Raw genomic sequence first — 144,179 nt, forward strand, 5'->3', positions numbered from 1 at the left:
TTCATTTGGTCATCCTTTTATTCAATAAAAGATTATTGAGTTCCTATGTGGAAGACACCATACTTGCTCTGTAAGATACAGGCTGGTAAAATCTCTGCCCTTAGGAATTTATAATCCAAAGATACAGGCTGGTAAAATCTCTGCCCTTAGGAATTTATAATCCAGCAGTTTCTGATTCCTTCTCCCAAGAAAAGCTGGGGGAGGAATACAGCCATGTTGGCCCTGGATCTCAAGGCTGAAAGCCAGATGTAGCAGAAACCCAAGGAGCACAGAAACACATGCAAGGGAAACAAAGAGAAAAATGAGATGTACATTGGTCATCAGGTACAAGACTAGGGTACAAATGCCAATATATAAGACAAAGACAAAGGTAACGTAAACGTAGTAATGGGGTAAGAATTAAGGATCAAGGCGAGACTAGGATAAAAATTAGAAGGACTTTGGCCATTGTTAGAAACAGGATACCCAGATTTCTCTCTTAATGCATGCATTTCCAATTATAGTAGGTGGGTTCCCAAGGGTTAAAGGCCCAGGATCAGGCAAAGTAGACAAACAGTAAATCTACAAACAATCAAATTAAAAATATTAAGTACCATAGGCACATGCCAACTATTATAAGATGGTGCAAGAGGCCATATAACAACATAGCAGTTAGCACAACTCTTGATGTCAGAGTACCTTGGTTCAAATCACCACTATGCCAGTTATTTACTATGTAATGTTGGGCAAGATAAGGGTATGCCTCAGTTTTCTCATCTGTAAAATAGGAACGGTAATTATACCTGCTTTACAGGTGGTGTTACAAGGATGAAAGGAGTTAATTCATGTAAAAGGTTGAAGGGAGTGCCTAGCACATAGTAAACTATCTAAAAGTGTTACCTATTATGAGTTAAAAGCATGAATGATCCCTTCCAGATTGTAAGGGCCAGAGAAGACTTTGTATAAGAACTGGCATTTGAGTTCACTCTTGAATGATAGGTACAACTGGAATGCATGGGAAGGGAGCGCAGGGGCAGGTCAAAGTGGCCCAAACCGTGTTTAGAGAAGAGAGAGAGGAAGAGAGAGAGAGAAAGGGAGGGAAGGAGAAAAAGAGAGAGAATGGTTGAAATACAGGGCATGCATCAGAGAATAACAGGAGATAGAACTGGAAAGGTGATTTTCAGCCAGGTAAGATGAATGCCAGGCAAAGCAGTCCAAAGCTTATTCAGAACACAATGCAGAATCACTGTGGTATTCTGAACAGGGGAGGGGTAGAGTAAGAGCAATGACATGAATTTGGAAGCCCTTGACTGCATAGGCTGTGAAGAGACTAAAAGCCACGTGCCCAGGCAAGAAGTGCAAGTGCCCAGGAAAGGTATGAAGGGTCAGAGAGGAGTTAGATACAAAAGGCATCATTCAAGCCCTGCAAAATGTACAGCTGCAGGAAAGTATCTAGAAAAGAGGAATAAATCCCATCTATAAAACACAATCTACTAACATACCAATCACATGTGGTATGCATGTTCCACAGTGACAACAGAGAAGAGGAATCCCTGTTCACAACATTTTTTTTTATCTATATGGATTGTTCATTTCTTATTCCTTAAGAAAGAATTCAAATCTCTCCAAAATATTACCTCAACCTGGATCCTCAAGCTTATCTCTCTCCAGCCTCAAAAGCACACTACAGCCAAATTGCGTGGTATTCCTAACCAGTAAACAAAACAAAACAAAACAAAACAACAACAAAAGAACCACAGTGTAAATCATAAAGCACCATGAAAATTTTAGGATTTATTTGTTATTTTCATGTCTTTTGTTTTCTTCATTTTAGGCCTTTGCTCACCCAGTTTTCTCCCCTTGGAAGAGTCTTTTTATTTCCAACTACCAAATTCCTATCTAACTTTGAGGCCCAGCTGAAACACTGCTTTCCTCACGAAGCCATCCTCCATCTCTCCAGCAGGAAATGATCTCCCTCTTGTCTGTTCTCTCAGCACTTGATATATTACTCTTGTATCATTATGATTTCTTTTTTTTTTTAAAGATTTTATTTATTTATTTGACAGAGAGAGACATAGTGAGAGAGGGAACACAAGCAGGGGGAGTGGGGGAGGGAGAAGCAGGCTTCCCGTGGAGCAGGGAGCCCGATGCAGGGCTTGATCCCAGGACCCTGGGATCATGACCTGAGCTGAAGGCAGACGCTTAACGACTGAGCCACCCAGGCGCCTGTATCACTATGATTTCATGCAAAATGCAATATACGCTATTTGTGAACATGTCATAACTATGTCATTACTAATCAATTTTTTTTTTTTTTAGAGAGAGGAAGTGTGTGTGAGAGCGGGGGCAGAATGGGGTAGAGGGAGCATGGAGCCCAACATGGGGCTCGATCTCACAACCCTGAGATCATGACCTGAGCCGAAATCAAGAGTCGGAGCCTTTACCCACCGAGCCACCCAGGCGCACCAATTACTAATCAATTTTTAAAAATTGTAATAGTGCTTGAGATTTTACAAACACGTTTCATCTATATATGTACAGAATAAACCAATCCTTTTAACCACTTGTTATAAAAAAAAGGGAAAATTATTATTATTCTCATTCTTTCCTGGTGATGAAAGAATAAATGAATAACCAAAGGTCACACCACACCAAGGCTTGAGCCCAGACCCAGGGAATTTGCTACCACATGTTATCTCACCCACTAAGCTGCTCTTATACCCTCCCTACAGGAACCCTTGCCCCCCAGGCTGTGCTCATGATGTGCCAGCACCACACCAATGAGTAGATCTCCACTGTGGGCCATCCTCAAAGGCAGAGGCTCTGTCATCTTTACTTTTTTAGTTTCAGGTAATCATTACTCCACCTGCCATGGCATATAGTTCTGCTTTCCCAATATTCTCAGCCTCCAGCCCATTCATTACAGAGCTCCCAGCAGCCAGGACCATCTGATCAGAGCTACATTCAAAATGAAGCCCCCTATTTCCTGGATACAGGAAACATGAAGGAATCATGTTGTCCATCTCAGAAGAGCAGACTGGATCAGACTGCACCAACCACTACTGATGTTATACAGTTTTCTTAGTACAATGCTTAGCAATACAATAGATATTCTGCCCCGCGTCCATTCAGTGCAGGAAGGACGAGAGAGGTGTCCTCAGAATTTTACATGAATTTGTAATATTCTGAGACTTTCACTTAAGCATCTTGCTTTCCCCATCACTCAGTTAGAATAGATAGTTTTTCATTTTTCATTTGCTAGCTTCTGAGCTAGACCAAAAGGGACAATCTAGCAAAAGGGGGAAATGATTGAGTGGTACAAGGCGCTAATTCATGAAGTATAACGTTTCTCTCTGCCAAATCCTTTCCCTTGTCAAATTTTTGCCAGAATCAATAGGTTATTTTTGGAATTGTTAAACATAGTACTGAATCAAGCAAATTATGCTACAAATAATATCTCAAGTACTATTCAGAGAAAGAAAATAATAGATGATTAAATGCCTCTAAGCAGTCTTCCTAGGATAATGTTTGCTAATGAATTATATGACGTGTATATTTGGGAAACAATTTTTCCCTTCAGAGGAATGCTCCTTTATTGATTCAGGAAAAAAATACAAATGATGCCCCCACAAAGAGTCAAGTTCTTGGTTTTCAAGTAAGTGTTTTCATTTAAATAACAAAGGTACAAGGAGAATAATATTCAATAATCTAATTTCATATTTTGAGGACTTTCCTCACTCTGATTTTCTTAGATCTTTACAGAAATCCAATGCTTTATTGCATCTTTACTTAAATCTTTATTGCTTTTTCTGGTTATAACAATAATGCATGTTAGCATAAAAATTCAAATATTTCAGAAAAGCATTACAGAGAAAGCGAAGAATCCTGCAATTACTCAGAATTGTTACACTTCTAAAGTCTCTAACTATAGTTTCAAATTTTCTCAATCTGTAACCCTCTCCTGACCTCTTGAGATCAGCCCAGTTCCTCCTTGCATGTTATATATAGCCCTTCCCTCTCCAGTTCATGTGCAAACATCCCCCATAATTTAAAAAAAAAAAATCCTTTCACCCTTCAGTATCTTTTAGCCTTACAATTGTCTCTCACTTCTTTCTCATCTGAACATCACAAGAGTAAGTTTTATTCATTTCTCAGATCACTATGATCTGGTTTCTTTCCCTTCTAGTCAACTAAAGCCATGAGGTTCTAATGTCCAGGTATAATAAACACATTTGTTATCTCAGAAATCCTCTCTCCAACTTCAACACTGCTAATCTCTCCCTCCTTAAAATACGTATCTCATTGGTTTGATTACATTTCTCTGTCCTGATCCTCTTTCTGCTTCTCTGGTAATGCTTAATTGACCTGCTTTATTTTTCCATCTTCCTCTGCTTGTCATTCTAATGGTGATGCTTTGTCTTTGGTCCATTTTCCTTCTGGCTCTACATGAGTTGTCTCATCTGAGTTATCTAATTGATCTCAAGGTTTTCACAACTACCTATTACAGACCGCTAACTCCCAAATCTTATTCATCTCCAGCCCCTCATGTATGTACCTGTGTTTCCCAAAGGCACCTTTAAATTGACATTGTCCAGAGTGGATTCCTCATTGCCTGCCCCTTTTACCAATGCAAGAGACCCCCACCTGCTGTTATCCATGTGTCAGCTATTGACACCATCATCCACCTGCTCACCCAAGCAAGACCCTGGGCAGTCATTTCTCACTTTTTCTTCATTTTCCTTACAGACCTAACCATCCAAACATATTTTGAGTCTGTTCCCTTTTCTCTAATTTAGGCTCTATCTCTCTTTTATACCATTTCACAATACTAATCTTCTAGATCCCAGTCTTGGCCCCTCAGGTACGTTCCACACAGCTTTCAATATAAATTTTAGAAAATTAAAATCTGATCCTATTATTTCCTAGACTAAATGACCAACAATTCCCCTCAGCTTTCAGATAAAAATCCAAGCTCTTTAGTATGGCATTAAGGTCTTTTATAACATGGCTTCTATGATTTTTCTACTACCATCTCACAATTTATGATCCAACAACGCTAAACTACTTATGATTCCCTGCATACATTATGCCCTTGTCTTTATGTATGCTATTCCCTCTTGTTTTTCTGTTTATACTCACTTGCCTTCTAATTCTTACTCATTCATTTCTTTCTTTAGGAGAACAAAAATAAAAGTTAGCATTTACTGTTTCTGAAGCTCAAAGGACATGCAGACTGGTTTTCTGTTCTGAGTAATAGTCAATTCGACTTCTGCAGAGCAACCTCCTGCTGGGACAGAGGAGAACTAAGAAAGGTAGACAAAATATTTTTAAAGATTTGTTTGAAGGCATATGAGAGATTCCGAAACAGTGAGTGTTTAAGGGACAAATATCCAAGAAAGAAGGGAAGTATGGAAAGGCGAGCTCAATTTTCCCCTCGAAGCATTTTCTGGCAGGAATATAAGTTAGTACAGCCACTTTAGAAAACCATTTGGGAGTATCTACTAAAGCTGAACTGCTCATACCCTATAGCCAAGCAATTCTACCCTTAGGTGCCGGCCTCACAGAATGTGGAGCAAAAGCCATGTAGAAGAATGTGCATGGCAACATTATCCATGATAGCTCCAAACTGGAAACTGATATTTCCATCAAATATTAGAATGAATGATTTACATTATACTTATACAACGGAATGCTATACAGCACTGAAAATTAATGAACAATTTTTGTTATACACAGCAACATGAATGCATTTTCTAAAAAAACTTTGTATGAAAATGCCACAAACAAGAGGACATACTATAAAAGTTCATTTATCTGAAGTACAAAAATAGATAAAACAAATGCATGATGTTAGAAATCCAGATAGTGGTTTTCTTTGTGGAGAAAGATTGGATGCTGGTAATATTCTAATACTTGATCTGATTAGTACTTACCTGGAGGTATTCACTGTATAATCGTTTCTCCAGGTGTACATTTGTAATTCATGCAAAGTTCGGTGTATATGTTATACTTCAATAAAACAAAATGCCTTTTAAAAAAAGGAAAACAGGCTTCTCCAAAGATGGTGGAGGAGTAGGGGACCCTATTTCAACTGGTCCCCGGAATTGAGCTGGATATCTACCAGACCACTCTGAGCACCCAGGAAACCAGCCTGAGATGTAAGAAGATCTGGATCTCTACAAACAGAATATCATAGGCGGTTGGTTTCGAGGTACAAAGCGGGGAGCCGTGATTCCACGGGCAGATATCAGAGGATAAACGGCAGTGGGAGGGTGCCTGGCCATGGGGATCCTACACCGCTGGTGAGGGACAGCCTTGAGCACTAGGGACGGGGCACAGAGTAGCAGACCGGTAGTGGCAGGGAAAGGACTTTAGGGCAGACCCCCGGGGCCAAAACCCGGGGCGGCAAGTTTGCGCGTCTGATCTGGGGGCAGCTGGCAGTTTTAGAAGCACAAAGGGCAGAGGCGTGCTCTGACCTGGAAGCAGGACTGGTGGCGCTGCAGAGGGGCGCACAACCCAGGCTACTGCAGTTCATAGCAGCACAGACAGAAATGGAGATAGTGTGGCCTGGAGAGCTCACTGAAGAACAGACGGCAATCTCTCTGCTCTGAGGCAGAGGGTTGGAAACGGTCTCTTCTGCTCTGACTCATGGAAGAGACGTGGAAAACCGCAAGGGAAAGCCACCAGAGAACAAAAGCCCCAAAAACTGATTCCCACTGAGACCATCCCCCACCACAGGGGGGCAAGGCAACTCCACCCAAACAGGGTTGCCTGAGTAACAGCGTGGCAGGCCCCTCCCCCAGAAGACAGGCTGGGAAAACAAGAGGCCAGCAACCCTAAGGTCCAAAGAAAACAGGTGCATCTTGCTTGGGTTCTGATCAATAATTTGGACTCTATACATTCCCTCAAACACCCATCAACAGAATGACTAGGAGGAGGAGCCCCCAAAATAGAAAAGACTCAGAGATTATGACTTATGCTGCAGATTTACAAATGAATGCAGATATAACCAAGATGTCGGAGATGGAATTCAGGCTAGCAATTGTGAAGACAATGGCTAGAATGGAGAAATCAATTAATGGCAACATAGAGTCTCTAAGGGCAGAAATGAAAGCTGAATTGGCAGACCTTAAAAATGCTATCAATGAGATCCAATCCAATCTAGATAATCTAACAGCTAGGGTAACTGAGGCAGAAGAACGAATAAGCGACCTGGAAGACAATATAATAGATAGAAAGGGAAAAGAGGAGGCCAGGGAAAAACAACTCAGAATCCATGAAAATAGAATCAGAGAAATAAGTGACACCATGAAGCGTTCCAATGTCAGTATAATTGGAATCCCGGAAGGAGTGGAGAGAGAGAGAGGACTAGAAGATGTATTTGAGCAAATTGTAGCTCAGAACTTCCCTAATCTGGGGAATGAAACAAACATTTGCATCCTAGAGGCAGAGAGGACCCCTCCCAAGATCAAGGAAAACAGGCCAACACCCCGGCATGTAATAGTAAAACGTGCAAATCTTAGAACCAAGGAAACCATCTTAAGGGCAGTTAGGGGGAAGAGATTCCTTACGTACAGAGGGAGGAACATCAGAATAACGTCAGACCTATCCACAGAGACCTGGCAAGACATATTCACAGTACTAAATGAGAAGAACATGCAGCCAAGAATACTTTATCCGGCAAGGCTTTCATTTAGAATGGATGGAGAGATGCAGAGCTTCCATGACCGGCAGAAACTGAAAGAATATGTGACCACTAAGCCAGTCCTGCAAGAAATATTAAGGGGGGTTCTATAAAAGAAGAAAGACCCCAAGAGTGATATACAACAGAAATTTACAGGGACAATCTATAAAAACAACGTCTTCACAGGCAACATGATGACAATTAATTCATATCTTTCAATAATTACTCTCAACGTGAATGGCCTAAATGCTCCCATAAAACAGCATAGGGTTGCAGACTGCATAAAAAGACAGGACTCATCCATGTGCTGCCTACAAGAGACTCATTTTGAACCTAAAGACACATCCAGACTGAAAGGGAAGGGATGGAGATCCATCTTCCATGCCTGCGGACTTCAAAAGAAAGCTGGGTAGCAATTCTTATATCAGACAAATTAGATTTTAAACTAAAGTCTGTAATTAGAGACACAGAAGGACACTATGTCATTCTTAAAGGGTCTATCCAACAAGAAGATCTAACAATTGTAAATATCTATGCCCCCAACATGGGAGCAGCCATCTACATAAGCCAACTGTTAACCAAAATAGTCATTATTGATAACAATACGTTAATTGTAGGAGACCTCAGTACTCCACTCTTAGCAATGGACAGATCATCTAAGCAGAAAATCAACAAGGAAACAAGAGCTTTGAATGATACACTGGATCAGATGGACCTCGTAGATATTTACAGAACATTCCACCCTAAAACAACAGAATACTCATTCTTCTTGAGCGCACATGGAACTTTCTTCAGAATAGACGACATACTGGGTCACAAATCAGGTCTCAACCAATACCAAAAGACTGAGATGATTCCCTGCATATTCTCAGACCACAATGCTTTAAAACTGGAACTCAATCACAAGAAAAAATTTGGCAGAAATTCAAACATTTGGAAGCTAAAGACCACTCTGCTCAAGAATGTTTGGGTCAACCAGGACATCAAAGAAGAACTTAAACAATTCATGGAAATCAATGAGAAGAAAAACACATCAGTCCAAAACCTATGGGATACTGCAAAGGCGGTCCTAAGGAGGAAATACACAGCCATCCAAGCCTCATTCAAAAAAAAATAGAAAAATCCCGAATTCACCAACTAACTCTACACCTTAAAGAACTAGAGAAAAAGCAACAAACGATGCCTAAGCCATGCATTAGAAGAGAAATAATTAAAATTAAAGCAGAGACCAATGAATTAGAAACCAGAAACACAGTAGATCAGATCAACGAAACTAGAAGTTGGTTCTTTGAAAGGATTAATAAGATTGACAAACCACTGGCCAGACTTATCCAAAAGAAAAGAGAAAGGACCCAAATTAATAAAATTATGAATGAAAGGGGAGAGATCACGACTAACACCAAGGAAATAGAAACAATTATCAGAAATTATTATCAACAACTATATGCCAATAAAATGAGCAATCTGGATGAAATGGAGGCCTTTCTGGAAACCTATAAGCTGCCAAGACTGAAACAGCAAGAAATTGACAACCTGAATAGGCCAATAACCAGTAACGAGATTGAAGCAGTGATTAAAAACCTCTGGGCACCTGGGTGGCTCAGTTGGTTAAGCGACTGCCTTCGGCTCAGGTCATGATCCCGGAGTCCCAGGATCGAGTCCCGCATCCGGCTCCCTGCTCAGCAGGGAGTCTGCTTCTCCCTCTGACCCTCCCCCGTCTCATGCTCTCTCTCTCTATCTCATTCTCTCTCTCAAATAAATAAATAAAATCTTAAAAAAAATTAAAAAATAAAAATAAAAACCTCCCAAAAAACAAAAGTCCAGGGCCTGATGGATTCCCTGGGGAATTCTACCAAACATTCAAAGAAGAAATAATACCTATTCTACTGAAGCTGTTTCAAAAAATAGAAATAGAAGGAAAACTTCCAAACTCATTCTATGAGGCCAGCATTACCTTAATCCCCAAACCAGGCAAAGACCCCATCAAAAAGGAGAATTTCAGACCGATATCCCTGATGAATATGGATTCCAAAATCCTCAACAAAATCCTAGCTAATAGGATCCAACAATACATTAAAAGGATCATCCACCAAGACCAAGTGGGATTTATCCCCGGGAGGCAAGGGCGGTTCAACATTCGCAAATCAATCAATATGATAGAATACATTAATAAGAGGAGGGAGAAGAACCATATGGTCCTCTCAATTGACGCAGAAAAACATCTGACAAAATATAACATCCTTTCCTCATTAAAACTCTTCAGAGTACAGGGATAGAAGGAACATTCCTCAAGTTCATAAAATCCATCTACGAAAAACCCACAGCGAATATCATCCTCAATGGGGAAAAACTGAGAGTCTTTCCCTTAAAATCAGACACACATCAAGGATACCCACTCTCGCCACTATTGTTCAACATAGTACTAGAAGTCCTAGCAACAGCAATCAAACAACAGAAAGAAATAAAAGGCATTCAAACTGGCAAAGAAGAAGTCAAACTCTCTCTTTTCATAGACGACATGATACTTTATGTGGAAAACCCAAAAGACTCCACCCCCAAATTACTAGAACTCATACAGCAATTCAGTAATGTGGCAGGATACAAAATCAATGCACAGAAATCAGTTGCTTTCTTATACACTAGCAACACAACTGTGGAAAGAGAAATTAGAGAAATGATTCCATTTACAATAGCACCAAAAACCATAAAATACCTCAGAATAAACCTAATCAAAGAGGTAAAGGATCTATACTCTAGGAACTACAGAACACTCATGAAAGAAATTGAAGAAGACACAAAAAGATGGAAAAATATTCCATGTTCATGGATCGGAAGAATAAACATTGTTAAAATGTCTATGCTACCCAGAGCAATCTATACCTTCAATGCCATCCCAATCAAAATTCCAATGTCATTTTTCAAAGTGCTGGAACAAACAATCCTAAAATTTGTATGGAATCAGAAAAGACCCCAAACCGCCAAGGAAATGTTGAAAAATAAAAACAAAGCTGGGGGCATCATGTTGCCTGATTTCAAGCTATTTACAAAGCAGTGATCACCAAGACAGCATGGTACTGGCACAAAAACAGACATATAGACCAATGGAACAGAATAGAGAATCCAGATATGGACCGTCAACTCTATGGTCAAATAATCTTTGACAAAGCAGGAAAAAACATGCAATGGAAAAAAGAAAGTCTCTTCAATAAGTGGTGCTGGGAAAATTGGACAGGCACATGCAGAAGAATGAAACTCGACCATTCTCTAACACCATTCACAAAGATAAACTCAAAGTGGATGAAAGACCTCAATGTGAGACAGGAATCCATCATAATCCTAGAGGAGAACATAGGCAGTAACGTCTTTGACATTAGCCACAGCAACTTCTTTCAAAATACATCTCCAAAATCTAGTGAAACAAAAGCAAAAATGAACTTTTGGGACTTCATCAAGATAAAAAGCTTCTGCACAGCAAAGGAAACGGTCAACAAAACAAAGAGGCAACTCACAGAATGGGAGAAGATATTTGCAAATGACACTACAGATAAAGGGCTGGTATCCAAGATCTATAAAGAACTTCTCAAACTCAACACCCAAAAAACAAATAATCAAGTCAAAAAGTGGGCAGAAGATATGAAAAGACACTTCTCTGAAGAAGACATACAAATGACTAACAGACACATGAAAAAATGTTCATCATCATTAGCCATCAGGGAAATTCAAATCAAAACCACATTGAGATACCACCTTACACCAGTTAGAATGGCAAAAATGGACAGGGAAAGAAACAACAAATGTTGGAGAGGTTGTGGAGAAAGGGGAACCCTCTTACACTGTTGGTGGGAGTGCAAGTTGGTACAGCTACTTTGGAAAACAGTGTGGAGGTTCCTCAAAAACTTAAAAATAGAGCTACCCTATGACCCAGCAATTGCACTCCTGGGTATTTACGCCAAAGACACAGATGTAGTGAAAAGAAGGGCCATATGCACCCCAATGTTCATAGCAGCAATGTCCGCAATAGCCAAACTGTGGAAAGAGCCAAGATGCCCTTCAACAGATGAATGGATAAAGAAGATGTGGTCCGTATATACAATGGAATATTACTCAGCCATCAGAAAGGATGAATACCCAACTTTTACATCAACATGGATGGAACTGGAGGAGATCATGCTAAGTGAAGTAAGTCAAGCAGAGAAAGTCAATTATCATATGGTTTCACTTATTTGTGGAACCTAAGGAATAGCATGGAGGACACTAGGAGAAGGAAGGGGAAAATGAGGGGGTGGGGAATTGGAAGGAGAGATGAACCATGAGAGATTATGGACTCCAAGAAACAAACAGGGTTTTAGAGGAGAGGGGGGAGGGGAATTGGTTAGCCCGGTTATGGGCATTAGGGAGGGCACGCACTGCATGGAGCACTGGGTGTTATACGAAAACAATGGATCGTGGATCACCACATCAAAAACTAATGATGTATTGTATGGTGACTAACATAACATAATAACATTTTTAAAAATAAATAAATAAATAAAAATAAAATAAATAAAAAAAGGAAAACAGGACATCTGTATCTAAATTGAAAATAGTATTATGTACAGTTGAAAAGGGGATAGAAATATAAAGCTAGGTTTTAGAGAAGCAATTTTGAGAAATTGTGTATCTCACCGTTAAAGCCTATTACCAATAAATTACTGGAGAACTATCAACCACAGGTAAGTATCCAAGACATACATATTATTTACTACCACAAAGAATTCATGCAGAAATTTTATTCAGACACAATAAGAAAGCTTCTCTTTCCATAAAATATGCTTTATTTTTCAAAGAAAGCCAAAATCAAAAATAGTTCTCAATTTTTTTCCAGCTGACATCACCTGGGAGTTGCAATTCAATTTCATTTGTTTTAGTGTCTGGTGAATGGTTTGGACTGAGGCTGCTAGAAGGCTTTTCCTGGATTTTGTAAGAGCTGTCTCTTTACAAAATGCTTCACTGTGTATGAGTCCTGAGAAGACATTCCAGGTTTTTCACCTTCGTGTTCTGATCCAGAGAGGGACTACATAGACAATTCTGTGCTTTTCAAAGTGCCAGAAAATATTTGTAAAGAGACAAAGTTAGCTCTTACAAAATCCAGAAAAAGCCTTCTAACAGCTTCCAAGTCTTGGAGGTCAGGAAAGAGTTATACTGAAAGACTTTTGTTTTTAAAAAATAGGAACCAGATCAATTATCAATGTTAGATCAGTGCATTTAGATGGTAAAAACTGGTGTGCAAATGAGCCACTTTCAGCTGGTGGTCCAGCAGGAATAGCAGAAGGGATAGGAGTTGAGAAGATTCAGAATTAGGCATCCACTTTCTGGCTACCTGTTGCCTCCACCCGGAGTTAGACAGTGCAGCTGTCAGTTGCTTTCATTTCTGACCACCATGCTTCCTCACACCCAGGTACCGCACAGGTTCCTTGGGCAGCCATGGCAGGGTGGCCTCAGCTAGTGGCAACAAGCAGAGAGCCCATAGGTGCTTCCCCTCCCAGAAAGGAGCAAGCTGCCCACTCTCTCACTTCCTACAATCAAAATCCAACATACTTATTGATAAATCCATAGGTATATTCTCCCTGACTTCACAGAAATTTTAGCCTAGGTGAGAACTTAGATATTTTTAAAGTCCTTTACTCTATAATTCTGGCAAATGGACCCTTGCTTTGTCCCCCAGACATAAGTCTCTACTTCAGTAAACTACTCATATCCATAGTTCCTATAAAATTGTGGTTTACTCTGGCTTACTCTTGTCAGTGTCCCTCCAGAAACTCTCAGAACCAACATCTAGACCTTATCTTTTTTCAGGTGTTACTGAAACATTTCCTTGAAATGAACTGTTTTTCTGGCTACCTATCTGCCTGACCACCTAGAATTCAAATGAATTGTACATTTTCCACTATTGTGTTTCATCTATCAGTTCAGAATTGTTTGTCATCCTGGATTTTACCCCCACTCCCACTTATATATCAAATGCTCTCTGTCACAGAGACTATGATCAGGAGGGGAAGACTTAGCCTAAGCTCTGGTAATTGCATCTAATGTTTCTATGATGGACAGACATTAAGATGGCTCCAAATTAGCCCTGTCTTCTGGTATTCATAACTTTGTGTAAGTCCCTCCCTTCCATCTGAGTGGAAACTGTGACTTGCTTTCAACCAGCAGTATTCAACAAAGGGGATGCTCTGTCATGTCTATGATTTTATTACCTAAGATTGTAACTTCCATCTTGCTAGCAGACTCTCTCCATTGACTCTCTCCCTTGCTAGCTTTGGTGAAACAAGCTTCCATAAGGAGAGACCCACATAGCTAGGAAAAAAGGGTAGCCTCCAGCAAATAGTCAACTAGAAATTGGAACTTTCAATCCAACAGCCCACAAGGAACTTAATCCTGGCAACCAACAATCATGTGAACTTGGAAGAGGCTCCTTCCTCAGTCCAGCTTCAGATGAGACCCCATCCCTGACCAACAATCTTGATTGCAGTCTTATGAGAGAACCTGAACCAAAAAACCCAGCTAACCCATGCCTAGACTCCTGAGTCAAAGAAACCATGAGACAATAAATGTATGTTTTTTGAAGTCACTAAGTTTGTAGTAATCTGTTACATGGCAATAGAACATTAATACAGTTTCCAATATCTGCTTCACTCCCAAAAGGTCACTGAAATTAAGTGGGTTAGTCCCAAAGCAGTCCCAAATTATCATATTTTTAGTAATAAGTCCCAACTTGATAGGTTTTTAAATGTGAGAAAAGAGCAACATATTTATAGAGATCAATTTTAATGCTACTAAATTCTGCCATTTTTGAGTGTCTGAGGTGAACTGATGAACAGTTAGTGAACTTCTAAACATTTCTTTTATTCCAATTGGCAAAGACTTTGTACATTTTCATATCCTGTGGCAGACAATATTTTCCAAAGATGGCTGCAACAATATCTTCCATCCTATGTGCTCTCATGCAATGTGACCTCACCACTCCTCCATCAAAGGCAGAGTCTAGTTCCCTCCTCTTGGGTCAGACTTTGTGGCATGTTTGTAATCAATAAAATGTGCAGAAGTGAGGCTTCAGGATTTTTGAGGCTAGGTCAGTAAAGACCATGCAGCTTCGGCCTGTTCTCTTTGCAGTTTTCCTTCACGGCACTTCCTTTCAGCTTGCTCCTTCCCAGAACCCAGCTACCATGTTGTGAGAAGCCAAAGACAAATGAAGAGGCCATGATGAGGAGCTCCAAATTACAGGGTCAGCTAAGCTTAGCCTTTAAGTCCAGCACCAGAACCATGAGTGAAGAATCTTCTCATGGTTCCCCAACATTTTGGACCACCCCAGCTATGTGAGTCTTCCCAGATGAATTCCCAGACATTGTGGAGCAGAGACAAACTGTGATGGTCAGTTTTATATGTCAAACTTGGCTAGGCTATAGTACCCAGTTATTCAGTCAAACACAAATTGAGGTGCTGCTACGAAGGTAATTTTGTAGTCGTGATTAACATCTACAATGAGTTGGCTTTATGTAAAAGACATTATCTGGGGTAATCTGGGTTAGCCTGATCCAATCAGTTGAAAGCCTTTAAGAACAGAACTGATTCCCTGAGGAAGAAGAAATCCCACCTGTGGACTGCAGTAGCAGCCCCTGTCCAAGATTTTCAAGCCTGCCCTTCTTGAGAGCCTGCCCTGCAGATTTCAGACTAGCCTAATTAGCCCCCACAATCATATAAGCCAATTCTTTGCAGTAAGTTTCTTAATACACATATATCCTGCTCGTGCTGTTTTTCTAGTGGAGTCCTGATACATAAACCATCTGGCTATGCCCTGTCTGAATTCTTTACCCATAGGAAACATAGCTTAATAAAATGGTTGCCTTTTTTATCACTAAGATTTAATTATTTTTTATGCAGCAATAGACAACCAGAACTCTTCCTGTTATTTAACCAACTTCCATAGAATTCCCTAAATCAGAAGAAAAGGCTGATTGTATGTACTTTGCAGCTCTCTCATACGTTAGGCAAAATATAGAGAAAGTAGGCTACTGTTCTTGAATCTGAACACATTGTTGTTCATTATATCATTGAGATTGAAATTTAAAAGATACCTTTCTATCTTTAGTCAAGACTATATTAAAAATATACAAGACAAAAACCATTCTTAGAGAAAGCAACTAAATTTGTAACCTGGATTTTGCCTTGTTATATCAATGTGCCAGTCACATAAATAATAATGATATAACATTGATAATGATAAACTAGCTCTACCTTGTTTTACAGAACTATTCTGTAAAACCTTCCCTTCCTTATCCCCAACTTTTCTGAGAATGCCTTAAAGCTTCAATCAAATGAGCATAAACATGTTTTTTTTTTCTACTTCCACCTGGTGCCCACGAGATTTCCCCACGCATTAGCACCCTTTTGAGGATGGTGCCCTAGCACACAGCCAGCACCTGCTGTCCATGGTGCTGATTTATGTGCCAGCAGCACTGTCTCCTAATGACACAAAGCACCGCCTCATGCCACTGATGAATTCATTGAGCCTAGATACAAAGCGAGAGACTCAGACTTGGATTTTGCCAGGTGCTGCCATGAAAGGCTGTGAGTGTTCCCATGGTGTTAGGAGCAGGGTGTGGCTGAAACTTCAAGTGTTACCAATGTATCAGTGCCCTAAATGTATTAAAGTTTTATATTCTCTGTACCCACCTTATTCATCCCTCCATTTTTTGTACCATGCTCTTTTTTAAAGGGCACCAATGCAATGCTGCTTACTCTCTTGACATAGAAATCACCAAGTTTTTTTGTGAAAATAGATTTTTCCATTTTTATCTTTGGCCCTCAGTTTCCTAGAGATAAACTGATAAGCATCACACTGAAAAGCAAATTTCAAAAGCAGAGAGCATGGTGTACTCAAAATTGGTCATTTCTGATTACCAAGCTTGCTTGTTAATTCTCTTTCCCCTTAGAATAAACTCATTCTAAAAAAAAAAAAAAATTTTAGAACTTCTTTCAAACAGACCCTGAGTGAACCCGCCCTAATGTGTTTAATTCTAAAGTAAATAGCACTCAGGTTTTAGCTGGAAATGCCTGTGATATCACATTCCTTTAAGAATTTAGTTTAGTTGAAGGAAAGTTACGTGAGTTCTTTTTTCATTTTGACAAGTGAAAAACCCAGAACACCAATTTTAATTAAAACATCTTATTTGGGCGTGTTGGCTTACTTGACTTTACTGATTTTAATCTTGCAAAGAGTACAGTAGTTAAGGGATGGACTTTGGAACAAGACTCTCTGAGTTCATCCCCACTCTGTCAATTACTGGCAGTGAGACCTTGGAAAAGTTACTTAATCACTGTCCGTGCCTCAGTGTTCCTAGCTATAAGATGAAGATATTGATAGTGCATACCCCACAGGATTTTAGTGGAAATTAGTTCACATTAATAACCAGCACTGGCAAAAATGGTGATTGGCATATAGTAAGCACTATATATAGATTTGTTAATATTATTTTTTATTTATTTAAATTCAATTTCATTAACATAGACTGTAGTGTTAGTTTCAGAGGTAGAATTTAGTGATTCATCAGTTGCATACAACACCCACTGCTCATTACTTCAAGTGTCCTCCTTAATGTCCACTGTCTAATTACTCCTGTTAATATTATTAAACAATTGCTTAGCTGCTGTAACTTTACCAATCACCCAGGCAAAGGGCTTCTCATTTAGTGACATTAGATGAGTAAGAATTGATGTGGTCTGGGAATGTGCCAAGGATTTTACTTATTTTAACACTTCTGTGCATTCTGCACAAAGGGAAGGGAGACACATAGAGGAAATTGTGCAAATGTTTGTACTTATTCATAGTAAGGCATTAAACTCTAGTACATGTCACAATTAAAAGAGTGTTTTGCTTGGGAGACAGTTTACAAGCAAATGTGTTTTACTGGCATATAAACATCTTTGTAAGTATAGACATGCATTTTCACCAGCAGCTGGCATAGTCATATGATGCTAATACATTAGATACATATGTAGCCAACATGTGAGTTCCTATGTGTCAAGCTATATTACTTAATTATAGTCCATTGACATAAATGTCAGAATGATCCCTATTTTGACCAAGAGGAATACCTCCAACAAAGACAATCTCTATTCACTGCTAATTTGTGTATTTTCCTTAACTATTAGTTAAAAATACTGAGTTAATGAATTTAATGAATTAACAAAACAAAAAAGGTATAAATGAAAACTTGGATTCTCACATGCGCGCACACACACACACAAATATGTACACAAATATTCATAGAAGCTTTATTTCTAATAGCCAAAAACTGGAAACAACCAAATTCTCTTTCAGTGACTGAAAAGGTAAACACACTATGGTACATCCAAATCATTAAACACGACTCAGCAATAAAAAGGAATGAACTATTGATACACGCAACAACTTGGATGACTCTCAAGAGAATTGTGCTGAGTGAAAAAGTCAATCTCAAAAAAGATTATATATGATATGATTCCAATAATTATATAAATCTCTTGAAATGAGAAAATTCCAGAGATGGAGAATGGATTAGTAGTTTAGGAAGGAGTTTAAGTGGATGTAGCTATAAAATGGTAGCACAAGGAATCTCTGAGATGAAACTGCTTTGTCTCTTGGCTGTGCTGGTTTCAGACGAATCTACACATATGATAAAATTGCATAAAACTAAGTACACACATATACAAAGGAGTGCATGTAAAGATGACAGCAAAATATGAATAAGATTGATGTATATTATCAGTAGCAATCTCCCACTCGAGTTATTGCATTTTAGTTACATACGATGTTACCATTAGGAGCAACAGGGTCAAAGGCATATAGGATCTCTATTACTTCTTTTTTTTTTTTGGATCTCTATTAGTTCTTATAATTACATGTGAATCTATAATTATTTCAGAATAAAAGTTTTACAAAAAAAGAAGGAACACTTAAGAACTTTCATAAGGTATTATAAATACCAATTTTTTTAAAGATTTTATTCATTTATTCGTCAGAAAGAGAGAGAGAACAAGCAAGGGGAGTGGCAGGCAGAGGGAGAAGCCAGCTCCCCACCGAGCAAGGAGCCCGATGTGGAACTTGATCCCAGGACCCGGGGATCATGACCTGAGCCAAAGGCAGACATACATAACCGACTGAGCCACCCAGGTGTCCCTATCTATTTATTTTAGAGAGTGGGAGTGCGAGCATGCTCCCACATGAGTGGGGGGAGGGACAGAGAGAGGGGGAGACAAGCAGACTCCCCCTGAGTGAAAAGCCTGATGCAGGGCTTGATCCCAGGACCCTGAGATCATGACCTGAGCCAAAACCCAGAGTTGGACACTTAAACTACTGAGCCATGCAGGTGCCCTTAAAATACCAATTTAAAAATGAAAAATCTAAATCTAAAAGTAATATGATTTCATTACAAGAAACTTACAATATGTTATTTTTAAAGGAGCAATTACATGATTCCGCTTCAATAAATATTTATTGACAGCCTACTGAGTTCCAGGCACAATAGCAGGCATTTCAGAAAAGAAAATATTATTTGACCTCCAGGGATACTCTTGTGGTAGGTACTACAGTTCCTATTTTACAATGAAGAAACGGACGGAGTAATGTTAAGGAACTTGCCCAAAGCCCCACATTGAGTATATAGCAGGTCTGGCACTTGCACCCAGCCCAGTGCTTTTCCTAGCACTATACCAGATCAGTCTCTGTCATACAGGAATGTCCTAACACTACAAAACAACAGCTATTTAGAATGAATTTAGCAACTTACATGGTACATTTTGTCTTTAGGTTTTTTTCACAAGAAAGAAGTAACTAACCTCTTGTTGCTACAATCCCTAAATTTTTTTAATTTACTTAAATTTAATTAATTAACATATAGTGTATTATTAGTTTCAAAGGTAGAGTTCGGTGATTCATCAGTCTTACATAACACCCAGTGCTCATTACATCACATCCTTCCTTAATGTCCATCACCCAGTTACCCCATCTCCCTTCCAGCAACCCTCAGTTTGTTTCCTATGCTAGTCCCTAAATTTTACTTTATTTTTCTTTTGTCCTCAGCCACATCTACAAAGAGCATCCTGGTTCTTTCCCTACACTCATTCCATAAAAATACCAAACCTGACTCAACCACTAAATCCTCTTTGCCCACCCCAACTAATGAGCTGCTGAAGAAAGAAGAAAGGAAAACAATAACAGTTTTCTTCAAGGAAAGAGGAAGATGGTCCCTCAGGGAGCTTTATAGGCCAATCTATTTAGATCTCAAGTCTGGATCTGATTTCCTGGGTCTAAAATTGCAACTTATGTATCATATTCTTTCAATGTTTGCTACATACCACTTCAAGTTTTTTTCCTTAAATTTGCCATTTTTCTCACAATGCAGCAGCATGTATTGTTTAATATTCATATTTTCCCAAGATATTGCTTCCTAGTAAAAAAAGAAAGGAATCCATTATCTGAATTTTTTTCAAGGTTGCCCTTGAAATATATTTTATTTTGCTGAACCAGCATATAATTTCTATAAATAGCTTTTGTTTATATATCAGTCAACCTCAGGAAATACATAGACCTTTCCAGAGGCAGTTTCAAAGCAGCACAGAGGTACAAGCATTATCATTGTTCCCAGCCTTCCCCACCTCAATAAGGTTCCCTTGGTCTACCAGTTACTCAAACCAGAAACCTGGGAGTCATTCTGGATACTTCTTTTTCCTTCATCCCCACAGTCCATTTATTAATGACATTTGTCCATTCTGCCTGTAATACATGCTGGTTCTTTCCCCTCTGTCCACTTGCATCATCAAACCCAAAGGAAAGTCTAACGCCATCATTGTCAAGGGGACAAAGTATTAAGTGTCTTAACTGATCTTCTTCCTTCCTCTTATCTCCCTTCAGTCCATTCTCCACACGAGGCCTGAAAACTCATGTCACTCATCTAAAACTGCTCAAAGGCTTCCCTTACAATAAAATCCAATTCCCTGAACATGACTGAGGTTTGAGGCTGATCTCAGCTTCTCAAACTCAGCCCAATGTATGGCCAACCACTCTCCTCTTATTTTTTCAGCTACAACCACATCAGTTTCCTCTAGGTTCCTCAAACAAGCTGCGTTCTTCCTCATCAGGCTCTTACCAGCATTGTTTCCTTGTCCTGGCACAGCCTTTCCCCTTTCTTCTCTCAAAACTGGCCACCTCCTCATCAACCTTCAAGTCTCTGCTCAAATGTCACTTTCCCAGAGCATCTTTTGTCACCAGCAAACTTAAAAATGGTTCGCTATCAGCCCCTTGGTTCTCCCTCACAGCATCTTATTATTTTTCCTTAAAGACCTTTCACAATCTGAAACTATATTCTTATTTGTGTTTACTATTTTCTCTCCTATTATATACATTATAATAAGGCAAAGAATGTTTCTGATTTGATCACTTTATAACCATGCCTATCACACTGTAGGCCTTCATAAAAATTGTTGAATGAATGAAAGTACAAATGAAGAAATTGAGGCTCAAATATATACAATATTTGATCAAAGTAGGAGTTAATAATCTTCTAAGTCAGAAATAGAACCATAATTCTCTCTGTTTTCACCCAGCACTTGAGCCACTGTATTATACTTTTCTTTTTTTTTTTTAGGGGGGGAGGGGCAGAAGGAGAAGGAGAGAGAGAATCTTAAGCGGGCCCCACGCCCAGCAGGAGTCCAACATGGGACTCGATCTCACGACCCTGAGATCATGACCAGAGCCGAAATCAAGAGCCTGACACAACTGACTGAGCCACCGAGGCACCTCTATCATACTTTTCTTAAAGGAGTATAAAGTATTGTGGTTTTTCATGGTATGAAAGTATAAAAACTAAAGACATTCAGAATTCAAAACCCAAACTCCAAAGCTGCTGCATTCCATAACTAATATGAACCATATACCATCACTACTACTGATTCAGCTCTTTTGAATGTAACTATTAATTCTTAATCAGCAATGCTCACAGTTATTTTCAAATTGCAAAAGACCCAGGGAATAGTTGCCGCTTCAATGTATTTTTCACTGACGTGTAACATCAGTACAATGCCTTATTTTACTGTTAAATTCAAAATAATGAATGTTCTAAATGATGAGTTAATATGAGCAACTTTTATCATAATATCATAAGTATTTTTTCTGATCATTCTGTGTACTGTTTCATTTGTACTTAGTAGGCTTCTAGTTATCTTTGTATTTAAATTTGAGCAACTCTGAAAAATAATGAATTTTATATGCTTCAAAAAAATGTCAAAGATTCTGTGCTAAATTGGTTTGAATTGAAGTTTTTCAATTTTATATCACCTATTAATCACAGACTATACAACTTGGAAAAACTAAAAGTCATAATGTTTGCAAGAAGTCATAAAAATGTCTAATGAGCATTTGAATACGACAGACTTCTTTGATTTACAATTTTATAAAATTTCTTGAAAAGTGTTCTCTCTATCATATTGTCTATGGAGAACACTTCCACTTCATTCTGGCTATTTTTACAGTCTCTAGACGTGTATCTATCATTGTCATAATCATTGTTTTATAGTGATGCATACGTGATCTCTAGTGATAGTTATATATATACTTTTGTTCTCTATTCTTATATATTTGATTCATCTTCTTCATTAGATCATAACCCTCTTGTGATGGAAATCACATCTACAGCTATTTCCTTTGACACTTTTCACAAAGCCTCACCAAACTCTATGCCCACTGTAGCTACTTAGTAAACATTGGCTCATTGCCTGAAGGAAGCAATTGACAACTCAGTCATAAAGAATTCACAGCGGTGCATAAATTTATCAATTTAATTTTTATGTTCCTGTGAGAGGTGATGTACCAAAATATTTTCTAATCTTAGGTGAGATCCTCTTGGTAATCAGACAAGAAAAGGGAAAAAAATGTCACATTTGTGGCTGGCTAATTTCGTGATAACAGGCTTTTCAGTACGTAAAAATTAAGCTGCATGAATGGAAGTGGAAAAGGATGTGTCTGTTGGTATGGGTTTCTTTAATTTGCTCCTTAACTTATTACCCAGATTTGGAATATTTGATGTCAACTTGGGAGACATATATATTAACACTCCTACTCCATAAGAGGAGAAAAACATTTCCTCAAATAATACAAAAATGCAAAACAGCATTTGTCTGAAGATGAATGGGTTTTGAATCTGGATATTCCTGGGTTCAGATCTTGGATCTGCAACTTACTCATTAGGTGACCTTGCATAGGTCACTTACCCTCGGAGACCTGACTACCTCAACTGCAAAACAGGAATAAAAACGTCTACCCTGGAGCATTCTTATGAGGATTAAATGAATTAGAACCTGTACAATGTCAAGTGCCGCTAGCATGAGCAAATGCTTACCTCATGTTTTTCTTAAATGTTCTTCCATAAGATCTCCCCTTTTGTTACAGATAATGGTTGCTGGCAAGGCAGCTGGTGAGGGGAAGAAATAGGTAAATCTTCTAGATGATTAGATAGTCGCTGCAACAGGTAGCAATCCTCCCCACACCAATTTCTCCTCCTCTCCACTCCACCTCCTCACTACAAGCAAGGTTCAGTAGCAACAGCAGTTTCCTCAAAAAATCAAACTGTAGAGGGCCCTGCACAACATTTATCTGCCTCGTTTTCCTCTTTCCCCATAATACTTTCATTCTCAAATGGAAAATAAGGTTATGACATCTGAGAACTGCCCACCAAAATCTTCAATAACCATTAGAGACTTGTCAGTCACAGAGCTGGTCAACACAGCCCACCAGTCTCTCCCCAGTACAGTCCAGTCCTCACACAGGTCACCAGAACTCTTACCTTACAGTTTAGCTTTGGTGCTGTCTTTCCATGCTGAAAAACATTCTGGCACTCCCCATTTCCTAAAGTTGAACTACTAACTATGGTTCTCATGGCCTTCCATAACTAAAACCCACCTGCCTATCTACTCTTTTCTCTCAATGCATCTTGTCATGAGATCAAGTTGTTCGTAAGTCCCGAACACACCCTAAACCACATGCCTTAATTATTATTGTTCTTTCCACCTGATATGTCCACCTTCCACTTATAACTATTAAAATCTTATCCTTTCTGTAAAATATAATGAACATACCTTACCTTCTTTAGTTTAACCTATCTTAAACTCTCATCCCTTCTTCCTTACCTAAACACCTTCTCACCATTCAACTTCCAAATGTGGGAACTAGTCCCTCTTTGAAGCCCTCTACAACCTCCCCACCTCCCTAACTTCAGGTAAAACTGATTACCTGACACATATTCTCCCCAGGGTCTCTCTCTCTATCACACTGCTGGTCTCACTGATTCATGTTTCCCCCCTTAGACTCCAGGTCCCTCTGAAATCCCTGATCAAAATAACATCAAGTTTGGAAACTGCTGCTCTACACAGGAAAACTGACTAAAATTACTCATGTTTGCTATATACCCTATGAAAATCCCACCTTCGGGTTACAACTATTAGTTTTTCAAAAGACTGCCCATCATAAATATTGAATAGAAAAAAATCTTAAATACCTTCATCGTTATAGGAGATTGAGGCCAGGAAGAATATAGACCAGCAGAGCAGAAGGCAAGAAAGAGGCCACACACATTTGGAAAAGATTAAAGCTAATACATACTGCACTCAGCAAACTTTTTTGAGTATAGACTATATTCAAAGCTCTGGGCAAAAAGTTATTTTAAGAGCCTAGAGATTATGATGATGTCAGATTTGAGAGACTTTTTTTTTTTTAAATAAAGGCAGACTGCCACATCCAGCACCTCATCTGGATGTGTCTGGAGTCTTGGAAGCTTCACTACCATATGTTCCCCTACAAATGGACCGTGAGAGCTTATTCAGAGGTTCCAGCAAGGAGGCACAGCTACTCCTATACCCTCCACTGGAGAGCAGTCCTCTTTTGGGGAAGGTTGTCCTCTTTGACTGATTGTGCAGCTTTGGGAAGGATGCACACAGAGCAGTGAGGGAGGAAGGGGACACCCACCTAGTCAGTCAGATGGGCCAAATCAACCCTGGTGGTTGATGGAGTGAAAGACATCACAGCCAGACTGCCCTCACACCGGAGAGACGATTTTTGTGGGTTTTTTTGTTTTGTTTTGTTTTTGTTGTTTTTGTTTTTTGGGGTTCTTTTTTTTTTGAGAGAGAGAGAGAGTGAGAGCGTGACAGGGGGTGGGAGGGGGGGCAGAGGGAGAGGGAGAGAGAGAATTTTAAGCAGGCTCCACATCCAGCATAGAGCCCAATGCAGGGCTCGATCTCACATCCCGAGATCATGACCTGAGCCAAAATCAAGAGTCTGGCGCTTAACTGACTGAGCCACCCAGGTGCCCCCTGAGAGATATTTTTAAACCTAGAATCAATAGGAATTGGCAACTGAATATGAAGTGGAGGGTATGTGAGAGGGAGTAGTCAGAGATGATGACTCAGAAAGCAGGAGGAGGAGAACAGTGGAGTCATTAACCAAGATAAAGGAACAGAGAGGAAAGAGAAAAACATGGCATGGAATGGAGTATGTTGACAGGAGAAGCGGTGTTCCAGACGCCACAGTGGATAGATGGGCAATCAGTAAGACAAGAGCCAGGCAGGGTGAGGTTGGCCTCGATAGAGATGATATGGCGACGAGAGTCTGGGAGAGATGGCAGGCCAGGCATCCTTGCCTTCTGGCTAACAATCCTGACTCACAAGAAGAAGAGTCAGAAAGTTACCATGGCCTAGAGGGACATAGTAATGATGGAATAGGACAATGCAACGCCAGAGTCTGGTGGCAACGCTCCAAATGTTGTCACAGTGCAGTAGCGTCCTCCTAAAAACACTTTCCTAGATGCCTTCTCCTGGATGAACTCTCACTGTGGTTCAACTTCATGGAATCACTGCTTGGAGCTTAGGATATAATCAAAGGCCTTGGGTTTTCACCAAATTGTGCCCTGCAAAGCCCTAAGGACTTCTAGGAGGTGCTACAGGGTCCAAAGAACACTGAAGGGATTGAGTTCTGAGTCCCAGCCCTACTCCAATCAGTGAGATTCCCTCTGAATTTCTTTTACATGTTGGGCTTCTCAAAAACAGGGCCCTACTAAAAAGAATTCCACTGTTAAGAAAAATTTTTTTTAAAAAAGGAAAAATATTTAGAATTCACTTAAGTGTCTCAATCAATAATGAAGTGTAACTTAAGGAATTTGTTATGTATCATAAAGTAATGTGGTTTATAAATTTTCCATAAATTACAGTGGATTTTAAAGTATCCCCTTAATAATGTCACTCTCACGAACACTTCCACCTACGTTCTTGAGCGAGAGGAAAAAATAATGATATTATTAGTGTGGTAGGAATTTCACAAAATCCAGCTACACTCATGGGAATGTGTTTTTGATATGAAAGTTATCCTTCGTAAGCGTTGATGGAAATAAATGTTGACAACTGGTGATCTCCGTGATAGCCAAAGTCCTTAATACTTGTAGAAAGTTCAATTCACCCACTCTCAATCCAGAACAAGGGGAGAACAGATGGCTCACTGAAGGCTCAGAGAGCAGGGTCCTTTCTAAGGGCCACAAGTCAGACCTGTGGACACCCTTATACAAAGGAGGTTCATGTAAAGGTTTCATAGCGATAATGAGTCAAACAAGGCTAAAACCTATTCAGAAAAGCCAAACCAGAGCAAGAGCATCATATCTAGCAAGGAGAAAAGAGAGAAGCACATAAGTAGAAGAGAGGGTCAGGGCGGTGAAGAAGGAGATGGACTCAAAGCAAATTCAGGCCCTTAGATGTGTGGGGTGTGGGAATGCCGAGCTACCTTCAACAGCTGGGACAGGCAAATGGATGCTTGAGTCTACCTCAAAGAGCATTTACCTCTTTAAGCCTCAGCAACAATGGCTTTTTAAAACTATGCCTCAATGGGGGTGCCTCAGTGGCTCAGTCAGCTAAGTGTCTGCCCAAAGTCATGATCCCGGGGTCCTGGGATCGAGCCCTACATCAGAGTCCCTGCTCAGTGGGAGCCTGCTTCTCCCTCCCCCCTCTGCTGCTCCCCCTGCTTGTGCTCTCTCTCTGTCAAATAAATAAAATATTTAAGAAAAAAAAAAAAACTATGCCTCAACTTACATAAGAATTCACGGAAAGCTTTGAATAAGCGTGAATAAGAGAGAAATACATTTTATAAGATTTGATTGACAGTCTGATTTCACTGTACCCTCAGCCACAGCCATCTGTGAAAATCACAAAATATATACTGGTTATGTTTTCACATGTACTGTCTCAGTCCATCTTCTAGGCATGATGAAATATGCAAAGTAAATAAAGACTTGAAGCAGAGAACAATCTGGGGGGGGGGGCGGGCGGGAAGGATGCCTGGCCACTGGGAGTTGAAACTGAACTTTGCTGATAAGACACAAATTTAAAAATCAGAAGCAGCATCTTTGGGGAGCAAGTCATTGCATACAATATAAAGAGAGTTCCCTGGCAGTGCAACTGTAAGAGGGCATAGGCAGTGATTAAGCAAAGATGGAGCGAGCAGACAGTTTCAACCACAGGCAATAACCATAGGAGAGAAGTTCTCTAGAGTACTAAAGAGATAGAACTGGACACAACAGATAGACCAACACTCATTTAATTCCAGGTTTAGAGTAGAGGTTTATTAAGCCTGTTGGTAAGATTCAATGTAGAGACACCAGCACCTGCCTGTTACTTCAAGAAACTCTTGTTCCTCTCTGTCATACCTCCTTCATTCATATGCCTGACAATAAAAATATTATAATAACTTATTATATTATATATATTATATATAATATATTATATTATAATATATAATAATAATTCATGTATAGAATATTTATTACTAGGCATTATGTTAAGCTTCTAAAAGAAATCATTTCATTTAACCCTCATAATAAATAAACCAACTAGTGTCATTAGGAATGACAGTGCCAACGGGTATCTTTATCTCATTCTCTCTCTCTCTCTCTCCATCAGTCAATCTCCATGTTTGATAGGAAAGTTCACTTTTTTGAAATGTACTAGGCAAACTCACTGTATATTCCCTTTCCAATCAGCTTGCCAGCACAAGCCACTTCTAAAAAGAAATTCTGAAACTATCTCTAATTATTACCCCCACAGATAAGAAATTAAGACTGAGAAGTTCAGCAATATGCCCAAGGTCACACAACCAGGGTTCAAATCCAGGTGCTCTGACCACAGAGCACACACTCCTGGTCTCTATATGCCTTACTGGCCTATATAATTGGGCCAGTAGGCCCATTTGTTAGGCTAAAAGCTTCACATGTATAACCTGCAGATTTTACACTTTATATTAATTGCTTCTGCTAATTAAACCTTCTATTATGTGTATCTGCTAAGGCCCTTTAAAGCTACAATATATAAGCACTCTCAGTTGAACCTGGGAGTAGGAGTTGGTTGTAAAGACGCACAAGGAACTGAAAGACCCAGAAAGTTCTTTCAGTAGCCATTTGGTTTGCCCTCATGAGCCTGGTAACTCATTCATCCCCACTCAGACAACAGGCATCCCCTGAAATGCAGTCATAAGCTGTTACTCATTCTTGTGACTCAGCTCCCTTTGTTTCAGCACCTGTTCAGTTGTGTTCTCTCTCCACCAGTGCTACTGTTCTTGCTGTGTCTCATTTTAAAAATTCCCAAAAAAGGGAGGATCCAATTTGGTTGGTAGGTCATGATCCAAAATGGAACCCCCTTATGGTATGTTACAAAACATTTGAGGAAAGCCTCTGATGTGAAAGAGATAAAACAAACAGACGGAGGAAAGCAAATTGGAAAAAAGTGTGCAGGGAGAAGGAAACCTCAAACATATCACTATAGTCACTGAGATAAAGAAAAAAAAATACATCCATGAACCAATAGGGTAGATTTTTTATTTGGAAATAAAAGAGGTCTTGAAAAAATTTTCAAGATGATAGTGGAGTTAGAGTGAATAAGCCAACAGTGGAAATAAAATGAAATACTAAAAAAACATTCAATTAATTTAAAAGAAGGCAGAAAAATATGAAAAATAACCAATGATTAAATGGGATAAATAGAAAGCAAGTGGTATAATGGTCAATTAAAACCCAACCAGAAAGACAAGTACATTAAATGAAAATGGTCTAAACACTCCAATTAAAAGGCAAAGATTATCAATCTGTATTGGGGAAAAAAAGACCCAAATATCTGCTATGTACAATAAGCCACTTTAAATGTAAAAACAGATTATAAGTGAAAGGATGAAAAAGATGGATGATGAAACCCTGCGAAGAACACAAGAAAATACTTTGGTATAATTTCATATATTGATTGGTTCATATATTGATTAAATATACATTGTCAAAATTGACTAAACTGTACACTTGAGTGGGTGTACTTTGTTGTCTATAAATTATATCACCATAAAGTTGATGTTTAAAAATTTAAAAATGATTGTAGAAACTAAAAATACAACAGAAATCCTGAAATAAATAATAAGGAAATCCCTCGGAAAGTAGAAAAATAACAGAAGTAGTCTACAGCAGAACAATGATAGGAAAATCAGAGAATCAATTCACGAGATCCAACTTTATTTTAATAGGTGTGTTCCAGAAGAAAATGCAGAAAGAGGAAATAAAAATCAACTTCAAAAAATGTTAACCGAACTGAAGGATGTGAGTTTCCAGACTGAATGCCCAATGCAATGGATAAAAACAGACCCACATTAAGGTGCATTCTTGTAAAATTTCAGGCCACTAGGAAGAAGAACAAATATAAAAAATCTTTCAGAGACAACAGGTTTTACCCACAAACCATCAAAAATAATGATGGCATTTCGGCTTCTCATTAACAACAGCAGAAGCTACTAAACAACAGAGCAATGTCTTTAAAATTGCACAGGAAAATGGCTTGCCTCCTAGAATTTTGCATCCAACAAACTAACACTCCAAACTATATAATTAAGTCTGAAGGTGGAATAAATACATTTTAGAATACGCAAGTCTCAAGAACTTTGCCACCCGTCCTTTCTTTCTCAGGAAGCTACTGAAGGATGTTATCTAATAAAATGGGGGAGCAGATGAAGAACACAACTCAGAACTGAAAAACCAGAGGCTCCCACACAGGAAGAGAGGGATGAAGGAAATCACAGGATAAGATCCGAGGACAGCCAGGCAGCAGGGCTTGAAAGCAAGTCTGGAAAGCCACTTCCTAATTTTAAGTGGGTTAGAAGTCCCTGGGGAAGTTACTCCAAAAGATGAAACTGACAGAATATCTGATGCGTTAATAGGAGATTTAGACAATTGGGTGAGAATTTGGGCTAAAATTTGTGATAAACACATTAAAAGACTGATCATCAACAAAGAAGATAACTATCAATTCCAAGAAAAACCCAATGCTGTCCAAGAAAAATAATTACAGTATACTACGTTTCTCAAGTGTAACCAGCATTTGCATAGAGTTATTTAAGTGCAGAATATAGATCCAATGAAATTTTTTAGTACTATAAAACTTTACTGAGAGGATGGGAGAACGGATGGATAGGAAGTGTGTGTGTGTGTGTGTGTGTGTGTGTGTGTGTGTGTGTGTGTGTGTGTGTGTGTGTGTGTGTGAGATTGGGGTGGGCAAGGAAGGGAGGGAAAGACAGCTAAATCTTCACCTTCCATAGTCGGAAAAGGGGTGGATAACATCTAAAACTGAAAAATTAAGAAATACCAATCCACTGAAGTTATTGGTGCTTTTCATAATGAGCCTTATAGAACTATTTGACTCTCCACACAATCGCAATGTAGTACTTCGATATAAGGAAATTTTTGTTTTAAAAAATATGGAAAAGCCTAAAAGTATTTTTTAACAAAGTTAAAGCAAATTGGGAGAGCGGTAGGTGAAAAGATTTACAGGAGTGGATATCACAGTGATTCTCCCTGAATCCTTCCTCATTCCTCTGGCTGAGTGGACGCATCACATAAAAATATGACTAGCGGTAGTAAAGTGAGGCCCTCACATAACTTGTTATATTATTTGTGAGATTGACATAGTCTTTTCTCTAAAGAGCTCTGCTGGTGTACTGAGAATATTAAGCATGGAACATTTTAACACTATGAAATTAAAAACAAGGGAATAGTATGGAAAAAGAAATAAGAATGAGAGATTACAAAGAGCAAATGAAATCAAATCTTCATTAGAAGATAATTAAGACCAAGCCCCTGAATATCTGTAGCTTCCCCAGGACATTAATGATAGAAATTGGTAGCGTTATTAGTTTTCTCATGAACCATTCCCACAATAGGTTACTATCCCCACTTCTATCTTTTGTTGTCCTGAAAACACTCAATATGCTTTGACCATCTGAAATTATCAAAAACTAATCTACACCACTTTATTTTACTAAGATTGCTTGAGCCTAGTTTGGGGAAATATATTACCAGAACTGCCTGTGGCTTAATCTCTCTGTTACTGGTGCTTTGCTCTGCCCTTTGGAAGGCCAAATAATAAATTAAAATAGTCTGTCCTGGCTCAGTCCTGCATTCCTGGAACTTTTCTTTCTGATTTGGCCTCTACTGGACATTCGATCATAAACTTGGGAAAAACTGGGAATACCTGGTTATAACATTAACTCTTTGGGCTCTAAGTTTGTCTACTACTGAACAGAACTGGCTAAAAATCATTAGCCAGAGTCAAGAACATGCCCTCCTTCTCATTATGAGCTGGTCTGTTGATCTCCTGCTTTAGGACTCCCTTTCAGAATTTAAAAAAAATAAAAAAAAATTAAAAGTAGGGCTTGAAAAAGAAAATAGTGTTAATTTTATCCTGACTTTAAAATACAAGAACAAAGAGTTTAATCAAAGAGGACCTGACAATAATTCCCTTTTATTGCCCACTTTATCCATGCTAACCATGTTAGACCCTTTATATATTATCTCTCATCATCAGTATAATTCTTTATAATAGCTATTATATCTGCAAATTACAGGTTGAGCACACCAAGGCTTTAAGCAACAGAGTCTTCCCTAGAGCACTTGACGGGCCACAGAAGCAGTGTGATCAGGTGGAATCCCATCTTCCCATATTTATGATGTTCCACTGTAAGGTGTGTCCTGGTCACAAAATTATACCTATCCCAAAGTTGTTGCAAGAATTAAATAAATAAAAAATAACAATGTGACTAAAGCTCTGAGGCCAGTGCCCTAAACACAGTGTTTAATACATGTTAGCTCTTAATGCAATTATTACTGTCATTAAAGACTTAATAAGATAGGGCGCCTGGGTGGCTCAGTTGGTTAAGCAACTGCCTTCGGCTCAGGTCATGATCCTGGAGTCCCTGGATCGAGTCCCACATCGGGCTCCCTGCTCAGCAGGGAGTCTGCTTCTCTCTCTGACCCTCCCCCTTCTCGTGTTCTCTCTCTCATTCTCTCTCTCTCAAATAAATAAATAAATAAAATCTTTTAAAAAAAAGAGAATACAGGCTCCCTGCATTATGGAACTTGGGGTGGCCTTCACAGAAAAAGAGTCTGTTCAGGAGAAATGTGCCTTTCTCAATTCTGAATAAAAAATCTTTTTAAAAAAAAGATTTAATAAGATAGTAACCTTACCTTCCTTTTCTTTTTATTTCCTCTTGCCCCTTGGCCAAAAGGAAGTAAGAGATGCAATATGCCTTTAAGTAGAAAGGGGTAGGTGGCTCCATGACTTAAAGAGACTTAAGTCATTGCTCTTCCTCCAGGAGGTCTTCTCTGTTGATCTGTACACAGGTCCTGTAGGACACAGCCTGTTCTGAAAGTCATAATCTGGCTCTTTAACCAGAGTTAGTACCCAGTACAAAACCTATCGTCCTGTCTGGTTTAGTCCTTCGGTCAGACCACTATTGAAGGAGTCATACTGCTTCCTGTGAGTTCCAGGGCCACCGTCATAAATAAAGTGATGCTTATTGCTCATTCCCTTCTCTCACCCACGGAGAGTAGCGGTGAGCCCAAGATGAAGTTTGCGTGGATTTCTAACACTCTTCGATTAGCTAACTCATAGTACACTGTTCTACTTGGATAAAACAATGGCCCTACTTCTAGAAGCTGTAGCTTTCGGCTGCGTTAGTGCAATTACTCCCATCAAGAGCCTCTCCTAATGTTGCTTCAACCCTCAACCAATCACGTTTCATGCACTTACCTCACACTTTTCCTTAAGGGCTCCCTCCCACGTTGCTACATATTCGTAACATTCACTTAAATCTCTTCCCTTCATCCTCTCCCAACAAACACCAGCCAGTTACAGGTGAGTTGTCTTTGTTCTGCTCACATGAGCCTGGGTTTTTAATTAAATCTTGACTGCTTTTCTGAGTCAATCCCTTACCTCCCACCTCCAGGCTGTTGGTAGATTCACAGCAGCTGTAAGGCTGCTCATCTCCACCTCCTTCTCCTTCTCACCCCTTTAGACCTCTCTTGGAGTTTCTTCTAACAATAATGTGAGAAGTGAGTTCTTCGGTCTCCTCCTCAAGTGTCTGCCCATAGAAAAGATTGAAAAAAAAAAAAAGGCTCAGAATCTGGGAAACAACATTTCATTAGTTACCACTCTACACAAATACTTGCCTTAATCCTGACAGCGCATAAATGAATATAGATATAATTCTTCTGTTATCAGAAAGGAGCATTACAATAGTGCCTCTCATAAGACCCACATGTGTGTACAATCGTTCGTCCATATATGAATCCATCTAATACAAATACCTTACTTGCCTGCCATGTGATAATCACTGCGGTAATGCCAGAGAGACAAAAGGGAATCAGATGGAAACTGGATCAGAGGAGGGAGGGCCAGACTAGGACCAAGGAAGCCCGTTAAGACAATAGCGCAATGGTGTAGGAGTTCAGGCAAATAATAAGTTCCCGAAAGAACCCAAACAGTGGCAGTGGAGTTAGGAAGCAGAACAGAGACACAAGATATAAGGAGCATGTATCAGAAGGATTGCGGACACTTTTTTTCTTTTCTTTACTAACATATAATGTATTATTTGTTTCAGGGGTACACGTCTGTGATTCATCAGTCTTACACAATTCGCAGCCTTCACCATAGCACATACCCTCCCCAGTGTCCATCACCCGGCCACCCCATCCCTCCCACCCCCCTCTACTCCAGCAACCCTCAGTTTGTTTCCTGAGAGGATGTGGGTATTGTGTGTGTGTGTGTGTGTGAAGAACGAGGCGGAAAAGAAACAAAAGTCTAGGATGCCTTCAAGATTTCTGGATGAGACTGGGTGCATGATGTTCTCATTCCCTGTGAGAAAGCTAGGAAAAATCCATTTGGAGGGAAATAATGGGAGCAGTTTTGGACACTAAGATACCTGTGGCATATCAAGGTGCAGATAACTAAGTATTTAGACTAAAGGTAGAAATATAAGTTTGTTGGATTAAATACTTGCCACAAAGTAGAGTTTCATGCTCAATGTCCTCAGTGGGTATCAAAAGCTGTTTTATAAGAATATTCAGGAAGAAAGGCTTGCAAGACAAAATTATCTTCATTTCAAGATACACTAAAACATTTCCTTAGGAACATAAACCATATCATATTGGCCTGTCACCAAACTGCTTTCACTAAATTGAATCTTATTCTGATGCCATTGTCTAAATGGAAGGTGTTTATAAGACACAGACCTTGGGAACTCAGGAGTTTTTCTTCTGGAATGATGACATTGAGGATCTGATTCATGCCCTTTGCAGGCCTCCTCACTCACCTCTGAGACAAACTCTTGTTCCACAGTGTTTACCATGATATGCAGCAATGGCAGGATTTCTAAACAATTGGTACCTTCTAGGCATTTTGGACTGCATAACCATGATGAGATTTCAGCCTCTTCTCATTGGTTTCTCAAAAGCTTAAGACTAAATTTGGGACTTAAAGCATATTTCACCTCATTCCTCCTGGGTAATATTTTTTCTCCCTTATTTTTCTTTGTTCCTTCTGTCTTATACTGATTTTGTGCTACTCAGTTGGATTTTCTTCTATCTTTATTAGCAGTTTTAAATCATTCCTGAGACAAGATGTATTTTTTAGAAAGTATTTATTCATTCACTTCCCTTTAGAGTTCATGAATCCTCATAGATGGAAGCCACAGAAGAGAATGAGACGTCCAGAGAGCACACAAAAAGAAGAGAAAAAATGGATCAGTCACATTTTAGGGTGGAAACAAGAGGAGGAATTGGCAAAGGAGACTGGAAAGAAATCATGAGATGACTCTGAGAGAACTGTGCCAGAAAATCCAGAGAAGGAAAACCAACTGCAGAGAGTCAAATGCTGCAGAGAGGTGAACTATAATGAAGTCTGAAAACAGTCCAACGGATTGGATAATTAGATGATGGCCAGAAATGGCAATTTCACTGACTTGGTGGAATCAGTTGCCTGACTCCCAAAGAATGAGTCAAAGCAGAAAATAAGGACAATCCTCCAGTTATGGAATGAATCAGACACAGAAATAAAGGGCACAGCTATAAGGAATATAGATGATATTGTAACTGCATTGTGTAGTGACAGATGGTAGCTACACTTGCCGTGACCATAGCACAATGTATAGAAATGTTGAATCACTATGTTGTACACCTGAAACTGATGTGACACTGTGTGTCAACTATACATACTCAAATTTAAAAAAAAAAATTTAAAGATAATTCTCATGAGGCATTTAACTCAGAAGGGAATAGGAGATATTAAGAGACAGCTAGAGGTTGACTTGTGACCAGGGATGAAGTTGTTTTCTATATAGAAAATATTTGGGCATATTAAGACTGCAAGGAAGAACTGAATTAAGGGAATAGGAAAGCATGGAAAAGAGCAATACAAAGCAGTGGGTCAGGTTTGGGTGACTGAAGTTTATGGGCAAAGATGATGTCAAAGATTTCAGGGTCTAGCAGGTAGCAATGAAGGTAATTGGAATATAGGACATTCAAGAAGATTTAAGACTAAGTATTGAATTTATCAACCATGTAGATGCTAAAATCACCCAGGATCACGGCATGACTTGAAAGACTGTGATCCAGCTGCCAAACCCTCAACAAATCTGGAATGAGCTCAACTGGATTATAGCCAGAACAAGCTAGATGGTAGCATGGACAGAAGGCAGTGTCCAAAATGGAAAGGGGTTTTGCTTAAAGGTAAAAAAAGAGATGGTGTGCCAGGGGTAAAGGCAATACTGGGAATAGTCGAATGCTGCCTTGGAACCCATGGGCTCTGGACAATGGGAGGCAGTTTTAAGCAGTCTCCTGTGAGACCTCTGTAGGCAAGGCATTGGAAGAGAGGTCCAGAGAAGGGACTTCTGGTAGGGCAAGAAGGTGGGAGATGAACTGCCACTCTGTTTATTGTTTGAGAAAGATTAAAGATGAGGGTTAGAAGAAAATCACATCCACCCCTTCCCCATTTCCTTGAAAAAGTTGAGATGACTACAACACACACATGTCTCCAAATGATTACCTACATGCCTGTTTAAGGATGTCCAGTGTGGAAAGCATATCTGAAATGTTAAAGAAATGGAAGCTTCTCTTAACACAAAACAGTAGGTAGCAGCGGCCATAATGTTTACCATGATGTGACCCATTCTATGAAACTTCTATTTATGTGGAAGAGGAAGGAGGGAGAAGGGTAAATAAGATTACCACATCACCAGTGAGTGTCTAATTTGTTGGGGGGTGGGGGGCAGTGGGGAAAACAATGCTTTTAAGGCATTAATAAATTAACAGTTCTAATTAGAGACACAGGGCACCCAATCCTTTCCCTTTAGAACTCACAGGGAATGAATTGCTCTTGAGCTCTACTATCATCCTGGGGGAAGAAACCCTGAACTTGTTTGTATCCTTTCATAAATCAAAGGATATCATATATACTTGACTGTCTTGCTTATAACTTTTATTTTAAAAATTAGTTTCTTTCATGTGTACAGCTAAAGAAAATATCTATTAGTAGCTACAGTCACTTTGATGTTCTAATAATTCTCAGTGAGAATTTTTAAGTGAAATATAGAAGTCCATTAATGTTTCACATGCAGTTCAAACTCTTGGGCTTGGGAAGGGGGGATCCAAGTAATCAGATTTTTTTCTGTAAAGATCATTTTGTATTGCATGTTATCACACTTAAATCTTACAGAGTTTTGACTTAGAGCTTTGAATACTGCACAATCCGGGGAGCAGCCAGATTGACACACTAAATCTTAATGTTTCTAAATTAAAAAGTCAGTAGCTATTTGCCGACTAAAGTTTCAATCTGCTACATGAATTCTTGCATAAAAACTATACCCTCTGGACTTCTCCATTTTTATAGCTCTCTTCCTCATAATGAATAATGTATATTAGATACAGTATCAAGCTCTGCCCTTTTTGCTTCAATTTTTTATATTTATGTAATTTTCTAAGTATATAATTTTCTATAAAGCTAAGAAAGGACTGTTGCAGTGGTTATTTCCATCAGATTAAATGTGCATTATAAAAACAATTATAATATTAAAAATATTGCTGTCTTCCTTTCACCAAAACAACCCACATCCAATTTAGAATCTGGAGCAGCCAAATTGTTCTAATATTGCTATCTTACACATTTGATTTAAAATAGTTATGTTTCACCCATCATTATCATCTGGTTTTTGAAACTATAAGCATCTATTGAATACCCGGTTCAAAGTAGAAGCAACCATTTAAAATGAACTTGCTTCAGGTAGATATTCCTGAAAGTTAAAAAGTGAAAGCTGGGGCGCCTGGGTGGCTCAGTCGTTAAGTGTCTGCCTGCGGCTCAGGTCATGATCCCAGAGTCCTGGGATCTAGCCCCATGTCAGGCTTCCTGCTCCACACTCCCTCTCTCGCTCCCCCTGCTTGTGTTCCCTCTCTCCCTGTGTCCCTCTCTGTCAAATAAATAAATAAAATCTTTAAAAAAAAATTTTTTTTAAAGTGAAAGCTATTATGTTCATTGACATTTTCTGCTACCAAAGTGCAGCACTTCAAAACAGAAAACCAAACCACAGAAATAGAACAGTCTACAGAAGAAATCGGACATAAAAGTTTTTATTGTATTTAAATAAGCTTTTTCAGATCCACGATCTCTCACCTGACCAGCCAGTGACTCATACCACCATCACCCCACCCAGCACCTTATCTCAACTTCCTTTTAGATTGGCAGTAAAATGGTTTATTGCATTGCTATGGTGCTAGAAATAAGAATCCACACTCCAAGAATGCTTTTACAATTCTTCCTCATTTTTCTAATACTTTCATGGGAATTTTTATAATTATTTAATCCATACCATTTAACTTAGAATGTGAACTAGAGTTCTAATTTCCTTCCTTCTTTCCCTCCTTACATCCTTTCCTTCTTTCCTTTCTTCTTTCTTTCCAAATATAAGCCAATTACTCTAACACTTTGTACTAAATAATACCTTCTCAGGGAGCCTGGGTGGCACAGCTGGTTAAGCAGCCAGCTCTTGGCTTCAGCTCAGGTCATGATCTCACAGTTGTGAGATTTTGAGCCCCCCCTGAGGCTCTGTGCTCAGCACGGAGTCTGCTTAAGTTTCTCTCTCCCTCGGCCCCTCCTCCCACCTCCCTAAAATAAATAAATAAATCTTTAAAAATAATAATACACTCTTTCCCCATTGATTTTAATGGCAACTTTACCATATACTAAATGCTGGCATTAATAATCGTTTACACTTTCATAGTGCTTATGACAGGCCAGGCATTATTCTAAGTACTTTACACATATTGCTCTTATAGCAACTCTATGTAGTATGGACTAGTTTATCCCTGTTTGGTGGATATGAAATATGAAATATGGAAGGTTTAAGACTTTGCCCAAGGTCACATGCTACAGTGCTCTCTTCGGCTGCATACACTTCGTCCTGAACTCTGTTCTGTCCCATTATCAATCCCTCAGCTGGTAACACACTTATATTTACTGTAGCTTTATAGTACATTGTGACATCTTCTAGGGAATATACCCTTCATTATTCCTTTTCTGTTTTCTTGCTGTTCTCAATCTTTAACATAAATTTCATCATTACCTTGAGAAGTTAAAAAATATACTTTGAACGGAACTATAAGAAATTTACAAATTTGAGGGAGAACTGATAGCTTTAGAACTGTATCATTCCTTCCAGGAACATGCCAAGACTCCTCCTTTACCTGGATCTTCTTTTTATGCCCTGCAATAAAATGTTATGGTTTTCTTCATATAAGTTTCATATACTTCTTGCTAAATTTATTCAGAGGCATTATATTTTTTCCATAGTTTTTCATGATATTCCCTGCCTCTTTCAAGTAAAACATCAGTCAGAAAGTTCCTGATTCATGCATATTTCCCCCATCTTACTGAATTCTCTTATTCATTTCTAAAAGATTTTTCAGTTAACTCAGTTGGATTTTGAGACAGTTATCTTCTGAAGAGAAAAACAATTGTGCACATTTCTTTCCACTATCTATCTATACTTCTCTTGTTTTCCTGTTGCATTGCTTTGATTACGACCTCCAGAACAATATTAAATAAGGTGTACAATAAGGCAAAGAGTATTAGTTGCCCCAGTATCTATTCTCTTCTTCATCCACAGGAAACCCTAATTTTTACATAAACACATGACTACTCAGAATAAAGGCTACAGTTTCCGGCATTCCTTGCAACAGAGTGTGGCCATGGAACCAATTACGAGTCAATGTCAGCAGAATTATCATGGGACAACATCCATGAGCATTCTTTAAAAACAGCAAATACCACATTTGTCTCCTTTCTTCTTTACTCACTGTCCTTTTCTCCATCCTCTGCCTTAGATACAGATATGCTGTCTGGAACTTGAGTTGTATTCTTAAAATATGAGAATGAAGACCACACCCTAGGAGTGATAGAATAAATCTGGGGACCCGAAGAGGCCATGGAGTAGACCCACTTTGCCATCCTTAACTGCCCCCTCCCCTGCTCGGATACACTCTCTCTCTCTCTTTCTGTCTCTTTCTCTCTCTCTCAAATAAATAAATAAAATCTTTTAAAAAATAATAGAAATACTACTTGTGTTTCACTACTTAGTATGGTACTTACCATTGGGTTATTATGTATATTGTTTCTCAATTTAACAAAGTTTCCTTCTAACTCTAATTTATGAAGATTTTAAAATCAGAAATGACTATTACTTTTATCAAATGACTCTTCAGCATTTATTTGGATCAGTACTGTTCAACAGAGCTTTCCACAATGACGGAAATGTTCCCTTCTGTGCTAATTCCACAGCCCCTAGCTATATGTGGCTACTGAGTACTTAAAATGTGGCTAGTGGGAATGAGGAACCAAATATTTAAAATAATATAATTTCAGTTATTCAAATTTCAATTGGAATAGTTATATGTGGCTAATGCATACTATGTTGGACAGAGCAAAGCCAGATGATCATATAGATACTCTCTTTTAATTAATATAAGATACTGAAATAACAAGTATAGTAATACTAAACCATCCCTTATTTCTGGAACAAAATCTACTTGGTTATGCTAGATTTGACTTGCTAATATATTATTAATGTAATAATATGGAGAAAACTGCATTCACCAGGATTCCTAGGGAAAGCACTATATTCGTTCAGAAGAAATGCTTCATAAGTCTCTTGGGGTGGCATATAAGACCTTGAGGGAATGTGCAAATAACAAGGATAATAGAATTTTCTCTCCATAATGAAAGGGTATGCAATTTTGATTCCCAAACAGAAAAACTGAGAGGGACAGAGTGGAGCCTGAGAGGCTGAGTACTGCATGAAGGAAGAAGGAAAGAAAAATAAAACTAGTGACACTATAGAAAAGGAACTGGGAAGAAGAGAAATTTCAGGTAGAAATTTTTCTGTAAGATTCTATATACCAAGCAATATAATTCCTGCTTTGGTCTCCACAAATTTTCAGTAAAGTCCATAAAGATCATTAATGTTGTGAGGTGTGTGTGTGTTTTATTTATTGGATGACTTCACAGATATTCTATTTCTCTGCCCTTCCAGACATGTGGTAGGATTTAATTTCCTCGACCTCTTAAAATTACTTGTGACTTGCACTGACCAATAAATGTGAGTGGAAGTAACATGGGTCATTTCTAGACAGAAGCTTTAGTGCCTATACATGGTTTTCCACATTCCCTTTTCTCTGCCATAGTTGTTGGCCATGTTCCAGAAAATGGAATGTCTGGCATGTATGACCTTGAATGAGGACTATATTCAGCAGAGCTCACAGTCTACCTGTGGTAGACATGGTGTGAATGGGAAACAGATCTCTGTTGTCTTAGACCACTAAATTTTTTACATTGTTACTGCAACATAACCCAGTCTATCCAAACCAATGGAAACTGATAGTATGGAGTCGAGTGTTACTGTATTAAAAACAACAACAACAACTGGGGCACCTGGGTGGCTCAGTCGTTAAGCGTCTGCCTTCAGCTCAGGTCATGATCCCAGGGTCCTGGAATCGAGCCTCCCGTCAGGCTCCCTACTCAGCAGGAAGCCTGCTTCTCCCTCTCCCGCTCCCCCTGCTTGTGCTCCCTCTCTCGCTGTCTCTCTGTCAAATAAATAAATAAAATATTTTTAAAAACCCAACAACAACACTAAAATATTTGGCACTGGATTAAGGAATGGGAGGTAGATAGTGAAGAAAACACTGTTATAGCATGAAAACAGGAAAATCTATTTTGTACAGTGAGAAATCACTTGATGCAAAGTAAAGAAAACAAAGACATATAGCAAATATAAGAATTATGTCCAAAAAAGAATTGTGGTTATACTGGTACATGAAGCTGACTGAAATCAGACAGGTAAGAAGTCATCAATGTTTCTGAGGGATTTGTACTGCAAAAGTACCACCAACCTAGACTAAAAACAGTTTGACTGTTAAGACAACCATAGGTCTCAGTCTTCTATGGAATAGAAAGTGGGCCAATAAAACTGCTTGCCCCAATCAAGGACATAGTCCTTGATGCACACTTCAGATATAACGAAAGGGAAGAAGAGAAGAAGAATCTCTTAGAGGTGGAAGCTAGGAACAATGATGAAGAATGGATGGTCAAGCGAGCCAACACAGGGCTAGCTCAAGGAAAAATCCCTACATCCATAAAAGGGGCACTTTCCTGTTACCCAATCCCTGTATATATTGAATGTATGAGGGGCAGGTAACATTTTAGTTCAGAAGTCTCCGGAAGCTACATGCCTGGATGTAGGCATTATCTCTTCTTGATGAAGAGATTATCACACATTACCCAGAGATCCTGAACTTTGACACCGGTTTTGTTAGGCTATTGAAATTTTGAGTAGTCTCCCTTGGATAGGAAAAAAATGGACTTTGAATGTAGAAAGGAGAGTAAACCAAATAATTGGCAACCAGAAAGGAGTTCTCTAGTAATCATTAGGACTATTTGCAAATATTGCATCTCTTTCTACTTCCAAGATGAAGGTAGGATTGTTCTTACTCAGCTTGTGAAAGTTAGATGCAGACATGTGATTTGCCTTAGTCAATGATACCTAAGTAGAAATTATATATATAAAATCTCTATTATATATAAAATATATATATTTTAAAATAAAAATATATATAAAAAATCTCTCTTACAATGCATTAAGAGCCAGAATATGATTCCCCATGTTTCCTCCCTCTGCTAGCAGTCACTAAATAATTTCCAAATGGTCGACACTCTAAAAGCCTGTATCCTTGTGTGAAGAAGTCCCCAGCTGACCCTCAGTAGAGGAAGCAAGAAATAAGCTTTCATTTTATTTATTTATTTATTTATTTATTTATTTATTTATTTATTTTTAAAGATTTTATTTATTTGACAGAGAGAGACAGAGTGAAAGAGGGAACACAAGCAGGGGGGAGTGGGAGAGGGAGAAGCAGGCTCCCCGCTGAGCAAGGAGCCCAATGCAGGGCTCGATCCCAGGACCCTGGGATCATGACCTGAGCTGAAGGCAGACACTTAACGACTGAGACACCCAGGTGCCCCAAGCTTTCATTTTTTTAAACCATTATGAATTTGAGTTATTTGTTACCACAGCAAAACCTGTGTATCCTGACAGATATAATGTGATTGGGTTTTCTGAGTAAACCAGAGTAGGGGGTGAGTTCTGTACTCAATGATGCAGGACCAAATGTAGTCATCCTGTGGAGACAAAGAGACAGATGTCTTCTGGATTTTATTCAGGATGTAGGCATCTATATTCTATATTCATGTATATTCATTGTTTTCTTTTTGTGCTATGATTTTTCAGTTTTTATATAAGTTATGCTGCCTTAAAAATGGGTAGAAAAATTTTATGGGTTTTTTTCCCCCTATGATTTGGAATACTGACAGGAACAAAGGAATTATTTGTCCCTTAGTTACTCTTTTAAGTTCACCTATGAAACCCTTATGATCAAAAGTATTTCACTTGTAGGTGAAAGATACCCAAATTAAACTAGCTTTAGCAAAGAAGGAGAAGAAAAAGAAAAAAAAAAGAAATTTATTACTTTACATGTAAGAAATACAGCAGTGGTAGCACCAGGGACTCAAGCAATGTTGGGATCTTTCTCTTTTCTTTCTTTTTTTTTTTCTTTTCTTTTCTTTCTTTCTCTCTCTCTTTCTTTCTTTCTTTCTTTTTCTTTCTTTCTTTCTTTTTTTTTTTCTTTGATTTCCCTATCTGTATCTGAGTTTTATATCTGTATGGGGGGCCCACCTGTCTTAGTCTCCATCTCTCAGTCAAAGAGTTTCTGACCATGTGTCTGTCCTTTGTCACCATGTCCCTGCCCACATCCCTTTCTCTTCCTCTCCCTCTCTCTCATCTCTCATTGTAGATGGGCTTAATTTGTGTGGGAAGGGGTAGTTGTGACTCTTCCCAGTTATAGATCCAGATGATCCCCGTTAGCAATCCAGAAGAGAACTTATTCCACAGATGCAAATACAAAATTATAGGAAAGAACTCCAATTAACTCTATTTGGGTCACATGTCCCACTTCGAATCAATATATACAAAGATATTTGCAAATATGGTTCAACATGATGGATTAGCTTCTGTGGCCGGAAATCAGTGTACTGTGATTTCCCACTATCATAGTATCATATAATGGAGGTGGGGGAGGATTCATCCCCAAAAGAAGGAGTCGTACTGACCAATATAGGAAAAAAAGAGAGAAAGATACAGGCAAAGACATAATTGTTTGGTAAATAAACTCTTAGATATCTGCTCCCAAAAATATGGGCTTAGCTCTGTAGGGGAATAAATCTTTGGCAATGTTTTTCAATTCCTTCCACAATCATCAGTCTGCCCAGGTTTTCTTAACTGTGCTTGAGTCAATTTTGATAATTTATATATTTTTTAAAAATGTAGATTTTCAATTTTATTGGCAAAAAGTTGAACAGGATTTTCCTTATAATGTCCATCAAAATGTAAGCCAATGGCATAATGCCAAGAGCAAATCTGTAAAAGCTATTCTCTGGAGGGCTAAAACAAAAGTATTTAAGGCTGCAGCTCTCTCTTGGTTTGGCTTAATCCAGGAATAAAATTGAGTGTCTAGAGAATGGATGCATATCCTTTAGGCAATTCTCCATATATATTACTTTTCACAAGTGAGCTTTTGATAGGTACTGGGCAGCAGAAATTTCTAGGTTATAACCTCTGACAAGAACTTGGAGCACAAATTATTTTACAATGCTCAATTTCATATGTTTCATTGGTCAGTCAAAATGGAGAGAATTGACAGTCTTGCATGAAAGTTGAGACATCTAAATAGGATATATGTCTGAAGAGAAAACACAGTGTTGGTCCACAGAATAACTACCTATGGACTGGGCCAAGCTTTCCTCGGAACAAAACCGCTGAACAAAACACAAGACAGAATGACAAATAACATTCTGTGAGGGCTGAGAGAAGCTACCATGCTGCCGTCAGAGGTACAGATAAAGCCGGTGGAAAAGTATCATTCGGGTTTCATCAAGAAAGTCATAGTGGAGATGGGCTTTGTGAGATGAGAAGGACTTCAGTGGGCAGAAGGGATGCAGATGAGCAAGAGAGAACTTCATGAACATGTCTGTGAAATATATTTCTTTATAGAGTTTAGGGAATAGCTGAAGGGACAAAACAAAGGTTGGATGAAAAGAGGAACCAAACTATTGTCCAGCCACTGTAGTGTAAGGAAGTCCAAGCCAAACACTGAATGATGTGGCAAGTGGCCTGAGGTACAACAGGCCCTAGAGGTCCCAGCCCCAGTGGAGCTGCCAGTGGGATTCCGCTACACGAATGACCCTAACTACAGTCCCATGAAGCAGAGGAAGTACAGCCAAGCCCTGACTGAATTCAAACCAACCCTGAGAAATATTATAATGCTGTCGTTTTAAGCCACTGCCTCTGGGTGTGGCCTGTCCCACTAGGGATATACTCAGGTCTGGAACTGCTTGCTTAGCCTCATGCTACCCTTATACTAATGGGAGCGAAGTAATGGGCCACATCCTGACTTTCAACCATCCTTCACAAAGGATATGAATGTTTTTCTTCTTTCAGAAGAAGGACCTCATAAGTGGGGGTATGGAAGAGAAGAAGTTAATCCAGTGCCAGTGTTGTTAACTATACTGTGCCTATTAACATTCACCTTGTATGCACTTTGTTCCGTTTCCCCCACATTATAAAATGCTTTCCTTCATTACGATTTCAATGATGCTTGGCATTACTAGACATTCTAAATCCAAGGTTCTACATTTTTCCCATTAAGATGTACATGATGGCTGACATCTACATGAGTGAACCCTTGCATGAGCTGATCTCATGGGCTCCAAAAGCCCACTGCACTAGCTATACAAGGCTCTTGCCTTCGTTCTTTAGTGCAGCCCAGTTTAGAGGTGTTGACTTTGTGAATATTTGTGAAAATCTAGAATGTAATTTAAGAATATCATGTAGGGCACCTGGGTGGCTCAGTCAGTTAAGCCTCCGACTCTTGATTTCAGCTCAGGTCATGATCTCAGGGTTCTGAGATGGAGCCCTGTGTCAGCCTCCACATTCAAAGGGGAGTCTGCTTGAGATTTTCTCTCTCCTTCTGCCCTTTCCCCCCACTCGCACTCTCTTTCTCTCTCTCAAATAAATAAATCTTTAAAATTAATAATAAAAAAATACCATGGGAAGTTTGTTGGAATAATTTGTTCCTTGATTCAACTTTACCAGACAATGGAAGAAAAAATACCCTAATTCTTTTATTTTATTTTTTTTGTTATATTAGTACATACATACATTACCTCATTAGTTTTTGATGTAGTGTTCCATGATTCATTGTTTGCATATAACACCCAGTGCTCCATTCAATACGTGCCCTCCTTAATACCCCTCACCAGGCTAAGCCATCCCCCCAACCCCCTCCCCTCTAAAACCCTGTTTGTTTCTCAGAGTCCATAGTCTCTCGTGGTTCATCTCTCCCTCTGAAAAATACCTTAATTCTTTAACTTAACTCCATTCCCCTCTGCGTAAACTGCCCTTCCTTCTTTCACCTCTAGATAATTTAGCTTTTGATAGCTACTTGCTCTCTCAAATTCTCTCTCAAAAGGCAGCATCAATTTTCTTTCAACTGATTTTGATAGCCTTTTAAATGTCCTTCTTGAATGAAGACTGCATTTTATCAAATTACTTCTTTCTATGTCTCTCTGGCTCTGAGGACAGGTCCAGTTACCATCTTTACTCTTCCAATTCCAGAATCAGTACACAGCAAATATCAGGCACTTTGTAATTCTTGGCAGAACTAAAATTAAATATGAAAACTAAAAATGTTACCTGTCTCAGAAACTGTAAGCAAGGGACGCCTGGGTGGCTCAGTCGGTTAAGCGTCTGCCTTCGGCTCAGATCATGATCTCAGGGTCCTGAGATCGAGTTCCGCATCGGGCTCCCTGCTCAGTAGGGAGCCTGCTTCTCCCTCTGCCTTCTGCTCCCCCTGCCTGTACTCTCTCTCTGACAAATAAATAAAGTCTTAAGAAAAAAAAGATTTAAAAAAACAAACAAAAAAAGAAACTGTAAGCAAACTTAAGTGGAAGAAAATACTCTCATGATTAATTTTCACAGGACCTTTTTAGGAAAGGAATGAACTGTGAATATAATTAATTATAAATTAATTGTAAAAGCAATGGTGGAGAATAATAGAAAAATGAGAACAAGAAATAGCTCAAATAAAAACGTAAGAATCGTGCTTAATTCTCAAACATAATAATGAAGTGACCAATGGATTGCTTTTTTTAGCTTTCTAATATCCTCTGTTCTTTCTAGAACTTGAAATCTAGTTTGTAATTTGACCCTAGAAGCAAATATTATATTCCAGGTCAGTATATTATCCATTAGGGAATCCTTCAACACTAATTTCAAGGCAAGGTCTTAAGTGGCAGGAAAATGGAGAAAAGGAAAACAAAATAACTGACCAGTTAGGACTTTCCTCCTTTTATCTATCCTTACGGCCACAGAGGAAATAGAGATAAATCAGAGATTGGAGACAAACAATGATTATAAAATTCTAGTTAGTATCTCCAGCTAACTCGGGAGCTATCATAGTCACTGAAACAAAAATGGATGTTAATGAAAAGAATAATCAGTGGAATTTCTGAAAGGGAGTACCTCTACCAGTAATCCCAAAGCCTGCCTGACCATAGCACCCAAATTAGTAGCCATAATTCCAGGAAGACGCCCCACTGGTAGAGCAGAACTGCAGTGTTAGACTAAGCTGAGATCTGACGTGGATTTTGTCATCCATCTTCTTAATGGCCCTTATTAAAGTATAATTTACATATGATAAACTACACTTATTTTAAGGAGACCATTAAAAGAGTTTTGACAATTGATAACTACCACAATTTGTAATCATCATCACTATCCAGATATAGAACATTTCCTCACCCACAAATGTTCAGTGGCTCTTTGCAGTCAATCCCACCTCATTCCTGGACCTAGGAAACCATTTACCTGCTCTCTCTCCCAGTAGGTTAGTTTTGTATTTTCTAGAATGTCAAGTAAATAGAATCACACAATACGTACTCTTCTTTGGCTTCTTTGCTGGACATATTTTTGAGAGTCTTCCGTGTTGTTGTGTGTTCTTTTCTCTTTATTATTGAGCAATACTCCACTATATGGCTATACCAGAGTTTGTTTATTCACTCACTTACTGATGGACTCTTGAGATGCTTTCAGTTTTGTGCTATTGTGAATAAATTTGCTATGAATTTCTTGAGCAAGGCTTTGTGTTGACATATATTTCTATTTATCTTAGGTAAATTCCTATGCATGGAATTATTAAATGATATGATAGTTGTATGCTTAAACTGCAAAACTGCTTTCCAAAGTGTGTGTACTATTTGACACTCCTTCCAGCAGTGTATGAGTTGCAGATGTTTCACATCTTTGTGGAGCATCTTCAACACTTGATATTGTTAATCTTCCTCATTTTTTTTTAGGCATTCTAGGGGGTATATCTAGTCGTATATCACTGTAGTTTTAGTTTGCATTTCCTGATGACTAATAATGCTGAGCATCTTCTTGTGTGTCTTATTGACCATTTGTATATCTTTTTTTTTTGCCAATTATCTGTTCAAATCCTTTGCTCATTCTGTTATTGGACTGTTTGTCTTCCTGTTTTTGAGTTGTAAGAGTTTTTTATATATTCTGAATTCAGGTACCTCTTTCATAAATATTGAAAAAAATTTCTCCCAGTCTGTGGTATGCCTTTTATTTCTTCAGTGGTTTCTTTCAAACAATAAAAGGTTTTAATTTGGGTGAAGTCCAATTTATCTTTTTAAAAAGAATTTATGGTTTGTACTATCAAAGAAACGATTGCCTACCCCAAGGTCATACAGATTGTCTCCTATACTTTCTTCGAGTTTTATAGTTTTGGCTTTTACATTTAAGGCTGTGATCCATTTCAAGACAATCTTTTTTTTTAAGGTTTTATTTATTTGTCAGAGAGAGAGAGAGCACAAGCAGGGGGAGTGGCAGAGTGAGAGGGAGAAGCAGGGAGCCCGATGTGGGACTTGATCCCAGGACCCAAAGGTAGACGCTTAACCAAATGAACCACCCAGGCGTCCGCAAGATAATCTTTGTATATAATGTGAAGTACATGCTGAGATTCATTTTATTCCTGCAGATATCCTGTTATTTCAACACCACTTGTTGAAAATATTAGCAACGGACTGACTGAATTACCTTGAAGTCAGAATCAAAAATCAGTTTATATTCAATTTGTGTGTATATTATAATTGTATATCTATATAATTACACAATTATATATGTCTGTATAATTATATATTACTATATAATTATATACTTCTATATAGTTATAATTAATTTGTGTACATATATCCAAACTATTCTATTCTATTGACTATTATTATGCTAATATTCATTACCTTAAGTTCTATAACTTTATGGCATCTTGAAATTAGATAGTGTAAGTTTTTAATGTAATTCTTATTTTTCACGTATTCAATATGCTAGATTTTCTGCATTCCATAGAAATTTGATAATAAATTTGCCAATATCTACAAAAGAAAGGCTACAGTAATTTTGATTGGGATTAAAATTGAACCAATAGAACAATTTGGGAAATTTTGAAATTTTAATAGCTCTGATTCCTCCAACCCATGAACCTGATATACATCCCCATTTGTTCAGATCTTCAATTTTCCTTACCAATAAATGGTAATGTTCTAGGTGCAAATATTAAATAAATTTTGTTAAATTTATTTTTACATACTTTATTTTTGTGCTATGTACATAGTATTTGTCTTTTTTTCCCCAGTTTTTCATTGCTCGTATAAAAAATTCAGTAGAGTTTTGTATATTGAATTTGTATCATGCCATCTGGCTAAATTCACTTATTCTAGTAGCTTTTTTGCAGATTCATTAGGATTTTTAAAATATACTATCATGGGGTGCCTGGGTGGCTCAGTCGTTAAGCATCTGCCTTCAGCTCAGGTCATGATCTCAGGGTCCTGATATTGAGCCCCGCATGGGGCTCCCTGCTCAGCGGGAGGCTTCTTCCTCTCCCACTCCCCCTGCTTGTGTTCCCTCTCTTGCTGTCTCTCTCTCTCTTTCAAACAAATAAATAAAATCTTTAAAAAATATATATATACTATCATATCTTCAGCAAATAGAAAGTTTTGCTTCTTTTTCTCCAATCTAATTACCTGTTATTTGTTTTTCTTGCCTGTTGCAACAGTGAAGATCTCCAGGAAAATGGTGAATAAGGTGGTAAAAGCTATTCCCTTGCCTACCCCCAATCTTAGAGGGAAGGCATCCAGTCTTTCACTGGTAAACATGATGTTAGTGGCGGGTTTTTCAGTCTCCCTTTATCAGGATGAAGAAGTGTTCTATTTCTAGTTTCCCCAGGATTTTTAAAAATAGGTAAGTGTTGAATTTTGTAAGTACTTCTACTGTACCTATGGCAATAATAATCTGATTTTCTACCCTTATTATTCTTTTAATATGGTGAATTACATTAATTGATTGTTGAAGGCTAAACCAATCCTGCATGTCTGGGATAAATCTACTTTGGTCATGAAGTGTTATATTATTTATATATTGCTGGGTTGGATTTGCTAATATTTTGTTACGAATTGTTGTCTGTGTTCCTGAGGGATCTGGGCCTTTAATTTCATTATCTTTTGATACCTTTGTTTTCAGGGGAATTCTGGCCTCATAAAATGACGTGGGAAGCCTCCCTTTCTCTTCTATTTTCTGGAAGCTTTTATGTATGACTGGTATTATTCTTTCTTAAATTTTTGGTAGAATTCACTAGGAAGTCCATCTGAGACTAGAGTTTTCTTTGTGGGAAGGCTTTTAATTAAAATTCAAATTGTTTAAAAAATACAATGCTACTCAGATTTTATCTTCCTTTTTTTATTATTTGTGACTTTCACTTGTCTATTTTTATTTCCATTTTAGCATTTCCATTTCTGTCACTTAAGTCTATTTTATCTGGTGCACCTGTGTCAGAACTTGTGTAAGATATATACTTAGGCATGAAACTTGAGGCTTTGTTTATCCTAGTGTATCTTTATTTTCTTTTACATTAATTTCTGCTTTTATTGTACTTTTATACTTTATTTTCTTTGGTTTCTTTGGTTTTATTCCATTTTTTTTCTAACTGTATTCTTTCCTTCTTGATTTTCAACCTTTCTTTTTCTTTAAAAAGCATTTATTACTATAAATTTCCCTCTAAATGCCTTTCTTACCCATCCCTCAAGTTTTATTCATTAGTATTTTCATTACCATTGAGTTCTAAGTCTATTTAATCACCATTATTTCTTTTTGACTTAGAGTTACTTAGAAATTCATATATTTAAATGTTTAAGTGCATTATGTTTGCTTTTTTTACATTATTGTTATTGATTTTATACTAGATTGCATTGTTGACAGAAAATATGAGTTGTATGATACCTGCCCTTTGCAATTTGTTGAGGCTTGCTTTATGGCCTAGCCCATAATCAGGTTGGTTGGTTTGTTCCTTATGTTCTCAAGAAGAATATGCATTCTTTAATCATTGGTTCTAAAAACCAACAGTTCTCTCTGTATCTATTAATCAAGGCTGCTAAATGTATGATTCAAGTCTTCCATATATTCATTAAACTTTTGGTCTATAATTCAAATATTGCATGTGTCCACTTCTTGCGTTATTACATCAATTTGGCTCTCTATATTTTGAGTCTTTATAAATTTGATACTATATTTTACATATTTTAGTGAGTTCTGTAAAGTTAGAATTTCCCGTTGAAATAAGCCTTTTATCATTACTGTGTGACTCTATCTTTAACACTATTTTTTGTCTTATATTCTATGTTAATATTAACACAGACTCCAACATTTTTTGGCCAGTATACCTTTTTAAATTATTTTTATTCTTTTACTTTCAACCTTTCTTAGTCTTTACATTCCAGGTGCATCTCTTATAAACATACAAATGGGTTTTGCATGTTTATATCTAACAGTATATGTCTTTCAGTTGATGAGTCCAGATTTTCTATAAATCTATAAAATCTATAAATCTATAAATTGTTACCTGGACTTGTTTCTATCATCCTGCTTGTGTTTTTTCCTTTGTTGTATTTTTGTATGTTTCTTTATTCTTTCTTCAGGCAAATTATTGGTTTACTTTCATTTTTAAGAAATATTAGGGTAAAAAATATATAACACAAATTTGACTCTTAAATCACTTTTAAGTGTACAATTCAGTGGCATTAATTACATTCACAGTGTTGTGCAACCACCACCACTATCTATTTCCAGAACTTTTTCATCACTTGAAACAGAAACTCTGTAACTGTTAAGCAATAACTCCCTCAGTCCTCCCTTGCTCTAGCCCCTGGTAACCTTAATCTATTTTCTGTGTCTATGAATTCGCCTATTCTTGACATTTCACATAAGTGGAATCATACCATCTTCGTCCTTCTGTGTCTGGTTCATTTCACTCAGCAAAAAGTCTTCCAGGTTCATCCATGCTACAGCATGAGCAGAACTACATTCTTTTTCATGCCTTAATAATATTCCAATGTATATATATACTGTATTTTATTTATCCATTCATTGGTTTATGAACATTTGGGTTGTTTCCACCATCTGGCTATTCTGAATAATGTTGCAATGAGCCTAGGTGTACAAATAACTGTTTGAGTCCCTGCTTTCAATTATTTGGTCCATATACCTAGGAACGGGATTGCAGTTTGCTTTCTTATTTGGTTGTTTCCTTCTATTGATTAAAGATTACAGACCCCATATCTATTATTAACTTTTAAGCAATATTTTGCATTCATAATAACTAACCAAGTCTACAGTCAGTATTTTAACCCCTCCAAATAACACAAGGAATTTAGAAACGTAACTCATAGCCTCCTTCCTGACTTACATAGATTTATTGTCCATAACTAGTTTCTGTGTTCTTTTTAACCTCACAAAGTATTTATTATTATTATAATTATTATTACTGGTATGCTGATATGATACAAATTAAATAACAACCACTGAAAGCATATAAATAGAGTACATAACTTAAAAAACAGGAGATTAAAAAAGTGAAATCTTGATGTAAATCTTTCAATGTAAAAATATTCTGATTTTTTTTAAGTTAGCCACTACATAAAGATAAAGAAATAAAAATTTAAAATTCTTAAAAAAACCACACAAACTTTCAGTACTGTCCAGAGCAAACAAAGAACCAGGGTAACAAATTTCAGCTCAAGTTTAAAATCTATGATGTAAGTTGACATTGCCATAATGTCTAACTCTGGTTTGTTCATACCTGTGTACTAATAAAAAATGATATATCATTGATCTTGACTATACTAATCAGTTTCTGAACTATGCCATCTGAAGTACCCTAAATTCTTTCCTCGATGCTTTACTTGTGGCTCAGCAGACCAATATGGCTCAACTACTTCACTGGTCAGCACTGGTCCTCAAGTGCCTAACACATGCCAGCCTAGTTCCAGTCACTAGGGACACAGCATTGAACATACAGACAAAAATGAATGCTGTCATATTTGAACAGACATCTCCAAAGAAGACATACAAATAGCCAATAAGCACATGAAAAAATGTTCAATATCACTAATCATTAGGGAAATGCAAATCAAAACCACAAAATACCACCTCACACTCATCAAGATGGCTATAATTTAAAAAAAAAAAAAAGAAAATAACAAGCGTTGATGAGAATGTAGAGAAATGGGAACCCCTGTGCACTGTAGGTAGGAACGTAAAATTGTGCAACCACTGTGGAATACAGTACGGTGGCTCCTCAAAAATTAAAAATAGAACTACCATAAAAAAAATAGAACTACCATATGATCCACCAACTCCACTTTTGGGTACATCCTCAAGAGAAATGAAATCAGAGTCTTGAAGAGATATGTGTGCACCCATGTTTATAGCAGCATTATTTAAATTAGCAACATGTAGCTAGATGAGTGGATAAGCAAAATGTGATATATACATACATTGGATTATTATTCAGGCTTCAAAAGGAATTTAATTCTGACACATGCTACAACACAGATAAAACTTTAGGACATTATGCTAAGTGAAATAAGCCAGTCACAAAAAGAAACAAAGACTACATGACTCTCCTTGTAGGAGGTCCTTAAAGTGGTCGAAATCATAGAGACAGAAAATCTGGTGGTTGCCAGGAACTGGGAGAAGGGGCAGAAGGGGGAGTTAGTGTTTAATGGGCATAGAGTTTCAGTTTTACAGGATGAAGAAGATGGAGATGGATGGTAGTGATGGTTGCACAACAATATGAATGTTCCTAATACCACTGAACAGTACACTTAAAAATGGTTAAGAAAATGATAGTTAAGATAATAAATTTTATGTGTATTTTTTACAATAAAAAAATTGAAAAAAAAAATTCCTTGAAGGAGTTTACACATGGTCAGAAAGAAAGGAAATGAACAAATAAAACATGTACTAGGCCAAATGGTGAAAGTGTTCTAGAGGAAATCAAAACAGGGGAAGAAGACAGGGAATGCTAGAGAAAGGGGCTGGGGGTGGTTGCAGCAGTCAGGGAAGACTTTACCCAAGGAGGTGATGTTTGAGCAAAGACCTCCCCTAGCTCTGCACTCTCCTTCTTAGAGAAGAATTGCTGCGAAGAGGGGGGCCTCTGAGCCAGGACTATATTTCCCAGCCCTCCCGCATCTTGACATAGCTGCATAAGTGATTCTCTCCAATGGAATTTGAGTAGACAGGCTTTCTCTTACCTCTAAGCCAGGGTATTTATGAATCTGCGATGCTCCTCCACTGGCTCGTCCCTTTTCTGCCAACTGAAGCAGGAGACTCTGAGGCTTCAAACAGTGCTGCCCAAGAGAAATATAATGTGAACTATATATGTTATTTTTAATTTTCCAATAGCCATAATAATACATGTTTTAAAAAATGGGTGAATTCATTTTAATGATGCATTTTGAACCCAATATTTCCAAAAATTATTTCAACATATATCCAAGATAAAAAATAATGAGATACTTTATATTCTCCCTTTTATTTTTTCAAAATCCAGTATATGTTTTACACTTACAGCGCTATTAGCCTTTTTTCAAGTCCTCAGTAGCCACATGTGGCACCACATTGGACAGCGGAAGTCTAGAATATGGTGGAGCCATAAGATGAAAGGAGGTGGGCCCCTGACTCTCCATATGGGGGACAGCCACCCATCAACCAGCAATACCCACATTGTATCATTACATGAGAGAAAAATAAACTTCCTTTGTGTTCACCTTCCAAAGGTTTGAGATTCATTTGTTACAGAAACAGATTCCTTGAGGTGGGATAGAAAATAAAAAACTAAAATATTAGAGCATTGGCTTAGCAATCAAGTAAGAGGTAGCACAAAAGAGACATTAGAAGCTGGAAATCAGAGACTCATGTCACATGGTTATAAAACTACCAACTGAGCGCTTATAAAACAGACCAGGAACACAGTGACCCTGTAGCTTTATAATAATTTAAAAGAACAAGAATGCCAACAGACGCTGTAGTAGTCTGCCTAGGCTGCCATAACAAAATACCACAGACAGGGTGGCTCGCACAACAGAGATTGATTTTCTCACAGTTCTGGAGGCTGGAAGTCCAAAATCAACACCAGCCGGGTTGGTTTCTAGTAAGAACTTGCTCCTTGGCTATAAGACAGCTGCCTTCTTTGTGTCCTCACAAGGTCTTCTCTGTACACATGTGTACTCCTGGTGTCTCTTCCTCTTCTTATAAGGACCCTAGTCCTACTGGAATGGGTTCCCACCATTATTATCTCATTTTACCTTAATTACCTCCTTACAGGCCCTCTCTCCAAATACTGTCACATTGAGGGTTAGGGCTTCCACATATGAATTTGGAGGGACACAATTCAGTTTATCAATGATGCTGCATGCTCCTCTCTGCACTGAACAGAGTGCAAGTAAGAAATGTGTTCAGGAAAGAATCAGCTGGTTTGCAAGCAAAAATGAAAGAGAATGAAGAGAATCTTGAAATCAAGGTGAGTTTGGAGCCTTGTGGGTTTGGAAAGCAGACTGCTTCTAGATACCAACCAGTAGGAGATAACATCTGAAATGAGCAAAAGTGCCCATTAGATTGTTCTAGTTAAACAGAGGTTTGCGAGGCTAAAACACAAATCATGGTAACGTATTCTCTTCCCACCAAGCCTCTTGCTTCAAGGGGCCTCAAGTTAGCCCATTAAGTTAAGAAATACGTATAGGGGCAAAGAGGGGAAGAAATAGAGCAGGCTTAAGAATAATTTTTAAGAAAGAACTTTGGATGTGGTTACTGGCAGATGGAACTGCCTAGAAATCATGGGAATAATGTTTCCAAAGAAATCAAGGGAATAACGTTTCCAAAGCACAGTGATCTGAGCCTTAAAAAGCCTGTGACTAAAACGTCCTCCTAGGGACCTCAAATATCCAACAGCAGGATGCAGGCTGTGAAAGCTGTGCGCGCTCCAAGGAAGTCAGATTCCTTACTGCTGAACTCAGCGCCAGAAAGGATAATGGACAAGAAAGAACACCCCGGGGGCAGAGCCAAGGACCACAGCAAACAGTGGACAAGCAAGTTCCTCCCAGGAAGCAGAACCACAGTCTAATGAAGGAACTTTCTCCACCTCCCAGGCAGGGAGCCTTCATAATGCCCGCCCAGTCAGATTCCCCATTGCTATGGACCAGTTACTGCTATGGATCTCCCAGTCTGCCCTTTTCCAAATGAGTCTCTATTGTTATCCTGTTCTTGACAAACCTCAAGGTTTATCGCGGGGGAGGTGGGCAGACGATTTGCTTTTGAATTCCCAGGTCTCTGAGCCAAAGGAACACAGGACCCAGAGCGCCTAGGCTTGGGTGAAACGTTGGGTTGTCTCCTTTAGGAAGGAGGCCACACAGATACTTGGTGGCCAGGGGGCAGTCTGTGGCAGAAATAGCTAGCTGCCTCACAAGTTTGTACTCCTTTCCATAGTGTTCAGTTCTCACAGGGATGTGCTGCAGAACCAGTGATTACGATCACAGCTCCCCTTAAATCCAGTGTCTCCATGTAACTAGCTGTTCTTAAGAGAACGTGAGTAGAAGTGCTATATGCTTTGTCTACTGTCTGTTTCTCCTTCCAACAGCTAGAAACAGAGGTCTCAGGGGACTGTCTAAAGAGAGTGCACACAAATGGAAGGAGCCTGTTGCCACAGACAGGAAATCTACCTGGCATCCAGGAACACCATTATCAGACTGTTCCATGAATGAAAGATTGACTTGTTTTAATACATCACTGAAATTGTAAAGTTTCTTTGCTCTAGAAGCTCAAATTAGCTTAATTAGCGCGCCCCTAAAAGAGGTGAAGGAGAGTGGGATAGTTCTCTAGATGAAAAGCATTGCCGGCAGAGGGAAACAGGTCAGTAAATGCATGGCCCTTAGGCAGGAGAATACCACATGTTTTCAAGGATTAGCAAGGAGCTGAGTATGGCTGAAGCAAAGCAAACAAGGGGAAAATTGAAGGTGATAAGATCAGAGTTGTAAAAAGAGGCCAGATCCTTAAAACCTTGTAGGCCACTGTGATGACTTTAGCTTTTACTCCAAATGGGTTGGAAAGCCACTGTAAGTATTAGGAGAGGAAGGAGGACGTGATCCGACATTTTCATTTGGATCACTATAGCTGGTGCTTAGGAACAAATCACAGGGCAACAACAAAGAAATCAGCTTTGAGACTATGAAAACAATCCAGGGGAGAGCTAGAGGTAGTTTGGAATTGGGAGGTGGTGGTGGTGGTGGTGGTGGTGGTAATCAGTGTTTAGATTCGGGATATATCTTTAGGGTATATATCTGAAATTCAGGCATAAATAATATTTATGCTTCTGGGTGGCTCAGATTAGAGAACTACATGTGCATCAAGAGTAGAAATTGGTTCCCAGCAGCTTATAAAGCGCTTAGTATCCTCTGGAGTGAAAAGGAAACAGCACTATTGTCTTGGTACAGGTATTAATAACTAATGTGTAAAACGTAAATGAAACTAACTGAAGGCCTTATGAATGCCTTCTGAGTCCCCAGCCCACAAAGAACTCCTCACTGAGATTTAATGCTGTTGAAGTATATGCATCTTCGGTGCCACCTTTCATATTAACCATGAGATTGTCACTGGCCTCAGAGACAAGGTTGCTTTGGCTTCTTTCTAACAGCCAACTGTGATTGTTCTAAAGCAAACAAACAAAAATCAGCTACCTCTTTAAACAGGAAAACTACAAAGATGTCAGTTTTATAGCCATGAAATTCAGTGAAGCTTCCTCGCAGGCTGTACGGAGGTTTCTTTCTCTTACTTTCTCATTGCATGTTTAACCAGAGAATCATTAGAGAATAGTGAAAGCAAGATTATTCTTACCAGTGTGCAAATTTTAATTCATCTCTTTCTTTTACATGTTTAATTTTAGCCCTATAGTTGCAACATGTGGTATCCCCCACCAGCAATATCATCTGCTTTTCCTCTCTTCACATGTCCCCTTTAGGCTTCAGCTGAGCTTGTAATTGTTTTCCTCCTTTAGAGGAGTCACTGGAAAAAAAAAAGGTAAATCATTTATATAACTGTATTTTTCCTCAACTAGCAACTTTGCTTGGTTTATGTTGACAGTGACTAAGGTGAAATCTTTTTGAAAATTTTCATTATTAAAAAAAATCACAAGATTACAAAAAGTTGAGGGAAAGAGCAAACACTAATTACCCTAAGTGGATATTCCAGCATTATGTCCCTGTAATTGCAAACATCAATAAAATATTTAACAACCATGAGACAAGTAAAGAAATCATTAAAATGGAAAAACACATTTCCAGAGTAAATTTCAGCAAGCTAAAGAAAACAAGTGGTCACATGGGAACATAATTAAACAATAAGAAACCCAGTAAAACTGGGTGTGAAAATAGGAAGAAATCCTCCTTGAGTCAAAAGGATAGACGAAATATAATTTCATCAGCCAAAAAAATGTTGAATAACTGAAATAAAGAGGAATTACAGACACACGCGTGCACACATACACACACACACACACACACACACAGAGGATATTGGACCATTTTACTATGCTGGTGTAGGCCTAAGGGGGAAAAATAAATGCAACAAAATATTAGATATTATTTGCAAAAAAACAAAACACATAAGGATAGAAAAATATTGTCATGTTGCTTACTTAAACTTAAAAAAAGGAAATCATGTTCCCTTGTGGATAAGGACCTACAACTTTTAAAAATAACATTAAACAGAAGAAACATAATTTTTTTGGCATTCTTTTGGCCAAAACACCATCAGTTTTGATGGTACTTTTATAACAGACAACATCCGGAGAAGAGAGAAAGAACACTTAATTAAAGTATGTCTTTAAAATGTAGACCAAAAGAGTATGTCCTAATTCGTAGGGCCTTATAGGTTCCTGTGCCATATGGTATCATTCTTCACACATGTGTGCAGCTGAATATAAGAACAAGACAAAAGTCTCTGTTCTGCCATCTCAGAAGCTACAATTTATTTGATAGTCGTGCTCTAGATAACCAGTGAAGCTTTTATTCATATCTTTAAATCCTTGACAATAATAATAATCTAGGCATCCCAAGAAATTCTATTAAGTTGGTCAGGCAAGCTGCTGTTTTCTACACTATCTTCTGAATCCTTCTCCTTTTATGAGGAGACTCTCTCCTCCTACCTTGTTACGAACACAGGGTCACCTCCCACTCAAGCCTTCTGGGAAGAAGGACCAACTCCTGCCCCAGTCTTACCCGATTCCGCTCACATCTGCACCACTCAACTATGGCAGCCCTGAGCTCTTTCTTCTTGGGGCCGATGCCTTCAGGGTCCTATTCTCTACAGCCACACTGATACACTTATCTGAGAGCTGAGAGGCCATTAGTGAATATGCCCAAGAAGTGGCCATGTTAGTTTGTGACCAAAGGAGTAGAGAGGAGCATCTTGGGAAATCTTCATGGAAAGAGACCAAACATTGGTTGAATCACGATGTCTCTGCTATTGTGAGAGGGAAGGAATTATAAGAACATGGTGTCTACAAGGATAAGAAGGTAAAATAACAATAACCAACAGAGATTGTTCTCAGACTCCCTATTTCAGCCTGATGTGACTTTGCTGGGGGGCGGGAGGAGGGTGCGAGCGGGCCCCAAGGCCATCCCCCGTACTCCACAGCAGTAGCACCTCACAGAAGCAGCAAGGCCTGTCCTAAAAGCAGTGAAGACCCAGGGCTGGTTTCATGAGATGACAGCAGTGGCACCTGGCACCTGTGATGGGGCACAATGGCATCACAGAGTCTCCCTGACCTGAGCTCCAACAGCTTTGCTGGCCAGAGGTGGCCATGCTCCCTGAGGACACCTGTTGTCACGCATCACTTGTAGGGGCAGGAAGAAACCAACATATGGCCATGGAGGCCTTGGGTATCAGACAAGATGGGAAGGACCTGTTTGAGGGTATGTAGGACTGGGGACTCCCAGAATTCACTGGGGAGGCAGGGGTGAGTCTCTGAACAAGGCTAGAAAGTCCAGTGTATTATAGTAAATATTACAGAGAAATTACCCCCATTTTCATCCCCGGGGTTGGGCTGAGGAAAGATGTCTTAATGGGCTACGTGGGCGATATTGGTTAAATGATTACTCTTTCCAGGAACAGTTTACATTTTAACAGGGACTTCCTGTAGACAATACATTAACTCCTGTTCATGAACATTTCCCCCTGGTTGTTTAGAGGAGGCCTGGGCTAATACATCTCCATTTGGGCCCCACTTGGCTCTACTTCTCTAGTTTTTCCAGGGTGGAAGGCCCTGCATGTGGTAAGGTGGCTCTGGGTTAGGAAAGGTAGTATCTGTAGTATTTAAACATACGTTTCTAGCCCTGAGCTGCTAACCCCAAAGTCTTCTTTCCACCCACTTCAACCACAACCTCCTCTTTCTAGTGCACCATGGGAACATTTTCACATGGTCCTGCAAAGGATTACAATGAATAAATGCTATGAATATAATGCCATTAGGTAGGTATAAAAAGTACATCCAGCCATTTAATTTTAAGCTTAGAAGGATAAAGGTCACAAAGGTCAGTCTTTGGCCTGATATTTGTTAACATTCTCCTTATTAATGTATGTACATCACATAATGTAATAAGCAGAGATGTGTTCAGTTTCACCAAATATGGAAATAAAAAACGATTTCAGCAATATCCTTTTATACGCATACTAAGTGATAAGGACTTATTACCGAATGGTTTTAAGATGATAACCTAAGTGTCAAATAAGTATTTAGAATGAATTGGCAGGTTCATAGGACTTCCAAATCAGCCCTACCACTTTATTTTTTTTTTAAGATTTATTTATTTATTTGAGAGACGGGGGAGAGCGCATATGAGCAGAGGGAGGGGCAGAGGGAGAGAGAATCCTCAAGCAGACTCACCATTGAGCACAGAGCCTGACACAGGGCTCGATCCCAGGACTCTGAGGTCATACTCTGGGCCGAAATCAAGAGTTGAAATCAATAGCCCCAGCCCTACCACTTCAAAGAGAAAGCTGGGGCCTAAGTAAGCAAAATTTTTGTTCCAGGTTACCCAGCAAGTGCTGGTCAACCTTGGTCTAGAACCTGTCTCTCTACTCCTCAAAGAGAAGTCCTTCCCTTCTATAAGGCTCTGGAAATTAAGGTGAAGCTTGTCCCTCATTTTCTCCAGAATCTCAATTCCAGGGCAGCGGTCAATTCCCATTTTTATTCTCCCACCCACTGCGATCCCTCCAAACTACCACATCCAAGCCTGCAGCATAAATGGGGCACCATGTAAAGGGGCACCCCATTACATACTCTCCACCATCACATTCCCAGAAACACCTTACCCAGCTCAAAATCCATTCTATCTGTTGTGGTCTGGAATATTTGTTACAGCACAACTCCCCTCTCTACATCCTGGCCTTCAACATGCACACACAACGACACATGTACACACACACGCACACCAAGTAGCTTTCCATTTAGTGAGAGCACAAATTACATGATCACTAAGGAAAATGACCTTGCTCCACAGTGCTAAAGATGACAAGGAGTCTATAAAGATAAAGAATGAATTCCTCTGTTCCCTACGGGACATGTAATCGCAGCTTAGGCACCTCTCTTAGAACAGCTGGACATCTGGATGCAATTTCAGATGGGAGCCATATAATTGCCCTTTGGTATTAATATGATTTTTTTTTATTATTGTTGCTAAGGCTATGAGCAGGAACCAGTCATGGACTTATTCTCCTGACATTGCTTATAGTCAGCCAAGAATAAATCTTCTGCCTTCTCTGAACTTTCTAGCAGTTAGAGAGACAAATGTATCATATTCCCAGGCCCCTGAATGGTTGAAGACAAAGGCCACTTTAAATGAGAGCCCTCCTTTTAAGAACTATTAAACTGAACCACTCCAAGAGACTTGAGAATTGCCAGGATGTGAAGCCAAGTTCCCTCTGTTGCCTGTGTGGAGAAAAATCGGGTTCTAACTAACTCTGTGACGGCACTTTGGGGAACAGATGCTCCACCCAGATGATGGTGCTTGCAGGAGTGGAAGAGAAAGACAACATCCAAGGAAGTTGAAATAGTAACGGGACAGCTCACACTGTCCGACAACGTGAATGAAGTGTAATAAATCTTGGGATATGGAAACCCAAAAGGTTAAGACTATTTGCGAGTTTGAGAGGCTATGCAGTAAGTCTTTTGCAGAGAAGAATGTCACCTATCATCTGTATATATTTTCTAGATCACAGCCCTTGCTGTCATTCTTCTGTTAAACCTCTATCTCACCCGTGGGTTCTCATTGACCACCTCAACCCTTTCCAAAAACCGGTGACATAGCCACAAACCAGCAAGAGCCAGCCCTCTGCAACTCTGCATCTACTCCAGAGGGTGACACACCTGCCTGAATCTTCACTGATGGCACCAGAGGATCTATTTCTGAAACCATGGATTCAGAAGCATTCAAAAGTACTGATGAATAAACATACAACCAGCATGATGGTAAGGAACAAGACAGTAGGCATTGGGAAAAAAATACCCAAGCCCAACTCCAGAGCAGGTAAACTAGAAGTCTCTGGGTGTGGGATTCAGGTACTGGTATTTTTAAAAATCTCCCCAAGGGATTCTAAAGCACAGACAGTGTTGAGAACCACAGGCCTAGCACAATATGGAGCCCTGAGGACTATGGCCATGTGGGTAGTACAATACTGTTCCAAAGTCAATGAACTTCCAGGCAGAGCTTATAAAGGTAGAATTGCAAAATCAGCATGAAACCTGGTGTTTTTTATTTTAAAATATGGCCCCAAAGTGTTTGACATTTCTTCCATCGAAAGGTAGGGTGCATCAAACATAAATTCAAAATGGATGAAAGACCTAAATGTGAGACAGGAAACCATCAAAATCCTAGAGAACACAGGCAGCAACCTCTTTGATCTCACAATAGCAACTTCTTACCAGGCACACCTCACCACAGGCAAGGGAAACAAAAGCAAAAATAAACTATTGGGACTTCATCCAAGATAAAAAGCTTCTGCACAGCAAAGGAAACAATCAACAAAAGTAAAGGCAACTTATAGAATGGGAGAAGATATTTGCAAATGACATATCTGATAAAGGGTTAGTATCCAAAATCTATAAAGAGCTTATCAAACTCAATACCCAAAAATAGATAATCCAGTTAAGAAAGGGGCAGAAGACATGAATAGACATTTTTTCTAAAGAAGACATCCAGATGGCAGCAGACACATGAAAAGATGCTCAACATCACCATCATCAGTGAAATATGAATCAAAACCACAATGAGATACCACCTCACACCTGTCAGAATGGCTAAAATTAAGAACACAGGAAACAACAGATGTTAGCAAGGATGCAGAGAAAGGGGAACCCTCTTCACTGTTGGTGGGAATGCAAACTGGTGCAGCCACTCTGGAACACAGTATGGGGGTCCCTCAAAAAGTTAAAAATAGAGCTACCCTATGACCCAGCAAATGCACTACTCGGTATTTACCCAAAGGATACAAAAATACAGATTCGAAAGGGTACATGCATCCCAATGTTTATAGCATTATCAACAATAGCCGAACTATGAAAATAGCCCAAATGTCCATCTGCTGATGAATGGATAAAGATGTGGTATATATATATAGGATAGAATATTACTCACCCATCAAAAAGAATGATATCTCACCATTTACAACATTTTGGAGGAAGCTAGAGTGTGTTATGTTAAGCAAAATAAGACAGAAAAAGATAAATACCATGATTTCACTCATCTGGAATTTAAGAAACAAAACGGATGAACACAGAGGAAGGAAGAAAAAAAAAAGAGAGAGGGAGAACACCATCAGGGACCACTAACTACACAGAACAACCTGAGGTGGGCAGGTGATGGGCTAAATGGGTGATGGGGATTAAGGAGGGCACTTGTGATGAGCTGGGTGTTATATGTAAGTGATGAATCACTAAATTCTGCCCCTGAAACCAGTATTACCATATATGTTAATTAACTAGAATTTAAATAAAAACTTGAAACCAAAAGAAAAAAAACAAAGGTAGGGTGTGTGTCCTTTTCTCTCGAATATGGGTGGATCTTTGACTGTTTCATCAAAAAAACATACCAGAATTGATGCTATCTTTGTTCTAAGGCTATATCATGAAAGGCAATACAATTTCCACCTTGTGGGCTTGGGTACTCATTTTGGAGCCCTGAGTCCCCAAAGAAGTCCAACCACCTTAGCCACCATGTCATAAGGATTATCAGGCTACACTGAGAAGCCACCTGCCGGGACTCTTCTTGATGCTCCACCCAACTTCCCAGTCACCATCAGTGTCAACTAAATAACTGAGAGATTGACAGATCGTCTACAAAATCTGGGACTCGAAAGCATCAAAGTAAATAAGTGTACTGGAGTAATGTCTCTGAATTTTCCCATCAAACACTCATTTTCCAGTCTTCCTCCAAATTTAAGATCACTCTTTAAGCAATCAATGAAATTACAAGGGTCTGAAGCTACATCACAAGCTTTTCTTGTTCTGAATAGTGGCTACCTTTGAAATGAAAGAGAAAAAATAATCTGAAAATGCAAGGAAGAGGTCTGTAACAAAACCACCTAACCTCAAAGAAACAACCACTATCACTTTGAAATAACAGAGAAATGAACGGGCTTTAATAATTTGACTGTGGGTCTAAAAAACTGAATGGTTGTCCCAAAAAGGAATATCCATGTCCTAATCCCTGGAACCCATGGATGTCACCTTTTTTGGAAAAAAGGTCTTTGCAGATGTAATTGAGCTAAGGATCTTAAGATGAAACCATCCAAAATTATACAAGTGGGAACTATATTCAGTAACAAGTGTCCTTGTAAGAGATACACAAGAGAGTTAACAGACAGAAGGGGAGCAGGCAATGTGACCACTGAGGCAGAGATCTGAGTGAGGCAGCCATACATCAGGGATTGCTTACAGCCACCAGAAGCTGGAAGAGGCAAAAACAGATTCTCCTCTAGAGCCCCCGAGGGAATGCGGCTCAGTCAACACCTTGATTTCGACAACTTCTGGCCTCCAGAACTGTGAGAGAGTAAATCTCTACTATTCTAAATCAAAGTTTGTGGTGATTTGTCACAGCAGCCACAGGAAATTAATACAGTTGGGGGAAAAAAAATTTCCTAATCAAAATGTTCTGCTTCTACAGGACAAAATTTAATAAATTGCAGTTTTATTCTTTATTACTTGTCTCCTCATGCTTCTACTTAGAAGATCGATTTCAGTTCAAAATATCATTTCTAATACAAAAATATCAAATTACTATTGTTATTTTTCTATATGTTTAATGTTTCCATGCTCGTCTTTTAAATATGATCTAAATGATTTTTTTAGGCTGTATTTATCAGCAACCTAAATAGAGTACAAAGTAAAGGGCTTGATTGAGCATTCTAAATTCTGCAGATGGTGCACTTAAATGCTGCGAGGTGAGGAGGAGAGAGCAGAGCACTATACAGAAAGGATAAGAAGAATGATAACCTTTCTGTAAAGTATGACTCAGAGGGCAATGTCTGTAGACATGCTTTAAAAAGGCTGTCTCAAATCCCAATAGCAGGACATCCTACAAAATGACTTACCAGTATTCCTCAAAACCATGGAGGCCAGCAAAAACGAGGAAAGTATGAGAAATTGTCACAGCCAAGAGGAGCCTAGGGAGACATGAACACTAAATGTAATGTGGTATCCTGGAACAGAAAAACATTAGGAAAAATGTAAGGAAATCTGAATAAAGACTTCAGTTCAAGAATAACATATCATTATTGGTTCATTAATTCTAACAAAAGTACCACACAAACATAAGGTATTAATAAAAAGGTAAAAATGCGTGCCGGACATAGGGGCACTCTGTGTCCTCCCATCTTCTCAATTTTCCTGTAAATGTAAAACTGTTCGAAGCAATAGTCTTCTAAAACACCGCAAGCGGCGCGCGTCTGGCGCGCGCGCGCGCGCGCGCGCGCACACACACACACACACACACACACACACACACACCTGTTTCTATCAATATTCATATTTCAAATAAGAAACTAAAGTTGAAGGAAGTGAAACTTTTAATACAAATCAGTAATGTTGAGGACATTTTCTCGACTACTTCCCAAAATGCTGGTGCACTTTGCAAAGAATTATTTAATAAGGCTTTTTGCCCTTAATTATTGGCGATGTTCTTAAAAAGGAACACCAAAAAACTTTTCCGGAATTACAAAGATAAATAAATAAAAGGAAAGAAAGAAAAGGAAAAAACAGCTGGTTCTGCTTGCAGTCTAGTTTCCAGGACTAACTGGCGTGCCATCTGCTCGCAGCACAGAGTGGTAACCACGGTTCACGTGTCACACCAGCGTTCGGTGTTAGGAAGTTTGCCCCAACACGCCTGGACAACTTAGCTTCAGCGCAGGTTGCAAGGGGGAGGGGGGTGGCGGCAGCGGCGTCCAGAGTCTGTATATCGTTTTTTCCAAACTCCATCTGCTTTCCCCTCCCCTGGCTGTGCCCGCGGTCTCCCAGCGCGGCAAGCTGAGGGGACCGGAGCGGGCCTTTTATGCATAACAAAAGAGCCCTCCTTCTCCTTCTCCCGCCGCCCCGCGCCGCCCCCACCTTGGCTTCCAGCGGCCGCCCGGGCCCGCGTCCCCGGCAGGAATTGGCTCCCGGGCTCGAGGTTTCCAGGTACCCGGAAGGGGGAGGGGGCTGAGGCGGCAACAATTGGGCGGGTGAGGGCCAAACGCGCGGCCGGGAGCGCCAAGACTCCGAGGGGCGGTGAGCCCGGGCCGTGCCGCCACGGGATTGGCCGGGACCGCCCCGCCGGCCGCCGCTGATTGGTGGATTCTCAAATTCGGTCTCAAGGCGCCAGAGGAGGTGTTTTAGCGGGGACTGCGATCTAGGGCTGTAGCGCTGGCGCTGCCCGGACGCCGCGGGGTCCCGGCCAGCTCAGGGCACTCGGAGCGGGGGTCTGCGCGCCTCACTTTCCCCGCCCGATGTCGCCGCCCGTCTGCTGATCGCCTCGCCCCGCTGGTCCCGCGCCGGTGTGGGGTCGTGGAGGTCCCCAGAGGCAGGAAACCTCCTTCTCAAAGTGGGAGTAAGTAGCGTGCGGCCCTAAGCTCTGCGAGGAGGCGGGAATTGGGGGGAAAGGGGACACCCCCGCCCAGGCTGCCAGCCTGCCACCCCTCTCCCCTGCTGGCGGGGATCGAGGTATTTCTGCGGCCGGACCAGGCGTGCGTGGGGTGTCCTGGTTCCATCTCTCCCGCCCGTAGAGCAGTAGAAGGGACTTGTCTTTCCTCGCGATCTGGGGGATTCTTTGGGAGAGTTTATCCTTGGGGTCCGCTTGGAGGCCTGCGCTAAAAGCTCAGTGGGTTTGGTCTGGCGATCAGGTTTCCTTCCCCCCTGATTCAAAACCCCCTCAAAGCCGAATTCCTCCCAGTTCTTTGCGCCAAAATTAACTGACCCAGGAGACCCTGTACTTTCTGACAGATTTGCCCTACACTCTCCTGACTTGGTAACTTTGGTGCTGTTGCTTTTCATAAAAAATTACCATTTTTGTCGATTTTTGTTTTCTTCCCAGGTTTTTAGTAATTTCCAAGCACACTTAAAGGGCTCGTATTCATTCATGTGCATTTTAAAGTTGGGGGATGGCTACACTCCTGGAAATTCCCAAGATGAGTTTAGGGAGGGGAAGTTCATGTTCACGAGCAAGTAATAAATAGATATTTTTGTTGGAGGAGGAAACATCCAACTGTAAAATCCCTTCTAATGTAATTGTGCATTACAGATGGAGGTAAATTGTTTAACACTAAAAGACCTGATCAACCCCAGGCAGTCCAGACTAGATTTTGCAGTTGAAGATGGGGAAAATGCACAAAAGGTAAGTGCACTTAAATACCTTAAAGTTCTAACATATTTAGGATGGTGATGTCTAATTAAATGAAGTGTTCCAACATGCCACTTGTACTTGTCTTATAAACGTAATAATTAATTTTGATGAACATTATAGAAATATACTTTCTTTACAATGAAGGCATTCAAACCATTATTGTTGAGTTTCCCACTCAACAATTGTGCGGTGGAAAGAGGCTAAGTTAGATGTAATGTTGGAACCAATTTACATGAATCGAAGATGTGCTGGACACTGCACTCAAAAGTTTATAATACTTATAGTTGTCAAGAGTGGAATTAGCTAATGCTGCACAGGAATGTGAAGCCTCAGTTCCCAAGAAATAAGGTCTATACCTTATACTGTAATGCTGGATTATTAAAGAGCTATGAAATGTTCTTCGTACCAATGACCCAGCACCTAGCGGCTGTTCCATTCACCCAAAATTATGACCTGTGTCTCCCATATATAAGGATATAAAATGACTTAGCCCACTAAGCACACTCTAAATATTTGACAGTGCTACTGCTGGTTTTGTACTAAGCCTTTCCCCCCCTTTTTCCGCCCCTTGTGATTTTTAAGACCTTGGTTGAGTCTTCAAGAAACGTAATGAAATAAAGTGGCCATAGTAATGTCTAAACTATCACCATACCCTCATCAGCACAACTGCACTTACCAGCCAGTGCCCTACTGAAAAGGTACAGTAGCTTGTTAGTGAATGTCCAAGCATTTTTAGGCGGAAGCCAAAAAGATATAACAAACCCAGATATAGAAGCTTTGCATACAAATCTGAGCAACTTTCTTGGGCTTTGAACTTCTCTAGGTTTCTAGTCTTATTTTTAGGCTTTGCATCAACAGTGAAACTGCCTGGTTGCAAAGCACCTGTTATGTGAACCTTTGAAGAATACTTAACAACTGTTCATTTTGGATAGGTGTGCAATTGTATGTTTTTTGTAGATTGTTGTTCCTAGCATTCAAAAATTTTTTGTTAGGAAAAGAAATATACCAAAACATTATTGGTTCCAAGAGGACTTTCTAAAAATTACCTAAGCCATATGAGGATGGACATGCCCAGACTTTAAAATGTATATTGAGGGTTTTGGCTTTGAGAGTTTCGGAGCAAAACTTTTTGTTTTCCTTTATAATTCAGATGGAGTAGCCTTGAAAGATTGTGTATACACTTATATAAAGCCTGAGTCAGGGTCCACTTCTTTCCTTCTGGGTCAGTGATTTTTTTATCAAGTGCCTTCCACAAGGGCACTCTACTCTAGTTAGCATCAGTGAGTGCTGTGTCCAGTTGATCTTTCCCATTTTAATGCACGCTGAGAAAAACTCAAATCACTCAAAAGAGACCGGAAAAGCAGTTAAAATGTTTGAAATGGAATGTATGAGCAGAGATGATTTTACCTCTCAAAGAGAAGGAAAGGAATGAGAACAGTGCTTCTGCCCAGATATTGGAGGGGTTTTGTCTTTTTCACCTTGCAATGTAGTAAAGGAAGGAGGGTTTCTAGGGATGGCGAGAACATGGGATTTGCAGTAACAGAGATATGGGTTTGATTTCCTGCTCTGCCATTTATTAGCTCCGTAACCTTGAACTAATATATTTATACAGTCACTCAATGAATATTATGTTCCAAGTGCTGGGACACAGCGGTTTAGGTTTCCTCACCTCTCTCAACCTGTTTTCTTCCTCCGTAAATTGGAGCTAATAAATAGCACCTCCCTCTTTAGGTGTTTGTAACCCAGTAACACATACTGTTTACACTGTCCTCAGTGGAACTGACAACCCAAAGCCAAACATGTTGGCCCTGCCCTCACTTACCTGAGAGACTCTCAGGGTCTCAGATACAAAACTAACCAACTGTAATGTGATTTGGTAAGTGCCATTATAGGAGCAGGGACAAAATGTTTGGCAAAATAAAGGAGGAAGAAATAAATTCACAGGAAATTCTGGGAGATTTGGGAAGCTTCACAGAGGAGGTAACATCTGGGCTAAGCCTCAATGGCTGAGGACATTCAACCTACAAAAAAACAAGAGTGAGCGAGAAGGACATCGTAGGCAGAGGAAGCAACATGAGGTGTAGGCATTCGAGTAATGTTCAAGATATTCACAGTGGCCAGAGCTAGTAGTGCTGAATTGTTGCTTGAAACCCTCTGAGGGATGCCTGGTACAGTGTTTTGTGGGTCAGCTAGAGTTGAGAGGATTTCTCTTTTTTGACTTTATGCACATTTGTCAACAGTTATAAGTCCTGTATTATGCACGCATCTTCTTGCTACTTACCGAGAAATTTTTTTAAATGTATGAGTTTTCAATTTCATTACCCAAGTTTACCGAGTCCAGTTATGAGATAATAAGCAAGAGTCTCCTCTTAAGTTGTTTACAGTGCATGTGGGGAAGACAAAAGAAAATGGATGGTTTGGCACACAGGGGTGAGCAGTAAGGACTGAGCTGTCAGGGTGCTTTGTGAAGGAGATAATGTCTCACAAGGGCTTGAAGGAATGAATGCTAACTTAAGCAAGTGGAGAGGAAGGGAACTGGTAAGGAGTAGAAATAAGCAGGTACATTTGGAGACAATGCCCAGACTTAGTGGGCACAGGTTTTCTTTAAATGTCACCCGTGACTTTTAGGAGTGATGAAGAAAAAAGGTAAGTTAGATTTGGACTAAATCTTTGTTCCTGTATGATTATAGGCAGATAAATATGTGCAGGAGGCACCGGTTGCATGATTTTGGAATTCATGAAAAGTCCTAGCCGGATACAAACTTGGGAACTGTCAGCATACAGGTTGTTTTAAAGCCATGGACATGAGATTGAGTGAACTATCCCAGAGAGAGGGAACAGAGTGGAGGTTTTAAGGTCAGAAAAAGAGGAACCAAGGAAGGAGCCTGAGAAGAAATAGTCTGAGAAGTAGGAAGAGAACCAAGAGAGAAAGTGTGCTATTTCAGAAGGACTGCATGTTTTGTAGAGCAAAGAACAAGTCAACAGTCTCAACCACGGCAGTAAGGTCACATGAGGTGTTTTGCTATTGATCTGGCAAACGAGAGGTGACCTAGGTGAAAGCAGTGGAGCAGAACAGACTGGTGGTTTGAGGAACCCTTGGGAGATGGGGAGGGGAAAGCTGTTGGTGTGGATTACTCATTCTAGAAAGTGTGCTCTGAAGGGAAAGAGAGTTGTTTGTTGGTCGATTGCTAGGAGACACTTCCTAACGTGTCATCTTTGCAGTGAGCTAGGCCTAAAGTGTAGATAGGGTCTCAAAGGGCGAAGCTTCACTGATAGCATTAAAGACAAAGTCATGGTGTAGGGCAAGTTTGAAGAAAAGCAAGTGTACTGTTTGGGCGAAATGTGGAATAGGCATGAGATGAAACTGGAAAAGCAGTTGGCAAAATATTGCCAAGGGCCTGGACAAGGCTGATCATTGTATGTGTTATTTGAGGGAACACGATCAAAGCTGTATCTGAGACACAAGCAGGACTTGAACCAAGATCTTCTAACTATAAAGCCTCTCTCTGGCAGTATACAGCAGAGTCGAAGTGCTGGTGTAATTCATGATCATACACATCTGTATAGCACTCACAAGTTACAAACTGCCTTCACCTTCCTCAACTGATCCCACCTTCCCAGCGCTTCTGTGGCAAGTAAGCCAGGCAATGTGATCTCCATTTGCATATGAGAACTGGAGAGCCAGTTTCATGGGTTACATCTCCCCAGGCCCTCTCTGACCTCCTCTGACCACTGAGGAGGTGACTTCCTGGGCTTTGCAGCTTAGATTTCTTGGCAGGCAGATCCAACATGGAGTCAGTGCACAGGAGGTTTGTTAGGGGGCGCTCTGGGGATCCGGGCCTGTGGGTGGGAGGGGAAGGCAGCAAAACTGGACAGCGGTTGAAGCAGATCTGCAACACGGTCTCAGGGGAGGTCTGGACTTTACCCAATTGGAAGTTCTAGTATGACCCCTCAGAGCCATCCTGAATCATTCATTCCTGAAGAGATCTCAGTGCAGCCCTGTGGCTACCACACAGCTGGGAAGCCTTGCTGGAAAGCCTCAGAAGTAGTTAACTTTAGTTGGAACCCTTCTTTTATTGATAAGGAAATCTGAGCCCAGACGGAATAAGCAATTTGTCCAGGATCAAAAAGATACAGAGCTGAGACAAAAACCACATTTCCAAATTCTAACTCCCCTTCCACTTGCACGGTGTCAGGACTGCAGGCTAGACAGACAGATGAAGCAGGGTCTGGTTAGAGTACCGTTGACTTTCTGCCCATCTGAGATCTCAGAACGCAAATTTGCATGGCATTTTTTTTTTTCCTTTTCGTGGAGGTATGCTATAGTCATAACCTAGCAGGTAACCTAACTCCCCTCCTGCTTTAAGTTTTACTTAAACTGTAGTGAAAATATACCAAGGTGTTGGAGGAAATAACGCATCTAAATTGTTCCTCCATAGGGAAAAAGTAGGAGCTCATCATCCCTGTGAGAGTAGGTAGGTACCCTAGAGGCAGTACAGAAGGAGGGTGGATCTCTGGCCACCTCAGCGCGCCTGGGCCACACCCTCTGCCACAGGGATGCTTTTTGGAAAAGTAGATAATCTAGGCACAGTGTTCTTTCAGCATCTGTAAGGGGAAGGCATTGTGCCAAAAATTGTGAGGACTGAGACATGTGGAACTTGCTCCCTGACCTCCAGAAGTGCACACTCTCCTTAATGAGTCAAGATACGCACCTGAGAAGTTAGATAGCAATATGACGTGCTATATCATATTAGCTCTGAGTACCCAGAATGAACAGTAAGAAAGAATGGGACAGAGGGGAACAGGCAACAGCTAAGTTTTATTGAGAGGTTGCTATGTGCCAGGAACTATTCTAATAGTCCTTGCGGTTGGTATTTGTATGAACTTCATTTTCAGTGGAGAGAATTAAAATACGATGAAGACAAGCAGCTTGCTCCCACTCAGGCTGCTGCAAAGTAGCCGAGGCAGGTAAGTGGCCCTACAGCCTGCCTGCACAGCTCCTTCCCCTTCCTGCCTCTCCATAGGCACCAGTGGGGATCAGTGGCCTGCTGGGTACCTTTTGTGGGAGCTGTGGTAAAGATAACTTCCTCCCAGTTCGCACCCAGGACAAGCTCATTTCTAGATGCAGGATTTCAGAAACGTCTGCTGTCCGCTGTTTCTTGCATACCAATGACTTTTATACTGACTGAAGGGCGTATGTGACCTCGGGCAAGTTATTTAACCTCTCTGTGCCTCAGTTTCTTCATCTGTAGACTGGAAAAATAACTAGCACCTAGGTCACAGGATTGGATGAGTTAACAGATGTAAAGTACATAAAATGGGGTGTGGTCCATAGTAAATACTCCATACTTTCCCTTCAGAGTTCCCTTGTAGAAGACGTCATCAGAATTGCACACTAGTAGGGATGTGTCAAGAGATGTGCGTAGATGAAGTTTCCAGGCTGGCAGCTTATTGCCGCTGTGGTGGGAAATTGTCACCCTTGCCCCCACCTCCTGTCCTTCCAGTGACACTGGGGCAGAGCCTCACCACGGCCAGGGGGCAGCTTCTGCGGATCAACGAACGAGAGTTGGCCCTGCTAACACAAACACCAGTTGCTCCCAATCTTTTTTGCCTCTCTTCATATGTTGCTCATTTATAGGAAAGCACCTTTTTTAAACCACTGCCCAGCCAAAATGTAAGCATGCAGTCGCTATAGAGTGATACGTGTATAGGAAGAGGAATGACAAATGTTTAATGCATCCGCCTTCATCATTATGTAAGATACGATTGCCTGGCGGTGAATTCTGCTACAGAAAGAGCAGAATCTTTCCGTTTTCAGACGGCAAATACTTATTTCCGGGGAAAGAAACTTGTTTTCATTACTTGGTAGTTCCAAATGTGGCTTTCATATACTTAGTCCCTCTTCATAGTGGACTAAGGAACTTAATGGATCCATCATTGATCTTTTCTTATAATTATCTGAGATGGTCTACTCAAAAGTGTGGTCGGGGGGCACGTGCTAGTCCACAAATTATTACTAACTGCAAAAAATTAAGAATAGAACTTGAGAGTCAAGCACTTGGAAAGCTCTGTAGCAATTTGATCTAAGCCTATGATCAGAGGTCTCTTCCTGTTGAACGGACTGTAGGTTGTTTGACAAACGCAAATGGAGAGTCACAGGTGGTGGAAGTTGCATGTGAGTCCTATGAAGTAAAACCACGTATCAGTATCTGGGAGTTTGGAAATAAAAAACCCTGGCCTTTCACCACAGATAGTTTGAGAAGCACTGCTCTAGGGGAATTACAGCCCTCCAGGTTGGTTTGAAATGCGGCATTTTGTTGGATACTTTTCCATTGGTCCTACTACTAATTGCTATATTAGCACTGGTGAACACTGAACAACAAAAGCAAAATTGTACTGCACTAGTTAGTGCAAACCTGTAAATAAAGAAGCAATATGGACTCAACCCACAGTTGCCCTTGTCATCCCCAGCTATTACAAGCATCTACCAGTGACAGATACACTCATGACTTTGTTCACAGAGATGCATGAGATGTTTAAAATGGGTAAATGAGGGGCGCCGGGGTGGCTCATTTGGTTGAACAACTGCCTTTGGCTCAGGTCATGATCCTGGGGTCCTGGGATCGAGCCCCGGGTCGGGCTCCCTGCTCGGTGGGGAACCTGCTTCTCCCTCTCCCTCTGCCTGCCACTCCCCCTGCTTGTGCTCTCTCTCTCTGTCAGATAAATAAAATCTTAAAAAAAAAGTAAAATAAAATAAAATGGGTAAATGAGGGGCACCTGGGTGGCTCAGTCAGTTAAGCATCTGGCTCTTGATTTCGGCTCAGGTCATGATCTCGGGGTCCTGAAACCAAGCCCCACCTCAGGCTCCACACTTGGCAGGGAGTCTACTTGAGACTCTCTCTCTCTCCCCCTCTTCCTTTACCCCTCCCCCTGCTCGCTCGCTCTCTCTCACTCTCTCTCTCTCTCTCTCTCTCAAATAAATAAATTAAATCTTAAATAAAATAAAATTTTTAAAAAAGCAGTAGATGATGATCATTTTTTCGCTGAACCACTCTTGGATTCCACAAATCCTTCTGTCTGTTTTCATTAGTCCTAGCCTGATACTTTTCAGCCCTGAACATATGGTCTCTTTGTATCCTCATGTCTTGGTGAATCATGGGAACAAAATGCTCTTAGCTTATACCTGTGCTTTCTCTTTCTTGCTAAAAGGTCTCTTTTTTTAAAATAGGAAAATATATTTGTTGATCGCTCAAGGATGGCCCCGAAGACTCCAATAAAAAATGAACCAATTGATTTATCAAAGCAAAAAATCTTCACTCCAGAAAGAAATCCCATTACTCCAGTTAAGCTTGTTGACAGACAGCAGGCGGAACCATGGACACCCACAGCTAACCTGAAGATGCTCATTAGCGCCGCCAGCCCGGACATAAGAGACCGGGAGAAGAAAAAGGGACTGTTCAGGCCCATTGAAAATAAAGATGATGCCTTTACAGACTCTCTGCAGGTAAACAGGCTGCACTCCTCAGGCTTTATAGAACTTTTAAATTTTTACTTGATTATCTAAGTCATAGAATTCTCAATTCTTCAGTTACTACTGAGCCAAAAGCAGTATTAAACTTCATGTCTTTTTTTTTTTTTTTTTTGCTATTGGAGTAATTTAATGGCATGTCAAATGTCTGTAATGGTAAAATACCTTTAGGTAGGCAGTATCTTTCATCCACAAATCCTTGCTATTTATAGATATGAAAATATATCAAAACTTAATATCTTATTTATAGCTGAAATGGAATTCTTACTCATTTTTTTCATAATGAATGCTTTTTTCTCTTCTGTATGCTACTCCCTTGACTATTCCCAGTACACATTTTAAAAATGACAATTATTTAAGCAAAACTATTTAATAATTTTGATTTAATGAAGAAGATTGGACTTTTTTTATACTGCTGCAAATTGTAATTTTGCTCCAATTTTGAGGGCAATAGTTTATTTTAGACCTGGGAAATTTCATTATTTTTATAGATGTTCGTTTCTTTGGTTTGGGGCCTTAAAGTTAAATCATCTTTAAATTATCTGCCCTCTGGGGAACCAGAGCTATTGAATAAACAGCATATCTATACTTTAAAAAAAAAATCAGTGGCCAATAATTTTCACTCTCCCATCAAACTTCTTCCCAGATTTGCTAAGAAAAGTCAGTTATTTCTCCATTTTTCCTCCTCTCGGGGATTTTTTATGCTATAAAAATTACCAAAATGAAGAAATTGGGACAGGAGAAGAGAAAAAGATGTCCTGAATCTGGTTTTGGGTACTAAAAATATTATGTACATAAGTATATTTTATATGATCAGATATTCATTCTATCCAAAGGTAGTAAAGACTCAATTTAAGGAAGATACTTCTCGGTAATTTTTAACAATATAAAGGGATTCTATGACCCAAAAGTTTGAGGACTACTGTTCTAGGGTACATATCTAGTAGTGAAATTATTAAGTCATTGGATATGCAAATATTCACAAAGTAATTGCTTTCCCAAGTGCTATTTTCACCCACCAATAATGTATGAACATTTATTGATCTACATCTTCTCTGACAGTTGATGCTGTCAAATTTATTAATTTCTGCCAATCTAATGGGTATACAGTTGTGTATTTTTGTGATATTCATTTGTTTCTCCGTGGTTACTAATGAGGCTAAGCCTCTTTCACATGTTTATTGGCCACCACATTTTTTTTTTCCTCTTCTGTGAAGTGTCTCTTCATGTTCTCTGCTGATTTTTATTGGGTTCTTTTTCTCCATGCTGATATGTAAGAGTTTATTGTATAGTCTTGAAAATAAACCTTTATCGGTTCAGTGTGTTACATTTCAGTCTGGTGCTTATCTTTTTTCGTGTTGCTTGTTGTAATCAGTTGTCCCTGGGCTATTTATTCAGTCCTTCTTTTTTTCCCAAGTTGGCAGGGCTATCTCTGTCATCTCTTTCTGGGCTCTCTTTTGTTCCATTGGCCAATCTGTGCATCCCTACATCAATACCAGATTGTAATAAGCCTTGATTTCAGGTAAAGCAAGACTCAACTTATTTTGCTTCAGAGTATGTGGGCTATTCTTTGCCTTTTGTTTTTCCTTATATACTTCAGATTGGATTTTAATTGGAATTGCATTACATGTAGATTCATTTGAGAAGAATAAACCTGTTTATGGTACTGAGCTCTCCTATCCATGAAGACAGTATATTTCTCTAAGTTTTAAGTGCATTTCTCTAAGATCTAAGTTTTAATATTTTATGCAAATAGATTTTTGCTAGATTTGTTCCTAAAAACATTTCTTATATTCTTATTGCTATTGTAAATAATGCCTTTTCATTTCATTTTTCTGTTACTATATCCACGAATAGAGTTTATTACTATAATCAAACAGAACCAAGAAAGTAAACTGACATTTGGTTAGAAATGAAATAAAAAAAAAAAAAAGGGTCCAGGCCGTGCATGCGCTGAGCCTTCCTGTCGCTCTTCCCACCTCCCCCCGCCCCTCTCTGTCCTCTCTGCACTGGGAGCCGCTCTCCCGCCACAACCCCTCATCACCTGAAAATGTACGCCTGTGCAAAGTTCGTCTCCACCCCCTTCTTGGTCAGGAGCACCGCTCAGCTGTTGAGCCGATCACTGTCTGCAGTGGTGCTAAAACCACCGGAGACACTGACAGATGAGAGCCTCAGCAGCTTGGCAGCCCCACGCCCCCTGACCTCACGTATTCCTAGCCGCAGCTTCCAAACCAGCGCCATTTCAAGGGACATCGACCCAGCAGCCAAGTTCACTGGGGCTGGGGCTGCCACGGTAGGGGTGGCTGGCTCTGGGGCTGGAATTGGGACTGTGTTTGGGAGCCTCATCATTGGTTATGCCAGGAATCCCTCTCTGAAGCAGCAACTCTTCTCCTACGCCATTTTGGGCTTTGCCCTCTCGGAGGCCATGGGGCTCTTTTGCCTGATGGTGGCCTTTCTCATCCTCTTCACCACGTGAAGGAGCCGTCTCCACCTCCCATAGGTCTTTCTCCCGTGTCTTGTCTGCCCTGTATGTTCCTTTTCCTATACCTCCCCAGGCAGCGTGGGGAAAGTGGTTGGCTCAGGGTTTGACAGAGGGAAGACAAATAAATATTGTATTATTAAGGAAAAAAAAATGGCAATGCAAGTGATTTTTGAGATACATTGTTTTGCCTTTACAGCTACCTTGCTAAATTCGCTTATTATTTTTAATAATTTGAGACACTTTTGAGTTTTATATATAAACAATCGTGTCTTCTGCAGAAAGGTTTGCTTATTCTTTTCTAATCCCTTGCCTCACTTTCTTTTTCTTGTCCTCATGCACTGGCTAGGATCTTCAATATGGTGTTGAAGAGGAACAGTGATAATGGGCATCTTTATCATTTTCCAGATTTTAAGGGAATGCTTCCAAGATTTTCCCATTAAGACATGTGTTTGCTGTTGGGTGTTTATAGATACACTTTATATTAAAGAATTTCTCCATTTCTAGTTTTCTGAGGGCATTTTTGAAAATCATGAATGGGTGTTAAATTTAGCAGATGCTTTTTCTGAAAGCCATTGAGATTATTATATCACCTTTCTCCTTGAATCTGTTCATTGAAAAGCCTTTTACTTTCTTGGGCTTGAATTGAGCCTTTTTCAAATATGGGTTGTTGAGACAAGGATACTACTTTAGCGTACTTGCAATAAGAAAGCATAAGGAGGAAGACTTAACTGCCCTTGTTCAGTTCCATCTACCCTTGGTCAGTTGTAAAAAATAAAACACTGGTGACACAATGCAGGCCAGTGGATCTCAGACTTCTATGTCAGTAGGAATCACCCAAGATCTAGATTCTGATACATCAGGTCTGATACAGCCTGAGACTCTGTGTCTCTAACAAGCTCCTAGTGATGCTGATCTAGTGAACACATTAGTAGCAAGGGTGTAACAAGCCATTCACTTCATTTTTCACTTTTGAAGCTTTTAACCAAAAGACTCACCCTCAAGTTTCAAAGGAGAAAAAATTCAGTCCAAAGAAAACAATCAGTAAAACGTTAAGAAAATTGGATTAGGAAATGTATTTTAACCAGAATCTAGCATGATACGGACAAGATGTCCCCCTCACCTTGCCAATAACTCTCATTTCCCTATGCATTTCTCTTACATTTTTCATGCAATTTCTCTATTGATGTTAACTATGACATCTCTCCCCTCCCTTTTGTCTGCCCTTTGTAGCTTGATGTGGTTGGGGACAGTGCTGTGGACGAATTTGAAAAGCAAAGGCCAAGCAGAAAACAGAAGAGTCTAGGACTCCTGTGCCAGAAGTTTCTAGCTCGCTATCCAAGTTACCCTTTGTCAACTGAGAAAACAACCATCTCCCTAGATGAAGTTGCTGTCAGTCTTGGTATGTAACATCAGATTACCTGCAGGCCTATCTCTAGTCACAGTGGGAAACCGGTTTCCTCTGGCAGGCCAAAGTCTTCAGATAGCTTCTCATTAAGTAAAGGGTGGGCTCTGAATGGTAAGAACAGAGGAGCAAGCGAGCTTCCTCCTGTCATGAAATTTCTCATCCTTATGCATAGGATTCCAGGGAATCTTCCGAGCCGGAGGGTCAAACAAATTTTTTTTTTGACCTCATAAAATATTTGTATAAAAAGACTCATTAAGAATTAATATCTCGTTTTTAATTTCAGACAGACAAATAACATTTAAAAATGCCTTGCTGTTTATTTTTAATAATGCTTCTAGGAGTTCAGACCCGGTGTTATTTCTGTTATCAAACAGGATTTGAGAGCAAGAGCATTATGTTTGAAGCCGTATACTGTGATATTCACAGCAAGCCTGCCAAACGAGGAGAAGCACATCTGGACATAACTCAAACAGCTAAACCTTATAACAAAGAGGAGTGCGTGTGTTCACATGGCTTGGGTGTGTGTAATCTGCGGTGGTGTATGGCCTGTAAATAAGGCACAGTGGCCTCAGAATAGAGACCCCTAGTGGACATGGATTGCAGTTCATCTCAGGGTAAACATACTGTTGACAATCTTTAATAAGCAGAAATCACAGGGATTTGAAGATAGAGGGTGTCCCCTTAAAAAATAAGGAGGTTGTACATACAGAAAAAAAGAAAAAATCAACTAAACAGGCTGTATGATAGATTATATTTTTAATTTATTTTTTGGGTTCTCTTTCTTCCCATAGCCCTGAGAGATGTGCCCCAGTAGATGATTGTCAATCTGAATTATTCAAACTGATGGCTAAAAATATTTTTACCAGAAATGGAGATAATGAGGAAGCAATGAGTTATGATAGAAAGACCATGGGCTGGGCTTTGGGTCAGATGGGGTTGGATTTGAAGTCCAGCTCTCCAATTTACAGACCGTGAGAGTTTTAAAAATTAATTAACCTTTTCCTGTCTAAAACACAAGGATCACAGCACCTACCTTGCAGAAATATAGCAAAGTTGGGGATAATCTCAGCACCATGCCTAACTCAGGGCCTAGCATGGGTAACTGTTACTGTTACGTGGAATGGTTTCTGCTCAGCTCTTACTAGATCACTCTCCGCCCTCCCCAAATTGTCCTCTCCACCTTTAGGAAGAGGAAGTATGGTGCCTTGGTTGGGGAACCCAGAAGTAGAATACAGTATTTGGCATCGGTGTCAATGAAACAAGAAGGGGAAGGTGACCCAGTTGTATAGAGGCTTAGGATACACCCATTCGAGGCACAGGGTCCTAGAAACTAGTCTTACAGAGGATGAGGGTAAAACAATAGCACACAGTGTCCTTCTCACTGGGGTTCATGAAGCCAGCTTTCTCCATGTACCAACTTCCATCCAGGGACCTTGCACTGATGTCAGTGTGAAGACAAAAGATTAGATGTCAGAAGGCTATGTTAGAGATCTGGGGGTTGGGGGTTCAGACAGGAAACTGGACTCCTATTCTCATGTGAGCTACAGATGCCCATGTTATGGCTGGTTGGAGCAGAATTCCAGAAATTTTTGCAAACAGCTTCATAATGCCTCATGATCACCCAGACCTGACAAATGAACTTACCATCTCTCTTCCTGTGAGGTCCAAAAACAGGGTCCCTTCTTGGAAGCTATTTCAGGGGTAACCATTTCTTGGGGTTGAGTCTAAACTCCCTACTGTATCCCAGGTCACAAGCTATAAGAACATATGTTAACCTAGAATGTTCAGAGCATTTCAGTCGCATTATTTCCCAGATTGTGGTCCCATGTAGATTTGACCATGGGTATTACAGGTAAGAAGTTAAAGAACTAGGGGTGCCTAGGTGGCTCAGTCAGTTAAGCATCCAACTCTTGATTTCAGCTCAGGTCATAATCTCAGGGTTGTGGGATTGAGACCTGAGTTGGGCTCAGCGCTCAGCAGGGAGTTGGCTTGGGATTCTCTCCCTCTGCCCCCCCACCCCCTGCTCGAGCACACTCTCTCTTAATAAATAAATAAATAATAAATAAAATCTTTTTTTAAAAGAAGTTAAAGAACCAGGAGTGACTTTAGTAAATGGACAATAGCACAGCCTTAGAAATGAGTTTATTGGGCTGAGAGATGTTCTCGATAAGCTCCATCGAGGAATAAGGAAAGCATGGTAATGACTGCTAAATCCTTGGGGGGACATAACTAATGCCATGACTAGGATTAATAAGATTGTGTTGATCCAAAAGGAAAAGAAGGCTGGGTGCCAGGAAAAACCTTCCCAACAGAGCAAGCCCCAGAGTAACCCGAAGATCTGGAGACCTGTGAAATAGAACTTTTCAGCGCACCAGCCAGTAGACAGTTAAACACAGTCCAGCTTGAAAAGATGATTATCTAGGCAGGCAGCTGCCACATTGGCTTTTATCAGCACCACCTATTAAACACCCATTGTGCATATTAAACATTCATCTTACCTCCAAGTGGTCAGAATATTCCTTTATTTTCCCTTCTTAGGATCTCTCTCCACTAGATGGAGATTTAACAGTTTGTATCTAATACAAAATAACAAAACAGCCAGCATATGGCTGGCCCTGGGGTGTCTTAGTTGCATTCACATGACATTTCTAATGGGAAGGTTTATAGAATGTTACACTCTAAACGAGATGTGTTAATATATGAAAACAGACTGGAATAAAAAGCCAGGCAGATTTGGACAAGGGGCTGTACCTTCCAGCAGGCATCTGGCGCTGAAGCCTGAGCTGAGGGTGAAGAACCTTTCAGGGTCAGGAGCCGAAATGTTTTGATTGACTGTGAAATGCGTCTTCATGCATAGGAAAGAACTTTACTTCACCTCCAAAGTTTTCATCATAATTTGGTCAGTTTTTTCTGTTAAATCTTGGAAGGGCCAGAAGCTACGCTCACTGTCTGCTCTGATTATATAACAGCTCCTGGCAAGTGAGCAAAAAGAGGGCATCTTTGTAGCTTGACCAGTTTTCTGGGAGCTGCCTGGAGGCTTTTGCTATGGGGACTTAGATGAGAGCAAAGGAGCCAGTGGGTTCCAAAAGCCTAAGGGCCTGTTGCACAACAGGATGAGTCAGAGGAAAGTTTTAAAATCTGTTTCTACTGTGACCTCTCATGCTAGCAGGGATTTTGGGTATTTCCAATGCTGTGCAGGAAGTATTTAAAAATAATATACAAACAGTAGATAAAAGTGACACCCTATTGTAGACCCTTTATGTTTATGGCCACGTTTAATCCTCATCACCTTATGAGATAAATACTAAGGCACAGAAAGATGAAGTAACTTCCGAGGATCACACAACTAGGGATAGAGCAGGGTTGATTCAAATCCAGGCAGTCTGACCTCCCAAGCCTCCAGGCTTAACTGCTGTACATATTTTTGGTAAATGTGATAGACCGCTCATGATCCTGGCTATTTTGAGAGTATTGGGAAAGTGGGTAGACAATTGATGAACTCCGTGGTCAGCCCGTATTGGACATGAAGAGTCTCTGTGCTTTACCGCTGGGCTGTTTGGGCCAAACGCCTGTGAATGGGAACAGAGGGACAGTTATCGGTGGCCAAGAGGAGCAAAAGGAAACTCATATGTTGTTCAGCTGTGGCTGTAGCTTCCTCCAGCAACTTGAGAAGGGTGCCCAAGCTCTTGACGCCTGAGTTTCCAATGCAAAATAGGAAACAAAATATTTGCCATCTGTTTTCCTAACTGGGCCATTAAGAGAGTTAACAAGATAATTATTTCACATCATTCAAACTCCGGGAAAGGATAGAATTGTCCAAATGAGGTATCATACATTGGACAGAGTTTATTTTATAGTCTGCATAATTAGGAATACAAGTCCAAATCAACCAAACAGTGTTCATCAGGGATCCGTTAGACACACTAGTACATGTGATGCTCAATCCCACCTGTTTTAACATGCTGAAATGTTTGCGTGGCTTATCTAACAGGTCCAAAGAAAAGACATACTATTGTTTATGTAAGAGAGATGGAACTATCATCCATGTCTGGGTGGATGTTTTATCCTAGCTCTTGTTAAGGGTTGGATCCCAAGAATAAGAAAGAAAAATAATTTCTATTGCTTGCATCCTTATAGGTTGAACTTTTAGAGCATCTGCACTTGCTGGCCATTATAATGGGCATCATGTAAAGTAGTTTACAGACACGGTCCAGGCCCTCAAGGAATTTTTACTCAAAAATGTTTGCCTGGATGACGGTCAACTTCTATTTTCCAAACAGGCGTTGAAAGGAGACGTATCTATGACATTGTAAATGTGCTGGAATCGCTGCATCTGGTCAGCCGGGTGGCCAAGAATCAATATGGCTGGCATGGCCGGCACAGCCTGCCAAAAACCCTGAGGAGCCTCCAGAGACTGGGAGAGGAGCAGAAATATGAAGAGCAGATGGCACATCTCCAACAGAAGGAGCTAGATCTGATGGATTATAAACTTGGAGAACGTAAAAAAGACAGCTATCCAGATTCTCAAGATCCACAGTTACTGGATTTCTCGGAACCCGACTATCCCTCTTGTGAGTGCACAGTAACCACGCAAGTAATGGCAGAGAGGGAGGGATGGTCTCTTCCGTAGAAATTCACTGCTAAGGTGGGAAGCGCAGATTGACAGCCCTGGAGGGAGATGCCCTCCTATTGGATCTACTGAAGAAAGGGAGACAGATGGCTCCCCGACTGGGCTTCCCCCTCAGCCTCACCTCAAGCCTGTCTAGTGGCAGTTCACTTGGTATTTGGTATGTTTGGACCATAGATCGCGGACAGTGCTCTCGTTTCAGACTGACGGCCCCAGGCTGATGTCTATTTGTGAATCTTTAAGGAAATTTTACTCTGAAAGAAGTTATCCTTTCAGAGAATTCAATGGTTTTTTTTTTTAAAGATCTTATTTATTTGACAGAGGGAGACACAGCGAGAGAGGGAACACAAGCAGGGGGAGTGGGAGAGGGAGAAGCAGGCTTCCTGCTGAGCAGGGAGCCCGACGTGGGGCTCCGTCCCAGGACCCTGGGATCATGATCTGAGCCGAAGGCAGATGCCCAACGAATGAGCCACCCAGGCCCCCTGGGGAATTCAATTTTTTAAAATTACATTAGAGTAGATTACTTAAAAAAGAACCCCGTTCAGAGAACATGTTGATAAGAAAGATAGATAACCCCTCCTGTCATTTGATGCAGCATTTTTTAAATATATATCTATATTGTTCTTCCCCACCCAGCTCCTATGTATCACACTCTTTCTGTTTTAACCATTGATCTCCATCATTCTCACCCTATTCCCCATTGCTAAGACGATAAAGTACAAGTATCACTCACATTTCACTTGCAAATATAATAAGAATGGAAATGTGGGCCTGGTTTTCATTAGATTTACTGCCTCATGCCTTTTAGCGCCACCCCATGAGCCAGTTCTTATCCTAATAACCAGAGGAGACAGCCATCTGTCGGGGATGGTTCACTTGCCATCTACAGCAGCACACATCTGATCAGTGTCTCCTATTCATTTCTAGCTTATTTCTTCACTTCCTTCTGAAAAGCAATGGAAGGGGCAAGCGCCTACTATGTTTCACATATTCTAGATATTGTGGGCACAGAAAAATAAAAACAAGAGTTCTTGCCCTTTGGGAAGAGTTGATGTTCTGAAAACAATCCCTGAAGTCTACCCTCTCCTTTTTTTTCTTCTACATTGATCTTTTCAAAAAGTTGCTTCAGGAAAACTACCTCATGGATTGTATCCTATGAAGTAGGAGTATAAAGCATTACGAGTGGTTTCAAATATGCCTATTTGTACAAGCCATAAGAAAATCCATCTCATTTCTTGGGGCACCTGGCTGGCTCAGTCAGTAGAGCTTGCAACTCTTGATCTCCGGGTCATGAGTTGGAGCCCCACATTGGACATAGAGATTACTTGAAAAAAGAAAGAAAAGGAAATCCATCTCATTTCTTTATGAGCCGTCTCTTGGTGATGTGTGTCTAGTAGGCTTCTGCCTGTAACCAGGGTGATCTTTGCATCTGCTGTTAGAGTTCGTAGTTCTGGCAAACCCCAAGTACTGTCTTTCATGTAGTAAATTACATGTTTTGATGCTTTCGTCTCATTCCCTTTGTAGCATCTGCAAACAGTAGAAAAGACAAGTCTTTGAGAATTATGAGCCAGAAGTTTGTCATGCTGTTCCTTGTCTCCAAAACCAAGATTGTTACTCTTGATGTGGCTGCCAAAGTACTGATAGAAGAAAGCCAGGATGCCCCAGACCATAGTAAATTTAAAAGTAAGTATCTTCACCTGAACCCACTTATCAGTACAAAAAGGACGGGATTTCATGTGTTGATGTTTTCTGCCTCTGACATTGAAAAAAAAAATTGTTTTTTTTTCTTAAGAGGTGCAGTCTTTCCTGCACTCATAAAGGTTCTTGGTGCCGTGAGAGTTAAGTTAGTAAATACTAGAATTCCCATGAACGTTCTGTCAGATGCCTTTTCCTCAGCAGTTAGAGGGGTTGGTGGAAGAGGAATGCCATCCCACAAACGCAGGTCAGGGAGGCTGGAAGATACTTTGCATTTCTCTTTAGTAGTGCTGCATCCAAGGCAGAATGTCTGAGTTTTCTTTCCCCTTCTTTCCTCACTCCCTGCCTACTGTCCTGATGGGTGGAGATGAAAGGTGTCTGCAGGTAAGAACCAGAGGAATGGCCAGGGCAGGGTAGGGGTGGTGGGACAGAGCTGCTGGGCAGGGAGAGAGGTTCCAAGTTGCACACCCAGGGCCTCTTCTTTTTCTGTCAAGCCTGGGTGAAGCCAAATACCCTCAGCTGCCAGTAGCCCTTTCAAGCCCCGGGAAGCCACGAGCCAAACTTTCTCTGCTTTTTCTGTTTCCATTGGAATTATAGCCACCCTGTGGGAGAAGTGACTAGATGACATTCAGCTCTATCAGGATTGGGAAGAAGATTGCATCTGGGGTGAATGTTTGATGGTTCTGAACCATAATCATAGCTCCTTTGCTTGATCGTAGCCCCAAGGCCAAGTGGGTTTCCTACCTATAAATCGATTTCTTGAATAGAAATTACTTTGTGGGTATTGACCTGCCTGTTGAATGCCTTACCACCCCTTCAGAATTTCTCCTCTAGTACCTGCATTTTCAAATGTCTCTCCCCAAACCTCGTAAGATTCAGGGAATGCCCATCCCACCCCTCCCCCACTAGGCGGCCAAACACCAGGATTCAGGTGAGGAGCTGCCTGTCTTGTCAGCAGAGCTGAACCTCATAACCTTGAGCCCCAAACCCTCTTGTGTGCCCAGGGGCGCAGCCTCACAGGAAGCTCTGGGGGATCCCTGTCATTTTCACAGGCCAGCTGCCTGCTCGAGCTGGTACCCACCACCTCCTGCTGAGAGAAACCCAGAACAAGCTTTTGACATGCCACATAAGCAGAATTACATTCACTAAGCCTTTAATTACAGCCCCTTTCCCTCCCTTGGTGTTTTTGCCATCTCAGCACTCCCCGCTTATCACCAGGTGCCTCTTACAAGGGGTGTGAAGTTGTGGAAGAGGAAAGACACACTGACCTTCCCTTAGAAAGTGTCTTCAGACACATCAGATACATAAATCCCAGGTGATTGCATGACAGAGCCGTCAGCCTCTGCTGCACCCCTTGGCTTTCTGCTGGTGGTTTATGTGGTGGCCAAGAAAAGTGACCTGTCACATCAACTAAAATGTAATGGTGTCACAGACGGCGTGACCATAATTGTGTTTTATATCTTTAAGCAAAGGTACGACGCCTCTATGACATAGCCAACGTTCTGACCAGCTTGGCTCTAATAAAGAAAGTGCACGTAACAGAAGAGAGAGGCCGTAAACCAGCCTTCAAATGGATCGGGCCTGTGGACTTCAGTTCCAGTGGTAAGGTCTCATGGTTTTGCTAGGCATCTATTTTATTTACGATCCCCAATTCCTGTTCCAATTCATGTATCTTCTACACAGTGGATTGATCTTCATTTCCCATAATCCATGTCACATTCAAAATTAGACTAGTGGTATCCCTCGGAACAATGAACGTTAGTCTGTAAGTGGTGTGTGCAGCGGCTCACCGCAGGAAGGGAAATCCTGAGAGCTTATAACGTGGGAGTTTCTGTAACTATTAAATTATAGCTCATTAGCTTTTTTCATTTTATTCCAAAGTTCCTGGAAGTTTGGGCTTGAGGATTAAAAATGACCATTCTTATGAACTCTGGTGGTTTCTGCATTAGCAGAATAAAGCGTTGTTTTTCTTTGAAATTCCAGGCAATGTAAAAATTATATCAATTACTATCACAAAACTAATATGTGGTAAAGAGGGCTTCTGCATATGGTATGGATGTAATGAACACCTTTTTGGTAATTTATTTAACAGGTTACAAATGTCATAGTTTTACTAAACTAGAGCAAAAAGGGTATTATATTCTTAATTGACAGGGAATATCTGAGCAATTGAGGACAGGATCCTACTGTACCAGCACTTTACATATAGCTATGCTGCCTGGGAAAAAAAGCCATTAAAGTTATTTTTAAATTGCCCTTCCAATTTTGGTATTAGTGGCATAAATTCCTGCCACTTAACCCAGGCTTATAAAAGATATAGCTCTCTACCTCACTTAGAACACATTATTCACTTAGGATCTAGATGAAAGCACTTAAAATCAAGTAAAACTAATTCAACCCAGCACATACTTACTGCACGTGGACCATGCACAGTTACTATACTAAATGCCATGAGAGGTTTAGAGATGTGTCTGGCACCGTCCCCGCCTGCATGAATTCTGCACCTTTGTCATTTTCCACTGCTCTGCCTTTGGCTTCTAGCCTTTTCACCTGTGAAGCCCTCTTCTTTTTCGACATGCAAATATTCTACTCAACTTTCAAGATCTGACTCAAATGTCAACTCCTTCATGCAGTTTTCCCTGGTCACCCAGAGCAAAGACTGTCTCTTCGGAGCTATTGCAATTTAATATTGTCCTGAGGTTTAATATTGACATAAGGTTGATACGTCATGCCATCATTGCCCCAGCTCTATGCATTTGAAGCCAGACTCAGTCTTTTTTTTTTAATTTTTAACAACTGTATGAAGATATAATTCACATAAGATATAATTCACATAATTCATCAATTTGAATTTAGGACAGAGTTGTGCAACCATCACCGCAACTACTTGGAAAACGAAGTCACCATCCCCAAAAGGAGCCTTGTACACATTAGCACTTCCTTCCCACTTCTCCCTGACCTCTCCCTTCCATCACCAGGAAAAAAAATTAATATATTTCCATCTCTATAGATTTACCTATTTTAGAGATTCCCTGTAAATGAAATCATACAATATATGGTCATTTGTGACTGACTTCTTTCACTGAGCACAATTTTGTTAAGGTCCTTTAACCTTAAGGTGTGTATCAGTACCTCCTTGCTTTCCATTGGGAAATACCACGCCGTTGGGGTGCCTGGGTGGCTCAGTCATTAAACGTCTGCCTTCAGCTCAGGTCGTGATCCCAGGGTCCTGGGATCGAGCCCCACGTCGGGCTCCCTGCTCAGCGGGGAGAAGCCTGCTTCTCCCTCTCCCACTCCCCCTTCTTGTGTTCCCTCTCTCGCTGTGTCTCTCTCTGTCAAATAAATAAATACAATCTTAAAAAAAAAAAAGAAAAGAAAGAAATACCACACCGGCGTATGGATACGCCACCTTTTAGTTCTTCGTTCGGCAGTTGATGGACATTTGGGTTTTTTCTACTTTTTGGCTATTATGAATAATGCTGCTTTGAACATTGAGGTAGATGCTTTGATATGGACATCTGTTTGCATTTGTCATGGGCATATCTGGGAGTGGAATCGATGGTTCATATGGTAGCACTATGTTTAACATTTAAGGAATGGTCCAGCTGTTTTCTGAAGAGGTGGATTCCTAGTGAGTTAAAAGCAGACTCGGTCTTTATTCATCCATGATTACCAGATAGTACCCACATCAGTGCTTTTACTCACTTTGGCTGGTCAGTGAGCTTCTATTGAAGGTATAATTAGCATACATTTGAAAATTAGAGAACAATTAAGCAGGATACACGGTGGTCCTGGCTCTTTGGGAACTCAGGATATGGGTTACGTTCTGAGGGACAAGACAGGTTTTGGAGGGAAGGAGACTTACTTTTTAGTTCAAGGAACAGATACCTAAAAACAAATCTGGTGTGCGTTTAGAGAACAATCACCTGATTAAAGTGGAGGGCATGCTTTAGGGAATAATGAGACATAAAATGTGATCGGTTGGGACCACATTTTCGAAGCCTTCAAAATAAACCCAGAAATCTGTCCTAAATGTTATAGGCAGAAGTGACATGGGATCTTTAGATAGATTGAAAGAGAAGAGGGACTCAAAGGGGGTAGTGTCATTGAAGCGTGAACTCACTTTCTCTACCCAATAGAAACCTGATCTTTCTGTATATCTAATTTCATTACTGACAATATTATTGTCATCCTCAACCCAGCCATCAAATCTGGAACTTCAAGTTAACCTTTGATTTCCTTAATTCACTCTCCTTCACTCCTCCAGTAGCGATTTTTCACAGGTAAACTTAATAAATGTGTCTTTTCCTCTCCTCCTTCCCACCATCATGGCCTTTTCATCCTTTCACAGCTTTTTTGCCATCTTATGACATAGAATAAATGGCACATCATTAAAATTACAATTTGGTAAGTTTTGCATTGTGTGCACCTGTGAAGTAATGACCACGGTCGAGATAATGAACCCATCACCTCCAGAGTCTCCTGTCCCTTTGTAATTCCTCCCTCCTTGTCCCCCAACCCATCCGCAGGGCAACCACTGATCTGCTTTCTTTCACTCTAGATTTGTACATATTTTCTAAAAAATTTCATAATTTTTTATATGCTCATTATTCAAAGTGCATATTTGCAAATTTACATACTAAAATTATTTGATAATTCCAGAATCAATACTCACAGGATTTTCTTAGTCATTCACAGACATGCAAAATGGCAAAAAAATTTGATTGACAACGCACCCGTGTTCCCAGCTGAGGTTGAACAAGGCAACACTCTGCCCTCTTATTTCTCATACTTGTTTCTACATGGCTCTCATACTGTAAACAAGTGTCCTTTTTGTGGTCTTTTTAGTGCCATGTTTTCACATTTTTGTGCTTTGTGTTGAGGATTTTGCTGTTAAAATGGTTCCCAAGCGTCGTACTGAAGTGCTAAGGATTCCGAGTGCAAGAAGGCTGTGATGTGCCTTACAGAGGAAATAATGTATGTTAGAGGAGCTCCATTCAGGCATGCGTTACAGTGCTGTTGGCTAAGAGTTCAGTGCTAATGGATCAACTATATATATTAAATAAGGCATCTTTAAACAGAAACACATATAAAACAGGGTTATGTGTTGATCAGTTGACAAAAATGTGACCAGAGACTGGCAGGAACCTAACCCTATATTCCTCTAAGAGCAATGGTTCAGTATGTACTAATTCAGTGTTCATGGTAACTTCATAGAACATAACTGCCATGAATAACAAGAACTGACTGGTAGTGTGTATACTCTTTTTATCAAATTTCCTTTGCTTGGCATATTTTCAGATTAATAATATTGTAGCATGTATCAATAGTTTATTCCTTTATATTGCTGAGTATCCCATTGTATGGATATATCATTCTTTATTCATTTACTTGTCGGTGGACAAGTGGATTATTTCCAGTTTTTGGCTGTTAGAAATAAAGCTAAATGAATATTCACGTACATGCCTTTATATGGTAGAATTCACCAGTGAAGCCATGTGGGCACCTTCAAATGATATTATACTATTTATATTGTATAAGAACCTTACAATAGCATACTTTCATTTCTCCCTGCCTGGCCTTTGTACTGTTGTTGCCAAACATTTTACTGCTATGTATGTTAACTCCACGATGCATTGTTATCATTTTTGCTTTAAACAGTCTATTGTCTTTTAAAGAGATTAAATAAGGGGAAACAATTGATATCTACCCATGTAGGCACCATTTCTGGTGCTTGTCATTCCTTTCTGTGGATGTCGGTTTCTTTCCATCTGGTATCATTTTTCTTGGCTAAGTGGACTTTCTTTAACATTTCTTATAGTGCAGATCTGCCAGTGATGAATTCTTCCAGCTCTTCTATGTCTAAAAGCATCTTTATTTTGCCTTTTTTCCAGCTTTATTGAGGTATACTTGACATATATCATGTATAAGTTTAAGGTGTACAGCATAATGATTTGACATATATTGTTAATTGATTACTGCAATAAGTTTAGTTAGCACCTATTATCTCATATTAATACAATGAAAAGAGAAGAAAATTTTTTTCCTTGTGATGAGAACTCTTAGGATTTACTCTCTTTACAACATTCATATATAACAAACAGCAGCGTTAGGTATACCCACCGTGCTGGCCACTACATCCCTAGTACTTATCATGTAACTGGAAATGTGCACCCTTCTCCTTTGTTTTTGAAAGATATTTTCACTGGGTAAAGGATTCTAGGTTGAAGGTTTTTTCTTTCAGTATTTTAAAGAAGTCACTCCACTGTCTTCTAACTTTGATTGTTTTTGGTTAGAAATCTATCATCATCTTGTTCTTCCATATGTAATATGTCTTTTTCTCTGGTTGCTTTTAAGATTTTCCTTCTGACTGGTTTTAAACAATTTGATATGTGTGCTTTGATGTACTTTTCTTATACTTGGGTTTGTTGGGCTTCTTGGATCTATGGGTTGAACGTGTTTATCAACTTTGGCAAATTTTCAGCCCTTATTTTTTCAAATATTTTTTTCTGTCCCCTCTTCTGTTCTTTGGAGACTCCAGGTGTGCTAATATTTGGCTGCTTGAAATTGTCCCACAGTTCACTGATGTTTAGTTTCTTTCATTCTCTTTTCTGTGTTTCATTTTGGATGGTTTCTATTGCTGTGTCTTCAAGTTCACTTTTTTTTTCCTGCAGTGTCTAATCTGCCATTAATCCGCTGTATTTTCTTCACCGGCATTACAGTTTTTACCCCTAGAAGTTTGACTTGACTTGAGTTTTAATATTTTCATTGTCTCTACTTAATATGCTTAGTCTTTCCTCTGGTTTCCTGAATTCACGGAGTACAATTATATTACCTGTTTTAATGTGCCTGTCCACTAATTCTATCATCTGTGTCACTTTTGAATCCATTTCAGTTGATTTATGTCCTCACTGTGGGTTATACTTCCCTGCTTCTTTGTATACCTGATAATTTTTAATTGTATGCCAGACACTGAGATTTACATACTGTTGGGTGCTAGATATTTCAGTATTTCTAAAAATGTTCTTCAGCTTTGTTCTGTGATGCAGTGAAGTTACTTGGAAACAGTGAACCTTTCAGGTCTTGTTTTTAAGCTTTGGTAGACAGGATCATCAGCATTTAGTCTTTAATGCATTATCCCCACTACTGAGGCAATAATACCCTTTTTAATATTCTAACCAGTAATCCATGAATTAGGAGATTTTTCCATCCTGGCTATTGGCAATAGGCACTATTCCCAGCCCTGGATGAGCTGCAGACACTATTCCTTTTGCTCCTCTTAAGTGGTTCCTTTCCTGACCTTGGGTAGTCTCCTCACATGCATGAGTACTCCACTGAATACTTAAGGGGTGGGGATGGGGGGGAACCTTCTGCAGATCTCCAGCATTCTTTTTATATGGCTCTCCTCTCTGGAGTTTTGCCCTGCAAACTCTAGCTGCCCTGGCTTGCCTTGGCTTCCAGCTCCACCCTCAACTTGGGGAGACTTCCAGTCTCTGTCCAGGTTCCCTTCCCTGTACTCCAACCTGGAAATATTCTCTGGGCAATAAGTGAGGGCAATCATAGGTCTCACCTCATTTGATTCCTGTCTCTAAGGATCACTGCCCTTTGTCTCCTGCTGTCCAGTATCTTGAAAGCCATTGTTTTATAATGTTTTGTATGATACTGTGTTTAAGGAAGGAGGGTAAATTTGTTCCCTGTTACTGTCTTGACCCATTTTCTTTTTGATTTTCTAAAAAGACCATTTTGGGGGGGGTTTTGTTATGAGAAAAAGAAAACTGTAAAGGTGATTTTTTTTTAAATGTTTGTGTGTTTTAGAAAATGTAAGTCTAGCTTTCCATTTATTAAATTAGTCTTATAATTAAAACGTGCAAGCTTTGAACTTAGAAAAATCACACAGAGGAACAGGGTAGGAATGACTGAGCAACAGGGACTATTTCTCTGTAGAAATACAGGCCTGGTTCTATCTAAAAAATTCTGTCCTGATTTTACACAGGCTCCTTTAAGCATAAAATGGGCCTCCAAGGTGCTTCTATTCTCACTGTTCTGCAACATTTCAACCATGAGGTTTTTGCTGACCTTATTCCCTTGGTCACTTAGTAACTGAGCCTCCTACTGCATAAGAAAGACATAATAAAGCATAATAGATTCTTATACTCATTGCCATAGAGCTGTGGCCTAAGAGGCCGATCTCCATCAATGTTAAAATCTCTGAATATGCATGTTGGGCTGAGCATGGTTGTGTTTTCCTTTGATATCTCTGCCCAAAGAAAGCATCTGAAATGTCAGGTCCATTCTAATTTGGGTTGGAGAACATCTTGCTCTACTTTTGTTGCAGTTTAGATAATTTTAGAATATATATGGATTCAGTTTCACTTTACAGTCTTTTACTGACTCTTAAAAAAATTAGTACATCAGAAGAAATTGGGGTTTGAGATAAGGCTCCTAAAATTCCTTTGTCTTAGTTTTTGATTTATAGGGTAGCTCCATTACAATTACAGGCTCTCAAAGCTCTATCTTTAAAAGGCTAAAATTATCCTGAATTATAGCTATGTAACAACACTACCAATTCTCTCATTTATTTAGATGAAGAACTAGTGGATGTTTCTGCATCTGTCTTACCAGAATTGAAAAGAGAAACATATGGCCAGATTCAAGTCTGTGCAAAACAGAGGCTGGCTCGACATGGTTCTTTCAGCACAGTTCAGGCTTCTGAGAGGATCCAGAGGAAAGTGAACTCAGAACCCAGCAGCCCTTATAAAGAACAAGGTATCTGCCTTTCCATAATCTGGGGAATCCATCAGCCGCCCTATAACAGTCACCCTACTCAGGCATTTTAAAATAAGCTGACTCTAGGCCCTGCCTGTTTTTTCCATTGACCTGAAGTGAAATGATGGTTGGGGGTAAAAGAGTTGCAGGCTTCCCAGGGAACGAACATGGCCCCATGCCTGAAATTCATCCTAGTCCACCAGCGAAGATCACCTGGTTTCCCAAGGCTGGTCTGTTTGATGCACGTCAGACACTCATCAGATTTACAAAGCAACACTTGTTTTGTTTTCTAATTATTGATGAGACCTGAATTCCTCATTAACAGCTAGCTTCTGGAAATTTCTCTCTTTGAATCAAAACCAGAATGGATTTGAAATAATCTTATAATCCTGAGCAGTGAATAATGAATCCAGCTGTATATAATTGGTGTGTATAAGTCCCCTGCCATATTTTGTTAGGGTTTTATTTTCCTTTATAGGATCAAGTGGCTACTCCTTAGAAATTGGAAGTCTGGCAGCTGTTTACCGACAGAAGATAGAAGACAGTTCACAGTAAGTAGTCTTCAAAAACTCTGAATGTATTCTTTTTTTTTTTTTTTAAGATTTTGTTTATTTGAGAGAGAGTGAGAGAGAGAGCCAGAGCACGAGCAAGGGGAGGGACAGAGGCAGAGGGAGAAGCAGGCTTCCCGCCGAGCAGGGAGCCCGACGCGGGACTTGATCCCAGGGCCCTGGGACCATGATCTGAGCCAAAGGCAGACCCTTAACCAACTGAGCCACACAGGGACCTGAGTGTATTCTTTTCTATTTTCTAGTGTTAACTTTGACTCCATTGAAATGCCCCCCATCAAAAGGTAAATTTTAGCAGTCTTGCTCCTAAATTAGCCATTTGTTTATTAAGAATTTTCTAAGTTTCCCCTTTGTGCCCATCATTGTGCTGGATGTAGCATCACGGACACAAAAGTATGAAAAATGTATCCCCTAAGGGCGCCTGGGTGGCTCAGATGGTTAAGCGTCTGCCTTCGGCTCAGGTCATGATCCCAGTGTCCTGGGATCGAGTCCCGCATCGGGCTCCCTGCTCCTTGGGAGCCTGCTTCTCCCTCTGCCTCTCTCTCTCTCTCTCTCTCTCTCTCTGTCTCTCATGAATAAATAAATAAAATATTTAAAAAAAAAAAAAAGAAAAATGTATCCCCTAAGCTAATGAAAGCTTATGGGGGGAAAAGTAAAAACAAATACATTGAAAAAAGACATTTCACTACTAACATGGCCCTGAGAACTGATGATTGTAGTTCCTGGAATCACTTATGATCACTGTAGCTAATTTTGTTTATGAGCCACCAGGTCCCGTTCTGAAAGTTTTATGTGTATTAACTCATCTAATCACAACAACAGTCATTTGAGGTTGGTACTCTTATCTTCATTTTACAGAAAGGAAACAGAAACCCGAAGAGGTAAAATAACTTGCCCAAGGTCACAGGGCTAAGAAGTGACAGAGCCAGGATTCAAAGCCAGGCCATCAGACTCAAATTTTGGGTCTGATTTTGAAGGAAATCAAATATTATGGGAAGAAGCAGAGGAAATGCTAATGTGGGAACAAGAGAGGGTTTTTTTTGTTTTTTTTTTGTTGTTTGGTTGGTTGGTTGGGGTTTTTTTTTTAGATTTTATTTATTTATTTGACCGAGAGAGACACAGCGAGAGGGGGAACACAAGCAGGGGGAGTGGGAGAGGGAGAAGCAGGCTTCCCTCAGAGCAGGGAGCCTGATGCGGGGCTCGATCCCAGGACCCTGGGATCATGACCTGAGCCGAAGGCAGACGCTTAACAACTGAGCCACCAGGCTCCCCACAAGAGAGCTTTTTAATGACAGATTTGGGAAGAAACAGACTGTGAGGCAGGGTGAAGGGAGTACGGGGACCATACACTGATTAGTTTAGCCATAACGATTTGTACAAATAGGATAGCAAATGGAAACCTCATTCGTAAAAAGAACTCGGGGTGTTAGAGGTGAATAGATCAAACTGGGGGAAAAAAAGAACCCTTTGGAAGCCAGGTAGAAGAAGAGTTTGGGTTTATGAGACAGACAATAAAGACCTACATCAGACTTACTGGAGAAGAACACTCTTGCTGCTTGAAGCAGGTGGGAAGGCGCATCTGCAGCCATTCTAGTGTGAGGTGGTGCAGGTCTGAGTCCTGTCAGCTGCAGATGGAAAGGAGTGGAGATCAGTGTAAGATAGAAAGAGACCTCACAAAGGACACCTGGGTGTCAGATGATGGTGCTACTGTTGGTGGAGATGGGGAGGTTGAAGGTGGATGACTGGAGATAGGACGGTGGGGGATATACTCAGTGTGGGTATTTTGAGCTTCACAGAGCTGAGCAGTAGTGATTTCTCATTCAGAGGGACTGTGGTTAGAGAGATTTACTCATCTCTGCAGCCCAGGGCCTTCCATTTGATTCCCAGCAGCACGTGGACAAAGAGACGGGGCAAAATAGGTCTTACTGATTCCATCAAAAAGGTTCAAAGAAATCCCTGTCCTCTGTTTACTAGTTCTTAAAGGAGTCTTAAACAGGTTTTCCTCATGTTTCCAAAAATACACTGAAAACATAAATGTTTTTTAATATTTAGAAGTCTTTCTGTATAAAAGGCCCAGACATTGTTTATAATCTCATATATTAAATAGGGCTTAATTTTGAACATGTTGTGCCTAAAAATTGGAATACTGAGCAGAATGGGACAAGAATGACAGAAAATAATTTAGTAGGTAACTTTATTTCCTCACTCACTGCCCACTCCATTTATCTCACAGTGGATTTGAGACACACCAGATGGGTCCTTTAAATGAAACTCTGGTCCAGTCTCGGCTACCTACCCAGGACATCACCCAGTGCCTGAGTGTGAGGCCCAGCTTCCTCACATGCAAGCGGTGCGGCTAACCTTCAGTAGGCTGATTAGTCTCTGAGCCTCACTTTTCCTCCCTCGTCAACTGGCAGGGGGTAACTATCATAATTATGTAAAGTTAGGATTATGTTAGTCATAGGGCATCTGCGGGCCTGTTATGGTAGCGGTCACCATCAGTATGTGACTGATAGCTATTAGACGTAGAGGAGGCAGGGGAGAGCCCGCATGAGCTCTAACCTGAGATCCCCCCAAGCGCTCACCCACCCCCTCCCTAAGCATCCGTCCAGGTTATATGGTTATCTGCCTCTGGAGTTAGCTAATAGGTGCTCAGGGGGCACACTTTAGTATCAGCTCGGGCAGCATTATCTCATTTCTGCTTTGATACATCTCTCTGTAGGAAGGCAGAGAATCAGGAGCTGGTGGAATGTGATAACTTGATGGGACCCATTATGTTCCTTTTTACTGCAGGAGGAAAGCCTTTGCCAGTAAGAGAGTGATGCCTCCATCAAGCAGCCTGGACCCTGCTGCTCCTTTCCCTGGCCTGTCTGTTGACTCAGAATATTGTGCTAATCCTTTAGCACACCAAGTCTTTTCTGTGGCCCAAATGGACCTGCAGGCCTTCCCTGTGCAGAACAGTCTGACTGGACAAATGGGTGTCTCACCAGCTTCTGCAGCCTCGGACGTGGAGAGCCTGAAACCAGCCCTGCTGGCCAGCCAGCCTATGGTGTACGTGCCCTCCACCTCACTTTTCATGCTGTATGGGAGCCTGCAGGAGGGACCGTCCCCGGTTTCCGAGAGGGACAGCAGAAGCGCAGAAGTCTCAGCAGCAAAGCAGCCATCCACACCCTCAGTTCAGAAGCGCCTCGGGGAGGAGAGGAAGCCTCAGGAGGAGGAGCCAGCCACTAAAAGACAGAGCAGGGACTACGAAGACAGCCCTCTAGCTCTTGTCATGCCCAAGGTAAGGGAGTTCAGATGGGCATGCTTCATGACATCCCGTTAACCCAGAGTTCCTTCCCAGTAGAGATGCACAGATGCTAATAAGCTGTTGAGTCTGGAATGTGACGTATTTCAGGTATCACTTGTATAATTAAGCCCGGGACTGGCTCTGCCATAAAATCTTGCCATAAAGTAGTACTGTAAGGAAAGAGACTTTTCTAAAACTCCTACTTTGTGTAAAATGCTAAAAGGTGTAAAATGCTAAAAGGTGTAAAAAAAGAGACCCATAATCCCACCACATAGAGTCAATGACTGTTAACATGTTTGTATATTTCCTCCCTGTCTTTTGGCTCTCCTTTTTTTTCTTAAACCAGTTGAGATCACTAACATAACCATCTGAATCCAGGATGCACCTGAGCTCCAGAGTCGGCAGTGTGGGTGCTGCTGGTCTTTCGGTGTCTGTGTCCGTTATCATGGCTCAGAGATCCTGTTTCCCCAGCTACAAAACGAAAGCAACAAAAATATGAGCTGTTCACATCTCCCACTTAGTAGCCTTTCAGAGGTGAATGAGATCTGACCAAACTCTCAGGAAGCAGAAGCACCATCATGATAGCAGTCTGTGCTGGATTCGCTCAGCACACTCAGGGATATCAGTATATTATTGAGGACCCTTTCTCTTCTGTTCCTTTCTCTTGCCAGAGCGAATCTTTGTAATTTTGTGTATAGCCTGGGGTTGCAGAACAGCAGTGAAGGACTGACTGGTATATATAGGTCTTAGATAACCAAGGCTGGCTTTGGGCCAGTTCCGCAGTCCTTACTGGGCCAAAGACTGGCATCCCACCCTTTATGTGTTAGCAGCTCCGAAATTTACCTCATTGTCCAAACACCACAGCCAGTCTGTCATCGTTAAAACTCCATCATTTCTGGGGTGCCTGGGTGGCTCAGTCGTTAAGCGTCTGCCTTCAACTCAGATCATGATCCCGGGTTCCTGGGACCGAGCCCTGCATCGGGCTCCCTACTCCACAGGAAGCCTGCTTCTCCCTCTCCCACTCCCCCTGCTGGTGTTTGCTCTCTCCCTGTGTCTCTCTCTGTCAAATAAATAAAATCTTAAAGAAAAAAAACCTCCATCATTTCTATGCTTAAGAATCCTAAGCTTATGGAAGCACATGACGGGACACTGATTTTCAGACATATACAATTCTGTGTGGCACGCAGTGGTCTTTGACCTATTTGTTTATGTATTAGCTATGTCGAGAAAGCTGCTATCAAGATTTACCGCTGGGATTTTTACTTGCTTTTCTGGTTCTGGTTGGCTCTGCTTAGAAACCCTCAGAGTCCACAGACGTTGCCTCCCCCAAGACCCCGGGTAACAGAGGCTCAGTGACCCTCGAAGACATTCACATGGAGGCCCAAGTCTCGGCTGCAGAGGAGGCTTCAGGAAAGGCCACGGTCAACTGCTTCATTTCTTCTGAGTGGGGAAATCCTTCGAGAGACACAGAGATAGAAAAGTCTTCAAAAGAAAATGAAAGCACCAAAGAGCCCTCTTTGCTGCAGTACCTTTATGTGCAGTCGCCAGCTGGTAAGGGGTGTCATCATGTCTTAGGGCCCCTTGGGGTAGTCAGATCATAAATTAGATTTTTACATTTCTGTCCATGTCACCCGACCAAAGTGGTTCTTCAGTGAGCTGCTGTCTGCACAGCCTCTGAACCATTTTACTCTCAGCCCTTTTCTTTTCTCCCATCTATGAAATGAAGGTAGAGGCTGCTTTCACTTCAGCCACCTCGAAGGACACTATGAAAATAATTAGGGCAAGTGATTTTTTTTTAACACATTAAACTTTATTTGCTAAAAAAGCACAATTCAAAAGATCATTCTGTTATTATAATTCAGCAGAATCTGGCACTGGTTCAGTTTACTGAACAGTATGAACCTATTGGCCACCATGTACAGCTAGTGTGATGTTTTGAATATCCAGAGGTACTGAGCTTGCCACTGTGGTCGAGGGCCAGGTCTGGAGAGGGCTGGACATTAGGGCCCCTTATTATCTGCATGAACTTTAAGTATTCAGCCATCTTCACTGGTAAAGCAGCACTAACAATGGCACCTGTGTAGCGGGGGTGCTTTCAAAATTGAACTAAATTTTATAAGGTAATACATCTAAAGCACTTCGGATAATAGTGCCTGACAGTAAGACTCAAACGCTGTCAGTTTTTGAAATAAAGCTGAAATACAATAGATCCCTAATTTCTAAGACACACATTGTGTACATAAAGCTGCTATCGATGCAGAAAGACTAAAATTGATTTTCCCGATTTTCCATTCACTTATAGATTAGGTAGGTGTTATTATTCAGTTATCTACAAAACATTCTTTATTCCATTAGCAAATACTTTTTGCAGGTTTAATGTAAGCATGATAGTCATGCAGATACACTGATAAACAAGAAACAGGTTCAGTCCCTACTGAATGAAAATGACAGCCCAGCACAGGGAGTATTAGCTTTTTCTGGGCCAAAGACCTATTGACATTATGGTAAAACCCGTGGATTCCTCCTCAGAATGTTTTTAAAAAATGCATAGAATTAAATACATAGGATAATAAGGGAAGCCAATTATACTGAAATATTGTTAGAAAAAAAATTTTTAAATTATAGTAATAAAAAGATCTGACAGTAGTTCCAGTGTTCTCATGATTTCAAAGTCATAATAAGCTTCACAATCTAATAAGAATCTGCTGTAGCTATAATGTTATATGAATATATATGTGCTTTTTACTAGTGACAAAGTCAAGGTACTATTAATACTGTTGGATTTGTTGCCTGTGATCCAAGTTGAGGGAAATATAAATTTGTTAGAAGTTTATAAAAATAAAAGATAAAATCTTTCCAATCCAAGTTCACTTTCCTCCTCAATTTGCATTCAGTGGAACACACATTAATTGACCCTCTCAGGAGACACAGGCATCCACCACTTTATCACACAAGGGGATGTGGGACTTCACTGGTGGCCACTGCTTGGGAGAAGCAGTGAGGGTGGGGAGAGCATGGGAAGGGGGTTGGCCTGGTCAGGTAGAATCCATTCATTGTGGGTTCCCACTTGGAAGGGCGGCGGGAGAATGTGAAACTGTTATGGTACCTACTGTTGTGTTGACTTTCATCTTGGTCTGCTTCTGTTTCAGGATTAAATGGTTTCAATGTGCTCTTATCTGGCAGTCAGAACCCCCATGCCATGGGACCCCCTTCAGGTCAGCTGCCATCCCTCAGCATTCCTTGCATGGTCTTACCATCTCCGACGCTGGGCCCTTTCCCCGTTCTCTATTCTCCCACTATGCCCAGGCCGCTTTCCTCTGCCCCTGGTGCTCTCCCAAATGCGGGACCTGTGAATTTTGGCTTGCCTGGCCTTGGATCAACAGCTCATCTTCTCATCGGCCCTGCAAACATGGTTAATCCAAAATCATCAGCACTCCCCTCCGCAGACCCTCAGCTTCAGGGTCCCTGCTCACTCAATCTGAGTCCGGAGATGCCAAGATCACACAACATCATCCAGCCTGAATCCCCTGCGTATGCGGGGCAACCTGTCTCCGTAGTAAAATTACAACAGGTGAGCCCTACTGTGAGCCCAGGAAGATCATCATTCTGTGATGGGGTCAGTATGCATTTCATGAGCTTTGCTTTTAGTCCCATGACTGCAGGGCAGAGGCTCCAGGTCAGGGTCTACCCAGCTTCTGTCGTAGACCCAGAAGTTATCTGCTTACTTTATAAGGCATGGAGGCTGGAGGCAGGAGATGCTATGCTTTAAAGATAAAAATATTTTTTAGTTGTCAATCTGTTCCTTAAAATTAGAGGGACTTATTTTAAGGATAGTTCAAGGGGTTGCTGATGAATGCTGAATATTCAGATGATTTCTTCAGGTTTTCATTTCATTAGATGAATAAAAGGAGAGCACCATGAATTTTCATTGTACAGCTATAGAAACAATTCAGGGAAACAGAAGTCTGGATACTAATGCAAAGATACCTAGCATCTGTCATTTCTCAAAATGCAATGTTTAGGAGGCTATACACACACACACACACACACACACACACACACACACTCAAACACACAAATGTACATATATGAATTTTATAATCAATATTAATTAATCAGCACTATATTTCCCCCAAACTCCCATTTGTACTTCAGTCAGTAAGCATGTGTTGATTTCCTCTTATGCCTCAGGCATTGTTCAGAGTGGTTGCTTTCTCTCATGGATAAAGAGTTATACTTTGTGGCCAAAAATATTTTAGACAAGTTAGAGGCTCACAAGTTTGCTAGATGATGAAATTAAACATGTTAGTTTTTAAACAAGGTGATGATAATGTGACATGCTTTCTGATTACCAGTTATGTGCCAGGCACTCATGCAGGCAGTGAAGATAGGACAGTAAACAGAATAATGGTCCCTGCTCTTTTAGGGCACATTAAGGAGATCAATATGCAACATTTAACACAAGAAGATACAAAGTTGCAAGTAAACAAAAGAGCCAAGACACACATACTTACTGTATGCTTTGCTTTGCGCAGTCCAAAGTGCTTTATAAATATTACCTTTTCTAATTCGTGCAGCCCTGTGAAAGTCGTCACTTTGTCACCCCCATTGTATGGATGAAAACACTGAGGGACAGCGTGGTTAAGTAGCTTGCCCAAGGTCACCCAGCTAGTTGTGCCAGTGCCACGCTCCCAACCTCTTCACTAGGCTACCTTTCTGCACACAAAACAAAGAAGTGAATTTCCGGTTGTGAGAATTGTTGGGGAGGAGATAAAGCAGACGAGTGGGACAGAAAAGCGAAAAGAAGGAGAACGCCTGCATCAAGATCGTACTGACACAGGTCAAGAAAGGGCTTAGTTCGGAGGCCGAGAACGTTTGACTTCACTTCTGTTTTTACTTGCTCTTTTAGTCCCCCATTCCTGTGACCCCCAAGAGCATCCGATGCACACATCGTGAGACATTTTTCAAGACACCTGGCAGCCTCGGAGACCCCGTCCTTAGGAGAAGAGAAAGGAATCTGACACGAAACACCAGCTCAGCGCAGAGGAGACTGGAAATCCCCAGCAGCGAGGCTGACTAACCTGCCGCCGTGCCAGGCCGGGGTGGGCACTAACCTGCCACCCCGTTCCAGGTGATGCCCTGACGCTGAATGCAAAGCGGGATGCAGACCATCATCTGCACACATCGTCCTCTCTTTCACCTACCAGTTCTAATGTTAATTTCCCATCACCATGAATCATCTATTTTCCTGAAAGCAATTGTTATTTGTGCATTTAATATCAGTTAGAGTCCAGACTCTGTGCGTGGTGTCACAGTGAAAGCACCGACTGACTTTTATGGTTTTGATGCAAGAATCCTCTTATTGCTGGAAGTCGATCTGAACAGGCTACTGGAGCCTTGTGGTTTTACTGGGGGAGCTGTCTAGCACTTAACTAGGGTGAGCATTCTTGGTTTTTCCCCCTCGCCCTGAGTCTAGATCTGTGGTGAGAGAAACTTCTTTTCTGCAGTTTAAAAAAGCTACTGCTTCCTTAGGCTTCATCAGGAAGCCGACTCCAGTTGTGAATCCTATGGTATTTATTTTGTTCCTGAAATGGGATTTAGTGCAAAAAGTTTACAACTACAGCAAAATACATGTTTTTCAGGGTATGACGACTTGAATGTTTGTGCTTTTTTCCTCTAATTTGCCCTGCACTTACTTTACAACCTACTAATAATGTGGATAAATGTGTATGCATGACGGAATGTTACGACCAAAATAACTGTGAATGGCCCACTTGCTATAATGAACTGTGCTGAGCCTGTCTGGGCATGAGAAGCAAGATGCATGCTAGCTGCCTAAGAGCTGACCTGTGTGAACAATAAGGTTTTACTGTTCATTTGTAAAAATACTACCCTGTGCAGTTTCCTTCACTATGTGCCCCGTGGGTTTTTTTACTTAAATGTTAACTGTAGAGTAACAGGTATGGATGCCTTCGAAGAATTGCTGTCTATTGAATAAATCAGGATGGTAGCAAGTGATTATAATTGGAACCTGGATGGGACACTTTGGTAGAATTCTGAAGAGTAATGATGTAGAAATTGATATAGTTCCGATAGGTGATCATTTTATTTTTTCCTTTGGCTTTTTTTCTTTATTTGTGGAAGGTAAGAGGGAAAACGAACACATTATGTTCAGTATCCAAGAGTATTCAAACCAGTTATTTTTCAGAGCGTTTCTGAAAAATAAGAACGGTGAGTGCAGGGATTCATTGTTCTAGCATGAGTACAATTCTGGAAACTATTATGCAATACCCCTTTGTTAAACCATATTGCTTTAGGATTTCAGTAAGTAGCCAAACTAGCTCTTTGTATTCCTAGGTTTATTGATGTACCTCATTCTTGTCTCTTCCAGCAAATGCCTTCCTCTCTCCCTTCTTTTCCTTCCCTCCTTCCTTTCTTCATTCCTTTCTTTTTTAAGCTTCTGTCTTAGATTTGGAATCTTGGTGTAGGATTCTATTTTTATTTTTGGACCCAATAAAATGTTATATGAAATAAAAATATTAATTTAAGAGACTCTGGGAGTCTGAGTAAAGTAGCTTTATATTAACTACAGGATACTATTAGCCTTATTACCCCCACAAGATTTTTGAAAACTTGAGGTAGGTAGCCAGATTAAATAAATTTGTTATTATATAAAATTTTTATCAACACTAAACTTTTAAAGTTTACAAGATGGCATTTTTTATCTTTTTTTTTTTTTACAATCTTTTCTAGTGTTAAACAGATAAAATTATGGTTCTAATCATCAACAACCTCCCAGTAATGGTTACCCAGAGTTAATATGAGGAGTTCACCTTGAAACAAAAATAGGCCTTTTTCAGTGAAAGTACAGGACACACAGCATCCTTATCTGCACAGGGTACGTGCGTGTTTAAATCCACCATGCCTAAAAACTTCCACAAAATATTTTCACTTGAGAGGTCTACATTTAGATGAAATCACAATCTGATTTTCCCCACACTGTTTTTGGATGCTCGCCACTTACTACTTTAACTTCTTTGCTATCCTTTTTTTTTTTTTATTCTGTTCATGATATGACCATATAAACCTCAGAGAATCCACGGTTCTTGAGGGGTGTTAAGAAGCAACCCCATAAATCAGAATTTTATGACTCTGTGACCATACTCAGCAACAGAAAAGAAAACAGAGAACCAATTCCTTTTGTATTCAGTACCCACTTTTTAATGTGGCTTTGTGATGTGTAAAAAGATAAAAATAAAATAATGCAGGGGTTGTTTCTGTCGGGAAAACCGTATGCTTCTGATAGAGCAACTGATGGGAGTGAAGCTGCTAAGCTAGACGTGGGTGTTCGGGGTAGTGAAGAAGCAATGGCAATCTTGAGTCTATCATTGTATAACTTAGTAACAGACAAAAATAACTGTTGGGGATCCTGCTAAGGAAATTCAGCTTTGCGTTGGCACTGAGGGAGGTGTGTGTGCCCTACACTGTCCAGGGTTTGTGAAACCCTTTCATTCTGGTACAAGAGTTGGGAGTATAACTTTTATACTTGAATCTACCTACCAAGTTTACATATTTCTCAATTCTTTTTTGTAAGGTGCTATTTCTGTATTTAAATAACTTTTTTTTTTCAATGTAAAGCTGCTTTCAGCTAATCTTATTGCACTGCTAGTTTTTTGTAGGTGTTAATTTTATTGCTGCTTACCGCTTTTGTCTTCATACTATTTAGGTTTGCCCTTTTTTCTCGTGGCTATATTATCTATAGCTACCTACTTGTAACTTTACTACATGTAAACTGATTCTTTTTTCTTTTAGAAAGATATTAAGCTTTATAAAATAGCAATAAAAATTCATTTCACAAGAGAGGTTGGTTGTATTTGTTGGTAGGCCGTGTGTACCAATTTCAGCAAAACCTTTAACAGTTGCAGCACAGCAAACCAGGCCCTCATAAACCCAAACCAGATCTTTTTATTGAGACCTCCCGGTAGTTCCCAAACATCAAAACTTAATGTGTCAGAATTACACAGGAGCTTGAAAGGGTAGGAGGACGATGCTCTGGAGCTTCTGATTTCTACCGAGTCAGCATCTCAGGTTCGGAGCTTCCAGATGATTCTGAGGCTTATCCACTTCTAAGAATCACAGGTAAATGTAGACCACTTCCCCAACTTTTCATGACATCTGCAAGGTTAAATGCTTCTCATTCTAGCAAATGCCTACCCTTAGTTCAGAGCCAACCGAACAGACCTCATCTGATTTTCCCTACTTTGTTATACTTGCAGAGTCATTTAGGTTACTTTGGTGTTGGTTCCTCCTGCTAAATTGTGAGGTACTAGGGAAAACACTAGCTTTGAAATCCAGTATCAAACCCAGTCTGGGAACTCAGCAGCCCCCAAAATGGTGAACAGAGGAACCACAGGACCCCGTACAACAGGGCTTGCCCTTTCACTAGGGCTGTTCAATTCAGCTCTCACCAATCATTTTACCATGACCTCTTCCGACACATCACTTCCTGTCCCAGTCCATAACCTCCCTTCTCACAAGGCGTATACAGTTGACCTTTGAACACCACGGGGCTTAAGGGGCGCCGACCCCTGTGCAGGAAAAGTCCAGCTTAACTGACTCCCCAAAAACATAACTTCTAATAGCCTACTGTTGACCAGAAGCTCTACCAATAACAATGCATTTTATATAAATACTGTATATTGTATTTTTACAATAAAGCTAATGTTAAAATCATAAGAGAAAATACATTTACAGTACTGTATATACCGAAAAAAGTCCATGTAAGTGGACCTGCACCGTCCAAACCCATGTCATTCAAGGGCCAGCTGTATGAGATAACTCATGATAAATCTGCTTCTACACAAACACCAGTATTAGGATCTCCCTAGCATACCTTTAGTGGTATATTATAATACAGGGTTGTGCTATTATTACAGGCATCTACCAATATCTTCTCCCATCTGCCCCTCCTTGTTGGTCTTTAATGGTGTAAGTACACTGAACAAGCAGGACTCATGAGGTAATCATGAAAGCAATTTTGTCTCCTGGTGTTCCTTTTAAGCCTAGTCAACAGGGGTAACCCATTCACCCCTGTATGAACTTTAGGTCAGGTGCTGTGACCTCTCTAGTTACTGTCAATAACAGAAATTGTACATTTTAGGTTACAAGGACAGCCTCAATTTATTATGCAAACGAGCATTTAAAACTTCTGCACCTGGGGCTCAAGATGAGCAAGGCGGGCATGGATCTTTGTTTCTACCTAGCATTTCTCCTTCCTCGGCGTGCTTGCCTAGATTTCTAACCCCAGCAAGGTCAAAGCGTGGGGACATTTGCCTGAACTTCCTGTGATGCAGGCAATACATTTTCCTCCAGCTACTATTCTCCTTCAGTCTCTAGCTTTCCTGCAGTTCATTCCACACAGGCTCTTGGGCGGGATTTACAACAGTCCCAGGTTGTCTCTGTCCGCCATTAGCCCACCTGCTGTGTCCTTTGCCCTGATTCTTGGAGAGAAGCCCCCGCCAAACTCAGCAGCATCTCCTTCCTTTTGCTGCCAGAACTGCTGGCTCACCCACATCCCGTACATCAGCCAGAGTCAGACCCCAGAGTCAGACCCCAGAAAAGAGAGAGGCAAGCAACAACCCTCCCCACCTTCCTTTCGTGGTTCTAGGGAGGCAGAGGTGTGGAGCCACAGCATAATTCTCCAAAGAAATCACAAAATCCATTTTTATTTCTATTTGCTCCACCCTTTCGAGGCTTCTGGTGAAGGGATTCAATAGTTGTATAACTTATTTGCAAAACCTGCTCTATCGATTCTTTGGAATTTGATGCTACAGCCAAGCTATTTAACATCCTGTCACAATAGTTATAAACTTCCATTGTCTAAGATTTGCATTTTCCTAGATGATTGTTAAGGACTATCTCATAAAAGTAATTTCTGACAGCTATTAATTGTGTTTAGATCAGTTTGATTAGGTCAATGTACTTTCGGACCTGAAAATGCTGAAGAAATTAATAAATAGTAAAGCTAAAATAGTTTTCTTCTTTCCATCCCATTTTGTAAACAGCCTGCTGGTAGTCTTCCATTGAAATGGCTCTTCTATACAAGCATCCAGTCTTTCCCCAACTATGCCCTGAAGAACTCAACTGTTAATAGATATTAAGAGTCAAATAAAAGTGGGTAGTCCCAATTAAGCAAAATTAAACAGTTAATTTATTTTTACTGCAGGATTTATTAGACTTAAATTTGCAAGAAGAAATAGAGTATATAGGGGTGCCTCGGTGGCTCAGTCATTAAGTGTCTGCCTTCGGCTCAGGTTATGATCCCGGGGTCCTGGCATCGAGCCCTGCATCGGGCTCCCTGCTCAGCGGGAAGCCTGCTTCTCCCTCTCCCACTCCCCCTGCTTGTGTCCCCTCTCACGCTGTGTCTCTCTCTGTCAAATAAATAAATAAAGTCTTTAAAAAAAAGAGTATTCTGTATTCAGTGTCTTCCAAAAAATGTGCAACCAATAAAAAATGGGAAAGAGCATTGGAGGATGTTACCACAAATTATTAAAAAGAAAAAAAAAAACACCTTTGAAGGCTTTTTCATTGCATGGTTCTAGGTACCAAAGAGTTGTTGAGTAAATAATTGTAGTATAGCTTATTGTGTTTTTTTTTTTTAGTTTTTTTTTTTTTTTTAGATTTTATTTGAGAGAAAGCACACGCAGGGGGAATGACAGAGGGGGCGGTTAAAGGGGGAGGGGGAGAATCCCAAGCAGACTCTGAGCCAAGCACAGGGCCCAATGTGGGGCTCAATCCCACAACCCTAAGACCATGACCTGAGCTGAAATCAGTAGTCAGATGCTCAACTGAGCCAACCAGGGGCCCCCCCTTTTTTTTTTTAGTTTAAAAGAATGGCTTCTACCATGCCACCAATGCTTATAAAAAAAATTGAATTGTTGTAACTCTGCTTCTGAGCTTTCAAGAGCATCCCATGCAGCATTTTCCTGACCCTTTTAGGGTGGCTTTCTAGTCTCTTCACAGTCTGGCCCCAGCTTGCCCACACAGCTATGCTAGAAATGGTCTATTGACCCTCATGTTCATTTCTACTCCTCTTCCAGGTTCTTTATCACAGGTTCTGAAAGACTGGGAACTACATTTCTCAGATCCGCTTGCTACCAGGTTCCAGCTATGATTCTGTCAGTTATAAATATTCTCATGCAGGACTTAGTAGAGAGCAGAGCAGCTGGGATTGTTCTTCCTCAAGCACAGATTCTGCAGCAACCATACTTGATGCTAGTATTGGTCTAGTCCAAGACCATGCACCAGCTGTGATACTGGCCACGGTTTCCTGTTCCCAACCATGAGGGGAATCAGCATCCCCCCAACCTCTGGGTAGCAGCCATGGTGACATAATCTGAACACTTCTGTTTTCCCAGCCTTCCAGTGATTTTATAAGCACCAAATTCCCTGCATTAAAACTTTCTGCTGGAAATACTTAGAATATTTCCTAATTTCTACACAAAGTCCAGCAGTCTTGTTTCCACCATTCCTCCCTCCTTCTCTTCCATCCACCTCTAGCCATCATGTCACTCTCTGTGCCCACTTTCCTCATATTCCTTTTTGCATCCATGCCTTTGCCCCAGCCATCCTCTGTCCCTAAAAGACCCAACTCCCATTCTCACTTCTCTTTCTCTTTTGAGCTGTTGCACATGCGTCTTCCAAAATCCAGTTCAAATGTCCCTCAGGAAGAATGAGTTGGTTTCCCCCACTGCACTGTGAGACACTCCAAAGCAGAAATTAAGTTTTTCTTATCTATAGCCTAGCATCACGTTCAATGAGCAGGTGAATCAAGCTGAAGGGCACATAATAGGACACCCTGTGATCGGGGTAGCTTCAAGTGCAACCGCAACATGAAAATGGTAAGTACAAGAAACAAAAAAAAATTTTTTTTAAGATTTTATTTGCTTATTTGAGAGAGAGAAAGAGTGCACACAAGCAGGGGGAGTGGCAGGCAGAGGGAGAAGCAGACTCCCCACCGAGCAGGGAGCCCAATGTGGGGCTCGATCCCAGGTCCCTGGGATCATGACCGGAACTGAAGGCAGACACCCAACCGACTGAGCCACCCAAGTTCCCCCTTTGTACTTTTAATTCCATAAAATATCTCCAAGGGTTCATTTAATGTAAAGTTTTTGCAGGCAGCACTTTATCTGGAGCATCTTCATCCTTTTCACCATAATCATCACTTATGCTGATGAGCTCACCTTCATTAAGTGCCTCTAACTGCATATCCAGCGTCTCTCAAGTGGTGACAGTGTCAACATCAACACTGTCCACTATTTCTTCCTATGTGGACATCCGATTCAAATTTCAATTCAAGCATTATCACTTTTTGTTTCTTTGCCTCACTTTCATCTTTGCTGACAAACTCTGTTTTGAGTATTCATTTTATTAAAATGTCATGTGTTCCTATAATTGGGAAAAAGACGCAATATGACTACGCTTTCCTGTCTGTGTGAACAGACTGTGTGAACAACAAATTTTGAAAGGAATGACACTAGACATTGGTCCTGATGGGCATCTGGTTTTTATGTAGTGATTTGTGGGCTAAAGCGGCCAAGTTTGTACTTTATGCAATTACTCAAGGTTAATATATATTATAGTAACTGAAATTTGAGCTGTGCTATTGGGCAGGGGGACTGGTGTTATTTAACTAAACCATGGTAACTGACATGTGTGCATATCAGAACTGGGCAAAGCAAGGACTGCTTGTATAAATTCTGTGACTGAAATTAATTTCTATTTTAAGCCTTCATTCTACTTTGTGGCACAAATTAATTTCAGTGAATTTCAGAATAATATCAGTCAATTCAATCCCCTTCCCCCACCACACACTTCCTGCCACTCTCTAGAAGCAGTACTTTTAGTGGCAAGTATTTAAAAACATATTTCAGGGCGCCTGGGTGGCTCAGTCAGTTAAGCATCTGCCTTCACCTCAGGTCATGATCTCAGGGTCCTGGGACTGAGTCCCGCATCAGGCTCCCTGCCCAGCGGGGAGCCTGCTTCTCCTTCTGCCTCTCCCCCTACTGTGCTCTGACAAATAAATAAATAAAATGTTTAAAAAAAAAAAACACATACTTCAGACTGGCTTCAACAAGGAGCCCTGGTGCTTACATCCATGGAAGTATAGAGGCAGGACAACTCCAGCTCATTTTCACTCTGATCCCTTTTGTTCTTTATTCCATATGCCAGTTTTATCAGCCTATAGCAATTACAGTTCCACACAAACCAAGTTCAGAGGAAGAAAAGAAACAAATCTTTGAAATGCCTTCCAGAGGAATAAGAAAGAAATTTTGCAGAGCTCCTACAGAAAATCCCTCCTCATTATTGGCCCAAATTGCCTAACATGTCCATTTCTAGACCAATTATTAGCATGGGGTGCAGGATTACCTTTATTCCTTTTAGACCTATCCCTGCAACTGAAGCACATGGGCTCGGCAGGGGCGGGGTTGACGCTCCAACAAAACCGGGCGTCTGTTAGAATGTAACAAGCAGGAAGTAGATGCGGTCTGCAAGAGCAATTTCACCATGGTCCTCCCTGCCTCCCTGCAGCCACACGGCATCACAGCTTGAGGAAGGACAAACTGCTTCTCAGTCCTCATCTGTTCAAACTGACATCAGCGGAGATGCTGCTAGTTTTCTAGGGCAATTGTCTTCTGCTGCTTTGTGCATGTCTCAGAGGCCCAGAAAAGTCCTGTCAGACTGTCTCTCTCTGTCCAGATGGTTTCAGGTAACACTGGGCCTCATGTCATGTTAAGTCTGTCCTTCGGAGCTGCCATCTATAAAGCTTCAACTTGGTATGCAAAAGCAATTAGCTCTTTCAACCCTGCAAGGTCACTCTAGTGAAGTGTTTCAATCATTTCGAGGACATAAATCATAGAGAAACTTTTCTCTTATACAAAAAACACACAAAGGTGTTTATCATTCCATTTTTGTAACAGCAAAAAACTATAAGCAAAGTTCCAACAACGTGGATAGTGATCTATTCCTATCACATACTACTGCTGGATACTTTCAATGAAATAACTAGATCTGCATGCATCAACCGGGATACATCTAAAATATATAATACTGAGTGGAAAAAGTAAAATGTAAAAGACATGTACATTTTACATTATGTATATATATATATATTTTTAAAGATTTTATTTATTTTATTTGACAGAGAGAGCAAGGGCAGGAACACAAGCAGGAGGAGTGGGAGAGGGAGAAGCAGGCTTCCCGCCAAGCAGGGAGCCCGACGCGGGGCTCGATCCCAGGACACCAGGATCATGACCTGAGCCGAAGGCAGATGCTTCATGACTGAGCCACCCAGGCGCCCCTCATTATGTATATTTTTAAAGCACTTTTGTAATAAATATATAAAAGAATAGATGCAAAGAATACACTCTCGCATCAGGATAGTCACTTCTTAGAAGGTAGGGGCTGAAAAGGGGAATGATATGGGGTTGGTGGTGTGCTTCAACTTCATCTACAATGTTTTGTTTCTTCTTTTAAAAAAGATTCTAGGGGCGCCTGGGTGGCTTAGTCAGTTAAGCGTCTGCCTTCAGCTCAGGTCATGATCCCAGGGTCGTGGGATCGAGTCTGGCATGGGGTTCCTTGCTCAGCAGGGAGCCTGCTTCTCCCTCTCCCTGTAGCTCCCCCTGCTTGTGCTCTCTGTCAAATAAATACGTAGAACCTTTTTAAAAGATAGAGACAGAGCAAGAGAGCATGCATGCGAGGCGGGGAGTGGCAGAGGGAGAGGGAGAGAATCTCAAGCCGAATCCATACCAAGAGCTGGGCCCAACGCAGGGCTCCATCTCACGACACTGAGATTATGACCTGAGTCTAAACCAAAAGTCAGCACTTAACCAAGCCACCAGGCGCCCCTATGTCTTTTTTAACAAGGGGATCTGAAGTCAATATGGCAAATGTTAACAGTTGGTAATTTTAGGATATAAGTACTCCTGTTTTTATTATGTTAATCTCTACTTTTCTGTATGTTGGAAATATTTTGTAATTTTAAAACTAAAATAAGATTTTAATATTTTATGTATTTATATTTTAATATAATAATTTTAGAAAATGATCACCATCTCTTTACTATAAGTCAGTGGTTCTTGGATTTGGGGTTTTCACGGGTGCATGCAGGAGGTGATAACATCAGTCAGGATATCTGCTGTCCCTTCCTGGAGGAAGTTTGTATATCCTTACCATGTTGGACTCAGCAGAGGCTATACACTTACTTTTCCAAAGAAATATAGAAGGAAGTGATGAGGGTCCCTTTGGAGCAGAAGTTTTAAGAGACTGCTCATGGTTTTCAGGTTTTTCCCTCTGCCAAGAAACCACATGTCCCAAGGAGGAGTTGCGCTGTCACAGTCTTAAGCAAGGAGCAGGGCTATAGCCAACTTGCAATGACCATGCTGCATGAGCACAAATAAAACTTGTTCCCAAATCGCTGAGATTTGAGGTTAATTAGCTTAATTAACGTTATCCTCTCACAATTTAAAAAAACATAATAAATGAGGAATCGCCATAGCATGGGCTTTCAAAATCACTATTAACATCTCACAACACCATCTCTCTCTCTTTTTTTAAGATTTTATTTATTTTTTGACAGAAAGAGACACAGCGAAAGAGGGAACACAAGCAGGGGGAGTGGGAGAGGGAGACGCAGGCTTCCCACGGAGTAGGGAACCCGAATGCGGGGCTTGATCTCAGGACCCCGGGACCATGACCTGAGCTGAAGGCAGATGCTTAACGACTGAGCCACCCAGGCACCCCTCTCTCTCTCTTTTTAATGCAGAAGACTAAAAAAAAATAAGAGTTATTTAAACTCTATTAATTTAGCACTTTGAAAACTTAACTATGCCCACCTCAGTCCCTATTGCCACAGCCCAATTTGGTATCAGACTTCAGGCAAGCATCATCACGGAGCGGATTTTGGGATAAACCAGTGATTTCAAACTGGGATGTGTAATGAGTTTTCAAGGGATAGTAATATATGCAAATAATTTTTCAGGGAATGAACTTCCACCTTCAAATTCCATTTGGATTCATTTTTAAATCATAACTGATAATCTTGGTAATTTCTAAAACTGATAAACTTGATAGCCTCGGTAATCTCTGGCCAACTGTTACTCTGGTATGAAGTGTTGTGTTGTGCTTTCATAATACTCTGTCTCCACCTCCTCTTTCTAAGCCCTTTCTCCCATTAAAGAAGAAGAGTTTACGTTCCACCTAAAGATTATAAAGGTGCACTGGTTGAAGTATAAAATCTATAGGAAGTCCATCACAGAGATTATTTTAAATATTGGTATCTGTGCTGAGAAAGTAAATAATTCTAATGACTGGGTACCAAATCCTTTTTCAGGTCAGGGAGCTTCCAATTCTTTCACTGTCAACACCACTGAAGCAAAACTAAGCCAGTTGTCACTGATTCTAAATACATAGATAGATGATAGATAGATGATAGATAGATAGATAGATAGATAGATAGATAGATAGATAGATAGATAGATAGAACAAACTACGTCATTTTTGGCAAGTAACTCAGAAATCAGTTAAAGAATTGGGTTACAATGCCTAATAAAATTTCTTCCAGCCTCATTACTTATTTCTGTGAATGAAGTTTCTTGAGGCTTACAGCTGGAAAAAAAATGATAAATACCTGTAGTATTGATGCTGATCATTTTCTTATTCTAGCAATAATGAATTTTCATCATAAATAAATGAACTGATTTTTTTAAAGCCCCATCTAAGATGCAGATTTCCAAATAAAGCACTACTTTATAATGTTTAATAATTATTGATCAACATTTGTAATATATGTGTTTTTTAATCAACTGTGCACTAAAAAGCATAGATAACTAAAGCCTTATAATCACAGAAAAATGTTATAATTTAAATTCTAATTTATAGACTTGGAGGAAGATGGCAGAGGTGGAGGGGACACTAGTTTCATCTGGTCCCTGGAATTCAGTTATATAGCTATCAAATCAATTTGAACACTTGTGAGCTCAACCTGAGATCAAGAAAAGAATTGCTGCAATTCTACAAATAGAAAAGTGACTTTTTTTTTTTTTTCAAGGTAGGAGGTGTGGAGAAATGAATCTGAGGCAATATATTGGAAGATAAACTGTGGCGGGGTCTACCAGAAAGTGATAGAGCCATGGAGCACAAAATCAGAATGTTTAGAAGTCTGCTCGGGTGAGGGCCATCCCTGCTTGAAAGGTGCTCAGGTGGTGAAGGAGGGCAGAATCCTAGGTGGGACAGTGTGGTTTCAGGATCCCCAGGGTCACAGAAAGAACGAGAGTGTCTGAGTGCCACAGAGCTCCCAAGATTCAGAGTGGGGAAGCCAGCTGCAGTCAACGAGCCAAGGAGTGAGCTTTCAGCTCAGTGTTGCCATAAACCATGAACTGCTGCAAAATCAGGTGACCTCTCCCAGCAGGGGCCCAGCAAGCAGGGGTAAGACCCTCCTCCATCCCCCTGGGAGGAGCAGCGTAGGTGCGCACTGCACGAGTCTGCAGAGTTTAAAGACTCCAATCAGGGTCATATGCCTGAGATAAAAACACTTGGTCACAGGCTGGGTGATCACGGAGTGTGGACAGAAACCAGGGAGAAAAAAAGTGATTGACTGCTTTTCCCTAATGGCACACTGAATAGTGGGGGCCACTATCTTTCAGCTCCGGGGCTGGAGAACAGGGAGCCACAATTTTCGTTCTCATCCTCTAAAGCGGCAAAAACCCTTCAGGGAACGAAAGCCACAGAGAGCAATCTGGAGCAGCTTACTTAGCCTGACCCCCCTAGCAAGGGCCATGCAATTCTGCTCAGGCAAAGAAACTTGAGAATCAACACAACAGGCCCCTCCCCCAGAAGATCAGCAAGAACATCCAGCTAAGACCAAGTTTACTGATCACACAGACCTGCAAAACTCTAGTGCCAGGAGAAAATAGTATATAGAATTCAAGGTTTTTTCTGATGATTCTTTAGTATATCACTTAAAATTTCTTCTTTTTTTCCATTTCAACTAGTTTATTTTATCAACTCTTTTTTTTAAGGATTTTATTTATTTATTTGACAAAGAAAGAGAGCACAAGCAGAGGGGGCAGCAGGCAGAGGGAGAGGGAGAATCAGGCTCCCCATTGAGCAGGGACCCTAATACAGGGCTTGATCCCAGAACCCTGAGATCATGACCTGAGCCAAAGGCAGATGCTTAACCCACTGAGCCACCCTGGTGCCCCTTGTCAATTCTTTTAAGTCTTTTTTAATTTTCATTTTTACATTTTCATTATATATATTTTTTTCCTTCATTTTTGGCTTTCTTTCATTGTATTCAATTTTGGTTTTGTATATAGATAAGTTGTTCTTTCTTTATAATTTTGGGATCTAGTTTCTTTTAAAAAACAGACCAAAATACACCCAAGACTTAGTGTATTATATTACCCTGTTCTGTCCACCTGTTTGATTATATTCTCGCTTTTTTTCATTTTTGGTTTCTGATCTCTTCTGGTTTGTTTAGAATATATTTTGCTGGGGTCATGGTTAATATTTTTGTATTTTGTTCTCATGTTCATCTATTCTTCTCTGGACAAAATGACAAGATGGAAAAACTCACCCCAGAAAGAAGAACAAGAGGCAGTACTAACTGCCAGAGACTTAATAAACAAGGATATTAGTAAAATGTCAGAGCTAGAATTCAGAATAACAATTATAAAGATATTAGCCAGGCTTGAAAAAAGCATAGAAGACACTAGAGAATCCCTTTCTGGAGAAATAAAAGAACGAAAATCTAATTAGGCCAAAATCAAAAAGGGTATTACTGAGATGCAATAAAAAATGGAGGCTCTAACTGCTAGGATAACTGCTAGGCAGAAGAGAGGGTCAGTGATATGGAAGATAAGATGATGGAGAACAAAGAAACTGAGAAAAAGAGAGATAAACAGCTACTAGATCACAAGGGGAGGATTCAAGAGATCAGCGATACCATAAAGCAAAATAATATTGGAAAAATTGGGATCCCAGAGGAAGAGGAAAGGGGGGCGGTAAAGAAGGTATATTGGAGCAAATTACAGCTGAGAACTTCCCTCATCTGGAGAAGGAAACAGGCATTCAGGAGGCAAAGAGAACCCCCCTCAAAATCGATAAAAATAGGTAAACACCTCAACATATGATAGGGAAGCTTGCAAATTTCAGAGACAAAGAGAAAATCCTGAAAGCAGCTTGGGACAAGAGATCCTTAACCTACAGAGGTAGAAACATAAGGCTGTCAGCAGACCTGTCCACAGAGACCTGGCAGGCCAGAAAGGACTTGCATGATATATTCAAGGTGCTAAATGAGAAAAATATGCAGCCAAGAATACTTTATCCAACAAGGATGTCATTCAGAATAGAAGGAGAGATAAAGAGCTTCTGGGACAAACAGGAACTACAAGAATTTGTGATCACCACATCAGCCTGCAAGAAATATTAAAGGGGATCCTTTAAGCAAAAAGAGCCCAAAAGTAACACAGACCAGAAAGTAACAGAGACAATCTACAGAAACAGTGACTTTACAGGTAATACAATGGCACTAAATCCATATCTTTCAATAGTTACTCTAAATGTAAAAAACACAACAAACATACTGAAGACTGTAAAGAGAGATGAAGAGGGACACTATATCATACTTAAGGGGTCTATCCAACAGGAAGATTTAAAAATTGTGAATATTTATGCTAATTTGGGACAGTTATCTAAACTAATTAATAACAAAATTAAAGAAACACATTGTTAATAATACAATAATCATAGGGGACTTAAACACCCCACTTACTGCAATGGACAGATCTTCTAAGCAGAAGATCAACAAGGAAACAAAGTCTTTGAATGACACACTGAACCAGAGGGATTACACAGATATATTCAGAGCATTTCATCTTAAAGCAACAGAATACACATTTTTCTCGAGTGGACATGGAACATTCTCCAGAATAGATAATATACTGGGTCACAAATCAGGTCTCAGCTGGTACCAAAAGACTGGGATTATTCCCTGCATATTTTGAGACCACAATGCTTTGAAGCTTGAACTCAATCACAAGAGGAAATTTGGAAGGAACACAAATGCATGGAGGTTAAAGAGCATCCTACTGAAGAATGAATGGGTCAACCAGGAAATTAAGGAAGAATTTAAAAAATTCATGGAAACAAATGAAAATGAAAGCACAACTGTTCAAAACCTTTGGGATGCAACAAAGGCAGTCCTAAGAGGGAAATATATAGCAATACAAGCCTTTCTCAAGAAACAAAAGAAGTCTCAAATACACAACCTAACCATACATCTAAAGGAGCTGGAGAAAGAACAGCAAATAAAGCCTAAACCAAGCAGGAGACAAGAATTAATAAAGATTATACAATGCCTGGGTAGCTCAGTCAGTTAAGCATCTGCCATCGGCTCAGGTCATGATCCCAGGGTCCTGGGATCAAGTTCCACATTGGGCTCCTTGCTCAGCAGGAAGCCTGCTTCTCCCTCTGCCTGCTGCTTCCCCTGCTTGTGTTCTCTCCCTCTCCTTCAAATAAAGCTTTAGAAAAGAATTAATAAAGATTAGAGCAGAAATCAATGAAATAGAAACCAAAAGAACAGTAGAACAGATCAACGAAACTAGGAGTTGGTTCTTCGAAAGAATGAGATTGATAAACCCCTAGCCAGACTTATAAAGAGAAAGGACCCAAATTAATAAAATCATGAATAAAAGAGGAGAGATCACAACCAGCACCGAAGAAATACAAACCATTATAAGAACATATTATGAGCAACTACATGCCAACGAATTAGGATGCATTCCTGGAAACATATAAACTACAAAAAGTGAAACAGAAAAAAAAATAGAAAACCTGAACAGACCCAAAACCAGCAAGGAAATCAAAGCAGTAATCAAAAATCTCCCAACAAAGAAAGAGTCCAGGGCTGGATGGAATTCTACCAAACGTGTGAGACAGGAATCCATCAAAATCCTTGAGGGGAACACAGGCAGCAACCTCTTCAATCTCAGCCGCAGAAACTTCTTGCTGGACACCTCTCCAAAGGCAAGGGAAGCCAGGGCAAATATGAACTATTGGGACTTCATCAAGATAAAAAGCTTTTGCACAAAGGAAACAGTCCACAAAACCGAAAGACAACTGACAGAATGGGAGAAGATATTTGCAAATGACATATCAGATAAAGGGCTAGTATCCAAAATCTATAAAGACCTTATCAAACTCAACACCCAAAGAACAAATAACCCAGTCAAGAAATGGGCAGAAGACTCAAAAAGACACTTCTCCAAAGAAGACATCCAAATGGCCAACAGACACATGAAAAAATGCTCTATATCACTCAGCATGAGGGAAATATAAATATAAACCTCAATGAGATACCACCTCACACCAGTCAGAATGTCTAAAATTAACAAGTCAGGAAACAACAAATGTTGGCGAGGATGTGGAGAAAGGGGAGCCCTCCTACAGTGTTGGTGGGAATGCAAGCTGGTGCAGCCACTCTGGAAAACAGTATGGAGGTTCCTCGAAAAGTTGAAAATAGAGCTACCCTATGACCCAGCAATTGCACTACTGGGTATATACTCAAAAGATCCAAATGTAGAGATCTGAAGGAGCACCTGCGCCCCAATGTTTATAGCAGTAATGTCCACAATAGCCAAACTATGGAAAGAGCCCAGCTGTCCATCGACAGATGAATGGATAAAGAAGATGTGGTATATATATATACTATGGAATATTACTCAGCCATCAAAACAAATGAAATCTTGCCATATGCAACAATGTGGATGGAACTAGGGGATATTATGCTAAGCGAAATAAGCCAGAGGAAGACAATTATCATATGATTTCACTCATATGTGGAATTTAAGAAACAAAACGGAGGAGCATAGAGGAAGGGAGGGAAAATAAAACAAGACATAATCAGAAAGGGAGAAAAGCCATAAGAGACTTTTAACCATAGGAAACAAACTGAGGGTTGCTGGAGGGGAGAGGAGTAGAAGGGTGGGGTAACCGGGTGATGGGCATTAAGGAGGGTACGTGATGTAACGAACACTGGGTGTTATATACAACTGATGAATCACTGACCTCTACCTCTGAAACTAACACACTATATTTTAATTAATTGAATTTAAATTAAAAAAAAAAGAGTTGCATGCTCTACCGACTGAGCCAGCCGGGGGCCAAATATCTGAAAATAAATAAATAAATTCTAATTTATATACTTAGTTTTGTTAAGAAAAATATATGGGGCACCTGGGTGGCTCAGTCGGGTAAGCCTCTGCCTTCAGCTCAGGTTATGATCTCGGGGTCCTGGGATCGAGCCCTGCGTTGGGCTCCCTACTCAGCAGGGAGTCTGCTTCTCCCTCTCCCTCTGCTGCTCCCCCTGCTTGTGCTCTCTCTCTCTCAAATAAATAATAAAATCTTTTTTTAAAAGAAAAAATATATAAAATATATGTAACATTATATGCATAACGTTATATACTTATATATAACATATATATGTATGAAAGATCAGGACATAATTCTGCTGGGGAAGTGGAATTCAAATGCAAGTTTAAGGGAGAAAACGAATCATGTGAATATTACTCATTTAAAAGAACTTGTTCATGTAATTTTAAAATATTATCTGTGTGTGTTTATATATATACACATAGCATATGTGCATATCTATATACATATATATATCCAATACCTATGGCATTTAGAGTCCACTGTATACATTTAAAGGAGTGATAATGGCAGATTTATTTTAAAATGGCGATATTCACAGCCATAGATTATATTCCTAACAACCATTTCAACTTATAATTAAAAGTTTTACATACCAACCTAAAAGTAGACCAGAATTTTTCAAAATTATTCTAAGGGGGACATGAGCAAACCGCCTGCAGACCACTATCACATTCCCCATGGATGGACCCTCTCAGCCTATCCCTCATCCTTTGGCTCCCAGTAGGCTCCCAGCATTGTCCACACGGTGGCAGTAGTGTCTGTTTAGAAGGACAAATTTCCAAATCCAGATGACATCTAAATCATTCCCGTATTCCATTCGTATCAACATGCTAAATAAACATTTACATATTGCATTGGAACAATAAATGTCCACTGTAACTTACCACTGCTGAATTTCAAAATATTTCATCAAACTTTCCAGTCATGTAACAAATAACCTACAACTATAAATACCAGAGCTATATGCATACATCTCTTACCTGGGAATGACCTGTACATTAAATTCACTTTTTATACTCCTCTCTGTTTTTCTCTCTCCCTCTGCTTACATACACTCCTGCCCACACACCCTTCCCCCCAGCTTCAGTTGCTAAGCAACTAAAAGAGCTTTGTTCTGAACACTAACCATTAACTGCCCTCATTTTCTTTTAATGAGAACGTGGTCTTAGCCCAAATTACCCCCTTTTCCTGAAAAACAGTGCAGGATGCTTATGACTTATGCTAATAGTAAGGAAAATCACATCCCAATAGATAAATTCAGGAAAAGGAAACCCGGAACGCTCAAGCAACTCTGAACACAGAGTCAAACACTGTACTATTAAGGATTCATTTTTGCCTCATTAAAAGGATATTACTGAGCACTTATTATATGCTAGGCCTCATGCTAGGTATTTCTTGTTTATTATTTCTTTTAATCTTCAAAATATTATTTCTTTTAATACTCAACCCTATTTTTTGAAGGTTTTTACACCCCAGGAGAGAGCAACTTTACAGGATTCAGTTGGATAGAGGGTAGTTTTTTGTTTGTTTTTTTTTGAGAAAGGGCTACTGATAAAAGAGAAGTGGGAACAGAAAACTTTGATAGATAGTCATTCATCAATGGTTCTTGGGCAAATATTTTTTTTAATTTAAATTTTTAATTTTCCAGATAGGAAAGCTGTGACCCATAGAAGTTAAATGATTTGCCTATAGAGGTAGCAAATGGCAGATTTAGAACATGTCAGACTAACACCATTATGGCACATTGCCTCTTGTTTGTCTGGAGTTCAGAATGTCATAGGAATTACTATCTTAGCTCATTAATACATAAAAAGATGTCCTTTGTCCAACATGTAGAAATATGAAGAGAATTTCCACTGTAAAACTCTGGTAGGCTTTTCTCTCTGAACGGAATGTTTGCAGTCTTCTGTGTAAACTGAGTTGAACGAACTGGAGTTTAAACCTTGCTTTGCCCACATATATAACCCAAGAAAGTTACCTCCTCACTTTGTGCCCGTTTCTCTTCTATAAAAATAAAAATAGTCTCCACCTCATAGAGATGGTTTGAAATTTGTTATCTGGCAAGGAGATGTTAAACTGTTGCAACAAATGGACTCCCAAATGTACAATGTCTCAAAGATTCCGGGTAAGAGGTTGATAGCAGTTCTGCTATCTTCGACAAATGACTTTCAAGATCACCATGAGCATCATTTCCATCTAAGTAAGCTGGAAGTGGGCAAAAGTGGGAGAAGTATGTTTGCAAGGCTTTTTTCAAGTCAAACCTGAAGGCAGAACATATCACTTCCACTCACATTCTGTCAAGTGGCACTCAGGTACATAGACATAGCCACTTGCAGGAGGCTGGGCCATATAACCTGGCTGAGTGCCCAAGAAGAAGAGAACCTAGAATTTGAAGAACACCTAGCCATCTCTGCCAAGGATCATGTGTATGTAACTGTTTCTTACCACACATGCAGTAAGAGTTCAGTAAGTATCAGTTTCTTCCCTTCCTTCTCTGCTTACTTTTTTTCTTCCTCGGCATCCACCCCTCTATATAGAAAACATTTCTCAAATATAACCATTGTCTTATGACAATATGACAACTCTTCAATTGACATGGAACTGTAAAACAAAGATGAGATGGTTTTTATAGCAACGTCTTGTCAAGCAAGAATCTAAGCCTACTCAATAAATACTAGTTATTTTAGTTATGATTATGAGTTCCTCTTTTCTAAGTCATCACTGGCTAGAGAATACTTGATTTACTAAACCACAAAATAAAGAAATATTCAAAACAATACTGGATTCTCCACATTTTACTTTGTAAATATTCTAGAATATCTTAAGTTCTGAGTTGTAAGGGCCTCTCAAGGTCAATGTGTCAAATTTCCTCAGTTTAGAGGTGAGAAAAATAAAACATAAGGAAATGCTGTACCCAAAATCACACAGCTAGTCATGGCAGGGCTGAACTTTTTTTTTTTTAAGATTTTATTTATTTATTTGACAGAGAGAGACACAGCGAGAGAGGGAACACAAGCAAGGGGAGTAGGAGAGGGAGAAGCAGGCTTCCCGCGGAGCGGGGAGCCCAATGCAGGGCTTGATCCCAGGACCCTGGGATCATGACCTGAGCCGAAGGCAGATGCTTAACCAACTGAGCCACCCAGGCGCCCCAGGGCTGAACTCTTGACATCTAGTCAATATGAGGAGGAAAAATGTATCCAAAGCCCTTATCAGTGTTCAAGAAACAGTTGTAATTACTGAAGAAGTGCATGCAAAGTGCTTTGAGAACACAGTGGAGCTTAACAGAAGTGTGGAAATAGTCCTGTTCTCCTGAGAAGGCTGATGTTAAAATGGTAATTTTATCTAGAATCAATATCATTTTTGGTTGAAGTCGTTTATCAATTTCAAGCTAAACAATTTCAAGGCAAGAAAAAGACATTAGGAGGGTTGACTTTAATGGAGGCATAAAGTCAGAATTGGGGCAGGTCCAGAACAAGGTGGGAGGAGGGGTTTGGAAAGACAAATCTAAGTAGAGCAAAGATATTTGCATGGAGTGGGGATAGGGGACCGGGGGGGGGGGGGGGGTAGGGGAGGAGCTTCAGAGGCCAAGAACCAGCATAAAGGCTTTGAACATCTAAGAGAAAGGGTTCCTTTTTAACCTTACTTGTTACATACATGAGAGTATATAACATATACATAACATTATATATGTATACATATATAATATATACAAATATATGTGTATAACATAACAAAAAACATATATAACATAAACAAAACAAACCCAGAAAGCAGGTGGGCTGATGTCATCACAGCATTTTAAAGATAAACAAATCAATGCTCAGAGAGCAGAAGGACTTGTGAAAAGAAATGGCAGAGCTCAAACTTGAGTCTGGTCTTCGACTTCAAATCTGCTAAGCTTTCAACTAACATATGCTATAGGAATGGGAATAGTGAGTTACCAAAGACAAACTTCATTCACTTTATATTACTGTTATAGGTCATGGTAGATGGACTGTAAGAATAGCCCCAATTCTCCATCCACCCTTATATATCCATGCTCATTGCCATGTGACTTTGCAGTTCTTCATATCATCTGGGAAAGTCCATTTCCCAATCCCTTAAATCTGTGACTTAGTCTGGCTAAAAGAATGAAGTAGAAGGGGTGACATGTCGAGCAATATCATAGGAGACTGTGTATATGTGATCTTTTTCTACTTTGGACTCCTGCTTCCACCATGAGAAAAAATCTGGGCTACTCAGGTATAAGATGAGAGACCATTTGGTGAAGGGTTGATTCATGCAGAGACCTTTCTAAGGCAGGAAGCTCTAACCAAACTACCAGCTCAAAGGAAACACAAACAAGCCCAGCCAGTATCAGTCAAGCCCAGCCCAGGGTCAGCCAATACGCCCATTGGACCCATAGACTAGGGAGTAAAAACAAATGGTTGTTTTTAATCCATTATATTCAGGGATGATTTGTTACTCAGCAAGTGCTAACTGATACAAGGAAAGGCTAGTATTCAGAACAAGACTGAGGATCAGGCTAGCCCAACAATCCATAAAGATTCACCCAAACACATTAGAAATATGTGCCAACTACCTCTAGTTTTCACAGCCTTGTTATGTAATCGGCAAAATGTATGTTGCTCCTGCTTATGCCAAAGTAGAAAATACCCTTAAGTTAAAAAAAATAAAAATTACTTTTCTCAGGCACAACCACATCCTCACTAAACAAATGATGAATAACTAAAAATTATTAATCCAAAAGACATTTAATAAATAGATGGCCAGGGAACCTCTATTTTTCATACAACTTTGCCTGCTTTGCATATAGATCATGGCATAAAAATGCTCTTAGGGCAGTGTACTAATTGCCCTCATTCCTTGGAAATGTCAAAAGTTAATGACAAGCAGAGTACTTTTTTAGTCCAGAAACAGAAAACTTATTAGGGCTTTGAGAGGTAAGATCAGGTCAAGACTTGATAGCTGAAAAAGATGTCCCATTCCCTGCAATCTATAAGCCTTCCTTCCTTCCTGAACAATTTGTCCTGTATCACAAGCGAGCCTTTGGAATATCAGTTCCAGACACCAACTCATCCTCAGACTTTGCTGAGTTTGGAGTTTGGAGGATCAAGTTTCAAGAAAACCAGGCAGTCATTTATGAGCTATGTGAAAGTGGAAATTCCATATGGTTTCTAACTTGTAAAAAGTAAAATAATATTAAAAAAAAAACAAAACTCTATCCTCACCATCCAAACTTGTTTTCTTAGAGTATGACCTTTTCTGGTAGTTACTTTCTAAAAGGAAGTATTTTAAAAGGTCTCTTTTGGAAAAGAAACAGAAGTTATTCAAGTTCACTTTTGGTCTGCGTCAGCAAGCACTTCCACATGCTGGTCGCTGGCGGGCTGTTGATGCCATACAATTTACTGAAGGCAGCCTGCCTTTCTTCAGACCTAGGGTAGATGGGAAAAGGAGAGTGATTTGCCAGTTCTGTTCTAGATCTAGTTAATATTGAAAACATTTAAAAAGAGCGAAAGGAACTCAGTTCTCTCCTGCCAGAGGCCAGTTATTCCCTCACTTATGAGAAAGTATTGGTCAGTGGTTAGGAACCTGTGTTTTAGATCATAGTCCCAACTCTGCCATTTACCTGCTGTGTGACCTCAGTTTCCTCCTCTGTAAAATGGGGATAATGCTAATTTCACGGAGTGGTTTTTAGGAAAGTATGCCAGGTACCTAATAATAAATAACTACTTATTGAGCTGAGCACGGTACTCAACATGTGACACCTCATTTAACCCTCAGATGAGGAACGGAGGCTCAGAGGGCTCATGCTTAGGCTATAGCTTGCAAACGGCAGAGTTCATATTTGAACTCAACTGTGTCTGATCCAAAACCTCTCCTTTTGCCAGCTTGTTACAAGTGAAAAGAAGACGGGAAGGGGGCTGGTCAAGACATAAGAGGGAAGGAACTTGACTTGCTGGCTCTCCACACGGAGGAGAGCCACTTGCTAACCTTGCTTCAGTTGTTGAATGAGAGAGAAATAAACTTCTACTGTGCTTGAGCCACTGTGGTTTGGTCTACCCCAACCAGTATAGTTGGCAAACAACTCAGAAATATTCGAGCTGCATTTGCCACCTGGGGCAAGAGGACCTAGGTGAGCTTTCCCAGGTCTGGGTAATCAGGAGCCGGGAGGTGCTCCAGCCCTGATACAGGGCCCAAGCTAGAAACAACTTCAGATTCTGCTTCTAAGTGGTTGTTTTAGAAGCTTACTGTACTTTGTCTGCCCTGGAGGAAGTCACCTCTCCGCTGTATGAAGAGTGGGATTAAGTTGACCTCAAGACCAAAGAGTGAAGTAGGCGGGGCTGGGTCAGGTCTGACAGGCCACAGTGCTACCCTTGCCAACATCCTTGTAAGCCATGTCATCCTAGTTATTAAGTATTTTTACTGTCACACTTAAGAAGAAACACCGTTGGACTAGGCTCCCTTAAGATACGTACCTGTATGTTTTTTGCCATCGAGTTATTTCTCATAATACCCCCTTCATTTCCAACACTCTTTGACCAACTTCCCATGCTTGGGAAGGACGCTCAGTGGACACATAGTAACTGGGAGTGAGAATCCGAGAAACAAGATTACTTCCACTGTCTGTGGCAGAAGACAACAGAGCAGGATCTTGGCCAGCTTCTGCCTTAAAGGAAATCTTTGTTAATTATGTATGGTTCACAAATGTTCTTTTAAAAAAAAAAACCCAACTTTCTAGAGAAGCACAACCCTCATGAGTGGCTTCAGCTTTGAATCATGAGTCTTGTATTAAAAGAAAACCCAAGTGGTACAATTTGTTTACACTATGATACTTTCCAAATAAACCTTTAAAAAAAATGAGTATGTTAGTTAAATGATTTTGAAGGCCAGTGAGATCGGTCTGTGGTGGCCTAATCTCCCCCCACCCAGGTGGGGGAAACACACATGCATATGTGAGAAGCACTAGAGCAGGGAATTAAGAGTCTGCTCTTCCATTTCAGATAGTCTGGGCTCAAGTTCCAGCTTGGCCACAAACTAGCTGGGAGATATGGAATAAATTATTTAGCCTCTCTCAGCCTTGGTGAACCCAGGCCTAAGTGTGGGTAATGATAATCACCTAGGGTTTTACTGGGATTGAATGATGTTATGACAAAGCACTCAGCACAATGAATAAACTCTATGACAATAATCACAACAATGTAATAGCCAATTGGGTGGGAATTTTTGTATTAGCTGGTCAGAGCGTCCTTGCTGAAGGGCAGAGCTGGTGACAGTTCTTACTCTTCAGGATGTCTTTCTTGTCTCCAGCTTAACTCCCCCATCCTCCTTGTTCCCAGAAAAGTCCTTCACATATAACAGTAACATTAGGGTATCACTTTCTCTCACAGTCCATCTGGATTTGATCTAATTTCCAGTCCTTGCCATTCCTCCTTTTGACCTTTGACACATCTGGGTTTTTTTTAAGGTATTCATCCATCATGTGTTATTTGTGTTAACTCCAAGAGAGCAACAGTATTTCTCTGTTTCCAAGTTCTAATGCACATTTTACTGTCAGTCCCAAGTACTAACCACAAATATTAAATTCTAGGCTCATACTGCCCAGTCATCAGGGAGAGGAAACCCAGATAAAGAAAAAAAATATCTCCACAGACCAGCTTGGATATTCCATAGAGTGAAAAGAACTTAGATTCTGGACACTACTTGTCAGTTGTAACATCACTGAGAGATAGCATCATTCCAATTATCTCTGTTGGCCAAAGCAATGACGCCATCTATGTGGTCCTGGATCATGTGAAGTTAACATCCATCCTTGTTTATCCTGATGAGATGACAGCCTTGGGATCAGCCCAACAACCAGAGAGACCATCTCAAAGGGATGAGCCTCCCTGAGATGTCTGCTGCAGGAGGAGATCTTCAAGACTGGCCTGGTCCTAAATTCTGTTTTGTGCTAGAATCTTGGGGTGCAGTGGTTGGCATAGTAATCTGCCCAATATGTCAGGTGGGTTAATCTGTTATGTATCCCCTTTCGAGTGCCTTTCCCCCCTTGACATACCCCACCAGTGCCACAGATCTTCAGGGTGGTCAGCTGTAGGTATCTTCCCAAAATAAAAATCCCCTCCTTCTATGTAGCAACCTCACTGGTTAATGTTTAAGTATTTCTACTTTGCTCTATCTTAACATTTCTTATAGTAGACTAAATAGCACAATAAACAGGAGAGCTGATTATTCCTAATTCAATCTCGCCCTTTTTCTTTATTTTCAAGTATCCAGCAAAATGCCTTTGGCTTCTCTTGGGTCTAGTCACCATGGTCATACCCAGACTTCCAAGTTCATGAAAATCTTCTATAATATGTTAAATTGCACTCCAGTGCACTGTTTTTTATTTAACTAAATTGGATCTACTTGGTTACAGCTGTATGATGGTTACAGTATTTCCTGGAATAACTTCAACATTTACTTTATTGCAAAATACTACAAACCACATTGTGTTCACAGTAACCTTCAGCTAGCACTTTAACTCCAGTGTGCCTGGCACCCCTAAACTTTTTCCTTCTTTTCTTCTATTGGGATATTCTTCAATATCTAAGTGCAAAGGAAAAGTAGGAGTTATTCAAAGAAGTCAATATAATTCTTTAGAAATTGTTCATTTTTTTCTGAATCACCATTAAATCAAAGTTACTAGAATCTCTACCAAAGTTCAAAGGAATTTGAGAGGTAGCTATATACAGTTCTCTCTTTTTTTAGCAATTTCTCAGTGCTAGAGATCAGGAGTTGGCAAGCTATAGCCCCAGCAATCCCAGCCTGCAGCCTGTTTTTGTAAATAAAGTTTTATTGAAATACAGCCATGCTCATTTGTTTGTGTATTGCCTATGGTTGCTCTCACGGGACAGCAATAGAGTGATAGCCTGCAAAGCCTAAGATGTTGACTATCTGGTCCTTTACAGAAAAAAAAAATGTGAACTGAGTAAACTAGCATTGGGTTTGAGTAGAGATAAGAAAGTAAGAGAGAGGGGTGCCTGGGTGGCTCAGTGGTTAAGCATCTGCCTTTGGCTCAGGTCATGATCCCAGGGTCCTGGGATCAAGACCCACATCGGGCTCCCTCCTCCACGGAAAGCCTGCTTCTCCATCTCCCACTCCCCCTGCTTGTGTTCCCTCTCTTGCTGTCTCTCTCTGTCAAAATAAATAAATAAAATCTTAAAAAAGAGAAAGAATTCTAAAATTCATGGGGGGTGGATATTAGATAAATGAGAAAGTATATGTTCTCATAACGCTCACATTGCTTACCTTAGCAACAGGAATAGATTTTTACTTCTGAGAGAAGACTTTTCTTCCTAGCGCTTACAGTATTTTGTTTATTGTCATCTCTCTCCATTAGAATGCAAGCTCTGTGAGGTCAAGAACTTATATATCTCCAGTGTGTTTGTGAAGCAGGAACATGGGGAGATAGGGTTAATGGCCTGGGTTCAAATTTTGGAACTAGCATCTACTAGTCATATATTTTGGGTAAGTTATTCATCTGTCTAAGCCTAACTGGCCTCACCTATAGTGCAGAAGACTGGTAACAATATATACCCAACTCACTGTAGCTTCCGATACATTATTGTTGGTATGGAAATAGGAAACTCTAAAGGCCTGTAATTCCAGAGCTAATGCTCCAGTTTCTGGAGTGTTTAGGGGTAGTAGTGGCTTCACAATTGAGATATATGAAAGTGACCTTTAAAAATAACTTTTCATACCCAGAAATATACAACATAATCAAAACGTCTTTGGCAGATTAGTAAGAATTCTTAAGGTTCATAAGAACGGATTCATCATTTTCTCTTTGAGAAAGATAAAGAGAAAATTGTTCAGGGCTCCTGGGTGGCTCAGTCGGTTAAGTGTCTGACTCTTGATTCTGGCTCAGGTCATGATCTCAGGGTCATGAGACTGAGCCCTGTGTTGGGCTCCACACTCAGCACAGAGTCTGCTTGTCCCTCTCCCTCTGCTTCCCCTTGCTCTCTCTCTCTAAAATAAAATCTTTTTTTTAAGAGAGAAAACTGCTCGATTAAAAGTGGATATTTTAAAATTAGGTAATAACATGACATCCTAGTCAGACAGTGTAGCCAGAACTCAGAAGGGTCTACCTGAGACCAAGAACTATCAAGAACCAGGGCACCTTCTCCCTTCTCTTCCTCTCTGTCTCTCCTTTCTTCCCCCATCCACCTCTTTCTGCCTCTTGTCTTTCCATCTCCTTCATGCCAAACTTGCCTAAAGTTGCAGATTTGCTTTTCTCTGCTTTTGCAGGCACACAATGGTTGCTGAAGTCCTGGCTCCCCATGCCTCTCCATTGACCTGCCCAACAATAGCCATGTCTCAAAGTGTGATCTGCATCTCAATCTGATTGCTGAAATGGACATTTCTGGATCCCACCAGAAGTGAAGCACTGGATTCTTCCTTTTGCCCAAGCTCCTCATGATCCTTATGCCCCTCAAATTTGAGGACCACAAACGAAAATCTGTGCTCTAATTCTGAATCACAGGACAGAGAGACTCTGATTGGCCTAGCTAAATATATGCACTGGTCTCTCATCATCTACAGTCAGAAGGGGACAGAGTCACAGATTCTGTGTGGCCATGGGGACTCATACCTGGAGTAGGACCCCATCCTCACAAATAGGAATGGCTTTTGCTAATGTTGCAACTGTCCCTAAACACGCAGGAAGCTGGAGAGTGGACCCTGGAATGCTGCTGTGAGAAAGGTTAACACTTCTAAAATCTTATGTGTCAGCAGGAATAGTTCAAGAACCACAGGAAGATGGTTTCTATCTTACCTCCACCTTTCAGATCTCTCTTGGCAGACTTGAATTCACATCCAGAACCCTAGCTGCAAGGGAGTCTAGGAAATGTAGGTTTAACTTTTCAACCTGTCCAACTGGAAGAATAGAGTTTGGGTGGGGTAATGTATGGCACTAACACAAAGGGCATTCTTTATCTTTTGTATAATTTTATAGCATGAAAAGCATCAATTCACCATTTTATCTGTAGATTGTCTCATATTTAGAAGAGGAAAAATAAAGCATATTTAAAAGCATTCTGATGTAAAAGTACACTATTAAGATTCTTCAATTTGGCCAATATGCTATTAACCATCAGGTTAAAGACATGCTATTCAAATGTCAGCCAAAAGCCTTCCAACTTCAACACTCAAGTAAAATTGGTCCAAACCTCAACCCTAAATACCAGCCCCCGTGCAAGTGTAGAGCCCATCCTTAAATTTCTGTGGACTCCACATGGACTTTTATTCCGAATGTCAACTTGACCTTGGGACCCCTACTTTCACATATGTTCTCTCGGTTATATACCTATTTGATTCAGGTGAGAAATTCTACCCTAATTTCTGCAAGATTGCATTCACAAAATATTAATAAGGTTAATACATTTTACCAACAACAGCACAACACTGCAAACAACTTTGAACAATAGGCATTGTAGTTCTTAAAAGATCCTCTGGCCACTCCAGTCCCATAAGTTTTAATGACCTAGCCTGTATTTACTTTCAATCATACTTCATCTTGTCAGCAAAATCATCTGTTCTCTAGAGCAGGGGGGAAGCCCTCCATATCTCACCCAGAATAGCTTAGTCTTTACTAATTGACAGGCATGTATTCATCTTCAAGTAACAGAAATCTAACTACAGTGACTCAAATAGGGGTTAATTTTTCTGATATAACAAGGTGTACAGAGGTAGGCAGTGCAGGGCTAATATAATTATTCAATGATTATGTGAGTGTCCCAGGTTCTGCCAGTTTTTCTCTTTCACTATGATTAGACATTATAATTTGTTCTCATGCATGTGGACTGATGGCTACAATATGCCTGTTGCACTTTCAAGCATTAGGGTGTTTTCTAAGTGATTCTAATGCTCAAAATCAGATCAGCATTGATTATGGCATCCATTATATATTTTCAAATACCATGAACCACAATATACACAAAATTTTAGAAACTAAAATGGAATTCAAATTTTAATATAAAGTTGCCTGAACATATAACCAACTGATGGTCTACTACAGAGATAACAAAAATTTAAGAAATTATAATGAGTTGCTACGTCTTGAATGTCTCTGTGTTATGTTCCAAATACTGTAACAGGCATTTCACATGCATTATTTTATTAAATTCTCATGACTCATCATTTATCAGGTAAAAAGACTGAGTTTCAGAGATGTTAAGTGACTTGCAAAAGGTCACACAAATCCCCCCCCCCCCCCCATGAGTCTAATTCCAGACTTCATGCTGTACTTTCAGGGCCTTGGAAACTTCCTTCTGTTTTCCACCAAAATTCAAAGGCACCCAAGCCACAGTCCCTGAGGACTTCTAATATATGTCCGTGCACCGTGATTTTTAACATAGATGAAAGAAATTGAATACACTTTATAAATGTTCTACTTCAGGCTATTCTGGTGGTAGTGTAAAAGTTGTTATATTAGTCTTAAAATACATCCACAGGATTTATTTATGATAAGATTGGCTGTGGATCTATTCTTGAACTACATTTCTGTGGCCCAGACATTACACCACAATATGAAGCTGTCTCCATTAGAAAGTCCTTTGAAAAAAATTGAGTTTAAGTTCATAAATTATGCAAAAGAGCTGGCTATGTTTGCTGCTACATGACAAAACTACCTTTCCACAGGACTCCAAAGGGCACCAGGCCAACTGAAAGAACAAAGTCAATCAAAGCTAGACACAGTGTTCAGTTAGTATGCCAGCTTCAGTACTCTTTCTGCACCTTATCCTGCTTCTCCATCCTCATGAATTTCCTTCCTTTGTTTTAGGAATGGTAAGAGCTTCCAGTTTCCTTCACTACTTTGCCCTATCAAAACAAGGAAAGATTTATTAAGTGGGTATATGCATTTGTTAAATGGCTGACACATGACATTGCTAAAACACAGTCAAACAAAACATTACCTCATCTAGACATTTGCATTTTTCACATTAAGTTGTAAAGGGAAAGATTTCTTCTAGTAAAGGAAATTGGTATGTGCAAGTACATAAGGAAATATGGGGAGAGAATGAGCAGAGGGACCCTAATAATAGGTTTTCTTTTGTTAAACCTGAAGGCAAACCTAATGAAATCCTTTTGAGATTTGGAAATGAGAATGAGAGGAATTGGCAAACTTCGCTTTCTTCTCCTCCTTATGCTATCTCTCCCAGAGCAGAAGGTACCAGCGTATTGATCACCATCATCATCATCATCTTCATCATCACTATCATCCTAATGTATGTGTCCCTTTGTCTGCAGTATCTCCTGAGATCTGAGACTAGCCCCCACCCCACCTCTCCTGACTTAGGTCTGCCTTGGTAACACTGAAATAAATAAAAGCTGCCATTTCTATCCACCAATCATGTGCCAGGACTGTGCCCAGTATTTTACAGGCCTGATCTCTCCTCTCCCAGGAGATAGAATTCAGTATTTCCCAAAGGGTGTCTAAAGACAGACTGAATCAAAATTACTTGAGGTGTTTACTTAAAATGCAGATATCTGGACCCTACACAGTTCTACTAAATCACAATCTCTTAGGAATCTTACGCATACTGAATTTCAGGACCAGTTAGATGAAAGGATCAGCTCAGTTTTATAGCTCAGAGGAAACAGAAGTTAAGTAATCTACCCATGGTCACCTGGCTACTAAGTTGTAAGGGTCTGGCTCTATAATCTCTGCCCTAAAATTGTAAGCAGTCCTGCACCTAACACTGCATTACTGAAGATTCTAAGCATTACAGGAGCTATTTTCTTCAGACAGTTATCCTACCCCAACCAGGGCCAAATTATGTAATGTTTGAGTATATGAACACCACTATCCAGTTGCCTGGGTTCAAATCTTGGCCTCAACCTTTATCAGCTATGTGATCCTTTACTTAACCTTGCTGTATCTCAGTTCTTCTATCTACAAAATGAGGATAATAGTACCTACTACTACAGGAAAAATGCTTAGAACAATGCCTGATATAAGTTACTCAACGTGTTAGGTAGAAGTATTTCCTGTTTAAGCTTAACTCTAACTTAACCCAACGAAACCCTAACCAGATAGCACCTCTAAGCCAAGGCATATTTTATTCTTTTTTGTTTTCTTGACTTTTTAGTTTATATTTAACTTTTTAAAAAAATGCTACAGCTCTCATCAAGCTGATTACAGGAAAGGGTTGCTCTTATATTAATTCTACCCTTGTGACTCTGACTAAGGGGATGATTTGATATTTATAAACTTGGATAATGTCACCATTGAAAAATGATTAATACCCTCAAAAGCCTGACCTTTATGATAGTGTATGCTAGAAATTTGGGAAGAACTTGAAAACATCAAAATACACAAGATAGCCCATTTATTATTCCCTACCAGCATGTCCCAAAAGGAAAAAAAATAAAAGTTCTCTGATGGAACATTTAGATGATGAATATTATTCTTCTTGGTGTCTTCACTTTACTATTCCACTAGACTCTTAGGCTGAATAAATTGATGTAAACAAGATTTAAGAGATTACTAAATTGTGTGGTTAAAGTTTGAGCATGTGAAAATTCTCACCACATTAAAGGTAAGATGCCTTAATGCTTTTAGCCAGAAGCATTTGAATGTAAAAGGAAAAAAGGTTTGAAGTTAAATTTCAACTAAAGATTGTCTTTCTTAGTTCCTGATTTTTCCACATTAGTACAAGAGTTTTCCTGGAGTATGGCAAGGCCGGATTCTTACTTCAAAACCCAGTCATTTCTGCTACTTTAAAAGTTTGACCATAATTATTTAGAGAAAAGTGTTAAGATTATGCCAACTAAGCAACAGCTGGTGGGTTTTCCAATCTCGTGACCAAAACACCATCTTCTCTTCTAACCAACTCATTTTTGTGAAACTTTGCTGTGACCTATTTATTATTTTTTTAAAGATTTTATTCATCCACTTGACAGAGAGAGACAGATAGAGTGGGAACACAAGCAGGGGGAGAGGGAGAAGCAGGCCTCCCGCGGAGCAGGGAGCCCAATGCGGGACTCGATCCCAGGACCCTGGGACCATGACCCGAGTCAAAGGCAGACGCCCAATGACTGAGCCACCCAGGCACCCACTGTGACCTATTTAAAATAAACTGGGCATGAAGGCAAGCTTTCAAGTTGATTGAGTCTAATCCAATGAATAAACACGAGTTTAATCAAGAGCCACAGTCTTGCTGCTGGATTTACAAGCATCACAGGATGGAACTCTACAAGAACTAAGAATTTCCTAAGGAGATGTTCTACAGTAGAGAGGTAGCCTCCAAGGCCAATCCCTGTACTTCTTTGCAGGTCTCTACTACTCTTTAAGCTGTTACCTCACACCTCTTCACCAGTGACCAAGATGACACTAATCAGTGTTTCATATGAAGCAAAATGACATGAACAAGTTTTGTTTATGTCATTTTAAAGCCTACTTTAAAGCCTAAGGAGGCTAATCTTTTCTTGCTGTCATCACAGTTGTTGACTCTCTAACATCTATTACCTCATATAATCAGCATCAGCCAGTTGTTTGGTAACAGGCATCTAACTTTACCTCACCAATGAGAAGTGAGCAAATATCATGCTGAGGGATTGCAGGGGCCAGTTCTGGTAAAGATGTATCCACTCCTTAAAAAGAAAATTGTATGAGAAAATTCCTCTTCTTCTAGATGTTGTCAAGTCATGAACATCTGAAGATAAAGCTAACAGAATCAGGCAGAGCCCAAAGATCACAGAGAAGCAAAGAAAGTGCCAAGGAATTGATATAATGCACCTGGAGCCCATTCTGGCTCTGCACTTTTCATCATATAATGCATTTACTATTGTTTCAGCCAGTTTGAATAAGAGTTGGTCATTGCTTGAAGGTAAAATCATCCTAATTACAAACTCCTTAGTCTCACAAATTGCTCCAGCTTTGGTTTGCTTATACTCATCCTCTATCTCTATGCTGGGGCAGGAAAACCTAAAGTGTAACTGATCAATTGCTAAAAGCTTAGTGTGGACAAACCTGAGAGAGAAAAACTTGGGCGGGGGGGCGGGGGCAGTCAACAGGAGGCCTCCACACTTATGTGAGTTTTACCTTCTGAAACTATACCAGATTCTCAGAGTAAATAGCAGAGAAAAATCCCTTCAAGTTTCTGGTAGGGGGAGGGAAAAGGGAATCATTTTTAAATACACAGGAACTATTCTTCTTAAAACTTCTGCACTCAGGAGAAACTACATAACCAGAACCTAACCTGTTGGAGTATTATTAGAGCCTAACTGACCTGGGGGAAGGGAAATACATAATTCCAACTCTCTCTAGCCTTCCACATGGGAGGAGGGAAGTATTTAACTCTAGCCATTCTGTCCCACCTAAAGGGGGAAGTGGGGGTGGGAAACAACCAAGAAACACCTGAGAAGTTTACAGTCCGGAGGCATAGGTTCACTAAAAGACCTACCTAATCACAGCACTACAGAACACTTCTCCTTCCCCCATGTCTCACAGCCATATTACTAAAAGCCTATTTATGGCAGTTCCTTTTACCTGGTACAAGCCCAGCTATCAAGAAAATTTTACAAGGCATACTAAAAGGCAAAAAACACAGTTTGAAGAAACAGAAAAAGCATCAAAAGCAGACTCAGGTAGGTATTTATGGTAGGTATTTATAATTATTGGACTGGGAATTTAAAACTGATTAATATGCTAAGGGCTTTAATGAATGGAGTGGACAACATGCAAAAACAGATGAGCAATGGTAAACAGAGAGATAGAAATTCAAGCAAACAAGCAAACAAAACAAAATGCTATAGATTAAAAAAACATAAATGAAGAATGCTTTGGATGCACTTATTAGTTGAGTAGACAAAGCTGAAGAAAAGATCTTTAATCTTGAAAATATTTCAATAGAAACCTCCAAAACTGAGAAGTAGAAAAACAAACCAAAAAAAAGAAAAAAAAACAGAACATACAAGATCTGTGGGACATGGCTACAAAAAAGTACAACATACATGTACTGGGAATACCACAGGAGAAGGAAAGAGAAAGGAACAGAAGAAATGTTTGAACAATAATGACTGAGAATTTTCCCAAATTAATGGCAGACACCAAAGCACAGGTCCAGGAAGCTCAGAGAAGAAAAGACAAGATAAAAAAAAAAAAAAAGACAAGAAAAAAAGGAACAAACAAAAAAGGTACACCTAGGCATATGAAACTATAGAAAATCAATGATAAAAAAATCCTGAAAGAAGACAAAACATTTTACCTATAGAAAAGCAAAGATAAGAATTACATCCAAATTCCCTTCCAAAACCATGCAAGCAAGAGTGGAATGAAATATTTAAAGAATTGAGATGAAAAAATAAAAAGCACTAACATAGAATTCTGTACTCCATGAAATTATCCTTCATAAGTGAAGGAGCAATGAAGACTTTCTCAGACAAATAAAATTGAGGGAATTTGTTACCAGTAGACTTGCCTGACAAGAAATGTTAAAAGAAGTTCTTTAGAGAAAAGGAAAACAATATAAGTCAAAAACTTCAGTATACATAAAGGAAGAGTACTGAAGAAAGAATAAGTGAAGGTAAAAAATAAGTGAATAAATAAAAAAATAGTGAAGGCTGCTCTTTTTGAAGTTAATATAGCTACTCTTGATCTCTTTTTTCTTATTTTTCTTATTCTTAATTGACGTAACAGATAATTAGTTCAAGATAATAAAAATTTATTTTTTTTCTTTTTCTTATTCTTAATTGATGTAACAGATAATTAGTTCTTATTCTTTTTCTTTTTCTTATTTATTTTTCTTATTTTTCTTATTCTTAATTGACGTAACAGATAATTAGTTCAAGATAATAAAAATAATGTATTTGATTACATATGCTAAATAATATATATACACACACACACATACTTATGAAATAAATAGAAATTATACAAGTAATTGGGAGGAGGAATAAAGATTATTTTGTTATTATAAGTGTTATCACACTACCCATAAAATGATATAGTGTTATTTGAAGGTGGACTTGGATTAGTTGTAAATGTATATTGCAAACTCTAGGGCAACCACTAAAAAAAGTAAAAACAGAAGTATAACTGATATGCTAAGAAATGAGAAAAAAGCAGAATCACAGAAAATGCTCAAAATCACATAAGGCAAAACTAGTGGAAGACAAAGTAGAAACAAAGAACAAAGGCAACAAATAGAAAACAATGACAAATATAGAAGATATTAATGTAATCATATCAATAATCTCTTTGAATGTCAATGATCTAAATTCACCAATTAAAAGACAGAGATTGTCAGGATAGATCAAAAAAACAAGACCCAACTGTATGTTGTCTACAAGAAACATACTTTACACAAAAAGACACATATAGATTAAAAATAAATTGATGGGGAAAGATAAACCATGCTAACACTAATTAAAAGAGATCAAGAATAGCTATATTAACTTCAGACAGAGCAGCCTTCAGAGCAAGGAAAGTTATCAGGGATAAAAAGTGTCATTACATAATGATAAAGGGGTCAATTCTTCAAGAAGACATAATAACCCTTAACATGAATGTACTTAATAACAGAGTGTCAAAATATATGAAGCAAAAACCAACAGAAGTGCAAGGGGAAACAGATTAATCTACTATTATAGCTGGGGACTCCAACACCGCATTATCAGAAATGGACAGATCCAGTGGGCAGAAAATTAGCAAGGACATAGTTGAACTAAACATTAATCAACTTGATATAACGGACATGTACAGACTACTTATTCATCCAGCAACAGCAAATGACATATTCTTCTCAAGTTCATATAGAACATTCACCAAGATAAACCACATTCTGGGCCATAAAATACCCCTTAACAATTTTAAAAGAATGGAAATCATATGATCTCTACTCTCAGACCACAACGGTATTAAGCTAAAACAGAAATCAGTTACAGAAAAATAATCAATAACAGAAAGGTATAATCAATAACAGAAAGATAGTTGGAAAATACCAAAATACTTGGGAGTTAAACAAAACATTTCTAAATAACATATAGGTCAATGGAGAAGTCTTAAGAGAAATTTAAAAATATTTTGAACTAAATAAAAATTAAAATACCAAGTGTTGCTGAGGATGTGGAGTAACAAGAACTCTCATTCCCTGCTGGTGGGAATGCAATATGGTACAGCCACTCTGGAAAGGAGTTTGGCAGTTTCTTACAAGACCAAACATACTCTTACCATACAATGCAGCAGTTACGCTCCTTGGTAGTTACCCAAAGGAGCTGCAAACTTACAACCACACAAAAACCTGCACATGGATGTTTATAGAAGCTTTATTCATATTTGCCCAAACTTGGAAGCAACCAAAAAGTCCTTCAGTAGATGAATGAACAAAGTGTGATACATTCAGACAATGAAATATTATCCAGTGCCAAAATAAATAAGCTATTAAGCTATTAAAAGACATAGAAGAAACTTAAATGCATATTATTAAGCGAAAGAAGCCAATCTGAAAAGACTTCTGAGTACTGTGTGATTCCAATCATATGACATTCTGGAAAAGACAAAATTATGGCAATAGCAAAAAGATCAGTGGTTGCCAGGGGGTGGGCGGAAGAGGAGAGATGAATAGGTGGAGCACAGAGGATATTTAGGGCAGTGAAAATATTCTGTATCATGGTAGATACATGTCATTATATATTTATCCAAATCCATAGGATACACAACACCAGGAAAGAATTATAATATAAACCATGGACTTTGTGTGATGACGATTTATCAGTATAGGTGCATCAAAGGTAATAAATTTTCCAGTCTGGTGGGGAATGTTGATAATAGGAAGTTTGCATGTGTGGGGACAGAAGATATATGGAAAATCTCTGTAGCTTCTACCCAATTTTGTTGTGAATCTAAAACTTTTAAAAATGAAGTACATTTTTTTAAAAAATATTTCTAATGTAGGTTTGCAATTCCTTATCCATAATTACAAAATCAAAAGAGCTCTAAAAACCAAACGTTTTAAAATAGTTTTTCTATGGCACAATCTGATCTGAATTAACATGAGGCTATTTATGGTAACTTTGTGTGAATGTATTTTACTGCAGAAATACTAATGTAATTTGATTTGGGAGTGCTGGAGATATTAAGATACAGTATATCCACCTTCCTTCTCTTTTGAAGTCTAAAGAATTCTGAATTCCAAAATACATCTGACTCCAAGGGTTTCAGAGAAGCAATTATTGGTCTATATCATAATTAGTATTTACTGAAGACTTAAAATATTCTAGGAGCTATTCTAAGAACTTTATATTTGTTAAACCATTTGATCCAATTAGTATAATTGTGGTGGTTCCAAAACTAGGACATCTCTAAAAGGGTATACAATCCAAGAAAGCTTGAAGAAAAAAAGAATACCAATGATTTTGTGTACACCAGGCCTTTGGAGAACTTGGACCATTGTCTCCAGGACACCTAGCAGAACTTAGGTCTCAAGGATCCACCTTTAGAAAAGATGTGCTTCAGCTCCCCTGTTGCATGTAGGGACACGTTGCAAAATCTTTAATCTAGATATTCATTGACTGAAGCTCTGAGAAGAAAGGAAAGATCTTTCCCTACACTAGGTCATTTTTTTTTCAGCAACCAGCAAATATACAGTAGGACTATGAAAATCACTTATGGAAAATGAAAATTTTATCTGATGAGAGGATTTAACTTTTCCACATTTAACTTTTCCACAGAGTAATGAATATTTATTGGTTTCTAACAATGAATGATTAAGGAAAGAATCTATAATTAATACTGTAATCCTTTTCTTTAGTTATCCACTTCCTGCTGCATAGAAGTAAATCAAATCAATGGGAAATTGATTTTTCATGCTAGACTTGAATAGTAAAATATCACCAGTTAACCTAATCTCCCTTATTACTTTCTATGCCTCCATTATGAAGAAAAGGCAGGCTAAATAGGCCTCAATTAGATGACATATCATCATATTACGTTGATTACAAGCTTACAAGTTTGACTTCTATCACCCACATGTCCTCTAATTTCAAGAGCTATGCAAATAAAGATAAATTTAAAAGCAACAAAAAGAAGAGCCACTCCCCCTTTCTAACATAATATAAAAGATGAGGCAATTTATCATAACTGAGGGAGGAGGCAGTACAGTCCTATTCATCTAATTCTCTAGAACTTTTTGAAAAAAGTTCAAGATGGAATTCATCTTTGTTATATAGTCCTTAATAGTGATTTGTAGAAGTAAAGCTTCTTTTATCTGGGCACATCAGACTAATTTATGCACAGGAACCATAATGAAAGACAGAATTTTCACTTAATCCATCTAGATGCAATCTCAAAATTACTGACTATTGACCCTATGCCTCCATTTATTCACTAATTAATTCGCTTGGTATAAACCATATTTCCAGGTTCTGGAAATGTCTATGCAAGAGACAAGGATATCATGTCATTGAATTCAATTCTGGAAAATCATTAAGAGCCTTTGGAAAGCAAAGCAAATGTTTGACCTATTGTCTGAGTTGAATTTTTTCAGAAGCAGACCCTGAGATTAGAATTTATGTGCAAGGAAGTGCTCTCAGAAAAACACTGGTAAGGAAGAGGGAGAAGAATAAAGAATAAAAGGAAACCAGGGAGACTTTGATTATAGCAAATTCCTAGGAGGGCAGTATCTGCCTGATTCCTCAAGAGATTTCTGGAGTGTAAGTTATAGCCTCAAAGGTGTTGTGCCCCCAAGACAAGAGACTGGACCTTCATCTCCCAATGAGATCACTCATTAGACAAGCATCACTCTAGGGGATCATAAACTTCCAGGCCCTTCCAGTTCTCTGTGCCTGTGAACAAAGCTGCTCCAATAGCCTGAGGACAGTCCTTTGAGGAAGACTGGAGGCTCAAGAGTTGAAAGCAAAAGCACATTAAAGCTGTTTCAGAGGTACAGGTCTGTGATTCAACAGTTTTGCACAATTCACAGCGCTCACCATAGCACATACCCTCCCCAATGTCTATCACCCAGCCACCCCATTCCTCCCACCCCCCACCACTCCAGCAACCCTCAGTTTGTTTCCTGAGATTAAGAATTCCTCGTATCAGTGAGGTCATATGATACATGTCTTTCTCTGACTGACTTATTTCGCTTAGCATAACACCCTCCAGTTCCACCCATGTCGTTGCAAATGGCAAGATCTCATTCCTTTTGATGGCTGCATAATATTCCATTATATATATATATATATATATATATATATATATATATATACACACACACATATATGTATATATATATACACCACATCTTCTTTATCCATTCATCTGTCGACGGACATCTTGGTTCCTTCCACAGTTTGGCTATTGTGGACATTGCTGCTATAAACATTGGGGTGCACATACCCCTTTGGATCCCTACATTTGTATCTTTAGGGTAAATACCCAGTAGTACAATTGCTGGATTATATGGTAGCTCTATTTTCAACTTTTGAGGAACCTCCATACTGTTTTCCAGAATGGCTGACCAGCTTGCATTCCCAGATCTGTATCTCTGAAACAAATAATATATTATATGTTAAAAAAAAAAAAAAGATAGCAGGAGGGGAAGAATGAAGGGGGGGAGATCAGAGGGGGAGACGAACCATGAGAGACGATGGACTCTGAGAAACAAACTGAGGGTTCTAGAGGGGAGGGGAGGTGGGGGATGGGTTAGCCTGGGGATGGGTATTAAAGAGGGCACGTTCTGCATGGAGCACTGGGTGTTATGCACAAACAATGAATCATGGATCACTACATCAAAAACTAATGATGTAATGTATGGTGATTAACATAATAAAAAAAGCACATTAAAGCTAGAAGAGAGTCGCACAGAAGAACTAAAAGGAGTCTGAGAGTATGTGTGTGAACAGTGGCAATGTCCACTATCAAGATAGGTGGGAAACAACTTGAAAAAAACATTTCCCATGTAATTACCCCAAAAAACATGGGTTGAGTGAGGTATAAGTTAGAATTCAATTATAAAGAGCAAAACCACATTGCTTCTTGCAGAAAGGTATCTAATACAGAGATTTAGGTCTTTACACCACCACTGGAAGACCTAGAAGAGCAGTTGTAGGGTGGGCTTCCAGGAATAGTTCCCAGTAGGAAGGCCCTACAGGGAAGAGCCTCTAGCTCAACCAGTCAAAAAGCAGAGAAATGAAAACAATTGCAGTTGTTGCGCCACAAACACCTCTCAGCTGCCATCTAGGGAAGTGCTGAGGCAGCTGTCAGTTGCGGAGCTGCACTGCATCTGCTTGGTCCACCCCAGCAAAATATGAGTAAATGAATAAATGAATGAATCGAGGGGCACCTGGGTGGCTCAGTCATTAAGTGTCTCCCTTCGGCTCAGGTCATGATCCCAGGGTCCTGGGATCGAGCCCCGCACGGGGCTCCCCGCTCCGCGGGAAGCCTGCTTCTCCCTCTCCCACTCCCCCTGTTTGTGTTCCCTCTCTCGCTGTGTCTCTGTCAAATAAATAAAATTTTTTTAAAAAATTAAAAAA

At 39.9% G+C, this 144,179-nt stretch overlaps 1 protein-coding gene and 1 pseudogene across 4 annotated transcripts; both read left to right on the forward strand.

The window, feature by feature from the left end:
- Positions 1–66,821: 66,821 nt before the first annotated feature.
- E2F7 (E2F transcription factor 7) lies at positions 66,822–106,235 on the forward strand. Of its 4 annotated transcripts, none has more exons than XM_027595796.2 (14): positions 66,822–66,834; positions 67,934–68,026; positions 75,264–75,539; positions 79,276–79,444; positions 83,731–84,021; positions 85,602–85,760; positions 87,240–87,374; positions 94,356–94,538; positions 95,017–95,089; positions 95,350–95,388; positions 97,898–98,387; positions 99,689–99,944; positions 101,543–101,964; positions 103,303–106,235. In XM_027595796.2, the coding sequence occupies exons 2-14, from the start codon at positions 67,934–67,936 to the stop codon at positions 103,471–103,473; spliced, it is 2,757 nt and encodes a 918-aa protein (XP_027451597.1). In that variant the 5' UTR covers positions 66,822–66,834; the 3' UTR covers positions 103,474–106,235. The 4 variants fall into 4 exon arrangements, with proteins under 4 accessions (XP_027451597.1, XP_027451596.1, XP_027451598.1 ...); XM_027595795.2 differs by lacking the exon at positions 66,822–66,834 and adding an exon at positions 67,071–67,243; XM_027595797.2 differs by lacking the exons at positions 66,822–66,834; positions 95,350–95,388 and adding an exon at positions 67,073–67,243.
- Positions 75,708–78,093, forward strand: LOC113921626 (annotated as a pseudogene).
- Positions 106,236–144,179: the final 37,944 nt, after the last annotated feature.

Source organism: Zalophus californianus, chromosome 9 (assembly GCF_009762305.2).
Source record: "Zalophus californianus isolate mZalCal1 chromosome 9, mZalCal1.pri.v2, whole genome shotgun sequence".
Taxonomy (NCBI): Eukaryota; Metazoa; Chordata; class Mammalia; order Carnivora; family Otariidae; genus Zalophus; species Zalophus californianus.

Excerpts from the sequence above, each read along its gene's own strand:
- E2F7 (XM_027595796.2), top strand. The coding sequence starts at position 67,934 with ATGGAGGTAAATTGTTTAACACTAAAAGACCTGATCAACCCCAGGCAG. Across the intron at positions 85,761-87,239 it reads AGACCATAGTAAATTTAAAA|CAAAGGTACGACGCCTCTAT; the intron begins GTAAGTATCTTC and ends TATATCTTTAAG. Across the intron at positions 94,539-95,016 it reads CAGCCCTTATAAAGAACAAG|GATCAAGTGGCTACTCCTTA; the intron begins GTATCTGCCTTT and ends TTTCCTTTATAG.